Below are 144,179 nucleotides of genomic sequence, written 5' to 3' on the forward strand. Positions count from 1 at the left end.
AAAGGTAATGACTATGAGCTATACCCACTACCAGGCAACAGGATATAAGGGTGAGCCAAAGAGACCAAGACTTTGCTTTCAAGGAGGATATTAAACTGTAGATGGCCTGTTGTTTCTAACTAGAATTGAAGGCAAGGAAAAGGTCTCTGGAGTCTCTCATATTCCCCTAATAGTAGCCATGGCAGAGCTATGCTCACAGCAGGTGTTCAATAAATAATGGCTAAGTCCCAAACCAGATGTCCAGGGTCAGCTTTGTTGCCCGGGTAGCTACTGATTTATGGCTCCATATGGTCACCTTCTCTAACCTTCTCATTGCCTTCTATCCCAAGCTGCATTCTTTTCCCCTCTGTATCTATTCCTCCATTTCTAAGAGCACAAAGCATACTCCCCTTTCACTTATCTGTCCTCATATCCTGACCATCCCAAACAGAACAGAGAAATTGGAAGGAGTTGACGAGTTTTCTTCCTCTGCCTGCACAGGTTACCACACAGACTGTCTGTTTCTCCAGATGAAACACAAAGTTAAAATCATTCCTGATCACATTAACCAGTGTCAGGAATTAGCTGATTAGTTACAAAACACGATAATTCAGAGAAAATTATAATTAAGAGAAATGGGGGAATCTAACACACATCATCAGTCATTACACTGTCATCCTTACCCCTATAATGAGAAGCACTTGTGCCAAAAGTCTGGCTATCGCTTTTGAAAGAGAACTATTTATAATTAGAGTTGGTTGAATATTTAAAAGTTGTAAAATTACCATGTCTCCAGGGAAAAATGCCTGTGGAACCATGCAACAGCAAATCCAGAGAGATTTCTGATGCATCTACGAGCTTCTGATTTTGTATTAAACAAGGAAAGTGGGCCATAACGATTAGAAGCAACATATATTTTATAAAACTATACAGCTAATTAATTGTCATCTCACAAATGCTACTCAGCTTATAGAATAATGATAAATGTCACATTTAATGATTATTCGGTAAATTAAAATTTGAGATTCATTTTCTTTCTTTTTCCAGGTTTTATAGAGTACGTAATAAATAGTTCCTTCTATCTATTTCAGGGCCATTTATCTATCACTTCTAGCTATCCACAACACTAGAGAAAAAAACAATAGAAATAAAGCTCTAAGCACCAAAATAGCTATTACAAAGCCCATGCACTTTTATTCACTGGAAAGGCCTCAGAACCTCACTAAGACACTTACTTTTTTAACTTACTATTAAAAAAAAATCTCAAACTATAGAAAAGCAGAGAGTATGGTACAATGGTCCCCTCTTTACTCATCATCTAGCCTTAACAATCTAGTTTCATCTACACCTACACAGGGCCAATCTAGTTTCACTCATACCTACATACTTCCCCTCTCAACCAGATAACTTTGAAGCATATGCAAAATATAAGATCTCATCTGTAAATATTTCACTGTGTACCTCTAAAAGATAGGGACTCTTAAAAAATCTGAGAAAGTAAATATTATTATACAAAAAATAATGAACAATAATATCTCAGTAACAGCTACTTTTCCTTTCATTATGGACACAATCATATCAAACTCAGATATGTGGCTTCGTTTCCTTCTGTAGACTTGGGGTCATAAATATGATGGGCCTGAGGGTAGGATATGGAGATGGTGTGGGGGCTAAAGAAAAGAACAGAGGCTATCTAGTAGTATTTACCTACTAGCTAAATAATTTTAGGGAGCTCACTCAATTTCTTTAAACTTTAGTTGCTTCAAAAATGGTTGTTATAACGATTAAATTAGAGATGACATAATATATGAAGAGTCCAATACAATGTCTTACATACACTTAAGGATGCAATGTTAACCATTATACCTAAAAAGGTTAAAATGAAAATATTAACAACAATGTAAGAAGTCAATCATAGTACTCTGGAAATTTACTGAGATGACTCATCAATGACCCCCTTGATTATAAATCAATAAGTGATACACTTTGAACTCATTTTATATAATTTTTCATTAGCTTTTGAATCTACTATTGATCACATCCTCTTTCTGGAAATAGTCTCTTTCTTTTCTTGGCTTTTGTGGTACGAATAAAAATCTCTCTGGTTTCTCCTTCTTAATGTCCATGGAGGATACCTTTTCCATACATGGCCGTTAAATGTTAAATTTCTTCAAAACCTAGTTCTAATTCTACCTTACTTTTTTTATCTCTGTGTTCTTGCTAGTTTTTGTTTGTTTGATCAACAACTTCCATGGCTAAAAATACCATGTATATGCTGACAGCTCCCAAATTTATATTCTCTAGCTCAGATGTCACTTCTTAATTCCAGACTTTATAACCAGCTCCCTGAGAATCATCTTCACTGAAATGTTCCACAGCATCTCATGAACATTCCTTAAACTGAATTCCTATTATCTCTGTTTTGGATAGCTACTGCTATATAATGAATCACTCTAATAAAACATAATGGTTTAAAATAGGAAGTAATTTTTTCTCATGATTCTGAAAGTTATCTGAAGATTCTTTTGCGCCATGTGGGGTCACTAGGTGCTAAGAAGGCTGGAAGGTCCAAAACTCATATGCCTGGCAGGTGATGCTAGAAGTCAACTAGGATGATCAGCCAGGGTTCTGGTTCTCCTGCAGGTGAGCTTCTCCATGGAGCAGCTTGGGTTGCTTCATGGATAGCATCTTGATTCCAAGAAAGAATATTCCAAGAGATGAAGGCAGAAGTTGTGATTTTCTTCAGGTCCAGTCTCAGAAACAATACAGCACCACCTTACTTTCACTGTATTCTGTTAGACAAACTAGCCCAGATTCAAAGAGAGGGGAAAACATCCCACCTCTTAAGTGTCAGTGGGAAGGTCATATTGCACAAAAGCAGACAAAATGAGAGATCCTGTCGTAACCATCATTGAAAACAAAATTTACTACATCCTCTCTAATTGTGGTCTTCTTCAATAGCTCTGCCATTTCAGAAATCGTCTACTCAGATGAGCCTACTGAGTTTATCCTCCTTGACCCCCAGCCTCTGTGTCTCCTCAGTCAATAAATGTGGTCATTTTTACCTCTCATATCTCTTATAAATCTGTTTCTATGTATACTTCCTCATATTTTCTCTATACCCATTGTCACAACTTAATTCATCATCACACTATTTCCACTTTGTCTTTAATCCATTCTTCCTAGAAAAGAAGAATGATCAGTCCTTCAACAAAAATCCATCAGCATCTTTCCCTTGCTCTTCAGTAAAATTCCAATCCTTAGCCTGGCCCACAAGGTCCTTCATGAACTGTCCCCTGTCCATGTTTAAAGCTTTGCCTTTCATCATTCTCTTCTCCACATACACAATTATCCTCTCACTGTGGCCTTCTTTTATTTCTCTAACAAATCACACTCTTTCCTGCCTTAAGACTTTGCCTATGCTATTGCTTCTATCTGAAGTGTCCTTCCTTCCACTCTGGGCTCAGCTAATCCCCACATCTCTTTTATGTCACAGCTAAAACATTACTTTTCAGGGAAGCCTTTCCTACCCTCTCAGATGAAGTCCCTCTCTTATACACTCTCATGGTATGGAGTGCCATTAATTTGTAATACTTATCACATAAGCAAATGAAGAGGTTTTATTAAAAAATACAGTGGATTAGTCACAGTACTTATGTTCCATAAAGTCACTCACTAAATTAGTGAATACTGAAGCACTGCTCCTGAGCAAATACAGAGTTACATTCCTGTGAATCTCTGCTCAATCCATAACCTTGTTTACGTGTGTTATCTGTTTAAAGAGCTTTTGAAAATATATATTATTGATTCATTAGCATTGAAATCAGAGCACTATAATCCTGACTGAATAAAGCTTATTTAACACAAGCATCTTCTCAGTTCCACAGTCTTCTTGCTTAGGAACACTAGACAGCAATAGGTTGGGGGGCAGGGGGCATTTTAAGAAGCAAACTCACCAACAAAAATACAAAAAACATGGTACTTAATGCATCATGGAAAGGACACTTGTTTATAGCATATAAACTGAAACAAAAGCCAATGTCGTTTTGTATATTTCAGCTGGAATCATGGGCATTGGGCAACTCAAATTCTTTGCTGCTCTGTGCCTGTCTATAAATGACTATGAAAGTACTGCGAGTGTTGATTTGGGGGTTACAAACAAATTTCAGTGAGTTGGCGAATTTGTAAATATGGAACCTGGGAATAATGAAGGATTGAGGATCCTCATTAAATGAATGCTTCCCTTGCTAGAATGTAACCTTCCTGAGAGTAGGGGTCTTGTCTGTATTGTTCACTGTATCCTGCTGTGCCTGACACATACTAGGTATTCAATAAATATACCCCCAATTAATTAATTTATATGACTTTATTCTTCCTATAAGGATACAAAATCAATTATTAACTCTAACTACCATATAAACTATAAAGAAACAATAGGATGTACTTGGCAAGAGTAAGTGGATTATATAAAGACTAAAGTTAGTTGAGCCCTTGTGAGATGGGTAAGCCTGGATATAGGATAAATAAGAACTTCTATGAGTGAGCTGATGAGGAGGACAACTGGGTATGGGTGAAAAACAAGATAGGAGGGAAAGTGATTGGGTGTAGAACCAGCTCTAGCTCTAGGTATAGTAGTTGAGAATCCAAAATATAGGTTGAAAAGACAGAATCTCTTGCAATATTGTGCCTGGGGCAGAGTGGTCCTCACGGAAGGGTAAGAGGATCAATAAATAAATAATCCAATAGGTTTTATTATTTGAATGGCTAAGGGAAATATAAAACTGGGGTGATCAAATTTAATCAGCATGATTCAGTGTAATGGATATAAGTGACAGCAAATTCCTTAGGTCAAGTGTTTGGTGAAGGAATAGTTTTGGTCCTAAATACATTCATAGGAGAACTACAGACAATAGCTTAAGTTTTTTGCATATGCTCCAGCCCCTTGGAGAATGTACTAGCATGATTTAAGCAAGGTATCAAGGTCCCAGCTTAGTTGGAATCTAAACTAGGTGCAGGTCTAGTAAAGAAGTAGATGCTAATTAGGGAAGAAAATCAAGGCCAAGTCACAACCATACATCTTATGTTACCATGGGAGAAACATGCTAAGGCTTAGTGAACATGTACCCTCAGGTATAACAGATTCCAAATTGAAAGCAACAAATCTAATCCCAAAGCCCACTCTTGGCTTGGGTTAATATCATTCTGCCTACTTCCATAAGGCCTGAGTAAACTGAGTTTACAGTGGGATTTATATGGCATGGTAGCTGAAAGGGACCAGTGAACAAATAGCTCAACTGTTTTGAAATATTCTAGGGTGTTAACTGGACAGAGGACTAAAGGACTGACTTTGAACGATTTAGAAGATGCATTTATTTTAACCAAGATTTATTGAATACCCATTAGGTGCAAAGAACAGGGGGGATGAGGAATTGAGGAAAGATCAATGCAAGATGAATGTGTCCTTCATCAAGGGTGTGAAACTTCAGCATGCAAGAAATAGCCAATTATGTTAATTTCCTAGGAGATTCCAAAAGACTACAAAGGCCGATTATTTCCTAATTAGCATCCACAGGACTATTGTACATAAAATTGTTTTAAGGTATACTCATGATCCTTGAGAAGAAGAAAATAAATGGAAAAAAAATACTTTGGATCAAGGTTCAATCAAAACGAAAGAAACTTTCAGATTCTAAATTGTTTCACAGGATTCCATTGTAGGCATATGAAGAATATAATCCTCAAATGGCCATATCTAGGCCATGCAGGTAAATAAACATCATTGCAGCACTTGCCACCATAAGCACTGGCTTATGAACAATCCCAGAAAGACAACTGAGCAATCCTTGTTGAAGAGCTAAGTCTGATTTTTCTCACTCTCACTCAATCTGGAAGTCTAACCTCACACATGCTGATGTGGCTCCCCAAAATAACACTCTTCAAAAGAAAACTGAGATCACAGAAAAACCTCGTGGGTTGTGTTAGAGATAATCAGCTGAATTCCTTAAGATGTCCTTCTGCTTCTTCATTAAAATAATACCGTTACTTGGAGTCTTTCAGCCTTCAGAGACAGGTTGTGGTTTTGAAAATAAATCTGAAGAACAGTATTTTATGACAAGGGATGAGTGGGGACCCATGCATTATAGTGTGGAGCCTAATGTAAAAACTGAGCAAGAAAAATTAGCCCTGATTTGCAGTCTTGTGGATCCATCTCCCAGCTATATATCCACATATCATGAACCCTCTGGCTCATACACGGGCATGCACATGCAGGTGTGCACACACACACACACACACACACACACACACACACACACACACACACAGTATCTTGCACACGTCACCCAGTCTAATCATAGGCTATTACCTGATTTTGATTCTTTGGGTGCTACAAGAAATTAGCAAAATGATCTCCTTGCATGATTCTTTCTATCCCTGGTAGTAACTGTATAGATAATTGTCAGTAACAGTCACTGTGTTTTATTGCCTCTCCCTTCCTCAAGTCGTGTAGCTTCTTGTCCTGCCAAGACCTTTCCTGTCATATTTCTATAGCTATTTCTCAAGCCCATTTCACCAGCTACTAATACTCAATGTAAATTTGTAAATTTAAAATGTCTGCAAGGACAAGGATCACTGGGAATGTTAGAGTCTAATCAAAGTCCTCTAGACCTCAAGTACTTTGGCAGGTGTAGGCAGAAGCCCCACTAGCAGTGGGTGGAGCAGAAGGTTTGAGCACCTTCTCCACGTCCCCTGCCCTTGCCACATCAGTACACACTGCCTGACTTCCAGCTGCCAACACTGAGGGCATTCTCTTAGCTCTTGAGTACTTTGTCATCCAAATGACAGAACAGGGAATTAATGCACCCTGGAAGCAATCCTGAGCCATAACTGACAGGAGCTGGTATACACTCAGCTCCTCAGCCTGTTGGGCAGAAATCTCGAGGGTGTGTGTTTTTTCCTGGCCTCCAGAATTTGCCCAGTAGGATTAAATTCCAATGGCCCATACTAAACCTTTCTTGATGAATATCATTCTTTGTAGGCTGTCTTCTCTTCACTCTTTTATGTCCACAATTCCTACTGGGGTTCTCTTTACCATACAAATAAATTACTTACATCAAATCCTGTCTCAAGATTTTCTTCTGTGGAACCCAAAGTAAGAAAGTAGTAACATCAGTAACACAAGGTGGTAGCATGTACACAATTTGACTCTTTCAAATCTGTTCTAGCACTACAGACACGTAGAAGAGTCAACACAGAATGTTCAATGACAATGTCACTCCAAAGATCCAAATGCAAATGGCTTTAGGGGAGTGGGTTTCTATCAGAGTAAATTAAGGAGCACTGAAAGAAAGATTGGTGAAAGCAACACATGAGGCTGCTGAAAACAAGAAACATTCAGTGGAAATCCTATAAAATACCATAAAATTAAATGATCCACTCTTCAGAATACTTGAAAAGCAAGGTTTTCAGAAAGAACAAACATGGCGTTCAAGGTTAGAAAGAACACAGAAGGCTAATGAACAGCTCTAATTAGCATTTTTCCTCAATAGTATTATAAAGGAAAAAATTAAGGTATAGGTTTGGTGAAATACAAGCCAAAGTCGATTAACCCCCACATACCTTTGCTCACCTCTAATAATAGGAACTATCTTTTTAAATGGGCCACAACTATTCTGTTGCTGGTAATTAGGTTCAGAGTTGGTGTCACAATTGTAATGGATTATTGATTGCCTCTTAAAGAACTTCATAGCTCCTCAGGCTTAGAATCCCTTAATGAATGCTGGAGCTGATAAAGTTGAGTTTAATTACATACTGCATGTCTTGTTAGACATTAAACTTGCATTTTTTGTTATTATTTTTTTCTCAGTTGAAATTTTATTTTAAGCCTTCACCAAATAAATGTCTGTCTTAGCTTCACCTTATTCTTCAGAAGGTTGAGTATCAAAGAAAATTTAATTTGGAAAAAAAAATTAGCACATTCTTCTTTATGATTTATTATTTTGTGGTGAAATAAAGCTGTATTTGTGCCTGACTGGGTATTCTGCAAGGATATGTGTAACCTGATCAGGTATCTCAATCATGAGAGGACTTTTTCCTTATTCCTCAGCTCCATGCCACAGTCTCATGACCCATCATTTGTCTCCCTGAGAGAACATTGTATATTATCCCCTCTTTAGATAAGGCACAGTGGCCAGGCTAACCAGAGATTCATGAACTTGAAAAAAATTGGAGAGACAAACATTTCACCCCAGGTTACTATTATCCAGGTTAGAAGTTGCTTGTCTGAAAACATTCTGAAAGCCTCTTTTAATGGGTCAGTGGGCTTGATGTGAAGCCCCAAGGAGTATATGAATCACATTAGCAAAATAAAATGCTACCACACCTTACCATTATTCATGAAAATATGCTGATGAGAGAAACAGCAGTTTCTACTTGGAGCTCCACTCTTCTTGTTTTTTCAAAATCCTGATCAAATATTTTCTTTTATTCAATGTTCCTGGACTACATAAAAATTTCTCTCTCCCCTCAACTAAAAACTCTTTCTTTCTTTCTATCCTTCATTGGGAAATAAACAGTGCATTATGACAATTTCTGGGGTCAAGTATGACTTCTACTTTTAAGATTACCATTGGGGCTGGTCACATTATTCCTGTGCAGGCATTGGCAAAAATATTGGAAGACTATGGAGGCACTACCTACATAAAATTTTCTTTGAGGAGCAAGGTAGCAGATGGATGAAGAGAGAGTATCAATAGAGAAATATGTCTAAAACATGTGAGAATGAGTGCGATGCCCCACAATCTCTGAGAGCTTCACCAGTAAAATCCTAATGGCTAATATTTGACTGTTTTAGAAAGCAACTTTCCTTGTAGAATATTTCCCAAGGCAAAAAAACAAACAAACAAAAAAAAACAAAGCATACAAACAAACAAACAAAAATCAAAAAACCATGGGAAAAATCTAAAAGTTGGACTACAAGGGAAAGCAGTAAGCAGTAGCTTAATCAATGGTATTAGCACATCTGAAGAAAGAGTACTTAAATAGAAATGGGGGATGGTCTAGGTGGAATATAGTGTGGATATTCACTCAGGTCCATGGACATGCCGTGACCTCCACAAGTCTGTCCTTACAGAGTCATTTTAAGGTCAGAAGGGGCATTCTTTATGATTGCCATCATTTCTTAAGCATGGAAATGCCAAGAGAAGAGACAGGCCATGTGTTTCAATTTTTTTCGAAGAGGAAATAAATAGGATGTGTAACTATAAACAATATGAGAAAAATGTCAGAAATATACAAAATCATCTATATAAACTGTGATCATGAGGTGGCATTCTATCTGAAGTTCAATTATTGAAAAATTGCAAAATTTGTTACCAACATAAAAAACAAACAAATTAGCAAAACTTATCATTACAGAAGAATAAGACTAATATGTAGTTCTACTAATACACAGTCATGTGTGGACAGAACTCTCCTAGCCTGTCTAAGCATATGATCAACCCCATGTTCTCCTAGGATTTTGCTTCTAGGTTAAAAACCAACTTCAAGAGTGTAATTTCACTTCCCACAGTGGGTGTGTTTGTAACTATAGCATAATTTAAGGGAGTTCTTCCCCTAACTCACTCTTCTTCAAACTTCATGAAATATAACTTCCTCAGGGTTCTTTCCTAGGCACTAGACACTATCAAAGCCTCTGCACCGCCACTCTAACACTCAGTGCACCTAAAATTAGAGGCTTACAGTCCTGCCTCCATCAGATTGTAATTTTCCATGAAGTTGGGGTCTTTTTATTAGGATGACCAACATTTCTGTTGAGACTGTGTGGGTGGGGAAAGAGGTGTCTGGCTGCAGGAATTTCAGTGCTAAATCTGGGAGAGTCACAGAAACTAAAACAAGACAACAATCTGATCATGCTATTGTACATTGCTGTTTTGCAGACACCTATACAGTGTCTACAAACTATGTTCAAAATGTATGTAAAAAAGGCACAATACATAATTTTTGGCACACTATATTAACTCTGAAATGCATAGTCCCAGATTGAAAGGGAACATAAAAGTAGGGGTTTTTTGTTACATTTTTGTTTTAATGGGGGATTTTTACATTAACAATTATGTCTACTATAATCTTTAAGTTGATGTGATGCTGATTCTTTTGAAATCCAAGTCATATTCTACTCTCCTTCTGAAACCTTTCCAGAACCTTCTGGAAAGAAATGTTTTCCTCTCCAAATTTATTCACAATTGCTGCCCATGACAATCATATATCACGTACCATTTTAATGACCTGAAGTTTTATCTACCCTCTCTCTTGTCCTAACTACTTATCCAGAATAGTCTTTATACTCCTGAAAGACAGACCTTATGTTTTCTATTGTTTGAGGGTCTCCTCCAGGGCTTTATAATCTCTCTTCTAACTGCCCCCTCCCAGCCCCTTCCAGCTATGCCTGGGGAACCCTACATTCCACAGTTCAGAAAGATGTGGTTTATAGCTGATCTTGCCATCCTGTGAAACTCAGACTCCTCTGGAGTATAGAGAAACTCTCATGAAAATGCCTGGGCCATTCTTTCTCTATAATCCCCTCCTTTTAAAATCTTTATTGGCCCCAGGACAGCCATCGTGAGCACAGTCTCTGTAAATCAGTCAGGCAGAGCTGTGTGGCGTGGAGGTTGAACACCAACCCGCTGCAGTTCACTTATGTTTCTGGTGCACCCAGCAGCAAGAAGTAGTTTGCTTTTCAAGGTGGGCGGGGGAGGAGCAGGATGCAGTGGAGAAAGAGAGTAGCAGTTGACATGAAATCGGATTGGAAAAATAGACTGCCGCGTCTAAGTGGATGCCAGCTCTAAGATGTAGACTAACAAAGTTTTTGCAGCTGCAGTTTCAGAGACCTTTGAAAACATGTTTTTCATGATCATATGTAAAATTGATAGAGGAGAGATAATGGTCACAAAAGGACATCACTTATACCTGCTATACCAATGGGTTTCTCCTGTGTATAGGCAGAGCTCTGGAAGCAGGGTTGACAGATTAAAATGAGAAGACAATTTTTCCCCTAAAAATGCTCATCCTTCAAATCACAGGGAAGAGAGTCCAAGGCAGAGCAAACTGCAGTTCTTGAACCTGAGGCAGAGGAAAATGGAAGAGTGATATGGAGAAAAAGATCTCTGAGAAGTTCTGCATTATGCCTGTTCTGAGGCAAAGGGGGAAAAGATCCTTCTTTTCCCAGAGTAATAAACCCAGCACTGAATTTGCATCTATTTATTGAGAATAAATGAAAGAGCAAAGAAATCATAATCAAAATGCTTTGCCAAAGGCCATTTTGCCCGCAAACCTAAGGTAACTTTTCCTTCCTTCATTACTCCTCTTTTCTTCCCTCACTCCTAAGTGAGCTCTCCTGGCTTTGTGTGAACTCAGGCAGGAACAAAAGGCCCATTTATCACACTGGAGACTGAGAACATGTCAGATCTAATGGGATTCTGGCCTGGGCAACTCCTGTTATTTGTTCAGACATCTAATCACTTTATCCTGATGTTCTCAACAATTCTTTTCCTTCTAATCTATGTGACCCCCTGCACTGCGTCTTCACAACATTGTGTAATTAATACCTTTAAACAAATTTTTCTTCACTAGTAATTTCCTAAAAAGCTTTTGACTTATTCTTCAATCTTGGCTGAATTAATACACCCTGAAAGCCAAGTCCTAGGCAGAGGACAAGTACAATTACCGATAACATACTAACAATAAGAGAGAGCAGAGAGGAGGGAACCCTATGCTATTACATTATTGGATACTATTAATAACATCACGGCACGAATGCACTGCTACCAAAAAACCCTAAACCCAAGTGATTCATAAAACTGAATTTCTAATGTAATTTAGTTCTTTCCCCAGTTGGATTTTGCTTTCTTTGTAGAGTGGAGATATTTTGCTTTTATATTTCGATTTTATCATTTATGGCAAATACAAAGAGGGATGCATTCTGTATGATACTATAATGGTGAATGCATGTCATTATCAATTTTTCTAAATCCACAGAATGTACAACACCAAAGGTGAGCCCAAAGGTAAACTACCAACTCTGGTTGATTATGACGTGTCAGTGTAGATTCATCAGTTATAACCACTGTACCACTGTGAGGCTGGGTGTTGATAGTGGGAGAAGCTGTGCATATGGGGGGGGCAAATAGGATATTGCTGTAACTTCCACTTAATTTTGCCTTCACTTAAAGTTTCCTTTAAGTCTGTAGACCAGCTATGATGGAAAAAATAAAAATCATTAAAAAATAAATCTTGGAGTTCCCGTTGTGGCTCAGTGGTTAATGAATCTGACTAGGAACCATGAGGTTTCAGGTTCGATCCCTGGCCTTGCTCAGTGGGTTAAGGATCTGGCATTGCCATGAGCTGTGGTGTAGGTCGCAGATGTGGCTCGGATCCCACATTGCTGTGGCTACAGCTCTGATTAGACCCCTAGCCTGGGAACCTCCATATGCCATGGGAACAGACCTAGAAAAGGCAAAAAGACAAAAATAAATAAATAAAAAATAAATAAATAAATAAACTCCTTGAAAAAATTTAGTCTATTAAAATAAAAAGGGGAAAAACAGCAGGGGTGAGGGAGATGCAGTGGTGAGAGTGAGTCCTATCAGGAATGTTTTATCTGCTCTCCGGAAAGCTCCACGCTTCTTTTGGCCTGTCTCAATTCTCCCTGTTGGCCAATACCCACCCATGTTCCAGCACTATCACGGAGCTTCCATAGGGTTTTTGCTTGCAAAGCTCTGTTTTGCTCCCACTTATGGATTCACTGTATTCCGATTACCTTGTGTGAGGCAAAAAGAAATCTGAGAAAGAATACTCCTAACCTAGAATCTATTGGGGAGACCTGGGTCCTATCTGTCTTTACCAATAACTGGGTTGAGACTTTGAGTAAATCACTTAGCCACTAACTGGTTCCCTCTCCAGACAAAGGGAAAGATCAGATTACGTCAAAGTTTTGCTGACTTGTTTTAGTTGTCCCTGGGTAAATGCAAGGGTTAACCTTGGTCTTTTTAAAGCAGGAGCTCCTCAGAACCTTTATATGTTAAAATGAAAAATTAATCTCCATGAGCAGTTTATAGCATGTGACATTTTCTAAACTTACTGGGCCATGAGGCATCTTAAATGATTGAGGTCTTATGGGAAAACTCTGGAAAATACTGAACCCTACTTTCAGGATGTCTTGTAGCCCTAATAGAAGGATCAGTTACTTTCGTGTTGTCATTTAATTCACATCTTATTTTTTTTTTACTATAAACCATACAGCAATATATTTTATTATGAACAGGGTTTTAAACTATTTCTTCAGTCTCTCCATACATAGGCAAAGATAAGTATATTGTTTAACATACTGACACTTCCAAACCAGATTATTGCTTAGAGAAGGAGAAATTATCCCAATTTGTCTGCTGACCTCCAGGAATGTGGCAATAAAAACGATAGACAGACTGTCTCTCTCTGTGCCTTCCTTTACCCCCCTTCGATAATAACCCATATTCAAGCCCAGATCAGCAGGAGATTTCTTGCCAATAATCATTAAATGTCCAAGAAAACTTTTATCATCACCTTCTGCTACAGAAACCCAAGAAATATGTTTCTTAGGTATCACCAGAAAATATGTTGCTGCCTGAGAGGAAATATCATGGAAGGCAAGATGCTGGTCACCCTCAAAACTGATTTTGGCTGTGATTCCCTAGGTAATCTTCCCAAAGATCATATTGTCATCAGGCTTGCAAACTCATTTACTCAGATCTGCCCTCCTGCATGGTGGATCTGAAAGAAGACTTGTGCCATACTTTATAATTTGTTTCATGTAGTCAGGTATTATCTTTTCAATTGGATCATGAGCCATTTAAGTTACAGATTTATATCATGTATATCTTCATAGTTTCACGAATAGGAAAACAGGAATGCAGTAAATACTTGTTGAAACTGCTCTGCCTTCTTATTTCTGTGAATCTTTATCAGTGCTATTATTCAGCTATCTCTCCCCATAAATAACAAATCCATCCCCCATCTTCACCTGTGTAATTTCTAGACATGATCTAATATCCACTTCTAATGGTCCCTTCGTTACTAAGTCTTCTCTGATCCTCCAATCTAAACTCCAAACTTGCAATTGCACCTTCATTATGACACCTGCCATATCTCAATATTTCCTTCTCAATATCTGTACAGTTTTCTTGTTTTTCAGCTAACCCATACATTTCTTTGGGATAGAGATAGTATCTTATTCAGCTGGATTTTCCCAGGCCACTTGTTCAGTGTTTATTGCATTGAACCGAGTACACTGATCTATACCAGTTTCTGCTGCATGACAAACCACACCAAAACTCAGTGCTCAACACAACCCCTGTTTCTTTGGTTCATGATCTTGGGCTCAGATCTTTGGATTAGGATCAGCTGGGGAGGCTCTGTTGTCTGTCTGGTTCACTCATGCAAGAGCAGTCACCTGCTGGTCAGGTAGACAACTATGCCTCTAGAGCTGGCAGGCTGTTGGCTGGGGTACTGTTGACAACATATGTCTCATTTTCCAGCAAGCTAACCAAGCCTTGTTCAGATGGCAGCTCTAGGGGTATTGAGACACTGAGTGGAAGCACACCAGGCCTCCTGGAGGCCTAACTTAGAACTGGCATCAGATCTGCCACATTCTATTGCCCAAACAAAGTCACAAATCAGCCCAGATTCATGGAGTGGGGAAACAAACTTGACCTCAGTGGGACAAGCTGCAAAGTCATGTGAACAAAACTCCAGGGATGGGTGTGGAACTCTGGCCACTCTGCCATCTACCACAGAGTCTCTCCTTTCTGCATGCTCAAAACTGTTGAAAACTATGACTTGCCTTGCTCAGCCACCAGCCCTCATGCTCTCCTGTTTCATGGGCCATCGAGTCACACACATTTAACAAAGACAGAGTCACTGCTGAAAATGATTACCATGCATGCAAAAGTGAGGGCATGTGAAATGGAAACAGTCTTGATGAAAACAATGCATGAAATGTCTAATTTATCTCTATGTTCTGTTCATTCACAAGTGATTTAGCATTGGGGAATCATAAACCATTAAAACCAGGAATAAAGTTTAAGGCCATCTAGTCCATGGGTTGTACACTGAAATGCCTTCAGAGAACAAATAGGTAAAGCAAATGAGTATAACTCAATTTAAGCCAAATGGGCTGGGAGACCACTGAGAGACTAGTGGGCAACTATCTCTAAGGAAGACATTAAAATGATTGCTTTAACAAAAAGTCAGAAAAACTGCTTAAAATAAATAAAATGTATGTGCAGACTGAATTCAGATCCCAGGCCTCTATGTTATCATAGCTGACACTAGACCAACTCTCACTTTACAGATAGGAGAGCCAAAGCCCAGAGAGGTCAAAACATTTTTTGAAGGTGGCTGAGGTGGTGAGCAGCAGAAATGAGAATGGACTCCCTGCCAGTCTCCCATGACTTGGAACTGGTGTCAACACTGCCTAGAGTATAATTTTGAAAGTTTTCTTCCTCATGCGAAACCTAGATTGAATCTCTTCACAAAATAGCTGCCTCATGGGCTTTGTCAGAATAGAAAAAGCTCTCCTGGAAAATGCTTGCCTTGTGGGAGTGACTGCCTGGGTCAGGCTTATGAAAGGAACGACAATTTGATTTTTGGTTCTCACCCGTGGGAGCCCGGCTGCGGCTGTTGCTTCCTCAATGCAGGCAGGAGGCTGAGAGACACTGAGGTGAAGCACACAGAGGGAGCTACGCTGATAGAAGCTGCCAGCCTGGGCACGGACTATGCTTCCAGACAGCCCAGAAAACATATCTGACTTGGCCTCCCGGCCCAACAGAAGATACTGCCTGACAGGAGTGGAAATGGCAGTACAGGACCAGAAAGGAGAGGAATCCAATAAGATTCGGGTCACTCACAGCTAGAAATTGATGTTTTACCTGTCTTTCCCTTTATTTGCCATTTTTAAAGTGTCTTGGTTCGCTTATCCTTGGCACAGAGGGGTAAAGGTTTTTGTTTTTGCTTTTGTTTGGTTTGTTTGTTTTTGTTTTCCCAGGGAAGAAATGGATGGAACCAGTGTTGGAAGAGTGAGGAAGAATGTGTAAATCAAAGGAAAATGTTACAATAGAAAATCAGGCATCTTAAGTGTGTTTCCTGAAGACATAGCCTGGCAGTTACACAACAGATGACTTCTGAGGTGCCTTGGATACATCCATGAGCAAAGAAGTCAAAGATCTCTAACTTCATTAGAATTACATTCTTTACTTTTCTTTTCTTTCTTTCTTTCTTTTTTTTTTTTTTGTTTTTTTCTGTCTTTTCCAGGGCCACACCTGCAGCATATGGAGGTTCCCAGGCTAGGGGTCTAATCGGACCTGTTGGTGCTGGCCTTTGCCAGAACCACAACAGTGCCAGATCCGAGCTGTGTCTGTGACCTATACCACAGCTCATGGCAATGCCAGATCCTTAACCCTCTGAGCAAGGCCAGGGATCAAACCCACAACCTGATGGTTCCTAGTCAGATTCGTTAACCACTGAGCCATGAAGGGAACTCCTAGAATTATATTCTAATAAATGTGTCCCAAATGTTTTTTTAAAAAGGTAAAAATAAGAAAAGCAAGTATTGTATTCTCTTTGGGCTGTGATAACAAAGAAACATTAACTGCCTTGCTTATAAATAACATAAATTTATTTCTCAAAGTTCTGCAGACTGGAAGCCCAAGACCAGGGTCCATTGTGGTCAGGTTCTGGTGAGGAACCTCTTCTGGGTTACAGGCCATTTTATCACTATGTCCTCGTATGGAGGAAGGGGAGAGGGGGCTCTCTGGGGTCTCTTTTATAAGGGCACTAATTCTACCTTATGACCTAATTACCTCCCAAAGGCCCTACCTCCAAATACCCTTATATTGGGGGTTAGGTCTCAACATATGAATTTTGGGGAGACGCAAACACTTAGCCTAAAGCACTGAGTATACACAGGAGTGCAAACTCCACCTTGGCCTGTGGCCTGACTCTACAAGGGGTCAGTGGCCTTGCTGTGACCCTCTCAGGGAGACCACTTCAAGCACTTATCCTTGACAGTTGCAACAGGGTGCCTTTGGTCTAGGTCTAAAAGTCTCCTCCAGGCTGGCATCTCTGTTCTTGATCCTGGAGGATTCGCAATAGATATCTGGTGATGAAATTGATAGATAAGGAATTGCTCAATTCCAATTTTTTTATAGCATAAAAAACCCACAAACAAGAAGATTTGACTAAAACATATGGAGATGGTCATTAAAATGTTGTACACTAAGTGTGTAAAATCAAAAAAAGAAGGAGGAACATATGAGCCACTTAGAAGTAGATTTTAAAAGCCAGACTTCAGTCGCCATCCAGACAGGCAGTCAATGCCTTTTAGTCCAGACCAGCACAATCAGGATGCTGGATGGAACTGCCAAGCCTGTTCCTCCTAAAGACCTTTACAATCTTTTTTTCAGAAATGAATGAAAGTGTTTGCTTGAATCACCTGTGGTCTATCTGAACTAATACAGAAAAAAATGTAAAAGGCAAACAATTTCAGGACAGGTATCGCCCCTGTGTATCTTCAGCAATATATACACCCAGGTTGTATCAGTTTCAGCTTCTACACTTTGGTTGCAAGCACCCACTTACGTCCACACTGCTTTTAAAATGTGACACTTTGGAGTTCTCATCATGGCTCAGCAGGTGAAGAACCTGACTTATCTCTGTGAGGATGCAGGTTCAATACCTGACCTGCTGCAAGCTGTGGTGTAGGTTGCAGATGTGGCTCAGATCCTTTGCTGGTGTGGCTGTGGTATAGGCCTCAGCTGCAGGTCTGATTTAACCCCTAGCCTGGGAACTTCCATATGCTGCAGGTGTGGCGATAAAAACAAGAAAAAAAATTGATATTTTGATGGACATCAAATTAAAAAAGGGAATGTGCTGTCCAGCTGATCAAGAGGCCTAGGGTCTGCTCTGGATCTGCTAAGAACTGAACCTGTGACTTTCTCAGTCTCACGTTTCATCACATATTAAAGATTTGAGCATAAATTTAGGAAACCTTTTAGCATAATAGTTCCATTTCCATTGATTTTACATAGTGTTTATTCATTCACTCACTCTTTAATTCTTCCTTTTTTTTTTTTTAATCAGATTTTATTGAGCCTTACTCCATGTGCAGTGCTGTGCTGGTAACTAAGTGTTAAATAGTAAGCAATACAGACAAAATCCTTGTACTCAAGGAGCTTCCATTCTAGAGAATGAGACAGATGATACGAAACCAACTACAGAAGTAAGACAGAATCAGGCATGTTTGAGAGATGATCACCAAGATAAGAGAAAGAGCTCAAGTGATGTGTTAGAGAGTAAATGAAGTTGAGATGATTGGGAAGTTCTAGAGCAACAAGTGGTCAAGTGTCCTGAGTACAGCTCCCAGCTGGGCTATAATGTGTGTATGTGACACTGGCCAAGTCTCTTTCCCTCTGTATGCCTGTATCCATTTCCTATTGCTGCTGGAACAAATTGCCATACATTTCACAGTTTAAAACAGCGCAAATACATTACATTCGTTTCTATAGGTCAGGAATCCAACATGGGTCTCACTGGGTTAAAATCAAAATTTAGGCAGGGCTCTATTTCTTTCTAGAGGCTCTATGGGAAAATTCTTTTGTTTGTTTGTTTGCTTGCTTTGTTTTTTTGTTTTTGCTCATTTTTATTGTTGGCAAAATTTAATTCCCAGCTGTTGTCGGACCAAGGTTCCTATTGTCCAGCTGCCTGTAAGGGGGGGTCACTTCTGGCTCCTACAGGACTTATATTCTTTGGCTGGATGTCCTCTTTCTCCATCTTCAAAGCCAGCAATCACTGGTAGACCCCTTCTCATGCTGCATCTCTTTGATCTCCTCTTCTGCCTTTCTCTTGTATTTGTAGGGACTGGTGATTTGGCCCATGAGGATAATCCAAGATAATCTCCACATCTCAAGGTCCTTAAGCTTAATCACATCTGCAAAGTCCCTTTGCCATGCAGGGTAACATTTTCACAGATTCTAAGGATCCATACATATATATCTCTGAGGGGTTATTATTTATCAGTTTTATTTTCAGTAAATGAAGGCACTTAACTAAAGCTCTTTCAAATCCAAAATGTCACAACTCTTTTGGGAGCCATGACTAGAAGTCATATTTCCTTTCCAAAACAACTCATGAGAAAGTTTGCTAAAAGTAAAGGCAAAATCTCCTCTTTGAAGAGGGTGCTCATTTCATCTAGGGCCATTGATACTAAGCTTTGGTGTTGTGGCTATATAACCGCCAGGCAGTCTCAAGGATAGGGAGGCGAGCATGCTCAGGGCTGATCCCTAAAACCAGTTGAGGCTGCCCTGTGTTACCTGGCTGCTTATGAGCCTTCTGAATGTAACAAAACAGAATCACCTGTCAGAGCTACATTTTCCTATCAAGCAAGCAAGCCAATATGATGACGGATTGTTTAAAGGTATAGCCATGGGAATAATGGGCAAAGCTTCCCTGGATATCCCTCTGAGCATGTACCTTAGGTGAGGTGACCTAGTATTGTGTCATTTCCTGAAATATGAGGCCATCTCAGGCATCACTGTGCCCAGGGAAGATGATGCACACATACCTGGAAGAATGAAATTTCTACTTGGTGAAGCCATAGCTGGAGGCTTTGTAACTCTGTTCCATGTTTTTCAGAATTCCAACTCTGCTGGAAAGAAATGGACATTTTTCTACTATTGTCTTTTTACCTTTGTAAACTGAGAGAAAAATCAGACTGGGAGTGGGGGCAACAACAGGGATTCTGGCAGAGAGGCTGGCAACCAAGGTGGATGGGAAAGAATCAAATGTATATGTGGACCTTAAATAGGCTTTCCCAAAAGCAGCGGTGGGTCCTGATAAATCAGAGCTATAATCTCTCTGGCCTTCTTTGGCATTTACGCTTTCGGAGGAGCTGGCTGGGATTAGAACCACAGTTTAGAGGTAACCTGGTCACATGGTCTATCCAGAAATTAAAGCCTAGAGCTTGGGCCCCAAAATATCATTTGAATATAAGTCCCTTAAGAGACACAGTCATTACCAGAAGCTGCTAAGCAAGTTTGGCAACTACAGAAATTCTTATTTTGCAGATTATTAGAGAGGCTATAGACAGAAGATCCTGCTTTAAGGCTTTTGATAAGACTATTGTGTGACTCTAAGCAAGTCATTTAACTTTTCAGTTTCTTTTTCTCTAAAGTGGGAATTGGTAATATCTACATCACAACACCAACCACCATTATATGGTTCAAATAAAACAGAAGTACAAGTGCTTTGCAAGAGGTAAACATCTTATAAACATTACTTGCTAATGTTATTATGCTTCACAGTTCCCTGAGCAAGGGTAAATTTAGGTGTTCATTAATTGTGGTTAGCTGTCGCAGTTTGTAATTGTATATTCATGCCATTGTTGGATTAATGGCTGCCTCCTTCCTGCCTCCTACCTCTAACATCCTGCAAGTCCCCTGAGAGAGGAGACAGAGTTTCTTTTGATCACTTTCGAATCTCTTTTGTTTTCATGGTCTTTTGCCCACGTCATGCACTTAGTAGTAACTCAAATATTCAAGAATGAGTTGGGACAGGTAAGAAAACAGGAAGAGAGGACAATGAAATACAGAAAGAAAGAAAAAAGGGCATGTGAGATTTTGGGAAAAGGGGACAATGCTGTGAAATGTTATTCTGTAAAATGTCATCTAAGGCAACTTGTGGCCTAATGCTATTCTTCCCAAGAGAGTTTAAAATAATAATAATGAAAATGATAGCAAATTGCACAATAACTACTGTATACCATGTACTATTAATTTTCATAGTTAATTTTTAAAACAGTAGTATGAGGTGGTACTATTATTATCTCCATTTTATAGATGAGGAAACTGAGGTTCAGCATGGTTAAGTAACTTGCCCCAAACCACACAGCAAGTTGTAGAAACAGATGAAAGTCACATACAGATAATCTAACTCAGAGCCTATACCATGCTATTCCATACTAAAATTTGTTTTAATTTTTAGTTCAAAAAGTACTAGGGAAACCTGCCATGATGATAAATTAGTGAAGGCACACCGTGTTATAGGAAAGTAAAAGGAAGCCTATGAACCCCCCCTTTCTAAAAAGTGCATCTTACAAAGGAAGTGGAGAAGTACAGAATAAGGTCAACAGATGAAAATACTGTAATATGCTACCAGGTTGTTTTCCTATAAATTCTATAAATACATTATTTTGCAAATATTCAATAAAAAAACAGGTGTTATTTAAAGACATGGCCAGGTAAAATAACAAATGGCATACCATTTCAATTTCTCTCAGGCATGCAAGTTTTAGCTGAATAAACATAAAAGAAATCAATCTACATGGTGCAAATGTGGGGGAAAAAACCAAGATCTATGTCAGCAATAATAAAAGGCATCTACTGTTCTAAAACAGTCAGCTCATTGTAATGGATACCCAGACCAGAGAGAAATGCATGATGGGAAAGCCAAGAACCTCTTCCAGTCAGTTCTAAGCTATCAACCTTCAATTAAGGGCATATCTCTGGAAAAAAATAGTCTGTAAAAAGGTTGCAAGATAAACTGAATAGAGAGCCCTAATAAAGATAAAATCTTTGCTTTTGTCCTTCTATATGTGGTTAGCAGCAATTCTAGATGTCAGCATGATTTTCAAATATTAACTATCCTTCAAAAATTTCAGGAAGCAATATTTATATTGTGACATCATAGACCATATCTTTATGGAAAACCATCAGCACAGACTTCATAAGTAAAACTTGACTGAGAGATATTTGGGGAAAAATAAGCAATCACTCCAATATTAGCTACATAGTTTCCCAACTTTAGCAATACTAGTTTGACATGCAACAAAACAAAGAATTGGAGATTATTAGAATATTGAAGATCATCTAATCTATAAGTAAAATACTAGTGACCTGTGGACCAGATCTTGTCCAGAGACAGATTGATTTGATTTGCCTTTTTAAACAAATTTTTGAATTGGTAGCTAACATTTAAATACTGGAAAACTTTAAAAGTTGAAAAATATGGATTTCTCTTAAAAATGTGAAAGATCTACAACATTAAGTTCTTATTCATGCATTGGAAATAATCTGCTAGATTGAAAACAGGTGGGCCCTTCCAGACTGGGAAGCTTTCAAGATTGTACCATCTCTACAAGCCCCCATTATCTTGCCTTTATTCTACTTCCTGCATTTATACTGTCACTCTGGCCTCTGTGGTGACAGTATACAATTTTCATTTTACAAACAAAACCTAGAAAGTCTCTGTGATTTGATCAAGATCACAGAAATAGACATTGTGTTAGGATTAGCTCTAGGACCAAAGACTTCTAGAGTCTGAGCTGAGAGGGTTAACACCGGTTTCATGGACTCTTTGGAATCCAACAAAGATCTATGAACACCCAGAACATGAAATCTGCTGTTCCTGATGGCTCTTACTACTTCTCACCTTATGTTCGAGTTATTTCTATACACTCAATTAGTCATTTAATCATTTATTCACTTGGCAGTTATTGAACATTGACTATATGCTAGACATTATGCTAGGTCCTAGGGAAATAGCACTGGGCACAATTTTGCCCTAAGTTGGGGAGGACAAACTGAAAAGCCTTACTCTTCAACTATGCTCCAAGCCATTAAAGGCAGCTTATCCTGATTCACTGGTGAGCTAATACCCAACATGAGGGTATAAATATGTAAGTGTCCACTAAGACAGAGAATAAATAAAGAAATGTGTGCATGGTGAGGATGTGTTCCAGTTTCATTGATTTACATGTGGCTGTCCAGTTTTTCCAGCACCACTTGTTAAAAACACTGTCTTTTTCCCATTTTATATTCTTGCCTCATTGTTGAAGATTAACTGACTGTTGGTGTCTGGGTTTTTTCTGGGTTCTCTATTCTGTTCCATTGGTCTGTACGTCTGTTTTGGTACCAGTACCACAGTATCTTGATTAATTACTGTAGCTTTGTAATATTGTTTGAAGTCTGGGAGACTTAAGCCTCCTACTTGGTTATTTTTTTTTTTCCTCAGGATTGCTTTGGCAATTCTGGGTCTAAATTTTCCATATAAATTTTTGAATTGTTTGTTCTAGTTCTATGAAAAATGTCATAGGTAATTTGATAAGGATTGCATTGAATCTATAGATTGCTTTGGGTACTATGGCATTTTACAGTATGAATTCTTCCAATCCAGGAGCATTTAATATCTTTCCATTTCTTTGAATCCTCTTTAATTTCCTTGATTAATGTTTTATAGTTCTCAGCATATAAGTCTTTCATCTCTTTAGTCAGGTTTATTCCTAGGTATTTAATTTTTGGGGGTGTGATTTTAAAAGGTATTGTATTTTTTTTGGTACAACCATTATGGAAAACAGTATGGAGGTACCTCAGAAAACTAAATACAAAACTAACACATGACTCAGCAATCCCACTCTTGGGCATATATCCAGACAAAACTTTCCTTGAAAAAGACACATGAACCTATATGTTCATTGCCACACTAGTCACAATAGCCAAGACATGGAAAAAACCTAAATATCCTTCAACAGATGAATGGATTAAGAAGATGTGCTATCTATACACAATGGAATACTACTAAGCCATAAAAAAGAACAAAATAATGCCATTTGCAGCAACATGGATGGAACTAGAGACTCATATTAAAGGAAGTGAGTCAGAAAGGGAAAGACAAATATCACATATCTGGAAACTAATATACAGCACAAATGAGCCTTTCCACAGAAAAGAAACTCATTTACTTGGAGAACAGACTTGTGGTTGCCAAGGAGGGAGGGGAAGGGAGTGGGAGGGACTGGAAGTTTGGGGTTAGTAGATGCAAAATAATGCATTTGGAGTGGATAAGCAATGAGATCCTGCTGTATAGCATAGGGAATCATATCTAGTCACTTTTAATGGAACATGATGGAGGGTAATGTGAGCAAAAGAAATTGTACTGTAGAAATTGACAGGACACCATAAATCAACTATAATGGAAAAAATAAAGATCTTAAAAAAAAAGAGAGAGAGACTGGGTGGGAACACCCCTCTCTAACTAGGCATATGTAACTGTTTGGTGACCTTATGACATCAGAGGTGCCAAAAACTCCACCCTCAGAACAAAGAGCAGAGGTCTATAGCTCAGGTATGCCTGCACAGAGTAATAATTGCAGCACCTTTTTCTGATCACCTTTTCTCAGGGTTTCCATACCTCCAACCACTCAGCTTATTTTTTAATCCCATAAATACCCTGAGCCACTCACCTTCAGGGAAGGGGATTTGAGTTTGTTCTCCCATCTCCTTGCTTGGGCTAAATGCTCTCTTTGCTGCATCCTCGGCATCCTAGCACTTTGGCTTGCTGTGTGTCAGGCAAAACAAACCTGGTTCAGTAAAAGTCTTTTGACCCAAATCCAGTTAGAAGATTCCGAGGCCACATCAAGCCTGGGTGAGGTTATGTTTTTGAAGTTCTGAGTATGTAACATCTGTATATCCCCTGAAATATTTTTTTTCTTTTTTCTGGAAAAAAAAAATAAATTTGTTTTATGTTTTTCATAAGAAACCTAAGAAGGAAGCATGGCAGATACTATCTCCACTAGCCAACAAGTAAATTTGGACCCTAAGATTAAGTGACATGGCCAGAGCTTCTAAGTGGCAGAGAGAGAGATTTGTCCACTCATCTCTAATTAAAACATTTTTCTCTAAAGATGTTTTACCAGCAAGTCACAGCTAAGCATAGCAATAGTCATTGAAGAACACTTCCTGTTAATATACTCTAGTTTTACTCTAGAATCACATGCATTCTAGTTCTAGATTGGTTGCTGATTAGTTGTGTGATTTTGAATAAATCACTTAGTTCATTGATTCTGAATTTCTTCATTTATAAAATATTAGGTTGGACAATGAAGTCCAGTGTTCTTTATTTGGGTTAAATTATATAGCCTTTCAAAAAAAAAATCTTTCTTTGTTTATTGTTATGCTAGATTTATGTTCTTAGTCATAATCTCTCTAGGGCTTATTGTGTGCTGGAAGCTTAAATAAACTACAGCTAATATGGCTTCATAATTGGACCATGAAAAATTTTGACAGACACTCAATGCTGATTCATTTTTACCAGAATAATAATGGTTCCACTGTGTTGATACCCACTTCATGGGAGCATAGCTGGAATAAAAATATCATTATATTGTTTTAACTATCTGTATTACATTCTGACTTAAAATGAAAATGAGGAGTCTAAACTACAAGTTCTATTTTAATTAGCCTCGTATACATAAAGGTCATTTCTTTTCATCTTGGAGCTGTTCGGTGGATATCTCTGAAACATTGCCAGTTTATTACAAAGGCGTCTTTATTGAATTGCTCTAGAAGCACAAGAAACCAGGGTCCTACTTTACTTTAAAGCTACTTAATATTAATATTTTATGTGGAAATTTGAGTTATATAGGCTCTGAAACTCTTGGACAATTGTTTTTTATTATGCACAGTGAAGTGTTTATAGATGGTAAACTAGCTGAAGTTTCTTCAGGTCTTCATTTTAGGAGACTTTTAACTTCCAGGCAATATCTTGAAATAAATCCCAATGTACATGCCCCATGCTAGTTTTTCATATACAATTTTTCCTGGTGCTTCATGGGAAGACCCTACATAATACTTAGAGCAAGAGAGCTGGTGAAATATGTCTTCTCTCAAGTTGAAGATCAAATAGCAGATGTCTAAGTAGGTGCATGGGCAGCTTCTGTGAAAGAAAGAGCTCAAGCTTTTCAAATTAAATGCTCTTTAAATTAGGCCTAGGTTTTTAGTGCTGCTAATTTGTTCACAGGACCTTTTCTAGACAAAACTATGCTAAGATTCTTTTTCAGTACCATATGTCATCCATCACCACTCCTTTTGGTTATTCTCACATTCCAGAGTCTTAATTGATCTCCCTAGAAAATACCCAATTCCTTTGCCATATGTGACGATGTTACCTATGTTCCTTGTTGAAATTAATTTAATTTCTCTACTTCTGTGAGGTCCTTCGTTTTGAAATTGGACCACAGGAATGGAATTCAAAACAAACATGTCCCTCATTCATGAATTTTTCCAGTCCCACCACTACCCTAGTTATAACTAGGTAACAACAATAACAGATTAATTGTATGGCCGTATTATAACTCACCATTATCCCCCAGCTCGCATTCGACCAGAAACAAAGACTCAAATAATTAGCTGATAGGATTTGGAGACAGAAATTTGCAAAATTTGTTTTTCTATAAAAATAGAAAAAACTGAGCTAGGAAAGGGGGGAGTGAGATTAGAAATATAACTTGGACTACAGTAGTAGAAAAACCAGTGTACTTGAAGCAAGAGTGAGAGAAAAAAGTTTCCACATGGAGAAAGAAAATGGATTTGAGAGCTGGGTGAGGACCTCTAAGATCCAGCCTGTTGGCCACTGAATACCCAAAGTCTCCATCTTCCCATTCATCTATATCTTCAGGTAAACTTCACTGTATCATTTTATATGCTATCACCTTAAAGGGCCATCTCCTTTCCCAACTTTGAGCTTTTGCTCATGTCTTTTCCACCTATCCTGTCTTTCCTCCAATGACTAGGATGATCACATATCCCAGTTTTCCTAAGTCAATCCCAGTTTATTCCTATTGCATCAGTATAATAGTAGAATTATCTCTCCTGTTGTCCAAATATGAACAGTAAGTTATCGCCTTACCAATATCCATTTTTAGCTTTAAGATTTCCCCCTTTCTTCAAGGTGGAGCATAACTGCCATCTTTACAAGGAAAATTCCCTAATTTCATTAAGTTATAATCTGCCCCTTTTCTATGATTTCATAACTATTTGAATGGATATGATAATATTCTATCTCTGTAAAGTAGTACTTTGTGAATACACCCTTCCTCTACTGGACATGTAAATGCCAGGGCTACTCCTCTTTTTAGTGTTATCAATGGTGATTTGTATGTAGATAGCTAATATAAATTTCTCAAATTGGTTTAAAATTATGTGTCATTTTAAATAACATAATTTTTGAATGTAAAATAGCAGGGACAGATTTTCTGTAAAACTAGTATTAGAATTAAATTACATTCTATGCACAAAATAATTAGCACACTGTCTGCCACACACTAAGTTTCATAATTGACAACCATTTTAATGTTATTATGGTTATAACTTATTACTATAGATGATTAGATTATACTACATACTGATGATTTTTTTTTCCTCTGCATCACCAGCACGCTTTGTTCATACATCTATTACAGCATTTTTCATGCATTATTTAATATATGTCACAGCTCAAGTACAAGACACATAGGACCAAAAGTGTTTTGTAACAATTTTTTTTTGTATTTTTTTCTTTTTTTTTTCTTGTCTTTTCTAGGCCACACCCAAGGCACATGGAGGTTCCCAGGCTAGGGGTCGAATCAGAGCTACAGCTTCTGGCCTACACCACAGCCACCACAAAGCCAGATCCTAGCATTATCTGTAACCTACACTGCAGCCCACAGCAACGCTGGATCCTTAACACACTGAGCAAGGTTAGGGATCGAACCTGCATCCTCATGGATGCTAGTCAGATTTGTTTCCACCCAGCCACAACGGGGACTCCTTCTAAAAATTTTAGCACAGTGCTTGGTTTACAGTATAGCTGAAAAATATAAAATATATTGAGTTAGATTTTTACTGTAAATGCAACAAATTCATTAATGAATGAATTTTCACATAGACATAAGGTGATGGAAATGATCTGAAACAAGATTGTGGTGATGGTTGTATAACTACAAACATACTAAAATTTATTGACTTGTACTCTTAAAAGGGATGAATTTTATAATATATAAATTATACCTCAATAAAATAATTAAATTGATAAAGCAATCAAAAGAAATTAACTTGACAACCTACTAAATTACAGAATAGTTATGCAGAAAACCTAGATGCATCTCCAACTTGCTAGTCACCCATTGTTCTTTAGGAAGAAACACTAGAAGGGTGTGACAGATGTAATATCCCTTTGATGATTAAAAAAAAAAAGGAGGGGGGAGCAATGTGCTACAGACTGAAGAGGCATAAGGAGCCCTGGGTTCTATCACTTTATATCAGTCAATAACTGCTTACATAACCAAGGACAAATCACTTCCCCTCATAGGGGTGTTCATGTCTCTCATCTTTAAAATGAAAGCCATTGTGGCTCAGCGGTAATGAACCCTAATAACCATGAGGATGCAGGTTTGATCCCTGTTCCCACTCAGTGGGTTGAGGTGTTGCCATGAGCTGTGGTGTAGGTCACAAACGCAGCTTGGATCCCATGTTGCTGTGGCTGTGCCACAGGCCAGCAGCTGTAGCTCTGATTAGACTCCTAGCCTGGGAACTTCCATGTGTTGCACATGCACCCCCTAACCCCCCAAAAAGCAAAAAAAAAAAATAACATAAAATAAAGTGAAAGCCTAGAAGATCTGATGAGCTCTGCTTGCCCAGCTACAACTCTGGGAAAGGCATTGGCCCAGGTAGTCACAGCTGATATGATGATGGGTGGACACATAACTGAGACTGAGCCAATCAGATTCTTCTAGAAATCTGGCTTTGGGGCTCTGAGCCAGTAAATGTGTGAAGTTAAGGGAACGTCACGTGAATTTCTGCACTTAGTCCTGTTGTTGGACAGTTGATAATCTGAGGAATGACAAAGGAAAACAACCCATAGTGAACCGCAAGAAAATGATGCAAACCTAAAGCAGAGGCAAAAAATTTTGAGTGATGGTGACAAAGGTGGACCTAGTTTCTGCCATCTTTCTGGTTCCCATGAGATCAAGCAATCCGGTGCCCTATCCTTGGATTACACAAAACCTGTTGAACACTTAAAATAATGTCCAATTTTCTTGTTCTAACTTGAGTGGCATCTTTTTCTAGCAATCAAAAGAATTCTTTCTCGAAAAGAAGCCAATGCACTGATTTCTACAATGTTTCTCAACTCTTATACTTTCTTTTGACTTGATGTTTCTGCCCAGCATGACTTTGGCAACCAAGCCCAGCAATGAGACAATGACTTCCTCACAAATGAGCTAGTAATTTCTCCATTAAAAACCTCTCCCTTTCTCTTCAATAATGTTAGCCTTGTATTGACCACAGCAAAATATGCAAAGCTGAAACGAGTATCAGTGTGTATAAAGACTAAAGTGAGTTAATAAAAATTAAAAAAAAGGAGATCCTGTCATGGCTCAGCAGAAACGAATCTGACTAGCATCCATGAGGATGAAGGTTCAATCCCTGGCCTCACTCAGTGGGTTAAGGACCTGGCATTGCCATGAGCTGTGGTGTAGTTTGCAGATGTGGCTCAGATTGGGGGTTGGTGTGGCTGTGGTGTAGGTCAGTGGCTCCAGCTCTGATCCAACCCCTAGGCTGGGTACCTCCATATGCCGCAGGTACAGCCCTAAAAAGACCAAAAAAAAAAAAACCCAAAAACTATAGTCTTTTAAAATTTCTCGGTTCATGGTACAACCAAAATAGAAGAGTTTCTACCTTTCAAAGCATGAGAACATTGTCATGCATTACCATGGATGAAAATGGATCCCTGAATGACATTTGGAGATTTCTTTCTTTCTTTTTTTTTTTTTTTTTTTTTTGCTTTTTAGGGCCACACTCGTGACATATGGACATTTCCAGGCTAGGAGGCTAGAGGTCCCATCGGAGCTACAGCTGGCTACTTATGCCACAGCCACAGCAACATGGGATCCAAGTAGGGTCTGCAACCTACACCACAGCTCAGGGCAATGCCAGATTCCCGACCCATTGGAACAAGGCCAGGGATCAAGCCCTCATCCTCATGGATACTAATCAGATTTGATTCCACAATGGGAACTTCCTGGGGAAAATTTCTTGATTGTCAAATAAATATTTGAAAATAACTACTAGGAGAGTCTAATGCAATTAGGTAGCCATTCCCCCTCATTTCAACACCCATATTTTAGTGTAAGCTTAGATTTAAAAATTAAGAAAACTAAGGAGAAATGTAGGATTCTGTGGTCTACAACTGTTGGCAAAAACATCCTAGCAATTACTCATTTAAAAGGCACTCCTTCCAGCTCAGCCACCTCCATTCTCTTGCTTCTCTGCAGTTTCTAATCTTTTCAAAGATTAGAATAGCTCCCAAGAGGTGAGGTTGAAACTCTAGTGATTAAAATCCAACTATACTATTCTGTTTCGCTCCCATTTCATAAAATGGAATTTTAAAATGGCAGGCAAATGCAGATCACCACATTATCCCATTTTACTGGGCCTAAATGATTCTATGTGCTTTCCAAAGAAGGAGTTAATGTGCCCCATAAATAAAACAAAGTTTAAAGCCTCCAGCCTGTTTTCTCACCAGACCACCCGCTCTGACTTCACAGTCAGACCGCAAATAGGAAATCAGACATCCTGTCAAATCACACAGAACCCATGAAACCATCTTTATCATCATGTTAAATCATGAGAATGTAGAACAACCACAAGTCTTTTCTGGGTATCATATAAAAATACTTGGAACATAGCATGCTGGACTTCGATGTGCTCTCAGTTGCCTACTTAGTAAAGGTTAATTTAGGCTCAGGAGCAGGGGCTCTCAGCCAGTGGTGATTTTGTCCCCAGGGGTACCTGGCAATGTTTGGGAATATTTTGGTTGTCCCAACTTGGAGTGGGGTAGGCTTCTACTGGGTAGAGGACAGGACAGGGAGGATGTCGGATAGCCTGTGTCTGAAATTTGGTTCAGATGTCAAGGTTGATGATCACATGCACACACGTACACACATGAGGAGGGTATGAAAAGGTTTATTGCTCACATAATAAGGCCTCCTGGAGAGTGTGGACACTCAAGACACTCTGAAAATGGCTTGGGTTTTTACTGTGGTTAGGAAGAAAATAGAGGGGAAGAATCCCTCCCACAGGCCTGGGTTTGCCTAATTTGAACTTCCCTGCCAGAGCCAAGGGAGGGAACCTCCTAGCTTTTGTAGGACTTGTTCAGATGTGAGGCAAAGGGCAATAGGGGTGGTGGTGGAGCATGAGAGTTGTCAATAATCAGTCATCAAAACTGGAGTCAGTTTCTTTATCACATCGTACAAGACATGGGATGGCCACCATGACAAAATTTTTTAAGCTGGAATTTCAGTCCTGCTGAGGTTTTAAGAGCCCCTGTCCTGAAGTTAGGGTGGTCTGACTCAGGATTTATGGGTAATAGCTGTGTTGATGCTGTGGGTGCCTCCCAGATGGCCTCCTTCAGTACCCAGGCACCCATTTCTCCAGCTGCGCAGGCTGCTGACTTCTCACAGCAGAGCTCTTCGTCTGGAACTGCCCTTGGCCAGCAAAGGGAGCTACCTGACCCAAGATTACGCCACCCTCCTGGGAGAAGCCTACAGCCAGCGTGTCACTGTGGGGTACGGGCCCTGACACATCCTCAACTTAGGACAACTCTGCAGTCTTCCAAGAACCCCCACTACTTATAGGGATCAACTGAGACCTGTGTTGTTATTGCATCTCTGTTCAGTTTCTTCTTCTCCACAATCCTGTCTCCCTCTCCTTCTCACAGGTGTTGCTCCTATACTGTACATCCCAATAAACACACTGCACAGACGCCTCTGTCTCAGAATCTCTTTTCCCCTGAAAGTTGACCTTTTTGTAACCAAATCTAGAGTAAGAAATAAAATTTACAATGTGACCAGGAACATAGATGTATTAAAAGCAACTGTGTAAATAAAATTGATTTTCATAAGCCAATACTAATTTTTAAGATGATATACTCAGGTATTTTCTATTCTATTCTATCCTATCCTATCCTATTCTATATTTTTTCAAAAGCCATCTATGAGCCAAAACATGTATCTCATAAGCTGCTAATCAGTCTTGATTCATAGACTGAAAAACATTTATTTAGATGTATGACCAAATAAACCTTTTTGGCGTACTATACTTTTTAAAATGTAACTAATTGTTTCTTTCTCCCTTACTGAATTTAATAGGCCAATTTGGATTAAAAGGCCTAATTAGTTTTGTGCGTATAGCCACAAATAGAGTTAAAAAGCCTCAACCATAAACTACTCCTAAAGAAATGGGCTTCATTACTTTCAATCACATTTTATAAATGCAACTAAGGCTAACAGACTATAAGCCCTTGCCAAAACCCACTCCATTTAATCATGTCACATTATTAGAACTAACTGGCTGCCATGCTTAAAGAGTTAATTTTCTTAGGGAAGTCAAACATTCCCCTTATAAACCTGATTTACATAATTTTCTTAAGTGACTGCCACTTTCTCTTCTGAAAAATATCAAAGAAAAATCTTTGATAAGGTTACAACAGAGAAAGTTTTACTAGTTTTCAACATGTAGGAAAAGTGATTTAAAAGATAGGGAATTGATATGTGTGCCTCTTTCCTGATAAATATTATTTGCAAGGGTAAATAGAAGCTGTTATCTCATAAGGATATAGTACCTCTGAGAGGTGGATGCATGAGAAGCCTGGCAAAAACACATGGCTAAATCACCAGAAAAGGACATTAATAAAAAAACAGAAACAAACAAACAAAAACACTAGCGAAGTCTTAGAAATTAAGCACTGCCCTCCTTTTACAGAGGAAGAAACTGAAACCCAGGTGGGGTAAGTGATATATCTAAAGGCAACATCTGACAGATAGCAAAGCTGGAAAAGGAAACTAGAAAGTCTGATGCTCTTTCTGCTACATCATGGGGATCCTAGCAGTGATTTCCTTTCTACGAGAAAGAGCTTATTCTTTGTGATTTCCCAGGAGATTTATTCAAAATAAGCTCAAAAGAACAGGTGGGGTTGTTTTCCATTCAAAATACACCTACCACAGGGCTTACTGCCAACATTAGGAATATTTTGACATCTCTAGAATCACCTCTAATAGAGGCAGAATATTACTCTATTGCTTTTCTTTTGATAAAACAGGCAATTCCCAAATCTATTCTCTCTTTTGGAAATTCGGAAAAACTGCTAAAACCTGCGTGCTTTGTTCTTTGAAACATTAACTGAGTCCTTGGCAGTGAAAATAATTTAGCAAGATTTTGGCTTAAAGTCTCGGGGAAATTATGCCTTATTTGTTCATTTTGCAGCTACGAGGCAGTGTAGATTCTTCAAGTCAAGACTTAAGGAAGTTCTCATTCTAAATGAGCCTTATTTTAGAATTGCCCTTTCCAAATTCCTATCTGATTCTTTAACAGGCTTTATAAGGAAATCCCTTTGTCTTTTTTGGATTTCTGGAAATCCACCTTGTTGGACCCAGAAAAGCAAGCAAGTTTGGTTAAGCAAATTTCAGATCTTTAGCACATATTAATGTGAATGTTTGCTATTAGAGCATGTGTAAATACTTTATGAAAAGAATGCTTGCCTAAAATACTTTTCAAAATTATCAAATGAAACTTTGATTTAGAAAACACCTTTCTCCAAGGGGCTCAGAAATGATTTATAAACACTTGCTTGATCATAAATCAAGATTTTCTTTTTTAGCTTGAAACTAAAAAATGCATTTCTTCTCCTTCATCTAATGTTTGTGTAGATTTTCTGTTCAGGAGAGAGTGTCCATGATTCCACACATATTTCCCCAGGAACAGTCTGAGAGTCTGGAAACTTAGAAGCCTGACATTTAGTCCTCTCTGTGCTGCAAACCACTTGGTGACCTTGAGCAATTTAGTGCCTCGCTCTTGTCTTAAGACCAGGAGGTTGGCCTGACACTTCTGGAAGAAACTTTCTGGTCTGACTGATAGGGACTCAGCTCACCCTAAAGGCATTTGGGAGGTATTAGCATTTGAATCTCTCACTGTTTATGGTTAATTGTACTCAGGACCTATGCCTATGTGGTTTAACAAAGATAAACCCTATTCAAAACAAAACCCAACTTTCCATCTGTCTTTTTTTGCATGTTAACATTTTCAATCCAAAATTCTAATTGACATGAAGAGTCCCTAGAATATGGGGGTTAAGAGAAAGAAGTGGGTCCAAACCCTAGCTCTTCCAATTTCTACTCTGTAAATTGAGAATAAAGCACCAGCAGGATAAAGGTGCTAGGACCTTTAAAGAAGATAAGATATGCTAGGCCCCTGACACATAGTTAGCACCCAAGAGATGGTAGAGAGTTTCTCGGGATAGTTAAAATTGACACATATATCCAGCTCTTGAGAGGATTAGAGTTAAACAATTATTTCCAGAATGAGTTTAAGGGGAGAAAAGAGTGATTCAAAAGAATGTTGAAAGTAATGGTGTTCTGTGGAAAGGTTCATTTGTGCCGTACATTAGACTCCAGATATAAGTGGTATCATATGGTATTTGTCTTTCTCTTTCTGACTTACTTCACTTAGTATAAGTGTCTCTAGTTCCATCCATGTTGCCACAAATGGCATTATTTTGTTCTTTATTATGGCTGAGTAGTATTCCATTGTGTATATATACACCATATCTTCTTAATCCAATCATCTGTTGTCAGACTTGTCGTTGCCAAGGGGGAGGGGGAGGGAGTGGAATGGATTGGGAATTTGGGGTTAGTAGATGAAAACAATTGCCTTTGGAATGGATAAGCAATGAGATCCTACTGTATAGCACTGGGAACTATGCCTAGTCACTTATGATGGACCATGATATTGTGAGAAAAAATAATGTATCATGTATGTGTAACTGGGTCACCTTGCTGTAGAGTAGAAAACTGACAGAACGCTGTAAACCAGATATAATGGAAAAAATTAAAATAACTAAAAAAAAAGAAAATAATGGTATTCATTTTGAGAATAAAAAGAATAAACAAAGACCTTCTGGAAGCAAGTTGACTTCATAAATGAGGAGAAGGGTGCATTGTGTGAATGAAAATAATGCAAGTTATAACAGAATGAGCTGGGCTTTGAAAGGATCCTGATTTGGAGAATGAAATTATGGATCCCATGTAAATTCTCGGTAAATCTACAGGTCGCTTAAAGTTGTCATTCTATGAAATGACAAAAAGATCCACGTGCCCCTGAGAAGGATGGAGATTTAACTTAAGTAACAGGAAAAAAAATGGTGATTATTAATGTAAATCTTAGAGACTATATAAATCTCTTTTATTTATTTGACATTTAAAACCACCAACCATATGTCAAATTCTGGAGTAGGCACAGAGGAAAAAATATAGTAAGAGACCTTGTTCTCTAGAATTCTTGAATCATCTATCCATACTCAAAATATTTAAGAAAACCCTGTACAATTATTTTGTTCCATTGACTAAGCACCTGTGACACCCCCATGTATTGTGCTAAGTGTTTTCTGCATTATATCATTTACCATGACAGATGCACTTCTGCCTCTGCTGGAAAATGACAAGGCATTCTCCAACCCAAGGCCATGCTCTCCACTTGTGAACAGATGCTATAACCAAAATCTGCATGCCTATAACTTCTGCCTAATCCCCCCAGAGCCACAAAGTATCAGGCTAATTCTTTTTTCCATATGTCAGCTGTTCAACAGATATCAGCTAGCAAGACCCCCCCATATCATCTCCAGATTAATTATCCCCTTTCCAGATACACCGTCTTTAACTCCCACATGCAACTATATCCCTAGTACCTAAGACAATGTCTGGCACACAAAGGAATTCGGAAACATTTTTGCCAAATATAAAATCCTAGACACACCTTAGATATCTTACAGTTTATTGATTTCCCACAAAGATAAAAATCAGAATTGAACACACTCTTCCAGGTATAGTTTGACCAGTGCAAAACATACTACAACCCAATAAAACATTATCTTTTTGGCAGAAACCTCCTCCATTCAACCTGAGCGTGAAATTAACTCAGATTCTCAGGTCTCGTTCATAGAAATATTTTTTTCAGGCAGGCCTAGCCAGTCCATTATTTGTTTTGTTTTATTCTTTTAAATTCTAAACACAGGCTTTTACATTTATCCTTGTATATTTTTATCTTGTTATGTCTGGCCTAATATGCCTATTTGACTGGTTTTATTTAAATCTTCCATGTGGTTTTTAACACAATGTCTACCCTCTTCTAATTTCAGGCCTCTCAAAAATCTGATTGGCAAACTTTCTATTTGTTATCTAAATTATTAAAATTTTGAACAAAGCAGAGCCTCACAGAATGCCACTAGTAACCTGGCTCAAATTTTATACTGATAGTACTAAATTTCAAATCCCCATAAATCACTATCATTTGGCAGACATTTTCCTCAAGGATATTATGTAAAACATTATCAAATGCTTTGCTCAAACTTAGATACCCCACAGAGCCCAGCTTGTACCACAGTAATTCCAGCCTAAAGCTCAGTATGCTGGGAGATAGCTTGTATCTCAGTTCATTGCAGAATCTATTATTTATTGCATAAACACAACACCCTGCATCTTTCAGGATTCTAATTTTGAAACTAAACTCAGTTTTCTGGAACTCAAAAGCCTTAGTTTGGGGTATTTAAAAGTAATTTCTCTGCATTTCTGCCATATTTCCCACACACATGATATAATGAATGCTTACTTTTAAATAAGAGATGAGCAATTTGTTCAAGAGAATGGACAGTGAAAGGGTTAATTTAAAGGGAACTCCAGTTATAAACCAAAAAATCTATCAAAATATTATCTGGCAATAGCCAAGACATGGAAACAACCTAAACGTCCATCATCAGAGGAGTGGATCAAGAAGATGTGGTACATATACACAGTGGAACATTACTCAGCCATTAAAAAGAATGAAATAACGGCATTTTTAGCAACATGGATGGACCTAGAAATTATCATGCTAAGTGAAGCCAGCCATACAATGAGACTCCAACATCAAATGCTTTCACTGACATGTGGAATCTGAAAAAAGGACAGACTGAACTTCTTTGCAGAACAGACACTGACTCACAGACTTTGGAAAACTTATGGTCTCCAGAGGAGACAGTTTGGGGGGTGGGGGATGCGCTGGGGTTGTGGGATGAAAATCTTATAAAACTGGATTGTGATGATCATTGTACAACTACAAATGTAATAAATTCACTGAGTAATTTAAAAAAAAAAAGAAACCATTACCCAACTCGAGGTAAGAAAAATATTTCCCTGGTTCCTTCTAAGTAGTTTTAGCTTTCAGGTGTATTGTTAAATTGTATTGAAACACTCTATAAAAGACACTTTGTGGTAAAGGTTCCATCCTTTTTGGCTTTGCCAATTATATAAATCAATTCAAAAAACAAATAAAACATTTTTGTATAACTCTTATATATTCAAGATATGTTGTCAAAATTATTTCCCAGAATCTCAAAATAAATGTCTGCACTGAAGGAACTGTGCCTAATAAGGAGTAACAGACATAACACAAATAACTAAAATTTACAGGAAATTGTGATAAGGACTCTGTGAAAGGGATTGAGCACATATATCTGGAATTCAAGGAAAATGATCCATGGTTGTGGGAAGTGATGTTATCCATGTTTGATGTGAGTTTTCAAATAAAATTTATGATAAAATTAAAAAAATTTATCTGGCTAATAGAAAAATTATCTGGCTATATATATGGCTATATATTAGAAACCAATCTCCCTCACAGCTGGTTAACTGCTTCCTGATGCAAGACTCAACGCATGGACTAAATGTACATAACGATGCCCCTATCCAACTATAAGCAGAGTAATTGAATAATCATGGGAGGGCATTCTTCCTATTGCCAATTGAAGATTAACATGGAAATTAAACTTGACATGACATGAACAAACTTTTTAGGAACTTTACCAAAAGGAAGAATATAGCTCTTTATAAAGAAAACATTATAATTATAACCATTTTGCCTTTAGAACCATGGGGAAATATAGACTTTTAGAATATGTTATCTTTAGTTGTTCAGGCTTACCATCTGTTAGTATAGAGAAATCTATTTTTCTCACGGGAAAACCAAACATCTATGACATAGGTTTGCTTTAGAAGATGGTTTGTTTGAACTGTTGGAATAAGTAACAATGTCCTATTTCTATTTTTGTCCTGTCACAAGGATTTCCACAACCCCTTTTCAGATATCCTTTTTAATAAAGGGAAAATATCCATTTAACAGATAATTGAAATTCTATCATGTGCATTCACCAAGGGAAATGAAAAGGTCTTACTCTTGAGGAACATAAAATATAGTAAGGATCAAATTAAGGTCAATCAAAACTGGTACAATAAATATCTACCACCACATTCTTTAATAGTGAATTTATTTATTTTATCTAACTGGTTTTGTTATTGTGATGTTAGCATTTTCTTTCAGACCTTGTAATATAAAAATAATGAATTTTTTGCTAGTTTTTAATGTTGGTTGATAAGTCCCATATCAACATTTATGTTCTTCCTAAAAAAAGTCTCTTGTGATTAGATTCTTAGCTGTAGTAAGTCTATCAATTTTTACTATATTTGACTTACCATATATTTTAATGAAAAATAGGGTACCCAAAAGCTCAATAATATGTGATTATTAGATAAATTTATTAAAAATAATGTATCATGACAGTAATGGTTCTGATATAAATTATTTTAAAACCTTTTCATAAGCTCAGACTTTTCATTGGCCTTATGAATATAATATCACTTATTTTGGTGTAGAGTAAGGATGACAAATAGAGACATTACATTTTTAACCATAAATATTCACTAGAATTTGTTCCTGATCATCTGTGCGTCTTCATTTTAGCATATATTGCTCCCTTTCAATTATTTCCAGTACTTTTGCTAGAAGCAAAATGGCACAGTCATAATTCTGCAAGATTGTGTTTTCTCACTGGTGAAGCAACTGAATGTGCATAAGAGTTTTTAAAAGAAAAAAATAAATGAAGAACTCACTAATGACAAATGTCTTACTGATTCTAGATGAAAATTGGAATAAATTATTGGTTTAATAACATTGCTCAAGAACTGCCAGTCTTCTGAAAACATTAACAAAATGACATACAATGACCAGAGTGAGTTCTTTCTCCAGTCCCTCAAGCATAAACGAATTTGAATTCTTCTCAAAGTCTAAAACATTTATCTAAAAAATATATTTAAGTAAAACAATAAAAAGGGAGTCCTCAATTTATTAACAATTTCCCCATATCCCTCATCATACTGTCATCATTTACAGATGAAAGACTTAATTTCACTATAGGCTTAAAATTTCTTATAGACCATGAAGAGACCCAGATTTATCCTTGTTCAGGCAAAATGGTAATAAAACAATTAGAAAAGTATAAAATATTCTCTCTTACCTGGTTCAATAAAAGGATGGGGTGTTCTGGCTAATCAAATAAGTGATGTAATATTCAGAAACCTTTAGAATCCTAGTAGAGTTTTGATTTTTTAAAAGAATATACTACACTGAAATTCCTATAGAACTACAATGACTGCTTTAGGACATACTTTAAGATTTTACAGTGCCTCAGAAATATTACCATGTGGTTAAAATGTAGGTAAATTCATTATTTCACACAACAAATATTGACTGAGCACTCATTAGGTGTCAGGCTACATGTTAAAATACAAAGACATTTCACCCACATTTCTTTCTGTAAGGGAGCTTCTAGTCTGAGAAGGAGAGACAGGCAAAAAAAAATGCATACATCTAGTAATAAATTAAATATGATGATTTAATTTGGATTTCCCCCAGAGCAGACTATGTTACAAATATATGAGTATTTATTTGGAAGGTGATCCTTGGATCACAAATGAGCAAGTTACTATGAGAGCAACTGAGGTTCAATTCCACAAGGCCTTGTGAGAAACCATGTGTAGCCTATCTCAGAGTCAACCCAGTGAGGGATGGATAAGCCAAACCTCCCATTACACACTTCCTCATTGATTGAAGTCTGTCTCTGGAACTTTTAGGCTGTGAACTAGAAAGCACCCTTAGGCTGAGAAGCAGAAGATATAGGTTATTGAGGTGAGAAGTCATTGGCCTGCAGGGAGCAGTATTCATCACAGCTGCAGGTAGGCTCTAAAGTAGCCAATAGTGTATAGGATATGGTGCCAAGAGTCTCTGCTACAGATGATGTTGCAGAAATCTATCACTATGCTGTGGAGACCCCAAAGAGGAAAATATTAGTTTTAATGAGTCAGTGAAGACTTCAGACAACAGATGCCTGAGCTGAGTAGGTGTTCTCTGGGCAAATGTAGAGCAGTGATGTGGAGGGTTGTTACTTACGTGCAAATAAATACAGTGGAATACCAGATTACAGAGAGGTTGATGAGCATGTGGTCCTTCCTATGCATTAGCTGTGATCAAATCTGCTGCTTAAGTAAATACATATGTGCTTTGGTTTAAGTAGATACAGGCTTCAATGGCGCCAGTTTTCAAAGCCAGCGAAGATGTTTCAAACTATTGACCACATAAACAGACAGTTAATTGTGTGAGGTATGGAAACAATTGCTTTACTTCTCAACCTTGGATTTGACCAGAAGATGTGAAAGTGGAATTGGGAAGCTTGACATAGAGATAGTATAGTTGGACTGCCTGGAGTTTCAAACATCAGGAGAGAAACTAAGTTCCAGGAGAGCAGAAGAGGGCAGGATGGGGCAATGGCCTCATAGAAAGTGGGGAACTGGATCAGTTTTTATGGCAGGCACTAGAATGTATAGTATGAAGTAGAGACCAGAAACACAGTTCTTGAAATTGCACTCCAAACAGAGACAGATGAGCAAATCAAGATTCCACTGACTAGAAATGAGACAAGTGAGAACAAGAATAGCAGCAAGAGTGATGGTTATATCAATAAGGTACAAAAGTATGATTTCCTTATTTCCTTATAGATTAATTCAATAGTTTGGAAACATCTATGAGCATAAAATTCATCCAGCAGGCTTGTTTTAAATATGCCAATTCCCTGAGTTCTAACCCTACCTGCCTACACTTCTGTAGATTTGTAGTGAAGTGTAAGAATCAGCTTTTTAAACAAGGGTTCCAAGTGACTCAAATGCAAGTGGTCTGTGACCTGTGTGATAAAAAATACTGAATTAAGGTAAGGTTGATTCCAGAGTCTGGGAAAAGAGTAAGCTTCAATTGACCCCAACCATGTGTAAAGCAGAATGGTCAACTCATCTCAGTGTACACACAACTTCTCTAGTTGTAGCATAGAAAGTCTCTGGCACAAAGGGAAGTTCCATCAAGTCAGGTAGATCATGGAAGACCAGGCATCATCACCTCAATTCTGTGCATCTCTGGAGATAATTCATATTGCACTAGTATTCTATTCCCCCCACACACGTCATGTTTCTTCTTTTTTGTGTCAAATCTAATATTTATTAAGGTAAAATCTGATGTTTAAAAAGCCCATCAGGTCCTGAGTTAAGGTCCTGCTCCCACTGGTTACATATCAAAATCAAATTCCTCTACCCTCAAGACTGGAAACAGAGGAACTCAAGAAAATAAAAGGGAATCAAACAAAAGCAAACGCAAGAGCACACTAGCTTTTGGATGATTCTATAAAAACATTCAAACATCAGGGAGTTCCTGCTGGGGCTCAGCAGAAATGAATCTGACCAGTATCCATGAGAACGCAGGTTTGATTTCTGGCCTTGCTCAGTGGGTTAAGGATCTGGCATTGCCATGAGCTGTGGTATAGGTCAGAGTTGTGGCTCAGATCTGGTGTTGCTCTGGCTGTGGTGTAGGCCAGCAGCTACAGCTCCAATTCAACTCCTAGCAGGAACTCCCTTATGCTGAGGGTGTGGCCCTAAAAAGACCAAAAAAAAAAAAATTTCAAACCTCATATCCAAAACTGGCTCTGGAGCCAGGTTGTAATCACTTCTCCACCATTCACACAGTGTGAATGGGTTGTTACTTTCCCTCTATGCCTTTGTTTCCTCATGTGTAATATGGACCCATTAATATTAATCATCATAAAAATCATAGTAGTGTCTATAGGATTAAGTGAGTCAACACATGTGATGCCCTCAGGACAATGTTTGCCCCATAGAAATCACTCTATACGTGGAAGTTATTGTGATTATTAAAACCCTAATGTTTAAGATAACTCCAGGTCATTCAGTTACTTGTATGAATAACCCTGGTCTTTCAGCCCCCAAGCAAATTAAGTTGTAACATTCAAAGTTCTTTTCTATAAAGAAGCTTCTTTTCTTATCACCTAAAACACCATGTGGAAAATTTTACCCTGTACTTCAGGCTCTCTCTGGCATTGGTGGAAGGAAGGATGAATCAACCCACACAGGATGTTTATTAGGACCCCAGTAGGGCTAGACCATCCAGTCAGCTCACAAGCACAGGGAGGAGGCCTGGAAACACTTCAAAGCAAACAGACACTCAGATTGCTTCTCGGGATGGGTAGATTAGTATTGGTGGTTTGTCTTTAACCACACACTTCACCTCCATATGCCTCAGCCCTCTTCACCTCTCCCTCTGACTGTGACAATGAGAATATTGAAATCAATAAGTTCACCTGCCTTGCTCCAAATCCTCAAGTGCTTTGAAATGAAAAATGGTTTGGGAGGAAGAAGCCAAGACAGGGTCAGGGAGGACATAGGTGAAGTTAGAACTGGTGATGTCTATATTCTATAGGAAAGGGAGAGAGGACTAGAAATGGACTAGAAGTGAGAAAACTCGAGTCTCACATTCATTTTTTTCTTTTTTTTTTTCCCCAATAGTTAGTAGTGAGTACAGGTAATTTTAATTCATCAAACCCTGCCATTCTCCCTCTGTAAAATAAAGGCACTGATCCAGACAAACAGCTATTATCCCTTCTGTTGCTAAAAATCCTAAGCATGTTTCAATGATAAATGTGAAAGCGTTGGTTTTAGCTTTATTCATAATTTTCATAAGTTCCCCTCCTTCTCACCCTGTTACAATGCATTCTTCTAACATCCACTCTCAATTTAAACCAACTTGTATGTTTGTCTTCCCTGGTAAACTACAAGTTCCTCGATGGAAGAGATTTTGTTTTAATCTTGTTTTGCCCTTGGTACTTGGAACCATGCCTGACATGTGAAGACACTCAGTAAGTGCTTTGGAACTAAACTACTGCACTAAACTCCAAACATGCATTAGTCAGGATCTTGGCTGAAAACATATGGTCCACTCACACCAAGTAATTGAGGAGAGTTGATTAAAGGGGCTGGTCTAAGCAGAGTTAGGATGAATTCACCGTTGCTGGATGGTGAAGCAGCCTCAGCTATGATAGCAAAGAGTTACTGTTCCTTCTAGCCCTGAATGGGTGAGGGAGACAGCTGTTACAGATGCCCTGAGAAAGCTGCTAAAACCATAGATGTTGCAAGAGGCCTGCCAGGAGCCTGCCAGGAGCTAGGACCTTCTCTAGAAGGAAGCAGTCGACCTGCACCCCAGGAGGGAAGGACCTAGCCCTGACATGGCCATCAAGAGCTTCACTCTTCTGCTAGTACCTCCCAGGATGAACACAACAGAAGCTGAGAGCATGGCAGAGAGTCTATGATGTCCATCCAGGTGAGCCCCTGGGGCACCGAGTGGGTGACAACAGTGGAGAGCAGATCCTGTGGGGCAAACAGAGAACATCCAGCACTCATTCCTATATCATGACCTCTTCCTTTCAAAAGGACACTGAATGACTGTCCTTTTGGGTAACTTCTTTTCTCCACAAATATATAGACATTTCTTCATCAAGTGTGTATATACTATATATAGACAGTCCCTGACATACCATGGTTCAACCTACAATTTTTCAATGTAATAATGGTATGAAAGCCAGACACATTCCATAAAAACCTAACTTCAAATTTTGAATTTTGACTTTTCCCTAGGCTAACAATAAGTGGCACAATACTCTCTTGTAATGTTAGGCAGTGGAAGTGAGCCACAGCTCCCAGTCAGCCCAGGGTAAACAATGGATAGACTTACAACCATTCTGTACCAACACAACCATCCTGTTTTTCACTTTCAGCACAGTATTCAATACATAACAGAGGATAGTCAACACTTTATTATAAAATAGGCTTTGTGTTAGATGATTTTGCCCAACTATGGGTTAATGTAAGTTTTTTGAGCACATGAAAGGCAGGCTAAGCTAAGCTATGAGGTTCAGGAAGTTACATTTATTAAATGCACTTGCTTTTTTGGGGAGGGGGGTTGCACTCACAGCATATGGAAGTACCCAGGCTAGGGGTTGAATTGCAACTGTAGCTGCTGGCCTATTCCACAACCACAGCAAGGCCAGATACAAGCTGTGTCTGTGACATACACCACAGCTTACAGCAATACTAGATCCTTTAATCCACTGAGCAAGGCCAGGGATCAAAACTTTGTCCTCCAGGATATTAGTTGGATTCCTTTACACTGCACCACAATGGGAACTCCCATTAAATGCATATTCAGCATATGATATTTTCAACTTACAATGAGTTTGTCAGGATGTAACTCCATCATAAGCTGAGGAAGACCTGGACACATGTTTACATGTTGGTTAATAAGGGTTGTTTAGTTTCTAGCATAACTTCTTTTTTTCTCTCACCAACCAGACTGTAAGCTCCATAGGAGCAGGGATATTATCTTTTGCCTCCGCAGTCATCTCTAGTGTATTCTTGCTATACATCCAATAGGCACTCAACATTTGTATCCTGAATGACCACCTGTATGTTTTCATATATCAAACTATACGTTCAGTTATCTCTTCCATGTTAGCCATTTTCTAAATCTCTAGGAAGAGCCCAATAAAATATATGGTGTGGCTAATTGCCTACTAGAGTGTTTCTGCTGAATGACGATCAGGGTGGCAAGGTATGAGTCTCCTGCCTTAGAAGACTGGCTTTGCATGTCACTCCATAGCAGTTCCTAGAATTCATTCATTCTACACGCCTTTACTAATATTCACTAGAAAGAAAGTGCTGTACAAGGTATTGTGAGAAATCAAAGGCCAATTTGACTTAGACTCTGTCCCAGTGGAAGAGAGAAAGTATTGATGTAACTAGGTAGAAAGAAGGAAAATAGAATCCTTTTAAAAAGAGATGAAAGGCGAAGAGAGTTCTAAGCAAGAGCAAAAATTTTGATGGAGGAATCCGGTATAGGGTTGGGTTAGGTCTCAAAGAACACAGACTCTTTAGTCATAAAGAGATAGGAGAAAGAATACACTATATGCATATGCCTTGAGTGTTTCATGGAAAAACAATTCTCTTGGTTTTCCAATAAATTAAAAGAAAGTATCTATTGAGTATACGACTAGGTAAACACTATGCTGGAATCAGTAGGCAGGGCCTTGAATGGCAGATTGAGTCTGAACCACCTTCCTGTAGGCAGTAGGGAATCACTGAAAGATTTTGAACAGGTGATGAGAGCTGGAACTTGGAAGAAAATACAATGACAATGTACTAAGTGGCAATGCTTTGAGAGAACCTTCTGTACCAAGCATTGCTCTTCATACTGTTTCCCAGTGGTGTGATCAAGGGTCATGGTGGAAGTAGTCCACTCCAAGTCTGATATTTTTTAGAATTGCAAGCACACGAGGACAGTAAAAAACTTCCAGACTTCCAGGTGGTTTCACTATTCTTTCTAAACTCTCCATAGACAATGCATCCCTCCCCTTCTTGCCTGTATCTAGGGCAAACCAATACACACGTACTAACTAACATTGAACCTTCTAAATATCCCTGTGAGGTAAATACCTTTATTATTGCCATAGAGGAACAGAGAGAGAAGGGATTTTCTCAAGATAACAAAGTTAGTAAATGGCAGAGTCAGAAATTAAATGCAGGCCACCTGGTTGGCAAGATGGTAACGTCTTTGAAATCAGAAGTTATGCCTATTAAACACAGCTCCATGTTACCCAGCAGTAAATAGAATCTTAAAGTGAGGGGTTTTGTGGTGGTGATTCTAAGCCAAAAAAACATTGATCTCTTTTTCTTTCCTTTTTTGAATTAAAGTATAGTTGATTTACAATGTTTCTTCAATCTCTGTTGTATAGCAAAGTGTACAATAGCTTGTACAACATTCAGTTCCCTGTGCTGTACAGGAGGGCCCCATTGCCCATCCGTTCCAAATGTAACAGTCTATGGCTATACCACCCCGAATGTGCCCAATCTCGTCTAATCCATTTTTCCACATACACAGAGGATCGTAAACAGCTCCATCCTGATTTTAAGCTGATTCTATTTTGAGTTACAGTAGACATATCATGGTGCTTACTGAGAATCCAGGTGTACTCTACAGAAAGCAAATAACTACAATTGTCTAATCAGGCACATGGAGATAAGTGCTATGCCAGCAGCTGTTGGGGCAGGTCAGGGCGTTAATATTCTCAATGGTTAAGTAAAATCATTTCTTGCATTCTGAGTGGACAGGCTAATTGCAACATTTCTTCTCAAGCAGTCCAAGCACTGCTATTCAAAATGGCTGCTCTTAATATTAAGCCCTTTGACTATTATAAATGCCAAGGACAGACATGCCTTGTCAGAGTGTGTTTCAAGTGTAATTAGACATTACAAGCGAATTTCACGTTATTAATTATTATTCAGCACTTACATTGGACTTTGGATAAGAAACCTTTCTGATGCATGGATTTAGTAATCATAGTTTCAACTCTGTGATGTTTTCTGAGTTGAGGTACCCTCCCAGCCCCTTCCTCTGCATTGCACCTGCTTCTCCCACCCCTCTTCTCTCCCTCTCAGCCACCACCACCTCCTCCACCATCACCACGCACTGTTGCCACAGTACCAAGTGTGGCTTTTGGCACAGCTACAGAAGCTGGCAAATTATGAGGGCCTGAGCTTGGATCAAACCCATACAGATTAAAATAATAACAGCAAGAGTAACGACAGTTGCTAACACCAATTTACTACTTACCACTTCACCTGAACAATTCCATTTAATCCTCAAATAACTCTAAGTGGGAACTACTCCTATTCCCATTTTCTGCACGAAAAATGAGACTCAAAGGGGTTCACTGAAACAGTCAAGATCATAATGTTCATAAATCATGGTTTCAGGATTTGCTGGGAGGCCTGTGTGACTTCACAGTTCTTGCTCTCAGCCCATCCACTACACAAATGGTTTTTCCCCTGCAGTGGTAAAATCAGAGAAAATAAAGAAGCAAACGAAAGATAGAGTCTGAAAAAAAAGGAGATGTTTGAAGCAGTTTCTGAAAGAAGCAAGAATCCTAAGATAGTTGTATCTTTGAGTGGGTGTGGCAGGTGGGAAAGGGTTTTTTCGTCTTGGGCAGGGTTGAGCATTTACAAAATTCTGTGAACCCCTACTGGGTCATCTCCATGGCTGTGGCTGGCTGACACTGCTGTTCCTTTATTCTATTAAAAAAAATGATTCTAGGAAAATTAAATCACTTTCTCCAAAATATGAGAATCCCAGATCTCTGACCCACCCTAATGAGCCTGCGGTCTACTTATTTAGAGCAAAAAAATTCCTTTGCCTTGCATTAGCAAAATAAAGTTTAAAAAAACAAAATGAGATTTTTATCCACAATATGTTAAATGAAACTCTCCAAATTAAGCCCACTTTTAAGATAATTGAATGCTAATTTTTTTACTTATTTAAGAGCAATTCCATTCCACCCACCTCAACAATTAGCATATGAGACATCTACCGGTGCACTGTAAATGTTAAGAGTGCCTCGCCTATTCTAATCTTCTCCTAGTCAATATGTCTTTTTAAGCAGAGAAGAACATTAAACAAACAAACAATAAAAAACACTAAATTCCCCTGCACAGCATGCCAGACATGAAGGTACATTTTAATGGCAAGCATGTCCTCAATCCAAAATGAACATGCTTCATTTCCCCCTTGGTTTATCTCATTTTAATTTCATAATAGAGGTGTAGATCCATCTGGATCCAAATAATGCAGTGTCTGGAGAGTTTTTTTAACCTCTTCTATCTCTGCATTCCAGATGCTCAGATGGCCTGGTACAGGAGAAAAAGATGAAATGATAAAGGACTTGCTTAATCAGCAAGTGCATTCGTGCAATAAATTATCTCCTAAACAAGCAAGATGGCAGATAGGCTTTTTCATGCATAATAATCCTGAACAATTCTTAGAGGTTGCTTGGAAAGTTGATTTAGGAATGTTGATTTGAAAATGGTTCTTTGACCCTGCCAAGGTTCAGAAGGAGAGGGCTGTGATCAATTAGTGGTGTCTTCCACAGTTGCAGAAAGGAGGGGTGATGGGATGCAGCCCAGGGGTCAGCATAATATGCTGGATAAAACTATAATGTAACTGATCTTGGTAACTTCTGCTGATACCAAGGTTGGCTTTACCATAAGCCATTCTCATTATTTGCCCTTAGGTTCTCTTATGTATACATTTCCTGTATAGGACTTGGAGTAATGGATGCAGTTTAAAATATTTAAAAGAATGCTATGCTAACTCTTGTATTTCTATCCAACCAATTCCTTTATCAGCATCTCCACTGATATCACTATAGTGCAAGGCACCATCACCTCTCTCTTGGCCTTTGGCAACAACTTTCTAAACAACTTCCATGAACCTAAAGCACCTCTCCTCACCATTAACAAAAGATTCATTTCAAAATTCTAACATGGTCATGTCATACTTTGCTGAAAACAATTCAGTAGTTTCCCATGGCTCTCAAGATAAAGTATAGACTCCTTAACAAGATTAATAAGCCCCATATATTCAGCTCCTAAATCTCCATTCCAGCTTTATCTTTCATCATGTTCCCCTAATCCTTCTGAGCTCCAGCCACATGGGCCTTTTAGTTCCTAAAATATGTCCTACTGCCCCCACCACAGGCCTTTGCAAATACAGGCTGGCAGCTGTAGCTCCAGTTCGACCCCTAGCCTGGAAACCTCAATATGCCGTGGGTGCAGCCCTAGAAAGCAAAAAATAAAATAAAATAAAATAAAAAAGTTGGACCACTGGCTTGAACCCTTGCGTGATACGGGTTCACACTAGCTCATACAGGTACATAGCTCTCTATCTTGAGGGATGAAAAATTAAGTGTGGAGAAGAGCATTAGAAACTACCTTGCTTATTGAAACTCAAATCACCACCCCCATCCCTATTCACCCAATAATCAAGTACAACTCAAACTGTGTCCACCACGTGTTTAAAAACTCAAAGATTTGGCTTTACCTCCAAATTCTACCATGGGAGAGAGTCAGGATGGAAAAGAGAATGCAGTCACTATCTGGGCACTGGTGGACAGAAACACACACATGAATACTTAGACGCATATCCCACTTTTTATTTTTCATTTGGAAATATTTTAATTGCTTTTTCACTTGCAAAAATAATATGAGCTCATTATTTTTAAAAATTTCAAGCAAAATAGAAAAGCAAAAAATAGAAAGTAAAAAAAAAAAAAACCTCCCATAATCTAACCTCTTTTAATGGAGTAATTGTTGATAAGGAGGAATCTATTCTTCTAACCTTTTCTCTGTGTCTGAATAAAATTTGTGTTGCTATTTTTGAAGTGAGATTACTTCATAACAAATGTTATATAACTAGCCTTTTTTTTTTCCTGAATATACCACTGGTATCTTCAGAGATAGATGAAAGCACCCTCTGACATCTAAGAGTTGGCCGGGTACTACAGCTAGAAATTGATGTTCTTGTGTTAAACATAAATAATTTCATAGAACATCGCAACAGACAAAGCCACTCTGTGACCACGATGGATCAAGACAAAAATGAGACAGCCTATACTCAGCTCTGAACATGGGTGAAACATGATCACTGTCCAAGCTACCACAAAAATAACCAGACATTCCCCTTTCATGATTAATATTAGTGACTGCCACTTCTTTATTAATTACAAATTTAGCTTTGCTCTACTCTTTCTGCCAGAAAAGATGGATTGAGACATACATTCATGGAATTTCTCCACTGCTTGATAGTAACCAATCCACAGCAAAGCCCTGCTTCCTTAAACCCTCCCCCAAACCACCTGACACAAAGCCAAATCCCCCTTAAGTCCCTTCTAACACACTCTGAGATGCCACACCATTCTCCACACTGTGGTTCTCCTTCCTTGCAACAAAGAAGAAACCAAATTTGTTCAACTACAGGTGTATTCCCAGTGAGCATTAGCTGGAGGGAATTTGATGTCAATACACATATATATATTCTTTATTTTTTTTCTCCTTTTTGGGCTGCTCCTGCCCAAAGTTCCTGGGCTAGGGGTCGAATTATAGCTGTAGCTGCAGGCCTATGCCAGAATTTGCAGCATCACCAGATCCTTAACCTATTGAGAGAGGCCAGAGAGCCAACATGCATCCTCACAGACACTCTGTCAGGTTCTTATCCGTCTGAGCCACAATAGAAACTCTTCTATTCATTTACTTTACAAAATCCTCTTATGTCATTCTACTGTATGAATTTACAAAATATTGCTTAAGTGAACATCCACTGATAGATAATTTAAGGGTTTCTAATGACACTGCAATGATTATCTTTCTTTACATATTTTTGTATAATTGCTTACTTATTTCCTTAGGATAAATTACTAAAAATATAATTGCCAAGTCAAATAATATGTTCATTTTCATTTCATTTTAAAGTAGTATTTTATAATATAAAGGTAATATATGATTTTGGTAACAAATAATAAATCAAAGCTCATATAAGCATGAAGTTATAAATAAAAGCCCTCTCTTCATAATCCCCTGATATTATGCTATAGAGATAATCATTGCAGTGTATATTTTCATATACACTGTGTATACTTTCATAAATTTTACCCTAATAAAAAGTAGATATAATTGTGTGTAGATATATATATGCATAGGTATTCTCATTTTTAAAAGGTCATGTTGCACTTATATTTAATTTTGATTTCTCTTGCAAAAATCTACTACTACAACATTTACATTCCTACCAAAAGTGTATGAACATGTCCATTTTCCAGCATGTAAATTTAAGACTTATAATATTAAGAAGGCAAACCTATGGCCAAACCCTCTTAGCTTTGCCTTCCTTATGTTCAAAAGTCCAAGAATAATATCTATTCTGCAAGGCTGTTTTGGACATTAAATTAGATGATATTGTAAAGAGATTCCAAACATCATCAACAAAAAAATATGTATAAACAAATAATAATAATGGATGTTATTAACATCATTTGGTTTATCTGCCACATTGAGTTATCTCAGTGTAGCAGTCCCAGTTCTTTTCTTTAATATTAAGAAAATAAATCTGGGAGTTCCCATTGTGGCTCAGTGGTAACAAAAACGACCAGTATCCATGAGGATGCAGGTTTGATCCCAGGCCTCACTCAATAGGTTAAAAATCCAGTGTTGCCTTGAGCAATGGTGTAGGTCACAGACGTAGCTCAGATCACCTGCTGCTGTCGCTGTGGCGTAGGCTGGCAGCCGCAGCTTCTATCCTACCCCTATCCTGGGAATTTCCATGTGCTGCAGGGTAGGGCCCTAAAAAAAAAAAGAAAAGAAAGAAAATAAATCTGTCTCTAACCTTAAAACCTTGAGTTACTGTCTTTAATAAAAGGAGGCTAAGAAATTTAAATGATGTGAGTCAAGATGGCTATAGTCTCTAGGAAAGAAAAATATCTTCCATACTATCTTGCTAATCAGAAAAAATATCTTCCATACAATCTTGTGAATCTGTCCTCTGGCTACAATTTTCTATTGATCTCTCCATCGGAGAGTTTGAGAATATTCTAATACTGAGAACTTTGGCACATAGGCACTTGATAAATGTCTCTAGATTCTATCTTAAAGAGCAATAATGCAATTTGGGTTAAAATAGGCAGCCAAGCAGAGGCTCTGAAAGATGAAGGGATAGATTTCACGGGCCCATTTCCCCATTACAAAAAGAGATATTTATTGCCTGCAGCACAGCTGAGGGAGTACATTTGAAAATGCCATAGACAGTGGTCTGTGGCTGAGGTCCTGGGGCTCAGCCCAGGATAAGCATTTGGCAGGTTCAGACCCAGAATGGCAGGAAGCCTGCTTTCCAAACAGCAGCTGCAAAAAGAGACCGAGTTTGTTAAAACTTATTCGGCCTCATTTTCATCTCCCGCAGCACCCTTCAGCACTCTCCCAGGCACAGTGCTGTCTTTGTAAGTCAAGACAGGGAGCCAGGAGAGGAAAAGAAAGGAGAGGGGTGAGGGGAGAAGGACAGGGTAGGAAGAGGAATGAGGGGAAAGGAAAGGAAAAAAATGGTAGAGATGGAGAGAGAGGAATAGAGAAATCCTGAGAAAAAACTAGAATTCATTTCTTGACAGTAAGAATTATGCTCAAGATAATACTAACAAAGAGATCTTTTCCACAAAGGAAACCTGAGGTCTTTCTGCATTCAGGCCTCTAATCTGAATCTAGAGATGTATTATTATTATTATTATTATTATTATTATTTTCTTCATTAAATCCCTGATGTCTGTTATTTCAATTTCATAAGTAAATAAAAATTTTAAATAATTTTCCATTTTACAGAAGAAACAGCAGAGATTTTAAATAACTTCTACTATTACTTTAGAAGTTGATGACCAAGAGAATATTAAGAAACAGATTCCCAGAATCCCAACTCAATGCTTCCTCTCCTATGCCAGCCTTACGATTACTTCCCTGTGTTTTCCCATTTGTTTAAAAGATTGGTCACATCATTATGGACGTCATCTAATTGATAGGAATAGCTCAATAAACTAAAGCTCAGGTTCCATAAATAGGCTGTTTCAGAATGCATTTGGATTCCTCTCATTAGCTTTGTAACTATAAGCAAGGTCTTTATATCTCTGTGCTATAGTTTCTTTATCCACAATGGCAATATCTAAAATGAGAATAACAATGGTACCTACCTAAAAGGGTTATTATAAAAATGAAATAAAATAATGCTCATGAAATGCTTAGCATGATGCCTGATAAATAGTGCAGGCTCAGTAAGTGTTAGAGGAGGTGGTAGTAGTTAAGTACTAGTGAATTACTATCAGATTTTATCAACAGCATTTCCCACTTAACATAGCAGACACTAAAAAGTATTCTCATGATTGCCACTAAATTTTTGACGAAAAATGGAATTGACTGTACGGAGCTAGGGAAGAGAGTTGTTCTAAGAGAATACAAACCAGAGGGCAACTTTGGTATTTATTTAGCTAAACTGTCCCTGTCTCAAAAGATTGGAGGATAGGAAGGACCATGAATCCTACACTTGATTAAGGCAACCCTAGGAGTCACTTAATGCCATGGAGAAAACCCAGCCCATAATATTGGTGGTTCTTTACCTTTAGGGAGGAATTTATCTTTTCAAGGCTCTGATGAAGGCTATGGAGAAAAACTCACAAACATGCAAAACACTGCATCCAATTTTAAGAATTAAGCCCTTACAAAATGTCAAGCATGCTCTGAGAGATGAAGAGAAGATAAAAGATGTATTAGGCAAAAACAGCTTTGCCTTTCTGCATATAAGATTTGCAGCAAATCTTTTTTGATTTGATCCTAGATTATTCTCCCTACTGACTTGCTGCTTTGGAGCATCAGCATCTCTTCTAACCTATTTAACTGGTAAGTGTATAAATAAATATTAGGTCAGAAGTAGAGAAATAGGACAGAAGTAGGGGGTGGAGATGTAGCAAATGTATAGTTAAGAAGCTAGAAACTTTTATTTTGCTCTCCAACTTTCTCACATGGTTAGGGAAAAAAATAAAACAAAAGCTCTGGATAGATTCGTAGAAACAAAGAAATGTCTCCTCTATTCCTGTGATTCTCTATTAAGGAAATTCAATCTCCTCCATACTTTCTATAAAGTGTCAGATGCTCGTCATAGTTATTGAAACAGATTATTATTAGTTGCATGGAAAAAATTGAACCACAGTTGTTCAGGAATATATAGCTGCTCAAGCTTAATTATCACAAGGTATATGATACTAGATACCAATAAGGAAGGCAAAAGCCTACAGACAGCCCAGAAAGAGAAGTGCACTGAGAAATAACAGAGGTGGACGCAAAATAAGACTGGGGTTGTCAAAGCCAGATAATATATTCTTTCTGGAAATGATGACTTAGTCATAGAATGTGGCTTGCAAACCTCTAGTTGTCTTACTTTTGCTTGTTAAGCTAAGGTAGCCATTCTCCAGCCTTGGATTATATCATTTCCTTATCAATTATTTGATAAAATGACAAATTAAAAAGCTTCGGCACCGGCTTTGTAGTAGAAGTGGTCGCCCTCTTCCTTTTACCTGGGCTCTCTATGAAAATAAATTTAGCATATCTAACAAAGACTTTCCAAGGATCTATTCAAAATAAAAGTACAAAAGAAAAGTGTGACTCGTTCTATTTTATATATCTTAAAAATGTGACTGATTCAGGGAGTTCCCGTCGTGGCGCAGTGGTTAACGAATCCGACTAGGAACCATGAGGTTGCGGGTTCAGTCCCTACCCTTGCTCAGTGGGTTAACGATCCGGCGTTGCCGTGAGCTGTGGTGTAGGTTGCAGACGCGGCTCGGATCCCACTTTGCTGTGGCTCTGGCGTAGGCCGGTGGCTACAGCTCTGATTTGACCCCTAGCCTGGGAACCTCCATATGCCACGGGAGCGGCCCAAGAAATAGCAACAACAACAACAAAAAAGACAAAAAGACAAAAAAAAGTGACTGATTAAGAGAATCAAAATATATTGGTATTGAAAGGAATTTCTAAAGTCATATAGATTTAGACATTTCAGATGTAGAAGCAGAAAAGGAAGATTGAAGAAAAGGAACAAATCAGATTTCCTTCCTTCCTCCTCTTCCTCCTTCCCTCCCTCCTTTTTTTTTTTTTTTTTTTTTTTTAACTTGCTGCTGTGGAGCAGTGGATTAAGAATCTGACTTCAGTGGCTCAGGTCTCTGCAGATGCTCAGATTCAATCCCTAGCCTGGGAACTTTCATATACCGTGGGTGTGGCCATGAAAAAAGTTGAGATTTTTTTTTCTTTTTACAGCCATACCTGAGACATATAGAAGTTCTCAGGCCAGGGGTGGAATCAGAGCTGTAGCTGCAGGCCTATGCCAAAGTTAGCCACATCTGCAGCCTAATCCTTAGCTTGCAGCAGCACCAGATCCTTATCCTACTGATCAAGGTCACATCCTCATAGGCACTATGCCAAGTTATTAACCTGCTGAGCCACAGTGGAAACTCTGAGGATTTCTTTTTTAAATAATGAGGTTTTATTAACTCAGGTACACTGTAAACAATTGAGTAATTAGAATTAAGATGACAGAAATCAATGAAATAGAAATGAAAAAAAGCATAGAAAAGATGAATGAAATGAAAATCTGGTTCTTTGAAAAGATCAACAAAATTGATAAACCCTTAGCCAGACTTATCAAAAAAAAAAGAGAGAGGACTCGAATCAATAAAATTAGAAATGAAAAAGAAGTAACAACAGATATCACAGAAATACAAAGGATTATAAGAGACTACTCTATGCAACTATATGCCAATAAAACAGAAAACCTAGAAGAAGTGGACAAATTATAAGAAAAGTACAATCTTCCAAGACTAAACCAAGATGAAGTAGAAAAGATGAATGGACCCATCACAAGAACTGAAATTGAAACTGTGATTCAAAAAAATTCCAACAAACAAAAGTCCAGGACCAGATGGCATCACAGGCGAATTCTTTCAAACATTTAGAGAAGAGCTAACACCTATCCTTCTGAAACTATTCCAAAAGATCGCAGAGGAAGGGACACTCCCAAACTCATTCTATGAGGTCAACATCACCCTGATACCAAAACCAAAGATACCAAAAAAAGAAACCTACAGGGAAATTTCACTGATGAACATAGATGCAAAAGTCCTCAGCAAAATACTAACAAGCTGCATCCAACAATACATTAAAAGGATTGTACATCATGACCAAGTAGGATTTATCCCAGGGGTGCAAGGGTTCTTCAATATCCACAAATCATACATACTGATACACCACATTAACAAACTGAAGAATAAAAATCATATGATCCTCTCAATAGATGCACAAAAAGCCTTTGACCCATTTCTGATAAAAACGCTTCAGAAAGTGGGCATGGAGGGAACCTACCTCAACATAATAAAGGCCATATATGACAAACCCACAGCTAACATCATTCTCAATGGTGGAAAGCTGAAAGAATTCCTGCTAAGATCAGGAATAAGAAAAGGATGACCACTCTCACCACCATTATTCAACACAGTTTGGAAGTCCTACCACAGCAATCAGAGAAGTCAAAGAGATAAAAAGGAATCCAAATAGGAAAGGAAGAAGTAAAACTATCACTATTTGCAGATGACATGATACTGTACCTAGAGAATCCTAAAGACTCGACCAGGAAATTACTAGAGCTCATCCATGAATTTGGCAAAGTCACAGGATACAAAATTAATACACAGAAATCGACAGCATTTCTATACACTAACAATGAAAGATCAGAAAGAGAAATTAGGGGAGTAATCCTGCTTACCATTTCACCCAAAAGAATAAAATACCTGGGAGTAAACCTACCTAAAGAGACAAAAGACCTGTACTCTGAAAACTAGAAGACACTGATGAAAGAAATCAAAGATGACACAAACAGATGGAAAGACATACCATGTTCTTGGATTGGAAGAGTCAACATTATCAAAATGGCTATACTACCCAAGGCAATCTACAGATTCAATGCAATCCCTATCAAATTACCCATGACATTTTTCACAGAACTTGAACAAAATATTTTAAAGTTTGTTCAGAAGCACAAAAGACCCAGCATAGCCAAAGACATCCTGAAAATGAAACTCGGAACTGGAAGAATCAGGTTGCCTGACCTCAGACTATACTACAAAGCAACAATCATCAAAACCATATGGTACTGGCTCAAAGACAGACATATAGATCAGTGGAACAGGATAGAAAGCCCAGAATTAAACCCATGCACCTACAGTCAACTAATCTATGACAAAGGAGGCAAGAATATACAATGGAGAAAAGACAGCCCCTTCAATAAGTGGTGCCAGGAAAACTGGACAGCCACATGGAAAAGAATGAAATTAGAACACTCCCTAACACCATACACAAAAATAAACTCAGAAGGGATTAAAGACCTGGATGTAAGACCAGACACTATCAAACTCTTAGAGGAAAACATAGGCCAAACACTCTCTGACATAAACGGCAGCAACATCTGCTCAGATCCGCCTCTTAGGGTATTGACAATAAAAACAAAAATAAACAAATGGGACTTAATTAAACTTCAAAGTTTCTGCACAGCAAAGGAAACCCTAAACAAAAACAAAAAGACAACCCACAGAATGGGAGAACATCTTTGCAAATGAAGCGACTGACAAGGAATTAATCTCCAAAATTTATAAACACCTTCTGCAGCTCCATACCAAAAAAACAAACAACCCCATCAAAAAATGGGCAGAAGATCTAAACAGACAATTCTCCAAAGAAGACATACAGATGGCCAAAAAACACAAGAAAAGATGTTCAACTTCACTCATTATTAGAGAAATGCACATTAAGACCATGATGAGGTACCACCTTACACCGGCCAGAATGGCCATCATCAAAATGTCTACAAACAATCAGTGCTGGAGAGGGTGTGGAGAAAAAGGATCCCTAGTACACTCTTGGTGGGATTGATTGTAAATTGGTGCAACCACTGTGGAAAACAGTATGGAGAGTCCTCAGGAAACTCAAAATAGAACTACCGTTTGAACCAGCAATCCCACTCCTGGGCATCTATCCAGAGAAAACCAGGACTTGCAAAGACACAAGTACTCCAATGTTCATTGCAGCACTATGTGCAATAGCCAAGACATGGAAACAACCTAAATGTCCATCGACGGAGGAGTGGATCAAGAAGATGTAGTACATATACACAATGGAATATTACTCGGCCATTAAACGGAATGAAATACTGGCATTTTTAGCAACGTGGATGGACCTAGAAATTATCATGCTAAGTGAAGTCAGTCAGACAATGAGACACCAACATCAAATGCTTTCACTGACATGTGGAATCTGAAAAAAGGACAGACTGAACTTTTTTGCAGAACAGATGCTGACTCACAGACATTGGAAAACTTGTGGTCTCCAGAGGAGACAGTTTGGGGGGTCAGGGGTACACTGGGGTGTGGGATGGAAATCCTTTAAAATTGGATTGTGGTGATCATTGTACAAGTATAAATGTAATAAATTCATTGAGTAATAAAAAAAATTAAGATGACAAAATATTCCTGAGCAGAGAACAAACTGTAACATAGAAAAGGGTGATTGATTGTCATGTATCAGTTACTTCCGTACACATAGATTTAGGATTTCCTAAAGTCCTTGAAGGTACCATGTTTTTCAGTTTCCCTGTAAGTCTATTCAGCCCTGAGTATGCTAACCACTTTTCTTCTTTCCACATACAAGACAACATCTCCTTTAATCCACACACTACCCCTAAAATTCTGAATTAATGGGGTCTGGGTAATGCAAATTTTAATAAGCATGACTTTGTCTGTATATATCCCTAATATTACCTACAGCCCAGTATCTCTCCTGAGCCCCTCACATTCTCAGGTCTCCACTACAGCAGTCTTCAATCTGGAATACTTGCACCCTCCTGTGCACAGACTTTCCAGAGGTTATAGGGGCAAGAGCAGATTCCTGGGAATACATTTTCGGACCTTCAATTTCCATGTAGGCTTTCCCCTTGCAGATAAGTTTTAGGGGAAAGCCTACATGGAAACTGAAGGTCTGAAAATGTATTCCTTCCCATCGTGGCTCAGCAGAAACAAATCTATCTAGCATCCATGAAGATGCAGGTTCAATCCCTGGCCTTGCTCAGTGGGTTAAGGATCCCACATTGCCATGAACTGTGGTATAAGTCACAGATGTGGCTCAGATCCTGAGTTGCTGTGGCTGTGGTGTAGGCCAGTGGCTACAGCTCCTATTTGGCCCCTAGTCTGGGAACCTCCACATGCTTTGAGTACAGCCCTAAAAAGACACACACACACACACACACATACACACACAAACAAAAACCAGAAAGTGCCTCTAGTTAGCTTTATGCCAATTTCCTTTCCATCCCTCCATCCCATTTTTCCTCTTTTACAAAAAGAAAAGAGTGGCTCTCATCTATCCCAATTTTTACTATGATACATCAGATGGTATCTAATTCATCACTTACAATAAATTTGAGGGAGAATTTAAAAAAATATGTCCATTAACACATCATTAAAAATAAGCTTGATGATAGATTATCAGGTGATTTGTTGGCAAATAGCTTTAAAAAATTCATAGCATTGAGTAACATGGCTATTTTGAGAAATGAACACAGAGTGACAGATAATTAATGCTGCATCATGTCTCATTCTAACAATAAGTAACTTTTATCCTTAATATGGAAGCTAATTAAAAAAGAAAACCAACCCTAATTATTTCATCAAAAGATGCATTTCCAAAAAAACTCCATTTAAGGTTTACTGAAATTTACATTATGTGTTATTTTGATCAGCTGTCAGCTAATTGTAACAAATAATTTAATCCTGGAGAAATATTTAATATTTAAACCTTATGGACATAAGAAATTTTACTTTTTAAAATATTTCAGTTTATACATATTTTTGGTGGTCGCTAAGTGGAAAGAGTGACCGATAAAAGCTTTCCACGGAAAACTATATCACTTTATGATAAAAATCTGTGGAAAAGAAGAATGGAAATGTAAGTTTGATGAGAAAAAGGACTAGGGTATAATTTTTTGATGATGTAAGAAAGTCTTTTTCAAGTATATTTTTAAATAGATGATAGTGATCAAATCACTATGGTTTATAGGCCTGGGGATACATTTTAAAAGAGAGATGTAACATTTTGTTTTAAAATGTGAATAGTGACAACCCACTGGAAATCATATCATTTTTAGCTATTTAAACACATGAAAAATATTAGATATCACCTTACAAATGTGGGAGAAGTTAGGTTTTCGAAATGCTTTAGATGGTTCAGAAACAAAAGTATTTGAAATCCTTTGCTCTTGAACTTTGCTGCTACAAGTGTGACTCTTGGACTCCATCAGCATTGCCTGGAACCTCACTAGAAATATGGGTCCTAACCTCAGACCTGAAGAATCAGAATCATTTTACTGAGATTCCCAAGTGATCCATACTCTGCTAAAAGTCTAAGAAGGGCTCTATAAGATTCCTTCACCTGGTGAGTATTTCCAAGTTAGCTGATTATCCCCTTAACCTTCAACATTTCCTCTACTTGTCCTGTGCCGGTTATGGCAGCAGCATTCAGTTAAACTTTGCTAGGAATCTCAGAGTCATCCTCAAATCTTCCTCCCTAGTTACTCCTCTGCTCCTCACATCCAATCAGTAAAGAAGTCTAATCAAGTTTACCTTCTTCATTAGTCACTGTGAACCAGGCAATGAGGATAGAAAGGTAAATAAGATATATTTTGGGCCTGCCTTGAATATCTGTCTTCCAATGCCTTCTCTGGAGGACAGACTGTAAGGTGACCCACAATGAACCACACCTTCTGGTCTTCATGACTTTTTGGAATCTCTTTCCCTTGCTTTTGGAAGTGGGGGCCGATCTGTGACTTGCTTTTAACTAGTAAAGAACAGCAAATAGATCACCTCATGGTTACTTTACATCATATGACTCCTAACAGAATCTTTCTAGAGTTTCCCTCTGCATTGGTGATCTTGGAAAAGTGACTTGAGAGGATATAAACTGCATTTGGAGAAGGCCGCATGGCAGGGAAACGAGAGGGATCTCTAGGAGCTACGGGCGACCTCTCACTGACGGGTGACAAGATATTGAGGTCTTCAGAACTACATCAACAAAAATTTATAATAAAATAAATATATTTATTAAATAAAATAAAATACATTAATATATTTATATTAATCAAATAAATATATAAATTCTGCCAATGACCTGAGAGCTTAGAAGCAAACTCTTCTCTAGTCAGGCCTCCAGAAGAGAACGCAACTTAGCCAACACAATGATTGTAGCTTTATGAATGACCCAACTGAGAGAGAACCCAGCTATGCCATTCCTGGGCTCAGGAACATGAAATGACACAGAGAAACTGTGGGCTAATGATCTGTGTTATGGTAAGCCACTAAGTCTATGATAATTTGTTATGCGCAGTAGAAAAGTATACCTACTCTGACAGTGCCTTCGCTGGGCATGTATAAAAAGATCCTCCTCTTTGCCTTTCAGCCCATAATCTCTCTTCCTTCTTTATCTGGCTTGGCACTACCAGCTGAGTAACTGAAAAACAAACCTCACCACCTTACCATGTCAAATCCATGCTTAGAACACTTTGAGGGTCTAAAAACAACACCCAGCAAATAGTAGGTTTTCAAAAATATGGTAAATGAATAGAGATAAAAGTCCTAAGACGTAACCTGTATATGACACAATCCTGTGTATAAGCAATGAAGCAATCTACTTAAAAAGACACTGCACGGGCCCTCAAGATACATAAAGGGAGATGATGAGGCCATGGTAGTGATTGTTCTGCTTTAATTTTAGCTTCACAGTTATTCTTTGCATACTTTGAAAAATTACTTCTGATACCTGAATGTACTTTTCTTTCTTTTTTTTCTTTTGTCTTTTTGCCTTTTCTGGCGCCACTCCCATGGCATATGGAGGTTCCCAGGCTAGGGGTCTAATTGGAACTGTAGCCGCCGGCCTACGCCAGAGCCACAGCAATGCGGGATCCGAGCCGCATCTGTGACCTATACCACAGCTCACGGCAATGCCAGATCCTTAACCCACTAAGCAAGGTCAGGGATCGAACCCAAAACCTCATGGTTTCTAGTCAGGTTTGTTAACCACTGAGCCACGATGGGAACTCCTGTCCTTATCTTAAGTAACATAAAGTAGGCAATCCTCCCTAAATGCCTATATTTTAAAACCATGTCCTATTTCCAACCGCAACCAGAAAGGAACTTTCTGTTTACTGAATACTGAACCTCCTACTGTACATTTCACTGGCTCCCCTTGATTCTGGGATCTGCCCATGCCCAGCATACATATACCCAGCAGACACTTCCTCACATCAAAGTAACTTTCACATTTCCCTCCATTTTGCTTTATTCATTTGCAGAACGCTTTGAGTGTTGCCAAGTTCAAAATGTGTTGCTAGGAGACAAACTTGCTCTGTGGATAAGAAGAAAGAATCAAAGGCAACTTGCTAATAGATTCATTACTAACTCGTTTATCAACCTTGGAAGATATAGGGCTGTTCCACCTCTTAGTTTTCCCAAATGGTCCCTGGAAAAAGTTATACAGAAGGATGTTCTGTGCAGGGATATTTTCCTGCTTATTCCCATTGTGATAGTGCAACAACTGGCCTATAGTTTCTACACCGTACCACCTGTCTTACGTCTGTCTAGTCGTGAGATTGGTGCTACAAACCAGGGCTGGGCTCGCTTTCAAATAGCACACCTCTCATCTTCTAAAGTCCTTCAGTGACTCCCCAGTACTTTAAGGACCCATCTGAGCTATTCAGTGAGAGCCCTTTAGGGTCTGGCTTTACCTTTACCTTTCTGCTATAATTCCCTGTGTTTACCTTGCATGTTCCTTGTACCTCAGCCACCTGGCTCTCTAGCTAAGCCATGCTGCCAATCTGGCTGGTTTAGAATGATGTCCTCTGGAGAGTTCCCACTGTGGCTCAGTGGTAATGAACCTGACTAGTACCCATGAGGACTCAGGTTTGATCCCTGGCCCCTCTCAGTGGGTTAAGGATCTGGCGTTGTCATGAGCTACAGCTCGAATCTGGTGTTGTTGAGCCTGTGGCTGGCAGCTACAGCTCCAATTCAACCCCTAGCCTGGGAACTTCCATATGCTGCAGGTGCAACCCTAAAAAAAGCAAAAAAAAAAAAAAATGAAAGAACTCCTCTGATATTTCTGCCAGTTGGAATTTGCCCCAGCCTTCAAAGCCTTTGAGATGCCTCTCTTAACAACATGTCCCTAACAGAAGTAATCCCCCTTCCCTTAATTCATATGACTTTTACATTTTGAGATTCCTGTTATCTTCACTGTGGTGGTCACAGTGTGTGTGACTATGCCTTTTTTCCCACAACTAGTCTATTGAGATAGTTGGTTATAGGTACTAAGTCATTCATACTTGTAGCCTACAAGATAGCTCACAAAAGCAGACCCTCAATTTGCTTACTGAATAATAGTATTTGTTGAATGTCTTACCCTGTGTTCGATGTTAAGTTATTTTTATACATTATCTTATTTACTCCTTATAATAATGCAAAGAGGTACTGTTACTAAACTCATTTTGTAAATTAGGAAACTGAGTTTCTAAAGGCTTAAAATATAGCCCAGGGTCACAGCCAAAATAGCTATTAACTAGCCAAGTCATGATAAGAAAAGAAGTTTGTATGACTCCACTTTTACTGAATGCTATTGACTTATGGATATTTAGTAGCTTAAGACAAGATTCTGAAAACCCTTAAATTTCTCTTGAAAAAAAAAATGATACTACCTCATTTGTAATAAATTTCATTTTTTCCAGGCAATTCTATTCACTGATAGTCACAGTATATATTGGTACAGCCCCCTTTCAGGGCACTTGGATATTCTTTTCAAATTTTTTAACATGCATTTCATTTGAACAAATGAGAGTTTCATTTGACAGTACATAACAGGAAAAAAAAATTGGAGGAGCTTAAATAAGGTTGAAATTTAGTTCTCTTTATGTAAAATAAATCCAGAAGGAAGAACTCCAGGGCTACTATGGTGGCTTTAGTTTTCAGACATGCAATCTCTTTCAGTCTTGCTATCTACCTGCAGCAAGTGCATGTCATCGCATGATCCAGGAGGTTGCTCAAGTATTGCCAGCAGGCAAAAGGAAGGAACAAAGATAAACTTACTCCTTCCTTAGAAAGGAGACTTAAAAAAATTATTTAACACTTGAGCTCATATTTCACTGGTTAAAAGTAAGTCACAAAGCTGCAAAGGAGGCTGGGAAGTGTAGTCTTTTAGCTCTCTCACTGCTGCCAGGAATAAATGTAACATTACCTTTTTAAAGAAGTAGGAGAAAATGGATATTCAGAAGCAACTAGCAATCTTTGCCTTGTAATCTAATGGAGGATTTCCACTTCTAGAAATTAGTTACACAGATATCAAAAATATGTGCATAAGGATGGTACAGCATTATGTGAAACAATCAAATATAAGAGAGAATCCTAAAATCTTTAAGGATTTGTGTAAATTAATTATTGCATGCCAATACAATGTGATAATGCTCTGTATACAAACACTATTACAGTACAAAGTTAAGTGAAAAGCAACTTGGAAACACAGAGTAAATCACAAATTTTTAAATAAATATATATAAAAATGTTCATGTTTTCATTTTTATGATTCTGTACTGGTCTATACCTCTTTTTAATCAAGGACTATGTATTACCTTTACAATGACTAGTTTTTAAGTTAAAATTTTAATTATCAAATGTTAAAAAAAGCATCTTTAAACTTAAGATCATGTATATCCCTTCATACCATTTTTTTTGTTGTTGTTATTTCTCCTGTTTCTATCTAGTCTCTTAATATGGAGAAGCAGCCTTATAAAGTATCCTGCTCAAAACTCTTAGGGGACTGCTTTCTAAACACTCTAGGAGTTTCTCCTGGCTTATCACTTACCCTCTTTAGACTGCTCCAGCCCTGTTCCTTTAGACTATTTCAATGCAGACCCAGGAAACACTGACATTCATAGTTCTATAATGGAGTTTCATTATCAGGAAGTTTGGAAATGCTAAGTTAAAGTAAAATGGATTTCCTTTCTACAGGATATTTTAGAGCTGTGAATCTCTAAGAAAGGGAAAATGCAGTAATATGTAGTTTTTAGAAAGCACTTTAGCAAAAAGAAATTGCTCTTTTTTAAAAAATAGATTTTCAGGTGAAATCATGTTCAACCTTTGGCATACACTGTTCCAGAGAAAAACTTAAGTAAAGCACCCAAAATGCAGAGGCTCTTAATGGTCAACACTGTCAACCTTTCTCACTCTTTCTTTTGCTCACCAGTGCACCATTCCTTTTGCTCCACCTTAAGAAACTCCTGAATGTTTTCCAGATGTATTAATATTTTGTTCTACTCTTGTCACCCACTTTGCTTAATAAATTTCTGTGCTTCCTTCAAACATCTACAGAAAAGTTAGCTCCTCTAGGAAGCCTTCTTTGCTCATCTTCTTACCCTTCCTACCTGCCCCCATAGTCTTCCTTACTTTGACCATAGCACTTGCCATTCTGAGTGCAATATCTGATTCACTTATCAGTCTCTACCAAGAGAACGCAAAACTTTTAATAATGAAGGCTTAAGCAAGTGACAGAAACAGAGAGTAGAGTGGTGGTTATCAGAGGCTGGGGGTGGAAGACATGAAGAGATCTTGTTGGTCAAAGGGTATAAACTTCCAGTTATAAGATGAATGAGTTCTGAGAATCTAATGTACAGCATGGTGATTATAATTAATAATGATGTACTATATACTTGAAATTACTAGGAGGGTAGATCTTAAAAAGAAATGGTATTGATGTGACATGATGGAAGTATGAGCTAACCCTAAGGTGGTGGTCACTTTGCAACAGATGAGTAACAAATCAACACTTTGTATAACTTCAACTGTGAAATCAATAAGTCTAGGAAAAGAAAAACATGTAAACAGAAAATCTGACATTAGTAAATGCATTATAAAATAAAAATAATTTAAAAAATAAAAAATAAAAAAATGAATAAATCTTGGAAATGGAGAAAAAAATTAAATTTCTAATAAGAAAAAACATTTTTATTAAAGTACAAAAGCTTAAGTATCATTTGCTTTTGTATGTTCAGTGCCTAAATTAAATAGCTCCTGGAAGATAGGAGATGGTGTTAAACATACTTTTGGATGAATGAGTAGATGTAACTGAAAATAAAATAATGTCTTTCTTCAGGAGAAATTACAAAGAAGAGAAATGCATTATTACTTTCTAGTTAGTAAAAAAAAATTATTATTTAAAAGAAAAATAAGAAAGTCAAGAGTTCTTTACATGAAGATTTTGTGACTGAAAGCACATTTCAAGTGAGTTTTCAGAATTTCAAATGGCTATCATTAAATAATAAAATAATATCTCTAATTTGAGTGGAATGCTTACTTCTCATAATAATAAGTCCTGTTACATTTTTCACATTAGGATGTAAAACACACATTGTTTCCATTGATAAGAAATCCTATCAACACATGTATAGAATGTTGTTGTGAAATGAATCATTTATCCTAAAAAGATACATGTAGTCCAAACCCCTAGTACCTGTAAAAGTGGCCTTATTAGGAAATAGGGTCTTCACAGATATAATCAAATTAAGTTGGGGTCACACTGGATAGGGTGGGCTCTAATCCCATATGAATGGTATCCTTAAAGAAAGGAAACACACAGACACAGAACGAGTGCCACATTATGATGGAGGCAGAGAATGGAATAATTCATCTACAAGTCCAAGAACTTCAGAGGTTACCTACAGCACCAGAAACTAAGAAAAAGGCACGAGAGAGTCTCCTCTGGAGTCCGTAGAGAGAACAGAACTGTAGGAGAACACATTTTTATTGTATGATATCTCCAAGTTTAAGGTATTTTGTTATAGCAGTTTAGGAAACTGATATTTATTGCTTCATGCAATTAATTTAAACTGGTGGCCCTCAGACTTTTGATCCCAGTTATACTTCTACAGCATCTGATTGAGGAGATCTTGGGTAAAGCCCAGAAATGTGTGTGATTAATAAACTCCTCTGGTAATTCCAATAATGGTGGATTACACAGACAATTCTACAAAGTACTGATTTTAAACAGCCAAGGTATTTTGTTTTTTCCCTGATTTTTATCAAAGGTAGGCTTTTTCTTCTGTGCTTTTTCACAGGTATTCTGGAGAACAGAAAACAAACACTGGGAGTTCCTGTTGTGGCTCAGCAGGTTACAAACCTGACCAGTATCCATAAGGATGTGGGGTAGATCCTTGGCCTCACTCAGTGGATTAAGGATCCAGCATTGCTATGAGCTATGGTGTAGGTCACAGATGTGGCTCAGTTCCCATGTTGCTGTGGCTGCAGCATAGGCCAGAAGCTGCAGCTCCAATTCAGCCCTTAGCCTGGAAACTTACACATGCCACAGGTGTGGCCCTAAAAAGCAAACAAACAAAAAAAACCAAAAACAAACAAACAAAAAATCACACAAGTATTTGGTTCAATACTAACACAAAATGGTCAACAATGATTTTAATAATAAAGCAGTACTAGCTGAGCTGACATAATTGTCCTAAATTGTAGACCAGAGGTAAAAATCTCTCCTATTGAATAGGAGAAATAATGGAAATTCTGATAGACCCTTATCTTGCACCAAAGGGAGCAGATGTTGCAACAATGCAAATGACTTGTATTGCCAAAAGCAGTCCCTTCTCACCCTGATGGCTCACTTTGAATGCTTCAGTGTGTCCTCTCACTCACAGAACACCTGTAGCACAGCCAGCACCAGAGTAAAATTCGGGGCTCACCAGGAGTTCTGTGGCTTCGACAAAACCCTGGCTTATCAGAACATGGTCAGCACCATATTCTTTGCCCCAAACTGGTCCAACTGATCCAATTCTGAAGAATGTGAGAACCACATTTAGGTGGAGCTGATTCAAGCTTAAAATGAAGAGCATCAGGACCTAGATCTTAGTACTGAGTGTATCAGTTAATGCTGCCATTCAAAGCAACAGGCAAACCAGTCTTGATGGGTAAATTGCAGGGTTCAGAGTCTGGGACTTATCTTAGCCATGTCTCTACTTGATATGTGACTAAGCCTAAGTCATCTAACTTCTCTGAACCTCAGCAACCTCAACTATAAAACAGTGATAATTCCTATCTCCCAAGGGCTATTTTGAGATTGAATAAAGCAGTATATGAAAAAATATCCATCAAATGTTAGTATGAGTAGATAATCACACACGATTTCTTTGGGTGTGGAATACATCATCAACCCTAGGGCCCTGCTTCATGGTATCAGCTCAAAAACACCTGCACAACCCACCATCATACTGGTTGTTCCTGAACTAGCTTGTGCTATGGATAGCAGATGCATCAGGTACCACAGTGGTACTGTACCTTGGACTGTAGAAGTCCTCTACTGTCACCCATGTGACCAGACAGGGAGTGAGTCAATTAATAAAAAATACTGGTTCAACTGGTTTAAATACTGGAAATCCTTAAAAATGATGCATACACACCTTAAATTTTTATTGTAACTTAAAATGTGCACATTAGACTCACTCTTAAGCTTTTGATGTAGGACAAGTTGTATTATTACAGTTGACTTTGAAATAGTACAATGATCCAGAATTCATACAATCTCTCTTGCATAAGCAATTCAAACAATGCAGCATCTACTAGAATTTCCACATTTGCTTTCTATAAAGCAGAGAAAGTAAAGACCTTTGTGAAACAATCTAGGTGTTGACTTTTCTAGTTTTTATGAGTCCCTCCACCCCCAAGGTTTTTAGAATTGTCTCACCCACATCCAACTCAACAGCACTTTTAACAACTCAACCTTACTGTTTCCAAAACATTCACTGAGTCAGCAACTCTCTTTCTGCACTTATATTAAGTCAGTTGTGAAACATTTAATTGAAATATGTAATTACATAACAAACAGAACTGGCATAAATAGATATGGGCAGCAACACAGCTGACTCTTGGCAAGTACGCAACTGCACTGATGAGAACAGAAGAACCAGGATGAAACAGAGAGCAGCCCACTGGGTAGAAGCAATCTGCATTCTCCAGGCCTTAGGCAATATGTTTTACAGAGGGGACAGAAAGCTCTAGTTAGTGGAATGGGTAGAAGGAGATTGGTCAATGGCTTCTGATGCAGCAATTTGTCTAATACAGAAGCACTAGACTATTAGCAAAGAGAGACTCTGGGGCCAGCAGATTCACTGTGGACCAAAAGGAGGCTTGTTGCAGAGGTTAAGCAGAGAGCTCCAGAGCTCTTTGTAAGTTCTACTTTGAGAAACAGTTTATTTCCATTAGCTCCTCAATTCAGAGATTCAGGTCCTGACGAAGCTCCTGTCCTGACCAACCCAAGGTGAAAGAAACCCCTGAAGCATCCTCACTGTCAAACTATGATCACCAGTAGACAGCTGAGCCTCCCTCCCTCTTGACTGCAGCCCCAGCCGAAGTCCCCAGGAGGAAAGCCTCTTGGTTAGGCTACCAGGCTCCTTCTCAACTCAGGGCCAAACCAGCACTCTCAGTATAGCTTCTTCAACAAACAAGTATCAACAGCATCAATGACAAGAGTTGCAGTAACTAACAGCTATAAATCTCTTTCTTACAACCAGTCACAACACTAAGGGCTGGAGAGACATTTCCTTAACTATGCTTTACAATAGCTCTATAAGAGCATCCTATTTGCCCCCTCTCACAAACAAGAACACTGAATATCAGGAGATTAAAAACTTATGAACATACAGCAGAGCCTGGATGTAAACCTAAATCTATCTTACAGGGGGATAAAGGTCTTTAATCACATGACAATAAAGGGAAAAGAGAAGGGAAGTGTTCCTGGGTGTGGTGATTTACAGGAGCATGCTGCAGTTTTCAGAACAACAGCTTTAATTATTTAAATGGCATCCCTGATGGCAGAGAGAAGCTTAAACTTCCAAAAAGGCAATAGAGATGATGCAAAAAGGCTTTTGAGTGTCTTGGGCAAGACAGTGATCAACACAATTTTCCTGGTGAGGAAACCTGGACTAATCTGTTTGGGATGATAATGATGATGATGACATAATGGGGAATAAAGATATAAGACGAGGAGGAAATGTGTGGGTGTAGCAGGGGTATTCAATATCTGGCATAAAATGGCCCTTCCAATTTATTATTATTTTTGTTGTTCTGCCTGAGAAAATTCTATTATAGATAGAATATTGCCCTATATATATCTGTATAAAACTACAATTCAAAAAGATACTTGAACCCCTATGTTCATAGCAGCACCATTCACAATAGCTAAGACATGGAAGCAACCTAAATGTCCATCAACAGACAGAGGAATGGATTAAGAAGATGTGGTACATACACATAATGGAACACTACTCAGCCATTTAAAAGAACAAAATAATGCCATGTGTAGCAACATAGATACAACCATAAATTCTCATACTAAGTGGTCAGAAAGAGTAAGACAAATACCATGTGATATCACTTACATGTGAAAACTACAACATAGCAAAAATGCTCTCACCACTACTCTTCAACATAATTTTGGAAGTCTTAACCACAGCAATCAGAGAAGTCAAAGAGATAAAAAGGAATCCAAATAGGAAAGGAAGAAGTAAAACTATCACTATTTGCAGATGACATGATACTGTACCTAGAGAATCCTAAAGACTCGACCAGGAAATTACTAGAGCTCATCCATGAATTTGGCAAAGTCACAGGATACAAAATTAATACACAGAAATCGACAGCATTTCTATACACTAACAATGAAAGATCAGAAAGAGAAATTAGGGGAGTAATCCTGCTTACCATTTCACCCAAAAGAATAAAATACCTGGGAGTAAACCTACCTAAAGAGACAAAAGACCTGTACTCTGAAAACTAGAAGACACTGATGAAAGAAATCAAAGATGACACAAACAGATGGAAAGACATACCATGTTCTTGGATTGGAAGAGTCAACATTATCAAAATGGCTATACTACCCAAGGCAATCTACAGATTCAATGCAATCCCTATCAAATTACCCATGACATTTTTCACAGAACTTGAACAAAATATTTTAAAGTTTGTTCAGAAGCACAAAAGACCCAGCATAGCCAAAGACATCCTGAAAATGAAACTCGGAACTGGAAGAATCAGGTTGCCTGACCTCAGACTATACTACAAAGCAACAATCATCAAAACCATATGGTACTGGCTCAAAGACAGACATATAGATCAGTGGAACAGGATAGAAAGCCCAGAATTAAACCCATGCACCTACAGTCAACTAATCTATGACAAAGGAGGCAAGAATATACAATGGAGAAAAGACAGCCCCTTCAATAAGTGGTGCCAGGAAAACTGGACAGCCACATGGAAAAGAATGAAATTAGAACACTCCCTAACACCATACACAAAAATAAACTCAGAAGGGATTAAAGACCTGGATGTAAGACCAGACACTATCAAACTCTTAGAGGAAAACATAGGCCAAACACTCTCTGACATAAACGGCAGCAACATCTGCTCAGATCCGCCTCTTAGGGTATTGACAATAAAAACAAAAATAAACAAATGGGACTTAATTAAACTTCAAAGTTTCTGCACAGCAAAGGAAACCCTAAACAAAAACAAAAAGACAACCCACAGAATGGGAGAACATCTTTGCAAATGAAGCGACTGACAAGGAATTAATCTCCAAAATTTATAAACACCTTCTGCAGCTCCATACCAAAAAAACAAACAACCCCATCAAAAAATGGGCAGAAGATCTAAACAGACAATTCTCCAAAGAAGACATACAGATGGCCAAAAAACACAAGAAAAGATGTTCAACTTCACTCATTATTAGAGAAATGCACATTAAGACCATGATGAGGTACCACCTTACACCGGCCAGAATGGCCATCATCAAAATGTCTACAAACAATCAGTGCTGGAGAGGGTGTGGAGAAAAAGGATCCCTAGTACACTCTTGGTGGGATTGATTGTAAATTGGTGCAACCACTGTGGAAAACAGTATGGAGAGTCCTCAGGAAACTCAAAATAGAACTACCGTTTGAACCAGCAATCCCACTCCTGGGCATCTATCCAGAGAAAACCAGGACTTGCAAAGACACAAGTACTCCAATGTTCATTGCAGCACTATGTGCAATAGCCAAGACATGGAAACAACCTAAATGTCCATCGACGGAGGAGTGGATCAAGAAGATGTAGTACATATACACAATGGAATATTACTCGGCCATTAAACGGAATGAAATACTGGCATTTTTAGCAACGTGGATGGACCTAGAAATTATCATGCTAAGTGAAGTCAGTCAGACAATGAGACACCAACATCAAATGCTTTCACTGACATGTGGAATCTGAAAAAAGGACAGACTGAACTTTTTTGCAGAACAGATGCTGACTCACAGACATTGGAAAACTTGTGGTCTCCAGAGGAGACAGTTTGGGGAGTGGAGGGATGTGCTTGGGTTGTGGGATGGAAATCCTGTGAAACTGGATTGTGATGATCATTGCACAACTACAGGTGTGATAAATTCATTGAATAATTAAAGAAAAGAGAGAAAAAATAGACATAAATAGATAAAATACAGCACAAATGAACCTGTCTACAGAACAGAAATAGACTCGCAGACATAGAGAACAGAATTGTGTTGCTAAGGGGGATAGGGGAGGGAGTGAGATAGACTAGGAGTTTAGGGTTAGCATATGCAAACTTCCACATTTAGAATGGATAAGCAATGAGGTTGTACTGTACTGTACAGGGAACTATATCCAGTCTCTTGGGATAGACCACGATGGAAGATAATATAAGAAAGGGAATGTATGTATGTAAATGCGTCAGTTTGCTGTATAGCAGAAATTGGCACAACACTATAAATCAACTAAAATAAAAAAATATATAAAGTCCAAAAATAAAATAAAATAAAACATTGACCTAAAATATCAGCTATGTGGCAGGTCAAACCTTGATCACTAAGTACCTAATAGCATATGGTACATCTCTCTCATTGTGATAAACAGAGGGGACTCTTATCCCTGGAGCCACATCAACCCTAAGTTAGAATGCTTAGTCCTATTTACTTCACACTTAGTCCTATTTTAAGAAAATTCATACATGTATCATATCACGTTCTGTCTTCAAAATCCCAGTGGGATTGGGGGAAAAGGCATTAAATTAGAATCTCAATTTTAGCATAGATAAGATTCGTTCAAGTTCACAAAGCTACTTGTAGATATCAGAACAAGTTGTTTTCCATAAGCACTAAATTTGTAGAAATTAGACAAGAGAGCACAGCAACCCCCAGTAGGGACATATAGATATACCTACACTGATATTTCTCAAACCCAAACTGAACTTGAATAAACAAAATATTATCAAGTAAACATTTTGAGATCCGTGGTTGAAAGACATATTATAAAAATTAGAAGTCCCATTTTCATTCATTCACTAAATATTTATCTATTAAATACCTACTATATACTTTCCATAGTGCTAGGCTTTGGGCACACAGTGGTAAATAAAAGTTCAAGATCTCTGCTCACAATCTCTTAGCAGTCTTCGCTGCAGAGACCAATTTGTACTATGAGGCCAAATTCGCTAAGGCAGGTCCACAGCTGGCCTTATAAGACATCCATTAACCTCCTGAAAGTAAAGACAGAGTTTTGGTTATCTGTGTATTTACTTTTCTAAGGAATAGGCTCATAGCTTTCATTCATTTCTCCAATTCTTAATTTTAAAAGTTAACTAACAGTAAAAAACAAAAAACAAAAAACCTCACACAGACAAAAACCAAAAACCATGACTAAAATCAATGAATAAACAAGCAGTTACTGTAAGTGAAGGACCTCCCTCCTTCTCTCCTTGTCTTTCCAATTTCTGGTCACATCTAATCTGACAAATCCTAGGAGTCACTAGGGTGTAACCATGTGATATCTGCCTTGTAATCTCTAAAGTACTATATATAACCAATAGTCAAGTTTATGGTCATTATTGCTAAATTTGTAGGTTTCTTCTTCCAAAGAAAGTCAAATATTTAATGACCAGCCATCATGTTAAAGACATTATCTTACAACACAGGTCATGTAAGAAGGGAGGGAATATAAATTTGGCATTCAAGCTACCACAGTTAAGTTGATCTGTTTTCCATTTTCTACCCTTCCTTTCCATCCTGCCTTCCTGGTTGTATTTCCTTTTGAAGGATACAAAGACAGTGAAAACTTTTAGGTTTTCTAAGGGATTTTAAAATGATTATTAATTCTCTATATTTTAAAATAATCAGTGTATCCTGAGGTTAATAGGACCAAGTGGTTTTTGTGAACATATTAAATAAGTAAAAATGCGTTCCCACAGACCTGGGAATAAACACCTCATTTCCAAAACCCTTCTAGAAACTAAGGGAAACGAATGCTTTTCATCATAAGGATCCTGGGCGCAGTATACAGACTGCATCCCAAATTGAACAATAGTTGGCTAGATTTATCCTCCTCCTCCTCCATTTGACATACACTAGAGTCAAAAATCCTCTGGAGAATTTAAGCAAAGCACTGTCAGATAATTGCAGCCTTTGAAGACAGACACCTAAAAACAACAACCATACACATATACTCTCTGCCTTCTACAGCCTGAATTTCCAGACTGCTTCTCCTATAAAAATGACTTATTTTTTAGAATAATCACACATATTTTGACTAGTTTTCCTTTTTAGTTATATTCTTTGCAAAAGCATTTAGGCATTTGGAAACAGTCTATTTGTTTCTTTTATCTAGCTCAGGCACTATCAGTTCATCTTGTGATTATGACAGAAATAAACACCCAACAGGAATCCTCTGTTCTCAAAGTCAGGTAGGTGTGTAATATTGTTAGGTTTTTCAGGATTTAGAGCAAAGTGTATCTAGAGAAAGTGCTCCTGTCTTGTGCTGCTGTGAAATTCACAGCAAACATGGTTATTTGGCTTTGCAGAACACTAGCAGTTCCCTTCCTCTGACAGCTCTTGTAATAGTGGCTGGGATAGAAGATCCTCAGAACTGTGTAAATCAAATTCTATATAATCCGCTTAGAGGGGAAACAAATTAAAAGCGATTTTTTGTGAGTTTCTGAGCCCAACACATGGTCTCCTCCACAAATGGAATTTGATACTCAATCCATCCCTACCACCAACTGAGGAATGTAAATCTGTCAAGAAGTTTACAATTAGCCAACAAGTCCACATGAGCAATAGAATGTCCAGTCAAAACTTAAGATGTATTTTCTTAAGCTTTCTAAACAGAATCTGTTTTCCACTTTTTGTTGGTAAGTAACTTTTCTGCAAATCACTTAAGCATTCTAGGTTACTGCATTATCTCAAAAACAGCATAACTTCCAGCCTCTCTCTCTCACTCGTAAAATATTACAAAGTCGAGTCTAAGCCAAAAACATAAGCCAGTCCGAAAGCAGATCTGTGGAGATGCTATTTTGTTGTTGCTGTTACACCCACTCTTGGGGGAGATAGCAGATGATGCTCTGGCCTCGCTCACGATGACTGCCTACAAGCTCACTGCACTAGTTGTCTTGCTACAAACCAAACTAACCACTTAGAAATATGAAATGGGAGTTAGATTCTTTAAGCCAAGTTAACTTGGAAATTAACTGGAGATATTAAAGATTAATCTTATCTCACTGCATTAGGTACATACTAACAGGCAAATATTTCTAAGGGTACAGCCTAATGTTTAAAAGTGCAAGTTTTGCCATCAAATAGAAAGCATAACTAGTAATTTCTGTCATTAGATAGCTGTGTGGCCTTGGGGATGTTGATAAACCTTGCTGTGCACAGTCTTCTATTTTATGATGTGAGGATAAAAATGGTATCTCTCTCATACAGTCACTATGAAGAATAAATTATACAATTCTATATCTTCTCCATCTTGGGCTATCTTTCAAAATTTGACATTCTCCAGCTTCATCATACACAGCTTTAAGATCTTTAGATATCTAGCTTTTTCCCATAAAACATGAGATGCAGGACAGACTTCTGCACATACATCCAGAAAACTTATCAACCCAAGTATTTTCCTAAACAAAAAAAATCACCTCCTCAAGAGGAATTCTACTTTCAGCTTTAAAAATGAAATTATAGAGGCAAAAGCATCAAGCACAGTGTGTAGACCATGTTAAGTTCTTAACAAATGTGAGGTGAATCCGAAGCTATAGCTTGCCTACTTCTGTTTACTCAAATTCTTGGTGAAAAATCTTATTGATACTATTCAAAGTCAGCTGTCTGGCTGTCTACCTCCCCAAACCATTCCATGGATAGAGGCTCTTTATCTTGCCTTAGAACTTTCACTGGCCCTATCTTTGTCATATATTGGATTTGCAGTTTCCTGAAGCCTCTATTTGCAGGGATCATAGAAGCAGAGAGGAGGAGGAGCAGAGGATAGGAGTAGGAATCAGGGAACCCACTCTGCTGATGGCAGATGGACAGAGAGGGGCTGGATCCCTCCCGCATTCATACCATATCCAAACCTCTGAAAGGACCACGTGCATGGCCAATGTTTTTGTTTCCTTTATTCATCTATGAATCAATATGATAAACTCCTGGATCTTTAAGGTAGGCTGAGTGTTTCTCCTCAGCAACCAAAAGAACCTACCTCATATGTTTCCCATTATACGGGGCATTTTGTCTTTAGCAAACACAAATTACTTCCAGGGAGCATCAGCAGGTGCGTCTGCACTTCTTTCTCATAAGGTAGCATGGATCCAGGTGGTCATCTTCAAGAGTAAGCACAAACCAGTAGTTCCCATCATGGCTCAGAGGAAATGAATCTGACTAGTATTATGAGGATGCAAGTTTGATCCCTGGCCTTGCTCAGTGGGTTAAGGATCCAACATTGCCCCAAGCTGTGGCATAGGTTGCAGGCACGGCTTGGATCCTGCATTGCTGTGGCTGTGGTGTAGGCTGGCAGCTACAGCTCAGGTTTGACCCCTGGCCTGGGAGCCTCCATATGCCATGGGTGCGGCCCTAAAAAAAGACAAAAAAAAAAGAGAAAGAGAGAGCACAAACCTGGCTCCAATCAGAGGCCCAATAAATTATATCTGCCTTCTTGAAACCTACTATTTCCCTTCATGTCTCCATGTGAATAAGAACAAAGAGGGGAAGGGGCATGAGCAAAGATAATTACTAGGATCCTGGACAGAACCCCTGCTTCTGGAAATGTGCTTCCTCAAGTCCCAAGGAACAGTCCCCAAGAAACAGAGCTGTTTCAGTCTACAGAGATCCTTGTGCCTAAATGACAGGGCTGCCCCACCTTCTTCTGGGGAAATTCTTGGGCAGCTGGAAGGGTAGTCTTGACTTCAACATCCATTAACCACAGCTTTCTGACCCTTAAACCCTACTCCAATATGACCTCATCTTAACTAATCACATCTTCAGTGACTTTTTCTAAATAAGGTCACTTTCTGAGGTACTGTGGCTAAGTCTTCAGTATGCGAATTTGAGGGAGTTGAGGAGGGGCAGGGGAGATATAATTCAACCCCTAATGGCTGGTAATCCCTGTTTTATCTACTTGCCAAGTTGATGTGAGAGAGAATGAATATCAAAACACTTTGCAAACTGTAAATTACTATACAAATACAAAGATTTATTAGGACCTGTGGGAGTTTGAATTTCGAAACTTACAGCACATGGTCATCCTACTGATTGTCATGTGTATAACTACAGTCTAGAAGTGGCCATGCTACTTCCGTAAAAGCGAATTTATTTTTCTGCAAGTGGTGTTTCCTTCTCATTTATTGATTTGCATAAAATGCCATCTAATGGCTTAAATATTTATATTATGTGGACCCAGTAATAGCTTAATTTCCACAAAATAAAAAGGTGCATTATCTCTTATTGCAGACAGAGTCCTTTTTTCCAAGCCATTTACATTTCCATCTCCCCAAGACAGAACTTATGTAAATGAATTAGTAGCACAGAAACAAAATATAGTCTATACAGGGGAAAATTTGACTGGAAAAAAGGGCTTTTACTCTGAAATTGTTTAAATATTTTCACTCATAAGAGTTTCTCCAAAACCTAAGTTGATAGGGGAATACTTGAAAAATCAAACTAACTGAAATGATAAAGATTTACAGTCTTGCCTAAGGAGGAGAGATACAGGGAGCTTTCTGATTCTACCTAGATGCTTATCCAGGTGTCATTATTGGCCCATATTCTACTTAGGAAGGAACAAATGACAATGATGAACAATTATTTTCATAGAGTAACTAATTGTTTTTTTACACTTCTGGGGTTTTTTTGTTTGTTTGTTTGTTTTGTTTTTTTGTTTTTTTTTTTGTTTTTTTTTTTGCTTTTTAGGGCCACACCTCTGGCATGTAGATGTTCCCAGGCTAGGGGTCAAATCGGAGCTGTGACCGGCCTACACCACAGCCATAACAAGGCCAAATCCAAGCCACGTCTGTGACCTACACAGCTCATGGCAATACCAAATCTTTAACCCACTGAGTGAGGCCAGGAATCAAACCCGCATCCTCATGGATACTAGTCAGATTAGTTTCTGCTGCACCACAATGGGAACTTCTGGAAATTGTTTTTTAATTGTACAGTGGATTTGTTCCCAGTGGCTGCTGTAACAAGTTATTACTACCTTAAAATAACAGAAAATAATTCTCTCACAATTATGAAGGCTACAATTCCAAAATCTAGCAGGAGCACATCCTCTCTGGGGTTTCAGAGAAAGGCAGTTCCTTGCCTTTCCCAGCATGTGGTATCTGCCCAGGTTTCCTGGGATTGTGGCAGCATCACTCCAATCTCTGCCTCAGTCCTCACATAGCCTTATCTCCCTTGTGACTTTTTCTTCTCTTCTGTCTAAAGTCTCCCTCTCTTCCCTCTTGTGAGGACACTTGTGATGCCTTTCAGGGCCAATGAGAGTGATCCATAGTAGAGTCCTCATCTCAGGATGCTTAACTTAATCACACCTGCAAAGACACTTTTTTCCAAATAAGGTAACATTCACAGGTTCCAGGGACTGGCCATGGACATCTTCTAGTGGCAGAGGGGCCACTTTTCATTTTTAACACACGAGTAGAGAAAAGAAGCTTCCAACACATTTTTAGATGATTGTTTTTCAAGCCTTTACCAAGAACACTTGTGGCTCAGGGATGGAAGAGCAGGAATTACAGAGGAAGAAGAGCTGTGACCAGATCCTGAGCCCCTCTCTCCCCAACCACATTGAACAGCTCTGCTTGTCTCTTGGAAAATACAATCCTGTGAGAAATGTCATTTCAAGGAAGGATTCGGTGGCTTCAAAATGAGGCTGAAAATGAAGTTCCCATCATGGCTCAGTGGAAGTGAACCTGACTAGTATCCATGAGAACGCAGGTTTGATCCCTGGCCTCGCTCAGTTGGTTAAGGATCCAGCATTGCTGTGAGCTGTGGTATAGGTTGCAGGCGTGGCTCAGATATGGCATTGCTGTGGCTGTGTTTTAGACTGGCAGCTGTAGCTCCAATTCGACCCCTAGCCTGGGAACTTCCATATGCCTCGGGTGCAGCCCTAAAAAAAAAGGCCTTAAAAAAAAAAGAAGAGAAAAGAAAAAATATGAGGCTGAAATCTGCTCTTCAAGATTAGTGATTACAAAAATGCTTTTCTGGCTACATAAAATTCATGTGGAAAATAATTTTCTTAACAGAACATATGCTTATAGGTCTGAGAAGAAACCATGCAATCTGTATTTTAAAAGGCACTACAGTGACTTGAGTCCATCACCAGGGTAGGGGTCATACAGCTCCAGGTAAATGAAAGTCCCCATGGGCCTATTGTTGATCTATTACTTGACATTGTTGGCAGGAGTAAGAGGGTTCTCTAGTAACCAGTAAGAATTAGAGAGGGCTAAGGAGGTCATTTCTGTGATGTAAACATTTCAGGGCATTATTTTTAAAGAATTATTGTCATTTGTTTAAAAGCATTACAGTTCTCCAAAAGGAAAAATACTGTATGATTTTATTTATATTCAGTACCTAGAATAGTCCAAATTTATAGAGGCAGAAAGTGGAAAGGTGATTGCCATGAGCTGGGAAAAGGGAGAGTGGAGTTACTATTTCAGAAGTACAGAGTTTCAGTTTTGCAAGGTGAAAAAAAATCTGTGTATGTGTGGTGGTGATGCATTGTGCATGGGAATGTACTTAATGCCACTGAACTGTTCACTTATAAATGGTTAAGACAGTCAACTTTACATTATGTGTATTTTATCACAGTTTTTAAAAAAATATATTATGAAGCAAGGTCACCAGCCATGTTGATGCTCCACCTTGATTCCATTTGATTCCCATTTAGCATATTTTGTGCCCTGCTTGTATATGATTTTATTCTAACAAGCAGCACCCATAGCTTACATTTGGAGAACTTCCCTCAGGCTATTTGAGCCACTCTACTCACAAATGCCCAGGAAGTACCTGGGTGGCTCTTATCCAAATCAAGGGAGCTCCCTGGTGAGAAGAACTCTGAGACACAGTTTATGCCCCAGAGTTTCCTGTGGGGTCAGGCTGAAGGTACTCTCTGAAAGATGTCACATGAGATCTCACTTGTGCCTTGTGCCTAACTTCCTCTCATGCTCTGAGTCTTAATAAATCATTTATTACATGCACACATACACACACACACACACACACACCAAACATCATTACCGATCACATTTTGACTGACTCCAAGAGAACAAATCCATGTACCAGGACCACCCATAAGACACTTCCATTAGAAACTATAAAGGATTATTCTCTGTCTTCTGGAATGTATTGAAATTTTTTAGATGTTCACGAACATCATCAGGAAGCATGTGAAGAAGGCCATAGGAGTGATACAAAATGTTAAGGCACTTCAGTGCAAGAGGAAGGTAATTCAGGCTGGAATAACCAAAGACAGATACATAGATGAAGGGGTGGGGCCTGGGAAGAACAGAAAGATTTGGGAAAGAAGATTGGAGGACAGCAGCTTAGAGAGTAGAAGATGCCACCAGTAGTGAAAATGGGAAAATAGAAAGTATATTCTGGAAAGGGCCACTAGAGAAAATAAGTTAGATGCTGTGCTTCCTCTGGCTGCTAGATCCATAGGATTGCAGAAGAGGAAGTCCTGAGACCAGAAAGTGGTAGGTTACTGCAAGGGTGCTGAGCCAGAAGACAAAGAGAAGCCAGGGGCCAGAATTGGTAAGCCACAGGGGTGTCGCACACAAGTATACAAAGAGATCAAGTTCATAATACACTTGAAACAAAATGAGTATGAAAGGGTAATTTTTAGAAAAAAGAAAAATCATGCATCTCCTACAAATGTAAAATGAAATGTGTCTAAGATTTTATTTAGTTCATTAAATAATGAGGTAACAAATACGTTATAAAAAATGAGTTCAGGAGTTCCCGTCATGGCGCAGTGGTTGACAAAACCGACTAGGAACCATGAGGTTGCAGGTACGATCCCTGCCCTTGCTCAGTGGGTTAACGATCCGGCGTTGCCATGAGCTGTGGTGTAGGTTACAGACACGGCTCGGATCCCGCATTGCTGTGGCTCTGGTGTAGGCCGGGGGCTACAGCTCTAATTCGACCCCTAGCATGGGAACCTCCATATGCCGTGGGAGCGGCCCAAGAAATAGCAAAAAGACAAAAAAAAAAAGAGAGAGTTCAAAGGAGAATTCCATGAATAGATACATATATTGGTAATCAGGAAAGTAGAGATAAAAATGCTAGCAGATGCATCTATACAACTCTACTAGAAAAAAAAATACATTTGCATTTCAAGGATAAGAATCATCTGCATTACTATTAGTTGTCTACATCTCTTAGATCTTTAAAATAGTTTGGTCAAAGATAATGATAGACCAAGACCCCTATAAAAGCAAATACTCCAAAAGAATAAAGTGGTTAATGCCTCATATTCAATCTAAAGGATATGCAGAAATCTCTTGGCCATTTCAAAGCCATTCAGTTTTTCCTGATAGTGGTAAAATAGGTTTGAGAAACATTGAGTTAAAGTGACCGGCTGGCTTTTCTCAGAACCTTTAGCAAGTAACATAGTTTAGAATCAACAAGAAGAGAACATAGAAGTCCCTGAGGACCTAGCAGATTAAAAAGATCCAGCACTGTCACTGCAGTGGTTCAGGTTGCTGCTATGGCATGGTTTTGGTCCCTGGCCCTGGAACTTCTGCATGTTGCCAAAAAACAAACAAATGAAAAAACAAAAACAAAAAACAACACAAAACAACAACAACAAAAATAACAGAGAGAGAGAGAGAGAACATAGTATGGACAATTTTCCAAGTTTATTTGTTCAGGAGACTCTTTTTCATGGAATTCTTTTAAAGATATTATAAAAGATCAATAAAGAACTCTTTCGGAAACCTGCCCATGAGGGCTTTAAGCTCCTGGAGCTAACAAAAGAAACAGCACTCTTCTTGCCTAAGGATCTTGGTGGTTTTCAGGACTTTTCCTTATGCCTGGGTGAGCAAATGGTTCCAACAGGCTTCCTATAATTAGTCCTTATCTTTTTCTTGCACTCCTACCTTCTTAACCCACCACATTGTACACAGCACACCTTCAAGGTAGCACAGGAAGGGTCGAAAGGATTAGATCAGAGATGCTGGGGAGAAACTATTTTTGTCCTGTCCTCCACCCCATCCCACTTTCATATCAGCATCTGTTATTTGTGTCTAGCATGACTTGTGCTTGATTACAGACCAAGACATTTCTCAAAAGAAAGGAATCGTGGCTAGGACACACCTGCCACATTTATGTCTGTTGACTTAGCTGTCTATTTAGATCCTATAAGAACATTCACTAAAGAATGAACAACTGTTCTAATCAGCAGTAAGCTGTTTGGCGACAAGGATATCTGCTTCCACCCTGGCTGAAAAAATAAGGCAAAGGCACCAAGCCGCTGGAAGTACCTTCTTCCTGGGGCAAGTAGATCTTCTGGTCATTCTGTGGATCAGTGGACAAAGCCTGGCATTTGAAACCAGAAGACATGAATTCAAGTCCTAATCTTTTCATTCATTAAATATATAGCTTGAGGCTAGTATATTTCCTCTCTGAGCTTCTATCTTTTTTATCTGTAAAACAAGTATAAACATACACTGAGTTCAGAGGGTTTCTATGAGCATTCAACTCTTCATTGAGATGACATATATGAAGCACCTACTCTGGGTCTGGCATAGGGTAACTACTTAATAAACATCCCTCAACTTATTTCATTTACTTGAATATGATAAAACACTGGTACTTAGAAAGCAGACACGTGGTATGCCACACTCGATGGTTTTACCTGGGTACATGTATTTATTTTTATACATAATGTGAAAAACAACAGTTGCCCTTTAAACCCATAGGACGAAACTAAAGTATTTTATTAATTTTTTCCTAATTATTTTGTCCTAAGTATCTGTCCTAAGTATTTTATCCTAATTTTGTTTAGGATAAAACTAAAGTATTGAAGTTAAAAAACAAATTCTTTAAAAGGAAAATTAAGAAAAAAAAAGAAGAAGGATTTCCTGTCACGGCGCAGTGGAAACAAATCTGACTAGGAACAATGAGGTTGTGGGTTCAATCCCTGGCCTTGTTTAGTGGGTTAAGGATCTGGCGTTGTGGCGAGCTGTGGTGTAGGTCTAAGACATGGCTCAGATCCCACATTGTTGTGGCTGTGGTGTAGGCCAGCGACTACAGCTCCGATTGGACGACTAACCTGGGACCCTCCATATTGCCACGGGTGTGACCCTGAAAAGACAAAAAGCCAAAATAAATAAATAAATAAATAAATGGAAAATATTCAGTTGATAAAATTTTGGGTAGAGGGCAGATCTAGAACAATTGTAAAGGTGGTGTACCAATAACCGAATTTTAGAAAACTGAGTTTATATGTGCTGAATAGCCCAAAGAGGCTCTAGAAGCAATAATAATAATAATAATAACAATAATAATAATAATGGAGGCTTCTGGAAGAATACTTCACTACGGAAGAACTTTCTAAGATACCTGAACAAAAATGGATTGGACCAGAAAAGTATTCTGCTGCTGGAGACATTCCAGCAGAGATTAGCAGATCTTTTTGCAGAAATGGCATAGTGGGGATTCATATGCATGATTAGAAAACATGTCCATTAAGATCCTTTAGAACCACATGAAGCTATACTTCCATATTTAGAAGGACTTCTATTGTGGAACCTGCAGATGTCAAGCAAAAATATTTAATAAGAGATTCCTAGGAGCATGTTCAGTAGTTGAAGGATAGGAGGTTCTCTTTTAGGTCCTGATAGTCAACCTGACTATGTTTCTACAGCCTGCTTCCATCTCTGTCTGCTTGCCAAGTTCCATCACATTTCACAGGTTCTGCACTTTCTATTCACTGGATGCTTCCTTTGAGAATAAAGTCCAGATCCTCTGCTGTAGTGATTTCCTTTGGGTGTGAACTATGAGAAGGCACGCGGGGTAATTAAAGCCCACGCTTGCAAGCCTGTCTGACTGACTGATGTGTACTCCCCTCTGATTGGGGTCTGATTTGAATAAGAATGCCAGCCCGCAGAGGCAAGAGAAAGCAAAGGCAGAAGGAAGCCTCTTTAAATTCTAAAAAGGAAATGTCAGAGCTGGGCTGAGTTGGCATCTTCAGCCACACTCCTCCACCTTCTTCCCCTAAGACCCACACACACTCAAACTGAAGACTTGCCAGCCATGCTGTTCCTGGGGTTCCACAGAGAGCCTCTGCAGGAAAAAAATCCGACCTCCTGGCCTAACTACCTGGTTGTTCCACACCAAACACGTTTTATAAATTGTCAGAGTCAGCAGCTGCCCAAGTGGCATGCTTTCCAGGGAGCTAGGAAATATCTTCAAATATTTCCTTTGGACTGAGATCCCTTTTGCAGCTAACCACATCTTTATAAAGCAATTGCCTCCAGAGAAAAAGCCATGACTGAAACTCAGGCTAAGGTCAAAATGACCAACTTGATCCCAGATCAGAGAATTTCCATTAGGAATATTACTGCTACTCCTACAACTAATAATACATGCCAGGCACTATCCTAAGAAATGCCCCCTTTGCATTGACCCTTTTGCACACTACCTACCAGTGAGGGGCTTTCAGTATTCCCATTTTACAAATAAAGAACTTCAGAATTGGGGAAGGTGAAGGTGTGCCCAAATTCACACATCTGAAAATTCTTAACCTGACTATCTGACCCCAAACCTATCATTTTAAACTAAGAAAATTTAACAGATTAATCAGACCAGGCTCTTCCTTTTTAAAAATGAGAAGTTGAGGTATAGAAGGTAGAAGTAATGTATCTACCATTATGCAGCCACAAAGTGGCAGGGTCAGAACCTGAGTCTAAAGATTTTAGGAAAATCCAAATTCCAGGTTCTTTCTAAGAAGCAGTCAAAACAGTCTTGACAGGCAGAGATGTCAAGAACTGTGGGAGCCTAAAATTTAGAAGGACAGAAAAGGATGACACTGAGAACAATTAGCACATACTACATCACATTCACAATTTTGCCTTGGTGGCAATGCAGCATCCTAGAGCTGAACTTTTTGAAACTTTGCTATGTGTCAGCCCTTTTCTAAGAGGAAGCAATGTGTTTTGGTATCAATGGAGGCGCAGGATAGAATTCCAGCCAGGTCACATTAGCCATGTGGCCTTAGATAAAGTACTTACCCTGCTTGACTGCAGGAGAAGCAGAGGCTGGGAGAGAGGAGGCCACTTAGCCAAAGTCACACGGTCAGGGACTGGAGGAACAGAAACTCAAATCTAGGTTTTCTATTACATCAATTGTTTAAAAGAGGATGGAATAATTAAGCATAGTTACAGTTGTCATCGTTTTGGATTTGTTGTTGTCGTTTGCTGTTTTTTAATCCTAGAAGCAGAAGAGAAAAATGTAACAGGTTGCTGGCCTTCTAGGAGCTGTATCCTGACTGTGCTATCCCTGCTAAATGCAAGAGGCCTGTGAACCATTAGCAATGAGCTTGCCTCCCACCCTCACCCCCCGGCTCTCATGGGGCACTGGGGGCTTCTCTTCCCACCAGGCGCTCAGTAGGGAGCAGCCTCTCTGACTTCCCATGGGAAAGGGTGCTCTGGTGACCTGGAACAGACAAAAGGGTCACTTGCAGCATGGAGCAATTAGCTGCCTGGGATGAACTGCTGTCACCAGTGATCTGGTAAGGGAAGACCAAAGCACCCTTCCCCCATCCCAATACTGCAGCAATCAGGAGGAAGGTTGGGCCACCTGGAAGCTGACAATCCTAGCAGCTGCTCTTCCCCAAGATGCCAGGTCCACCAGTTCTGCTATAGGAAGCAACCCATGTGTTTCCAGATCTTGTTGGCATTTACAGGGAGGGGATTTGGTCTAAGTAACTGGCTGGCTTGGAGGGATAAACGCATCCCAGGGCCTGGGGCAGGTCAGAACCCAGAGCCTCCCTACTCCATGTCCGGCTTCCACATGGTGGGTTGTAGTCATTAATTAGACAAACCTGGGCGATGTTATGGACCATGACCTCAGTCCCTGTTAGGGTTTTTTCTTTTTTCTAAATAAACCAAACTTTTCTGAACCCATCTGCAAATGGAGAAGAAAGAAATAAATGACAGGCAGGTAACTAAATGGCAGAATTCTGCCTCTGAAATCTTACAAACATGGGTTTAAATCCCCAAGACTTCTCAGTTTGTGTTGCCCCTGGGTCAGTTCTCAACCTCTCTAAGCCTTGGTTTCCTTATATGTAAATTGGGAATAATAGTATTTATTTTTATTAGAATTGCTTTGAGTCTACAAAATAGATGCTAGTCACTAGCATACTGTATTGTAATTCCCTGTTCTCTTCTCTGTATCCTCATGAATAAATAAGTTATATAAGAATAGAAACCACAACCTGTATGTTCACCTCTTGACTTCATCTGAGTTGCCCTGAAAGTTGACCCCTAGACAGGTACTTGAGAGGACACAGTTCATTAGGGGTTGATCCCAGGAAGTATGAGTAGGAAAATAAGGCAATGAGATATTTAAGTTTGTCAAGTTGTGTGTAAATTTCTCTTGTGACATTTCAGTTAAAATAGGTTTTTTGGGAGTTCCTGTCATGGCTCAGGGTTAGCGAATCCAACTAAGAACCATGAGGTTGTGGGTTCGATCCCTAGCCTTGCTCAGTGCGTTAAGGATCCGGCGTTGCCGTGAGCTGTGGTGTAGGTGCAGATGAGGCTCAGATCCCACATTGCTGTGTCTCTGGTGTAGGCTGGCGGCTACAGTTCTGATTCAACCCCTAGCCTGGGAACCTCCATATGCCGAGGGATCGGCCCAAGAAATGGCAAAAAGACAAAAAAAAAAAAGAAAAAAAAAGGTTTTTTTTCTTCTGTCAAAAAAAAAAAGGCAAGAATGGGGGATGGGGCCAATAACAAAGATATGCATTATCTCCATGTGCAGCTGAGGCTCCATCCTACTGGGAACCTCTGGGAAATCATGCTTCCATGGCCCATGGGGTGGGAATCAGAAGCACTTATCCACCAGCAACCTTTAGATAAAGGAAGGGCTGAGGAGATGAAGCTGAGCTATTTATCCACTAACTCCCATCTACCACTGGGTGGGGGCTGCTCCCAGAGGCATTAGCTCCCCAGCACTCTCACCTGGTCTGGGTACCTGGTAGAAAGCCATGGGGCTGAGAGTTGTGGAGCTTACACAGGACACCAGGGCAGGAACTGCATCAATGAAAATGGGCAGCACACTGGCAGTGTCTGCTACCCTCCCTTACCTGGCCTTTGCTACAATGCCTGACATGTGGCTGGTGCCCGATAAATATTGAATGAATGAATGGGAGAAAAACAACACAGGTATTGATAACTATAGTACAAGGCAGAAACTGATCAGAATCATAAAAGAGGCAATTACATTAGCAAGAGACGGTTAAGGAGGTAAAATTTATTTTCACCTAGAAGTTATTATCAAGGCTTTAAAGAAGAGACAACAATTGAATGGGGGATTTTAAAGGATATGTTACAGACTGAATTGTGTCCCTCCCCCCCGAAAATTCGTAGGAAGTCCTTATGCCCAGTGCCTCGGAATGTGACTGTACTTGGTGATATGGTCTTTAAATGGGTAAGTGGAAATAAGACCATAAGGAAGGGGCTCTAATCCGTTATGATCGATGTCCTTAGGAGAAGAGGAAATTTAAACATAGACACATACAGAGAAGATAAGACCACATGAAGACACGGGGAAAATACACCCATCTGCAAGCCAAGGAGAGAAACCTGGAACAGATTCTTCCCTCATGGACTTTAGAAGGAACCAATGCTGCTGACACTTTGATCTCAGCTTCCAAAACTGAGAGAAAAAAACATTTCTGTTGTTTATGCCACTTAAGCCATGGGACTTTGTTACAGTAGCCCTAGAAAACAAATACAGCACAGGTAGCCCTGGGCTTCTAGAAGATTGTATTTCCAGCCTAGCAGACTGTGTATACACTGTAGGGGCTTAAAAAAGAAAAAAAAATTATTCTGTGATGGATTTGGCTGAGCAGCAAATGGAGGAAAGGCATTCTGACATATAAGAGCAAGAATAATGGCATGGAAATCAGAAAGGGTGGCAGCAACTAGAAACAGTAAGTTTACTTTGGCCAGAGCCTAAGTGCTATTGGTATATATGTGGCAGTACTGGGGTGCTAGATTGCATTCATACTGAATTAATACCATGTTAATGACTGTGAACCTTATAAGTGGTATTATAGCAATGACCCCATGCAACAATCACCCTGTCCCTGTTTTGATTCTGGGCTTGGCTAGTTGGACATTAGCAAGTGTGGTGCAAGCAAAGTTTTGAGAAGCACTGAGATACTGGGGTTTGCCCTCTCTTACTGCTCTCAGGAGCCCTGAGGTCATGTGCGAAGAAGGCAAATATAACCTACTGGAGGATAATAGGTGAACTTGAGACAAGCTGTGTCAGATAAGACGCCTAGACCCACCAGCCTACTTACCTCCAGATTTATGAATGAGGCTGTCCTAGACATTCCAGCCTAACAGAGCCAATCCACAACAGAAAAACAACCCTCCAAACTGCTAGAAGAAAATACTTACTGTTTTAGTCCACTAAGTTTTGGAATGGCTTGCAGTGAAAGCTAATTGATATAATTGGGAAGTCATTAATGGTTTACTGAGGCTGGAAGGGGATATAACTGAAGCTGTAAAATTAACCTGGAAATAGTGTGCAGGATTTAGAAGGCAACAGCACTAGCTATTCCCTAACAGGAGCAGATAAAGCAATCCTTTTCTCTGCTTTCTCTGAATTCAGCACTAACACCAAGATGGGCCACACTCTGGAAACCTTGATAATATTATGGGTCTGCCATCTAGAGCTACTGTTCACAGTTATTGTGAAATCTGCTTTTTTGGATCTAAATTTCTCAAGTAAGGAGCAAATGTCAAAGGTGGAATTCCAAGGTAATAGATCAGTGGAATCATTCTCAAATGCCAAAGCAAGAGGGATTGAAACACATCCATAGCAGCTGAACTATAGGGCAAAACAGGTCACAGCTGGAGTTCAGGTCAGGCTAAAGGAATGGCTCTCACAGTTCTAACACACAGAACCCATATCTGAGTTGATTGTGGCTGGTTGCTTATAACTGCTTGGCCCTGACTCTTTCACCCTTGGAAACAGCCGGTGTCAGTGTTAACTGGAATGTAATGAAGATTTGTGGAATTATTTTGACTTCAAAGCTATGTTAAAAGGCTAGGTGAGAAAGGATGTATAAATCATTACCTAATATTAGCTATGGCTCTCATCTCTAGAACTATTCTAACACTGTGATGCACAATGTCATACAAACAAATTCTACAGAAAGACAGGGTTCCGTAGTAGCGCCCTTCACTTTTGAAAACCACTATATTTCTAATCCATCAGAGCCACCCTCCCAGCAACTTTCTCCCGCAGCTTGGGGCTATGTGTTTCTGGCACATGCAAATAACCCAACCAAGGTCATGGAAATAATATGACTTCCCACAGGGTCTAAGCAAGCTAGCATTAGAACCTAAATTAGAAACTCTATCTCCAAATGTCCAGCCTGTGGTTTTATCCACAAGGTCAGCTCTGTCCTCACTTAGCTGTTCATAATTCCCCCGAAGATGAGGATCAGGATAATTTATGAAACTAGAAAAATTGCTTGCTTTGTTTTGCACTAAATTCCAGAGTACTCTTTAACATGGCTTACCACATGAGATACAGAGCAGGGAGAGGGTGAAAAATTTGGATCTGGCTCTGCTAAATTTGTTTCACCCTAAAAAAAAATCATAATCCTCTTTAATTATGATAAAGAACCCAGAAATGATTCTCTGCCTACCCCAAACCCCCTCCACACACACACACATTTTTAAACTTCAAAGGAAGCCAATCCTCTGATTACCAGTAAGCAGCATCTCTGACGCATATGTTGAGAGCATGAGTCTTTGTGTCTCTGTGGAACCAATTATCTGCAGGTCCGGAAAATTAAGAAGCTGAATTATGTTTCTGTTGATGCATGTTCAGATGCTAGACATTAGTGCAGAGTTGAGAGCTATAATAATCCTCTCCACATAAATCCTAATCAAAACACAGGACTTCAACGATCTGCTGTCTCCCCTTGCTCAGGATGTAGGGTTTCAGGTTGGTGTGGCTATTATGTACCAGGCCTATATTTAGTGATCATTTCATGAGTTTTCTCTCACTAAGTTTCACATGTGTCTCACACAGACTGTTAAGGGCACATTTCCTTTAAGTGGGGACTCTCTAGTGTCTGACCTTGGCCGGCTGCCTGTGTATAGATAACTGATTTCTTATTGTTTTGAGTAAGATTGATGGGTTTTTGAATCTGTGACAAGCCAGTCTCAACTGTAGCAGAGTGGATGCTTAGGAGAAGGCAAACAGCAATAGGCCTAAGTTCTATTATTAATAATAACAATAATATTAATATTTAACAACTTAAATATTATTGCTAATGTATAAATAGTAATGGCAGATAACATTTACTGAGCTTTTAGTAAGCACCTATGTCCAAATATTAGCCCGATCACTTGCCTTTGATTTGACCTAGAAAAGTTACTGTATTAGTTTCTAGAGCTGCTGTAACAAAGTACAAAACTGGGTGCCTTAAATAGAAATTTGGTGTCTGACAGTCCTAGAGGCTGGAATTCTCAAATCAAGATGTCTTCAGGGCTAAAATCCCTTTGCTGCCTTATGTGACAATCCTTTCTGGCCTTTAATAGCTGCTACTGTTTGCTGGTAATCCTTGGGATTTGTGGCGTGTAAATGTATTGCTCCAGTCACATAGCCTTCTTCTTTCTGTGATTGTTGATCTCTGTCTCCAGATTTCCTTTTAGAAGGACACTAGTCCTATTGGATTAGGGCCCACTCTCATGACCTCATTTTAACTTGATTAACCTTGCAAAGACCCTGTTTCCAAATAAGGTGACCTTTTGACATAATAATAGTTAGGACTTTAACATATCTTTGGCCAGGGGTGGGAGGAGGGAGTTGGGGTGTAGTGGAAAGGGATGCATTTCAACCCATAACAGTTATCTAACCTCCCTCCTATCCTCAATTGCCCTCTACAAAAAGAGGATATAAGGAGTACTGACCTCACAGGGCTGCTAAGAAGATGAAATGAGATAATGCATATGAAGTGTTTAGCATAATGCCTGGCATATAGCTGGAAGGCAGGAAATGCTAGCTATTATTTTCATGAAAGTGGGGATATAGATCCTTAAAGCTCAGTTTGTTTTGCTTTGCTTTACAGAGGAGAAGCCCATGCTGGTAATATTTTCTTCCAACTCTAAAGAGCATAATGATTTTTCATAATGGTATAAGATGATTTTTACATCTTGTATTTTACCAAGGAACTGTGTGTTTAAAAAATAATCTACTTTTTATTTGAATATTGCCAACTATACATACTATGATAAAATCACTTTGAATAAATTCTCTACTCCCAGCAAGTAAATAAACCTTAAAGGTTAAAACCCTAATCAATTTTTAAAAGGTTAGTAAATCCGCTTCTAGATTATCTCTAAAATAAAGGAAATAAAGACTCTACGTCGTAATATTAAGAACTTCCAAACCTCGAACAATGCTGATATAGGTCAAATGTATTGCAAGACTGAGAGATAGCCTCACAACACTGAAAAGAGCATGACTTGTAGATTCAAGTATATCTGGGCTCAGCTCATAACTTTACTGATTATGGCTCTAGGGCCAGCAGGAAGTTACTGAACATTTTTCATTCTCAGTTTTTGTCATCCATGAAATGAGGATAACAACGCTCTCTCAGAAGTGATACAGCCCAAGCATTGACAAATGAATTGATAAACAAAATGTGATATGTACATATTTATTAATCAGCCTTTAAAAAGAAGGGCCTTCTGACACATGCTACAACATGGACAAACCTTGAGGACATTGTGTTAAGTGAAATGAGCAAATCACAAAAGGACATGTAAGTGATTCCACTTACATGATATACCTAGAATAATCACATTTATAGAGACAGGAAGTAAATGGTGGTTGCCAGGGGCTGGGGGAGAGGGGAGCGGGAAGTTATTGTTTAATAGGAACAGAGTTTGAGTTTTTTAAGATGAAAAGAGTTCTGGAGATGGGTGGTGATGATAACTACACAGCAATGTGGATATACTTCATGATGCTAAATTGTATGCTAAAAAAAATTGTTCAGATGGTAATTTTTCTGCAGTGTATACTTTACTATAATTTTTTAAAATAGATTTTAAAAATAAATTTTTAAAAGTTAAAAAAATAATCTCAGATGGCCTAAGAAAATCCCCTAATTAGTGTCTGGCATATAGCAGGTATCAACAGACATATCCCATCATTAATATCTCCTTCCTCCCTACAAACAATCCCTGCAAAAAGATTTGGAATGTGCACACAATAAGGGATTCAGTGTAAAAGACAGCAGATAATCCACTAACATTCAATTTTGAAATGAAGTTAATTTAATAGGTAGATACACTGGTCAGGTGCTAAGAAAACTAGTCCATGTGCTAGTTCTGTGATTGCGACAAAGTCCCTTAGCTTCTTTGAAATTTGTTTTCTCATCTGTCAAATAAGGGGTTGAAGTAGATAATCCACATTAGAGGATTTCATTACATAAATAAAGCCAAGATATAAGTATTTAAGAATGAAGGCTCAGAGCTTAGTGTGCTAATATTTCCTCTTCATTCAAAAAACAAGGAGATAGAAAATAAATATCTTTTATCATGCTAGCATGGTAAATGGGCCAAAGGGAGGGATATTGATTTAAAAACAGGATGAAATGAGCAATTAATTGAAAGAGGTCATACTATTCCAATGTTACTCTATTTAAAATAATATAGCTTTACAAGATGAAAAAAGTTCTAGAAATCTTTGTAGAACAACATACGTATTTCTATAACTTTTTTCATTCTTCCTTTGAAGAATGAATTTGCTGCCTAAAAATTTTGCAACCCATTGGTTTTATTTGTGAAAACTGAGGTCAAAGGAAGAAAACAGTGTAACCACATTCTTTTTATTTTTTTATTACTGTGGTAAAAATACAAAAAAATTTACCATTTTTACAATTTTTTAGGTGCACAGTACAGTGGTATTTATAGTAAACACATTCTTCAGAGGAAGTTTACAGGAAAATAACTGTAAAAAACTGAAATCGAAAAAGGAATACTATGAGTTCTCTTGTGGCACAGTAGGTTAAGGATCTGGCATTGGTGTTGTCACTGTCACTGCCATGGCTTAGGTTCAGTCCCTGGACTGGAAACTCACATTGCTATGGGCATGGTGGCTAAAAAAAAAAAAAAAAAAAAAAAAGAAAGAAAAAGAAAATGGAGTACTAAAGGAAGGAGACCCCCACCCCACCCCGAGTCTGGGTCCCTCCCCGTTGTTCTCTGAAGACTCCTTGTTCTCCAGCAGGCAAGTTTTAAAATCAATGCTGTGTTCTCTGTAAAGAAATGTAAATGCCATCTCAGTACACTCAATTGCGAATTAATCAATAATAGTAGAGCTTTACAGGTCTAAGCCCTATAATTCATCTAACTATTTATTGTAAATAATGTTTAAGTAGACCTTAGAGGAGGTATTTCATCTGTTTCCATGAAGAGAGTTTATGGATATAATAGAGGGGAAAAGAAAGCATCAGTGTCCGATGCCTTCAATAGCCCCAGAGTTTAGCACATGCTCAATAAAGATATGCATAAATGGTTACATTCTGCAAGGGATGCAAGCTCTAGGCAAGACATGGCAGGAAAGAAGTATTTCATTCATTCATTCACTCAAAATGATTTTCTTATCATCAAATATATTCTAGGTAATTGTAAGCACTAGAGATAAAAACATGAATCATGCATAGTTTCTACACTGAAGGAGTTAAGGGTCTTACAGGAGAGACATGCTTCAGCAGATCATCCTAAAAATCTGTGGGAAATGAAAGGAGAATTTTCCACGGAATGTTATAGCAGCACCAAACCAGTTGAGAGGAAGCCAGGGAGGGCTTCTTGAAGGAAGGAAAGGAGAGCTAGCAAGCCATGGCAGGGGCAAGATTAGGGGTTAAGCCAAAAACATGAATACATGTGAGAAAAACATGGTGTGTTGGGACTACAGGACATACATAGAAAGGCATAAATGGGAGAGATGAAGCTCCAGAGCAAGATCATGGAAAGTTTGCACATGAGTTGGGCCACCTGTGTTTTCCTTGCATGGTTTTGTCTGGCCCAATTAGTCCATCCTAGGGCACTGCCAAGTGACACCTTCATGGAACCTTAGAATTCTTTCATTAGTGGTTTACTTGTACTCCATGGAGTGTGAAGGGAGAAAGGAAAGAAGATGACTGAAAAAGAAAAAGCAAAGGTCTTTCACCTCCTCAATGAAGCAACCATAAAAAAATCACAACATGAGGAGTTCCTGTGTGGCTCAGTGGAAATGAATCTGACTAGCACCAATGAGGATGCATGTTCGTTCCCTGGCCTCACTCAGTTGGTTAAGGATCTGGTTTTGCCATGAGCTGTGGTATAGGTCATAGACGTGGCTCAAATCTTGCTGTGCCTGTGATGGAGGCCAGCAGCTACAGTTCTGATTAGACCCCTAGCCTGGGAAACTCCATATGCTGAGGGTGTAGCCCTAAAAAGAGAAAAACAAAAACAAACAAAAAAAATCACAACACGACATTTACCCATAGAAGAAAACAATGAGGTCACCTATTGAGAAAAAAACATGAGTCCTCGATAGGCTTCTGAAATGCAGAAACATTTGACCAAAAGATACTGTGCTGAAAAGGGCCCAAGAGAAACACCCACTCCTTCAACTCAGAAGGAGTAAGCTACATACAGAGCTTGGGTGTCTTGGTTTGATTTCCTCGGCATCCTGCAAGTCTGATTCCCCAGCCTCAGCTTTGGGCCTTCAGGCACTCTCAACTCAGGACTTTCCCTTCTTGGGACACTTCATTTCCCAGCTCTACCTAATGAAAATGTTCACATATGACACCATTTTCTCACCAAACTTTAGAAAACTCAGGCATCATTTTTCTATAGACCAGCATGTGAATATCTAAGTAATTTTCCTTTGCAGGGGCCTCTCTAGAGTTTGAGTCAAAATGTTGACTATGGGAGAGGGCCTTCCTTGATATCACATTTTCTTCCCTACATGAACAGCCATCTGATAAACATCAAATAAGCACAGAAAATAAAAATGCTGAACCTAGGGCAGACTTGAATTAAAATCTGATAGTAAAGATTTTAGAATTCTTACTATTGTTTCTAAGAAAAAAATACGTATGTATATTTTAAGTTTTAAAAAACTTCAGTTGATAAAAATCAAAGCAGTGCTTTGCTCCATGTGCCAGACTACCCGCTTTGTTCTCATGTCAGAGCACTTCTCAGGAACCCAATAGTCTCATTTGCTACATGCAGACCATGGGTTACTTAGAGATATGGATTTCAGAAACAATGAAAATCAAAATCAAATATCTCTTTGTAGTTTCCAAATCAGTGTTCTAGACTCTGAATTATATTGGTGGCAGGGGAGAAGTAAGGATCTTCTTCATAGCACAAAGTACTAACACTTTCCTTATGGATTTGATTCTCATTTCAATTTATTAAAGAAGGAAGAAAAACATGTTGAAGTCTTAGACTCTCCTATTCCATCACCCCCCCACCACCACCACTTTTCATTTTCTGAATAGCAAAGCACTATATTATTTAGGAGAAGATTTGCACGTACTATCAGATAAATCTAAAACATTCTTGTGGCTAAATTTAGATTTTTGTATAACTGATACTTGGGGGGAAAGAGTTAAGTGATTTTGGTACCAATAATCCAGAAAAGTGTTTCTAACTTTTCAGTAAAACTACAACAAACTTTTCTGATAAAGATGTAGACATGGTAAAAGTTTGAAAATAAAAGTTCTAGAGTTCCCATCATGGTACAGCGGAAACGAATCTGACTAGGAACCATGAGGTTGTGGGTTCGATCTCTGGCCACACTCAGTGGGATAAGGATCCGGCACTGTCACAAGCTGTGGTGTAGGTCGCAGATGTGGCTTGGCTCTGATGTTGCAGGGGCTGTGGTGTAGGCCAGCAGCTACAGTTCTGATTAGACCCCTAGCCTGGGAACCTCCATATGATGCACATGCAGCCCTAAAAAGACAAAAGAAGAAGCAAAGAAGGAAAGAAGGAAAGAAAGAAAGAAAGAAAGAAAGAAAGAGAGAGAGAGAGAGAGAGAGAGAGAGAAGGAGGAAGGGAGGGAGGGAGGGAATGAAGGAAGGAAGGAAACAATTTCAAACAAATAAGGGAGGGAGGGAGGGAGGGAGGGAAGGATTGAATTAATGAAGGAAGAAGAAGAAGAGAGAAAGAAGGAAAGAAAGAAAGAAAAAGAAAGAAAGAAAGAAAGAAAGAAAGAAAGAAAGAAAGAAAGAAAGAAAGAAAGAAAGAAAGAAAGAAAGAAAGAAAACAGAGTTCTAAATCTTACACTGAGAAAAACAAAAGATGACAGATTCACAATTCTATGAATTGGTGTAATGATGTAATTTTTTTTAAAAAGACTACTTTTCAGAGCAATCTTAGAGCAGGAAGTACAGAGTTCCCAGGTACTCCATACCCTGCCACATGCAAAACCTCCCACACTGACCCCCCTTGGAGGGCTATGTTTGTTGTAATCAATGAACCTACACTTACACATGATTATTACCCTAAGCTTACAGTAGAATTCACTCTCAGTGTTATACATCTATGGGTTTTGACAAATGTAATCACCATTATAGAATGAAACAACATTTTCACTAAAAATCTTCTGTGCTCTACCTATTAATCCCCCCCACCTTTCACCCCCAGCAACGCGGGATCCGAGCCACCAGATTTGTGATCTACACTACAGTTCATGGCAATGCCAAATCCTTAACCCACTGAGTGAGGCCAGGAATCAAACCCACTTCCTCATGGATACTAGTGGGGTTCATTACCACAGAGCCACAATGGGAACTCCCTTTGATGACATCTTGATGTGAGCCTTGAGCTTCTGCAGACACTGATCAAGTGGTACATTTTTTGACCTTTCTACTTTCATCTAAAGGATGCTACCTCTCCACTCCAGTCTCAGTATGATCTTTAAAATGGTTACCTGTTCTAATGAATGGCCACTCAGCATCTCTTCAAACAATGGTTCTATACTCTCAGTGAGACTGTAACTTCTCAGTGGGCAGGAAACATTTTATTACTTCTTCTGAATGCTACATAGTTTCTATACAACTTTACACATAATAAATAGCAAATTCATGTTGATAGACTGTATAAGTAGATAATTCTATGAGCTTCCTATTGAATAAGACTACTGCTTTTGCCTAGCACTGTGCTCCAGGTAGTAGGCAAAACAGTAATACCTGATGATGATAAGATTCAGTTCCCTTAGAAGAGATGCTATGGCATCTTCTGTGCTAGGAGTCTTTATACAATGGAGAGGCCAAATAACAGTATATTTTTCTTCCCTAATATTTTAGGGCATCATTTTCCAAAATGTGCTCCATATAACTTCTGAGTGATAATCCAAAAAAGCTAATGGAAATGGTGTCCCTTGGCCATATATATTTGGGAATATCAGGTTATATAGAAATTCAATTTGCTGAACATCTCAGAGCATTAACCTATTGGTGGGTATTTTGATTGCCCAAGAAACATTGTTATTTGTTTAATAAATATTAAGAATTTAACATATGCCAGGCAACATGCTAACAGAGGTGTGTTGGCAAATGTTTAGAAACCAGCTCTCTAAGGAAAGGCAAAAGCAAACAACCCAACTTGAAGGGTTTTCCAATCTCTATAATATATAGATTCCCACATGGTTGATTTCAAACTATCAATGTGACATCACTGAACTCAAAGTAGGAACAAAATGTACACATTAACCCTTTCTAACCAGTTCAAACTGGCCTCAGCACAGTGAGTGTTAACCAATGATGAATAAAACAGCCATGGTGTCAACATCTGTAGAAACTGCAGTTCAGTGGAGGCAATATAAAATATGTTAATAAACCAATATATAAAGCTGAAGTGGCCAAGGGAAAACACAGAGTCCCATGAGACAGAGACACACTGGAAATTGGGGAGGTGGTCACTTAAATCCTCAAAGAAGGGATATTCAGAACCATGTTACTAAAAGCCCATCAGAGAAGAAGAGAGGAAAAGCATTCCAGGCAAGAGGAATAGCATTTTCAAAAACACAAGCCTGCAAAGAACATGGTCATTTAGAGGAATAAAAAAGTCACTATGTCTGGATGCAGCGAGTAGGGGAGAATGACAGGAGATGAAGTTGCGGTGGTGAGTGGACTCCACGTGTGTGGCCTTGTACCTCCTATTAGGGAGTTCAAGATTTTAAAAGCCAAAAGGAAGCATTTGAAAATCACCTTTTGTTTAAAGAGGAATTGAAATATCCTTGGCAATTTTACAAGCTCTCTTTGGCTGCTGTGTGGGAAACAGCCTAAAAAATTTCCCACAGTTAGTTGACAAGAAGCTCTGCTCTGTCTCAGGATCTTTCTCTGGAGTACCCTTAACAATGCAATTTGGAAAATGTTACTCTGGAAGTTTTAAAGGTGCAGGTAAATTGTTAACCTTATTTTTCAACCTCTCATACAGCAAGGAAAAAATTTTTAAGCATGATTATTAGAAGTTTCTTTTTTGATGCGCCTTAACAAACCATTTCAAACTTTCACACCTGATATCATACATACAATAAAAATGAAAATATATTTTTTAAAAAAATATATGAATTGAAAGATGTAGAGACATTGTGAGATCCAGGTCAGATAACAGTAGCTGTTGATGATTACGTTCAAATCCTGTTTGTTGTCAAGAAAACAGATCAAGCTTGTTCTAAAGCAGCACTGTGCAATAGAATGTTCTGAGACAATGGAAAGTTCTGTATTTTCTCTGAGTAACGTTGTTGTCACTAGCCACATGTGTCTCTTGAGCTCTTAAAGTGTGGTAATATGACTGAGACACTGAATTTTAAATTATATGTAATTTTAATTCATATAAATGAAACTAAATAGCCATGCATGGCTTTGGCTACCAAAGCAGATGCTGAAGTTCTAGAAGATACTAATGATAAAATAAAAAGTGGTAACCTCCCCTTTTTAACAGCTAAATGAAACCTCTGCCCTCAGATAAACTTAGTCCCATAGGAGAGTGGTAATATACTGAAGACATTTCAAAGGTCACTGCAATTTAGTCTTCTAATGCTATTTTCTGTCCCCACTCCCTTTTTTCCTATTCAAAGCCATATATACACAGGAGAAATTGTTAATGGCTCTAAATAATAGATTAGTGCTATTTATTGCTTGTGCCTATGTACTCATTTTCTCTTAAAAATATCACCACATTTTCAAATAAAGCTTCCTCTTTGATGGCTTAAAAAAGTTGGAAGGCAACAGAGAACAGAATAATCTTGCGAATTCATTTTGCCGCTGTGCAGTTGCAACCAACACAGCAACTATCACATAACATTCCTATTTTTCATGTCACCACTCAGAGTTCCTTTAAATCTGCTTTAAGCTCTCCAAGCCCTTTTAAATTACATCATATCAAGTCGATGGATGGGAAAAATAGCCAGGAATATATGTTCCATTAGAAATTCCCTATTGGCCTTCTATTATAAGCTGTTTTGCAAAACACTCTGTTATTTTGTGAGATAAATCTTTCTTATTGATTTTACTCTTTAGCACCCCAGTCATGAAGAACTGAACTTATAAATGGTCCATCCAATGCATGGGGTTGCAATTTTCTGTGTTCAAATGATACTGCCTTTATTTTGTAGGTAGCCTTCTTTCCCTCTTCAATTCTTCTTTTTCATTCTTCTCTCCTTCCTCATCTGCTCAACAAAATTCTCCTGAGAGCTTACTATGTGCCTGGTACTGGGCAGAGGCTGTGGAGACAGCAGTTAAGACAGAGAGGTCTCTGCACTCGAGGGGCAATGGAATGCTAGCAGACCCAGGACAGCATGCTGGGCAGCACTGGAATGTCTATGAACAAAAAGCTTTGGGAAACACATCAGCATATTTCTCTGAAAAAGAAAGGGGTAGGAGGAATGAAAAGAAATTTAACCCAGAAATTTTGCCTTCGTAACAAGGAAAAAAAAAAATCTCCCAGAATCATCCTTAAGGGTCACAGAAAGAATTATTTGAAAGGGATTGTGAGTCCCATCAAGGCAAACTTTACTCCATCATCAAATAAAGTAGTTACCCATGTGCGAAAGGAAGAGCAGACACATGCTCTTTCGGGAACCATATAGTTTAAGATCGATGCGTGGACCATTAAAGTTTCTGTACTGCTGACCAGATAGTCTGAAATCCTTAGCCAGGCTTTCAAGATGCTCCAAAAGTTAGCTTCATCTTACTGTTCCAAATTTACATCTTTCTGCCCCTCCCATGAACCTTCAGTTACAGCCAGAGTGGTCTATTCACTGTCCTAAAATGTTCGAGGGTTACTTTGTTTTCTTCACACATTCTTAGCAATACTTCAAAGTCTAATTTAAGTTTATCTCTAAAGTAAAAGAGCACCTGACCACCCCAACTTCTAAAGAATGCTCTCTTTCTCTTCAGAACTGGTTAGAGCACCTTATGAATATGATACTTTTTTGACTATGACAAGTTATTACTTTGTAGACAGCAAACTTATTAGACATGTGTGTCTAAGAGCAATGGGCCTTATAGTCTGCTTTTTGCTAGTAACATGTTTGCATATACATTTATAGTGAATAAAGCATTTTAACAAGCCATACCTCATTAAATGTCACCCTCATTATGATCCAGTTGGGTTAGTACTGTTTTCACTTGTGTGTAGAGGTAGACGCAGAGGCCCAGAAAAAAGAGCCAGTTTACTTGTGGTTACACAGTTAGTAAGATATAGCTGATTTTAAAATGAGGACTTTTTAGTGACTAGTCCTCTTTCTCCATAATAGTGAAGAATTTTTTGAACCCAAGACCCTTGGTAAACATGCTTCTATGTGTCTGAGATAGCTTTGATCACATAGTAGTGATTGATTTCTGATTAATAAATAAAATGAGGAAGGCCTCTTTCAAAACCATTTTCATCAGTCATGCAAAAGAAGTGGGGATTCATCTTTTAGAGTGCCATCTAGGATAATTTCCGAATTTAAAAAACAACTACAAAAAGAATTGCCTGCAATTACAGCTGTGGTTGCTCCAAATATATCTGAGTCACCTAACCTCTAGATCTGCTTTTTCCTAATGGTTTCAGGCCAAACCATCCAATCCTTTATGGTATAACAGCCTCTCCATAAATGGAAACAGATCAAAACAAACTATTAATACCCAAGCAGATTCAGAAACCACCCAGATGGATAATCTCAATGCTAAAACAAAAATATTTTAAAGAGCTATAGAAAGTCACATAGAGGAATAGCGATACAAAAGAGATAGAAGGCACTTATTTTTGAAAAGTAATTTTTTCTGTATATCAATCACTTGAACATTTTATATAGAGCTTCTCTTTTGCACAGCAAAAGTAACCATTAAAAAATGAGAATACAACATACAGAATGGGAGAAAATACTTGCAAGTGATGCAAATGACAAGGGCTTATTTACCAAATTATACAAACAGCTAATACAACTCAACAACAAAAAATAAACAACCCAACTGAAAAATGGACAGAAGACCTAAATAGATATTTCTTCAAAAACATTGAGATGGCCAATAGGCAGGTGAAAATGTGCTCAATATTGCTAATTTATAAATGCAAATCAAAACTACAATGAGGTACCACCTCACTCTGGTCAGAATGGCCATCATTAATATGTCCACAAATAAGAAATGCTAGAGAGGGTATGGAGAAAAGGGAACCCTCCTACACTGCTGTTGGGAAAGTAAATTGATACAACCACTGTGGAAAACAGTATGGAGACTCCTCAAAAATCTAAATTTAGAACTACCATATGATCCAGCAATCCCACCCCTGAGTATATACCCAGACAAAACAATGATCAAAGGGATACATGGACTCCAGTGTTCATTGAAACACTATTCACAATATTCAAGATTTGGAAACAACCTAAAGGTCCACTGACAGATGAAAGAATTAAGAAGCTGTGTACATATATACAATAGAATACTATTTATCCATAAAAAAATGAAATGCCAAACTACACATAATAGGAATTCCAGAAGGAGTAGAAAAAGATGAGATGGAAAATATATCTGAAGAAATTATCGTTGGAAACTATCCAAATATAAAGCATACTGATATTAAGATACAGGAAGCACAGAGGGCCCCACACAAGCTGAACCCAAACAGTCCCACACCAAGACATATTATAATAAAAATGGCAAAAGTTAAAGAGAGGATTCTAAAGGCAGCAAGAGAAAAGCAAAGCATTAATTATAATGGAACCTCCATAAGGCTATCAGCTGATTTCTCTACAGAAACACTACAGGGCAGAAGGGAGTGGCAAGGTGTATTTAAAGTGCTGAAAGGAAAAAATTTGCAACCTAGAATATTCTATCCGACAAGAATATTATTTAAAATAGAAGGGGAAATAAAGAATTTCTCCAACGAACCAAAGCTAAAAGAGTACAGCAATACTGAACGCATTCTAAAAGAAGTAATTAAAGGGCTTCTCTAAATTAAAAAAAAAGAGAGAGAGAGAAAAGAATTAGGATGGAGGGAACCACAATTGGAAAGCAATCACTTAAATAAGCCAGCATACAGATGAAAACATGAAGATATTTTTTAAAAAGATACCAAAATCATACAATATGGTGAAGGAAAGTAAGAAAATATAGATTCTTTTTCTATTTTAATGATGTGTATGAGCCTATATGACTATCAGGCAAAAGCAAGCAAATATAGAAAGGGATTAACATGCTTAAAAAACAGGGCAACCAAAAATCAAAACCAAACATTACATTCACAAAAACTGAAGAGAAAAGTACTCAAGCATAAAATAAATGGAAACCATCCAACAACAACAACAACAACAAAAAAAACATAGAATCAACAGGAAAACAAGGTTTCAAATGGCAATAAATACATTATCTATCAATAATCACCTTAAATGTCAATGGACTAAATGCTCCAATCAAAAGACACAGAGTGGCAGATTGGATAGAAAAGCAAAAACCTACCATCTACCACCCATAAGAAACACACCTTAGAGCAAAGACACATATAGATTGAAAGTAAGTGGATAGAAAAAGATATTTCATTCCAATGGACAAGACAGGAAAGCAGGAGTTGCAATGCTTATATCAGACAAAATAGACTTTAAAACAAAGGCCATCAAGAAAGACAAAGAAGGACACTATTTAATGGTTAAAGGATCCATTCAAGAAGAGGATATTACAATCGTCAATATATATGCCCCTAATATAGGAGCACCCAGATACCTACAACAAATACTAACAGACATAAAAGGAGAAATCACTGGGAAAACAAATACAGTAGGAGACTATCACACCCCACTCACATCAATGGACAGATCCTCTAGACAGAAAATCAAAAAGGCAGGAGTTCCCGTCATGGCTCAGTGGTTAATGACTCCTACTAGGAACAAGGAGCAGAAACTTACCTGACCAGTGTCCATGAGGACACAGGTTCAATCCCTGGCCTTGCTCAGTGGGTTAAGGATCCAGCATTGCCATGAGCTGTGGTGTAGGTTGCAGACACAGCTTGGTTCCCACATTGCTGTGGCTCTGGCATAGGCTGGTGGCTACAGCTCAGATTCGACCCCTGGGCTGGGAACCTCCATATGCCATGGGAGCAGCCCAAGAAATGGCAAAAAGATAAAAAAAAAAGAAAAAGAAAATCAAAAAGGCAACAGAGATCCTAAAGGACACAATAGAAAAATTAGACTTAATCAACATTTTCAGGACATTACACCCAAGAAAATAAGAATATACATTCTTTTCAAGTGCACATGGAACATTCTCAAGAATTGATCACATACTGGGGCACAAAGCTAGCCTCAACAAATTTAAGAGTATAGAAATTATTTCAAGTATCTTGTCTGACCACAATGGCATAAAACTAGAAATCAACCACAGGAAAAGAAATGAGAAATAAATTACTACATGGAGACTAAACAACATGCTACTAAAAAACCAATGAGTCAATGAGGAAATCAAGAAGGAAATTAAAAAATACCTTGAGATTAATGATAATGAAGAGACATCCACTCAAAATCTATGGGATGCTGCAAAAGCAGTGCTCAGAGGGAAATTCATAGCAATACAGGACTTCCGCAAAAAAGAAGAAAAATCTTAAATTGACAACTTAACCCACTACCTAAATGAATTAGAAAAAGAAGAACAAACAAAACCTAAAGTCATCAGAAGGAAGGAAATCATAAAGATCAAATAGGAAATCAATAAAATAGAGATTAAAAAAAACAATTGAAGAAATCAATAAAACCAAGTGTTGGTTCTTTGAAAAGGTAAACAAAATTGTCAAACCTCTGGCTAGACTTACCAAGAAGAGATGAGAAAAAAACCAAATAAACAAAATAAGAAATGAAAATGGAGAAGTCACAATGGATACTACAAAAATACCAAAAAACATACGAGAAATCCTATGAACATTTGTATGCCAACAAACTTGACAACCTAGAAGAAATAGACAACTCTTCTACGGACTTACAGCCTGCCAAAACTGAATCAAGAAGAAAGAGATCAACTGAACAGACTGATCACTAGAAATTAAATTGAATATGTAGTAAATACACTCCCTACAAATAAAAGTCTAGGACCAGATAGCTTCACAGGCAAATTCTACCAAACGTACAAAGAGGGACTTCTACCCAGCCTCCTTAAACTTTGTCAAAAAGTTGAAGAAGAAGGAACACTCCCAAAGACATTCTATGATACCACCATCACCGTAATTCCAAAACCAGACAAAGATACCACCAAAACACAAAACTATAGGCCAATGTCTTTGATGAACACAGACACAAAAATTCTCAACAATATTTTAGCCATCTGAATCCAACAACATATAAAAAAGATCATACACCACGACCAGGTGGGATTCATCCCATGTGCACAAGGATGGTTCAACATAAGCAAATCAATCAATGTCATAGAGCACACTAACAAAAGAAAAGTCAAAAACCACATGATCATTTCAATAGATGCAGAGAAAGCATTTGACAAAGTCCAACATCCATTCATGATCAAAACTCTTACCAATGTGGGTATAGAGGGAACATACCTTAACATAATCTAAGCCACTTAGGACAAACCCATAGCAGATATAATTCTCAATGGAGAAAAGCTGAAAGCCTTCCTACTAAAATCTGGAACAAGACAAGAATGTCCACTATCACCACTGCTATTCAGCATAGTACTGGAAGTCTAGCCACAGCAATCAGACAAACAAAAGAAATAAAAGACATCCAAATAGGAAGAGAAGAGGTAAAACTGTCACTGTATGCAGATGACATGATACTATATATAGAAAACCCTAAGGACTCAACCCCAAAACTACTCAAACTGATCAGCAAATTCAGCAAAGCAGCAGGATATAAGATTAACATTCAGAAATCAGTTGCATTTCTGCACACTAACAATGAAATATTAGAAAAGGAATACAAAAATGCAATACCTTTTAAAATTGTACCCCAAAAAATGAAATACCTGGGAACACACCTGACCCAGGAGGCAAAAGACCTATATGCTGAGAATTATAAAACATTAATCCAGGAAATGAAAGAGGAGGTAAGAAATGGAAGGATATTCCATGCTCCTGGGTTGGAAAAATTAATATTGTAAAAATGGCTATACTATCCAAAGCAATCTACAGATTCAATGCAATCCTTATCAAATGACCCATGACATTTTTCACAGAACTAGAACAAACAATCCAAACATTTATATGGAAACACAAAAGACCCAGAATTGCCAAAGCAATCCTGAGAAACAAAAACCAAGCAGGAGGCAGAACTCTCCCAGACTTCAGGCACTACTACAAAGCCACAGTCATCAAGACATTGTGGTACAGGTACCAAAACAGACAGACAGACCAATAGAACAGAATAGAGAAGCCAGAAATAAACCCTGACATCTATGGTCAATTAATCTTTTACAAAGGAGGCAAGAACATAAAATGGGAAAAAGATGGTCTTTTCAGCAAGTATTGCTGGGAAACCTGGACAGCTGCATGTAAAGCAATGAAACTAGAACACACCCTCACACCATGCATGAAAATAAACTCCAAATGGCTGAAAGACTTAAATATAAGATAAGACACCATCAAACTCCTAGTCAAAACATGCTCTGATATCAACTTTATGAATATTTTCTCAGGTCAGTCTCCCAAAGCAACAGAAATAAGAGCAAAAATAAACCAGTGGAACCTAATCAAACTGACAAGTTTTGCACAGCAAAGGAAACCAAAAAGAAAGCAAAAAAAACAACTTACGGAATGGGAGAAAATAGTTTCAAATGATGCAACTGACAAGGGCTTAGTCTCTAGAACATACAAACAACTTATACACTCAACAACAAAAAAGCCAACTACCCAACTGAAAGATGGACAAAAGACCTAATAGACATTTTTCCAAGGAAGATGTACAGATGGCCAACAAACACATGAAAAAATGCTCAACATCCCTTATTATTAGAGAAATGCAAATCAAAACTACCATGAGATACCACCTAACACCAGTCAGAATGGCCATCATTAAGAAGTCCACAAATAAATGCCGGAGAGGTTGTGGAGAAAAGGGAACCCTCCTGCACTTTTGGTGGGAATATAAGTTGATATAACCACTATAGAGATCAGTATGGAGATATCTTAGAAATCTATACATAGAACTACCATATGACCCAGAAGTCCCACTCTTGGTCATATATCCAGACAAAACTTTCCTTAATAAAGACAAATGTAAGCACATGTTCATTGCAGCACTATTCATAATAGCCAAGACACACAAACCCAAATGTCCATCAACGGATGATTGAATTAGGAAGATGTGGTGTATATATACACAATAGAATACTACTCAGCCATAAAAAAGAACACAATAATGCCATTTGCAGCAACATGGATGGAACTAGAGACTCTCATACTGAGTGAAGTTAAGAAGTCAGAAAGAGTAAGACAAATACCATATTATATCACTTATATCTGGAATCAAATATACGACACAAATGAACCTTTCCACAGAATAGAAAATCATGGACTTGGAGAACAGACTTGTGGTTTTCAAGGGGGAAGGGGAGGGAGTGGGGTGGTTGGGGAGCTTGGGGTTAATAGATACAAATCATTGCCTTTGGAATGGATTAGCAATAAGATCCTGCTGTGTAGTGCTGGGAACTATGTATAGTCAGTTATGATGGAGCATAATAAGGTGAGAAAATAGAATGTGTACATGTATGTGTAAATGGGTCACCATGCTGTATAGTAGAAAAAAAATTGTATTGAGGAAATAAATATTTAAAAAATAATAACTAAAAAAAAGAAATAGCAAGGCAAATACCATATGATATCACTTACATGTGGAATCTAAAATATGGCACAAATTAACCTGTCTACCAAACAGAAACAGATTCACAGACATAGAGAACAGACTTGTGGTTGCTAAGGGGGAAGGGAGATGGGGGAGGGATATTTTGGGAGTTTGTGGTGAGTAGATGCAAACTATTATATATAGAATGGATAAAAAACAAGGTCCCACTGTATAGCATCAGGAACTATATTCAGCATCCCAGAATAAACCATAATGGAAAAGAATATTAAAAAGAATGTATATATGTGTAAACTGAGTCACTTTACTGTACAGCAGAAATTAACACAACAATGTAAATCAACTACGATTAAAAAAATAAATTTTAAAAATAGAGCTTCTGCACCTTACATAGGAATTCTACATTCTGAGCAAGAGGTACTTTGCATTGCAGGTAAGTGTGCCTCTGGATTATGCATGCTTGATCACATTAACTTCCATTGGTCAAATGGGACCTCTGTGTTATGCACTGTGAGGGAATTTCTTTACTCCTCATGACAATCCTACAAGAAACATGTTTTTAGACTTCTACTGAGGATGTGTGTGTTTTCCAAACCAAGCAATTCTGATACTAATTGCCTAGAGTTAGGGCAGATCTCATAGGCTATGGGCTCATTCCCACAAACCTGCTCCCTACTTCAGATGCCAGTCTTATGTAGTGAACCCCGAGGTTACTCACACTTCTGTCCCACTTGGCTTCATATGTGAGTTTCCCATAACTCCCACCTTTGGGTTTGATCACTTGTTAGAGTGTTTCGCCAAACTCAGGAAAAGCTTGTTTACTTCTACCGATTTATTACAAAGGATATTTTAAAGGATACAAATGAACAGCCAGATGAAGAGGTACATCAAGCAAGATCTAGAAGTATCTGGAGTGCAGAGCTTCTGTCTCTGTGGAGTTGGGATGCATCACCACCCTCTTTGTACATGAGTGTGTTCACCAATATTGAAGCTCTCAAAATCCCACATTTTGGGGATTTTTATGGACACTTCATCACATAGGCATCATCAGTTATTAACTCCATTTTTAGCCTCTCTTTGTAGAATGAGAGGTGAAGCTGAAAGTTACAAGCTTCCACTCATGGCTTAGTCTTTCTCTTGACCAGCCCTCATCTAAAAGACTGCCAAGAGTCAGCTCATTAAAATAAAAAGTACCACTATCACCAAAGAAACTCCAATAGGTTTAGAAGCTCTTCATCAGGAACAGGGAGAAGAGATCAAAAACTATATATCTAATTATTTCACAGGAGGAAGAATCCCCAAATTGACTATAGATTGGTAGAACATAATAGTATATAAAAGCAACAGAGATTATAAAATTGTAGTACAGTTGAGGAGATACATTTTTTTAATATGGATAAAATTACTTAGAAAATAATATTTAAGGGAAGATTGAGTGACATAATAGCTAAATTGGAAAAATTAATGTAAAACATTTTTTTCTCTAAAAATGATGCAATAGCATCAGCAGCACTTTGACCCCATCAACACTTTATGTGGATCTTCTATGGCCCAGATATTAATTTCTGATAAGTTTCTCCTAAAAAGAAACCTGGAATTCTCAGAGAGTAACTGATCTCCCACTTCGGAACTCAGTAATAATATCATGAGATCCTGGAACATCTGAATTTTGCTAAAGAATAATGGTGCTCTTTAGGCCATCATGACAAATGGCGAGCTTAAAGAGAAATCTTACTAAGTTAAGGCAATCTGAACCTCAAAAAGGGAAAATAATTATGGTTGAATGAAAAAATTTGAGTCTGTGAAAGGACACGATTCCATCCTAAGAGCAAATGGGAAAAGTTAAGACAAAGTGAGCTACAAAGTAGTTCTAATGCAAAAATAAAAGTGATTATAATATATATACATATATTTTCTTTTTGACTGGTTATAATAATTAAAAGAGAAATTGTATGTAGAGATGTTTATTTATTCTTCTGTACATTTGTTCATAAGGTAAAGATATGTACTTGCTGCCTAAGTTGAGAAGGGTAGATAAAGCATTATGAATCAGGAGTTCCCATTGTGGTTCAGCAGAAACAAATCTTACTAGCATCCATGAGGATGCAGGTTCAATCCCTGGCCTCAATCACTGGGTTAAAGATCCAGCATTGCTGTGAGCTGTGGTGTAGGTCACAGATGCGGCTTGGATCCTATGTTGCTGTGGCTGTGGTGTGGGCCAGCAGCTACAACTCCTATTTGACCCCTAGCCTAGGATTTACTATATGCCACTGGAGTGGCCATTAAAAAAAAAAAAAAAAGAATTATGAATCAGCCAGGGAACTTTGGAACTAAACCCCTAAATAGGAAAAACTGATTATGACCAGAGGTAATAACTAGGTAGAATGAGCATCAACCAATGGTCACATTCAATGACCAAATATAAAGAGGGCTCAACAGAGAATATTGAGATGATTCATTAGCCTAATGCCCTCTGAGAGTTAGATGGTCCTACTGACTGACTATAACAAAATAATAATGAGAAATTTGTAAGTTGCCAACAACGCTTATAGAAGAGTGTAGTATATAATTATTGGCAGGATAATTGATGATACAGCACTGGCCATGCAAAACTTTAAGAATGCCTCATTCTGGGGAAAAGACACAAGGTACAAGTATCTAAAACTATGGGGAAGACACAGGATTAAAACCACATCATTAATATAACAAATAAATTATAGTTGTATGAAGGACCTTGCCAAACAATGGCTCAGGTTTGAATTAATGTGGAACAAACAATCAGTACCACTCACAGATCAAAAATCAGCTGGTTGATAATCCGGGTTCTAGAACCAAGGTTGTGTGTGAAGATATGGGGGTTGTTTTGTTTAGGGTTTTTTTTTTTTGAACCAGTAAAAACCTTCCAATCCTGGGAACACATCAATATGAACTCTACTATAATTTCTAAATTAAATTAAAACAAGTATTGTTGTAACTCTACAAAAATATTTAAGAATACCTATAGAAATAATAAAGAAATAAATCAGATGATTGATAATTTTGAATAGTTTAAGGGTAATTACAGAAACAAGTTTAGTAACAATTATAATTATTTTGTCTACTCTTTAAGGTATTTATAGTGTCCAAAGTTTCAATTATTAAAATTTTAATTGTAATTTGCACTTTCCATAAGAGTTTAATTAATTACATGTGTAATAAATTTTAAATGACAAATTTTATGTTTCAGTTTTTGTCTATTAGGTATGTAAATTTAATAAATTAAGCATATAACAAAGTATAGATAGAAGTTTATGTTCCTCCCTGTTAAATCAGCCTCCAGGAATTCAAAAAAACTTATCAGTAGAAATAATCACAGTGAGGTTAATTTGTCCTAGGTCATACTGCAAACCTAGATTGGTATGAATCTAAAGCCTGCATTTATATCTACTGCAACCTTGTAGACATTTTTTGGAGTAGCTTTTCTCATGTTATTTAGGGATTTTTTTTTCACTTAACAATAAACGATTTTGATTTATACAGACATAACTGTTCAAACGGTCTCCTCGTGGGCTATTTAGAACTATTGGTTTGGCCACAAAAATTTTTAATAAAAATGAAAGAATTAGTTGATAATATTTTTACTTTTTATTTTATTTTATTTTTTGTCTTTTTAGGGCCACACCCATGGCATATGGAGATTCCCTGGCTAGAGGTCCAATCAGAGCTATAGCTTCTAGCCTATGCCACAGCCACAGCAACACCAGATCCGGGCCGTGTCTGCGACCTATACCACAGCTCACGGCAACACTGGATATTTAACCCATTGAGTGAAGCCAGGGATGGAACCTGTGTCTTCATGGATACTAGTCAGATTTGTTTCCACTGAACCATGACGGGAACTCCTGATGATATTTTCAAAAAGGAGAATTTCTCAAAGAGATGAAGATTTCTAGCTTCTCATGAAAAACTGGCAGTTCTGGCAACAGACTCTCATGTGGCAAAAATAAACAAGAACTTAGTGAGGGCTACCTCTGGAAGGGGTACTCATATCCAGTTTGCCCCTAGGTGCATATAAGGGGCTATTTTCATAGCACCAACTGCCTGAAGACCCTCAAGTTTCTGCATGCTTGTAGAATCCATCATCAAGTGGGAAATTTGATAGTACCAGGCACAATGTAGAAACAGAACCTATTTCAAGACCTCAAGGACCATGTTTCCCAGTTCTAAGCTGCAGATGCTAGAATAGTGATGTTACCAAGCAATAAATTCTCCTACCATAGAATTTAACATGCAGACACACAAGTAGATATTGAGCAAATGAGAAGGAGACAGCAAAGAACCCTGAAAAAAAAAGCAACTAAAGAGGTCAAATGAAACTAAAAGAATTTATTCATCTATTCATCCGTTCATTCATTCATTCATTTATTCTTTCATAAGGTGCATGAGAACGTTACAGCCCTTTCCTGAATTCATCATTCATTCACCAAGTGGTTGTGAGCACCTGCTTTGTGTAGGCTGAGGAATATGTATAGCATATATAACAGTAAACAAAATACATAGGATCCCTTTCACTACTTGTTGGACCCTAAATGAACAACCATACAAATAAAACTGTGGTAAATGTTCTAAAGGATGCTATAAAAGTTCATACTGAAGACAGCCTACCCTAATTTAGGAAATGAAAGCAGGATTCTCCGAGAACTATATACTAATAAGTAAGGCCAACAGGTCACTGACCATCTCTTTCCAAACCCTGGTGTGCGTCACTGTATGTTCACTTTTGCCAACTGAATAAATAATAGTAGTAACATAAACTAAGGATATATCATGTGCCCAGCTTTGTGGTGAGGTGGTGAGTGCTTTACATAGATTGACTATTTAACCCTTAATTCTATTTTAAGGTTAATTTTCTTACTACCTCCAATGTGTAGATAAGGAATCAAGCAGAGTCATGGAGAAATTAAGTACTTGCCCAAAGCTAGAAAACTAAAGTCAAAACTCAAATGCCCTGCTAGAATTGCCACATGCTTGACCCTTGAGTCTTTTTTTTTTTTTTAATAAGGGAGCCTTACTTTTTCTAAAAAACGTAATCTGGTAAATGTTGGTAAATAGCTACATATTACACACACATACAAGAGCAGCTTTTCTCAAAAGAATAAATGTCGATATATCTTAACTCACTTTTATAGTAAAGAGTTGATCCAGCAAGAACAAGCATATTCCTCCCGTAATATCTTTTTATTAAAGATAATATGATTCAGGAGACTTGGTACAGGATCCAATCTCAGAAAGCAATTTTCAAAGATTGGGTATCTACACTTTGTGTTGCAGAATAATGAACACATGGACACCCCAGAATGCTTATCCAACATAGTTGCCATGTTAGCATTTAAAATGGGCGAACATGTGCTGAGAGATATAAAGAAATGTAACTATACGGATGATTTCTTCCCTATTTGGCTCAACATTGATCATTCTCCGTTAAGTAAACACTTTAAAGTAAAAGGAGTCAATGTGAATTTGGATCTTTCAGAAGAAATTAAATGGCAATAGCTCACTGTGGGGAGGTGAGAAAAGAAAGAAAAGGAGCCTTTAGTAGTGCTGAAGTAAAAGCAAGAAAAGCTGATAACCTTGGCTGAGAAAATACCCTTTTAGATTAAGTCATTTCCATATGCAAGGAAGATCACTTTTTATGCAGTTGCATTATGAAATGAGAATGCTTTTCTCCTTATCTAAGCACAAGAAAGATCATTCCCTAGATTACTTATGAGAAGCATAAAATATTTTCTTCCTAGCTTTTCCTCCAGTTTCCAGCTCCCATCATTTGACACTCACACTTTTATAAATATTAATTCCTAGGAAAGTTTGTAATGTAGCCTGAATTCCAAAAGTTACACACTCTACAATGTATGGGGAATACCCAAAGCCAGATATGTGTCTCAGAATATACTCTCTTTCCTTTCTTTCCCCAAAGACAACAAAACCTCATGAAAGCTTAAGTCTTCTCTACATTTTTCAGAGTTGGAAAATCTGGACCTATTAACATCAAATAGCATGTACATATTCTGTCTAGATTTAATGAATATTTGAAAGGTTTCACAAAAAGCTGAAACAGTTAAGTAGAACAGTTTTTGTTTGTTTGGGTTTTTTGTTTTTATTCTGTTTTTTTTTTTTCATATTGATAGGGCAGAGGAGAAACATCAAATGTTTTCAAGTTCTATGATGTGGCATGATAAATTAGAGCAATATTGCTGAAATGTATTTAATTTCAAATTGGCTAATGCTTTCAAAAGGATGGAGCTTGTGGACAGATGTGTCCTGAATATAAAACATTACTATATTAATGATGTATTAAATCATTTTATAAGGAAAAAAAACTGCTCTAGAGTACATAAAAAAAGTGTCCAAGTTCTTCATATATAGTATGTGAAGGAGAAGGTGTTTTGCTAAATTTCACGCACCAGTGAGCCAAGGAAATGGGATCAACTAACTAGGTCTGTGATCTCATTCATTCATCCCCCAGATATTTATTAGGGGCTCACTAGGCTCAGACACTCTTCTAGATCCAGAGGACACAGAGAGTGAAGCAAAGTCTCTCTTCTCCTAAGGCAGGTGTTCTATTATGGGGAAACAGGATAAACAGAGAGCAAATAAATATTCAATAAAATGTCAAGGAGGGACACACTCCCTGAAAATGAGTAGAGCAACAAAAGAGGAGGGACTGTGGAAGGGAAGGAAAAGTGGAGGTAAATGAAGAAAGGACTTATGAAAATGGCTTGCCATTGCTTGACTTCCTGTCACCAGCCTCCAGAAAGAGAGTGGTGAAACTGAAAGAGCGCTGGGTTAGGAGCCAGGAGGGAGGCATGGACTCAACAGCCTTTTCACCAAGGGCCCATTTTTGTTAAGGACCCTTATATTTAAGATCTCTGGCAAGTCTTGGAAAAATGAGAAGGACTGAAAATGCAAAAACTGGAAAAATATTTTTTGGCACTGTTTGAAGAACAAAATCTGTTGCATTATGGGAAGGCAGGAAAAACACAAGTGTGGAAGCAGAAAGACCTAGTTCAATTTCTCCTTAGCAGTGACCTCAGGCAAGGTACTTCATCACCCTAAGTCAGTATCCTTACCCATCAAATGCAGATGTGTACCTGCCTCAGGAATTTTCCATAGGGATTAAATAGGAGCAAGCATGCATACAAAATTAGTTCAATGTTTGGCTCATGGTAAGCACCCACTAAGTGGGATATGATATTATTACAGTAGATAACAACTCCACAATGCCTTCTTAACAGAGCCAAGAAGTCTTTATTTTTTCAAGAAGCCCCTTCTTTCTTCCAGGTGAAATAACTTCATTATGGTAAATTGCTTTCTTTTGGCTGGTGAATGGTACCTGTCATGTTTTAAACTGATCCCCTAAATATTCTCATTTTTAAAATAATAAAACCCATTTTTAGCTATTCAGATAAACAGAAGGAAAAAAATTCTCTGAAAACTAATGTTAGCCATTTAGTCACTGGATCCAAATCATTTAAAATTTCAGGGGGTGGGCTTCCCTGCATTTGGACTCACATGCAGACATCAGCCATGAAGAGGGAGGAGACCTGGATACTCAGTAGGTGCTTTTATACGTGTCTGATTGACTGCATCCTAAAAACAAATACAAAAATAAACTTTAACTTTGATTCTTTCATGGATTATTATTACCGAGAGCCCTCTACTAAAGCTGACAGAGATATTTAAGTGTTGACTAGAAATGTTTTTGTTATTTATATACCCTTCTCAGAAACAAGAGAGAAGGAACAAAAATACAGAAACAATTCTAAAGCTCTGAAAGAAAACAACATGCAGCAAAGAGGAGATTAGCCATTTGGCAAATGAAGGCAGCCAGAGGAAAGCTTATGCCAGGAATGTAGATAGAATATGACAGAGAGACATGGGGCATTGGGATAGAAGGAGTCCCCAAGAGGTATCTCTTACATTTGATCCATGAGCGACAGGTGTTCTTGGAAATAAGATCCTGTGTTTGTCTCAGGCCATGTCTTCTGTCAAAATGAGGACAAACAACTGGAAAAATCACCACCACACTGATAATTCCCATTAACCTCTGGCATGGAATAACATGTTCTTATCTACTAGCAACTGCTGCCTCGTCTGCAACCCACCTCTTATCTTCATTTGCAGCCCATGGAATTACCCCACCTTCTGAAAATGCACCAAGAGCAAATATTTCTGCAACCTGAATCTCTTTGATGATTAAGAGCCCCCTGAGACCCAGAGAGGAGGTTTGAGGATAAATGTTTATCTTGACGAGCACACATCACACTGACTGGGCTTTTTAATGAGGGCCGGGAATTGTTCCTCTTTGTTAGGAAAGCCCAAATGGATGAAATACCAGTCACTAAAAGATGAGGGGAAAGGGAGAACAGATTGGTAGAAGTTTGTTGCCATATGCCAATGGCCACCCCGCTGTCTCAGCCAGACGGTAAGTGTACTTGGGATAGAAGTGATAGCCTTTTCTCACCTATAAGAAGCCTCTAAAAAAGGAATGGCCAGGAGTTCCCATTGTGGCACAGTGGAAACATATCCAACTAGTATCCATGAGGATGCGAGTTTGATCCCTGCTTTGCTCAGTGGGTCAGGGATCCAGTGATGCCCTGAGCTGTGATGTAGGTTGCAGACATGGCTCAGATCCTGAGTTTCTGTTGCTGTGGTATAGGTTGGCAGATGCAGCTCCAGTTCAACCCCTAGCCTGGGAACTTCCATATGCCATGGCTGTGGCCCTAAAAAAAGCAAAACAAAACAAAAAGAAGAGGAATGATCATTATAGGATACTGCCCAAACTCTTACCTACAATAGGCAATCCAAATCAGTGAGGATTTTTTTATTTGGACAACTATAAACAGTCAAGCTCCACTTGGAAGGTGGTGGAGTTCCTGCACTTATTTCCAACTGATCAGAGTGGGCACAAGAGAAGAAATGTGCTTCACATATTTTAGATAAGAGTGTGATTTTATCACAATGCACACTTTTTCCTACAGGGGATGAAATCCTAAAACAACCTTAAGCTTAGGAATTTTAAAAACCATTCCTGGCTAGATTTTGACTCACATGACACCATTTTAGAAACCACATGATCTATGAAGGGAAATGTTATCACAAAGTAGCAGATGTGAAGACTTAAATGTCAAGTGGATTTAGAGAAAAACTATACTTCTAAATGGCAACAGGTGGTCTTTACTCTTCATACTCATTTTAAGAGAGAAGATCACAAAAGAGAACACAATTTTCCCTGTCAACACGATAATGGATAATCAGGTAGGAGGTGAAAACATAATGTTACAAGTCAAAACATTTGAAAAGATTTTAAAAATGTGTTTTTCATGATACTCAGTCATTTTCAATCCTTTCGTGGGAGGAGGGTGTGTAAGCATGCAATGAATCACTTCAAATATGATTCCTTTTCTCAAGTAGAAAAAAAAAGTCCCACAGAGAGGAGTCAACTTGTATTTTATAAGCTAAGGAAATGGATATGGTAGAGAAGGAATGACAAAGAAATAAATGCTCAGGTGCCAAATATTGCAAATGTCTCCTCTACAGTATAATCCAACTCTTTGTGGAAAGAATTGAGTCTATCCACTTTTCAATAGATTCACAGATAATACCCTACCTAGAAGAAAACTAAATCTTGCATTCAGCAAGGGGCTCACTTTGAAGCCAAGGTTGTTAGTTTTGTACACAAGAAATTGTCTTATAGCTCTTTGTTGTCTGCATTTTTCAGTTGCTCAAATCTAGCCATTGTGCGTAAGTTAAAAAATTTCTTAGTATCTGGTATGATGAACTAATGTCCTGTGTTACCAAAATAGAGAACTTCAAAATGAATAAACACTATGGAAGAATCTAACCCCTTCTTCCTGCCAAAATGGCAGTCTCGCTTGGCAGTTATTTTCTAGTGCTTTGTTAGGTGGCATTTTAAATATACCAAGCAAGGAGATTTTCAGTGCCTAAGGCCTCTCATTGTTCAAGAGATTTTCTTTTTTACCTTTAAATGTACATTGGACTGCATTCATCCCATTACTCATTTTTACTGCCTCCCATTGGCACCTACTTTGTCCCCAACAAAAGTAAATATGGAGAGAGGGAGAAAAATAGGGAGACAGAGAATTGGTTGTCAGAAGGCTTTGAAAAGAAAATACATGCAGGAGGAGATAGTTCAAGATGGTGGTATGGGAGGATCCTGAACTCACCTCCTCCTACAGACACAACAAATCCACAGCTACATATGGAAAAATTCCCACTGAAAAAAACCTGAGAACTAAACATCAACTCCACAACAAAAATAAAAGTGTCACATTGTAAAGTTCGCATTGTAGCTCAGCAGTTAACAAACCTGACTAGTATCCATGAGGATGCGGGTTCAATCCCTGAGGTTCTGGCATTGCTGTGAGCTGTGGTGTAGGTTGTATATGCAGCTTGGATCTGGTGTTGCTGTGGCTGTGGTGTAGGCTGGCAGCTACAGATCTTATTTGACCTCTAGCCTGGGAACCTCCATATACTGTGGGTGTGGCCCTAAAAAGACAAAAAAAAAAAAAGACACACTGATATGGGTAGGGAAGGCAGAGACACGGGTTCACCAAAAACCAAAAGCCCCACCCAATGCACTGCAATATGCAAGCAGGGGGAAATCTCATAAATACTGAGCATCTCTCTGAGCAGTGAGATGTTTATGCCCCACATCAAGCACCCTAAACCTTGAGACCTGCACTGAAGAGAGAAGTCCCCTAAAAAACAGGCTTTGAAAACCAACAGGACCTATATTCAAGAGAACCAAAAAGATATGGGGAATGGAGATCCTGCTCTTAAAGGGCTTGCATACAGACTCACTTGGCCCCAAACCCAGGGCAAAAGCACAAATTCGAAAAAAGCCTAGACTATATATGAAAGAGATTCATTGCTAAACTTAAAGCATCTGCCAGAGGAAGAGAAGCCTTTTGGGACTCCTCCCAGGGATGGAGACACTGGTGGGCACCATTTTCCATTCTCCTTCTACTTTGTTAGCACTAGAGCTGGAAGGTGCCATTTTTACATACTCATTCTAACCTGCTAGCATAGGCAAGTATGTGCCTATCCCCTACACCATTCCTTCAGCCCAGCAAAGCTGGTGGGTGTTCAGAGCCCTCAAAGGGGACACCCCTTGAGTGTGTGGCTCTTGTAGATAGGAGGATTGTATTTCTGGCTTCCACAGGTCTGAACAATTGGAGAAATAGTTCAAGAGACAACCAAAAACCAAGAAAAAGTTAAATGGTAAAATTCATCCCTATACAAGTCCTATATACTCCTTCAAGACTAGGAAAGAGAGCTATATCATCTAATACATAGAAAGAAACATAGGGAGCTAAGTAAAATGAGGAAACATGGGAATATAGCCCAAACAAAAGAAGATAAAAACCTCAGAATAAAACCTAAAGAAAACATAGATAAGTAATTTTTCTGATAAAAAATTCAAACTAATGGATATAAAGATGCATGGAACTAAATGATACAGTTACCAGAGTTCCCGTTGTGGCACAGTGGTTAACGAATCCGACTAGGAACCATGAGGTGGTGGGTTTGATCCCTGGCCTTGCTCAGTGGGTTAAGGATCCAGCGTTGCCGTGAGCTGTAGTGTAGGTCGCAGACATGGTTTGGATCCTGCGTTGCTGTGGCTCTGGCATAGGCCAGAGGCTACAGCTCCGATTCGACCTCTAGCCTGGGAACCTCCATATGCTGCAGGAAGCGGCCCTAGAAAAGGCAAAAAGACAAAAAGACAAAAAGACAAAAATAAATAAATAAATAAATAAATAAATAAATAAATAAATAAATAATACAACTACCAAACTGAAAAATATACTAGAAGGATTCACCACCAGACCAGAAGCAACATAAGAAAGAATCAGTGATCTGAAGAGAGCACTAGAACTCATCCAAACAGAGTAGCAAAGAGAAAAAAGAAAGGGGAAAAAAAGATACCTTAAGGAACCTATGGGGCAACATCAAGCAGAGTAATATATGCATTATAGAGGTCCCAGAAGGAAAAGGTATTAGGCAGGGGGAGAAAACTTATTTGAAGAAATAATGGCTGAAAACTTCCCCAACCTGGTAACTTGAGGGAGAAAAAAGATGTCCAGATTCCTGAACTCAAAGAGTTCCAAACAAGATAAACTCTAAAAAGGCTCACAACAAGATGCAATATAATTAAAATGTGAAATTTAGAGATAAAGAAAGAATCTTTACAAAGTGGCAAGAGAAAAACAAACCCTTGTTATATAAGGGAACCCCCATAAGACTATCAGATTTCTCAGCAGAAACTTTGCAGGCAAGAAAGGAGTAGCATGTTATATTCAAAGTGCTGAGAGCAAAAACTTTCTAACCAAATATGCTCTACCTGTAAATGTCATTCTTCAAAAATTAAGGAGAGAAAAATACCTTTCCAGGCAAGCAAAATCTAAAGAATTTCACCAGCCAGTACAAAACCAGCCTTAGAAGAAATGTTAAAGGACTTCTTTATGCTATAAAGAAAGGGCACAGATTGGCAACAAGAAAGCATATGAAAAGTGAAATATCACTGGTAAAAATAAATACATAATGAAGGTAGTGGATTGATCACTTGTGTGGCTAATATGAAGATTAAAAGACAAAAGTAATAAAAAATAATTGTAACTACAAGAATTAGTTAAGGGATATACAAAATGAAAAGATGTAAAATGTAACAAAACATCAAAAACATAAAACATGGAGGGAAGGAACAAAAATTCTGAATTTCGGATGCTTTCAAACTTATCTTGCTATCAACTTAAAATAGACTTGTGGTAACTACAAAGCAAAAACCTACAATAGATGAACAAAGTATAATGAGAAAGGAAAACTAAGCATAACACTACAGAAATCAATCAAACCACAAGAGAGGAAAGTAAGAGAAGAAGAAAGAGAGAAGGTCTACAAATAGCCAGAAAACAATGGCAATAAGTGGATACCTATAAATAATTACTTTAAATATAAATGGACTAAAATCAATAATCAAGAGACACAGAGTAGCTATATGGATAAAAATAAAACCCATGTACATATTGCCTGTAAGAGATTCATCTCAGATATAAGAACACACATAGACTAAAAGTAAAGGAATGGATAAAGATGTTTCCTGCAAAAAACATAAGTCAAAATAAAGATGGCATAGTTACATACCTATATAAGACAAAATAGACTTTAAAACAAAGATTCTAACAAAAGGTGAAGATGGGCATAAAGATAAATGAATAAATCTAATAAGATATATTATTTGTAAATATGCACCCAACAAAGGAGCACCTAAATATATAAAACAAATATTAAAACACTTAAAAGGCTAAAATGGCAGCAATGCAATAATAGCAGGGGACTTTTATACCACACTTTCATCATTGGATAGATCATCTAGACAGTCATTAAGGAAACATTGCCTTAAATGAAACATTCCACTAGATTAACCATATATATATATATATATATACAGAATATACCATGTAAAAGCAGCAGAATACATATTCTTCCCAAGGCAAAAGGGGATTTTCTGGGGTAAATCATCTGCTAGGCTACAAAACAATAAATTTAAGTTGCAAAAAATTAAAGAAGATTGAAATCATACCAAGCATATTTTCTGACCATGATAATATTAAACTAGAAATCAATTAAAGGGACAGAACTGGAAAAATCACAAATATTGGAGATTAAAGAATGTTACTGAACAACCAATGAGTCAATGAAGAAATCAAGGAGAAATTAAAAAATTGGATCAGGGAAGGGCTGACATACAGTTCATACCTGTTTTAGCAAAGAACATCACATAGTCTTCCATAATCACCTGTTGTTACAGGGATAAACAATTATTTGAACCATTTCTTATGAGTGCTGCTTAATAGATCAATATTGTATTGGAGCGAAGTTTCTAGGGTAGTGCCACAAAGCTCTGTTTGGGATCCAACCCTCGAATGTTTTAATGAAAAATGTAGAAAATGTGTCTACAAAAAAAAAGAAAAAAACTTTGGAACAGCACAAATCTGGGAAATATAGCAGCACAATTGCCAAAAAAATCTCCATAGGTAGCAATGTTGGGCTGAAACCAAGTAGGAGAAATCGAACAAGTATAATTGTAGATTCCTAATATTTGAACTTTTTTTTAAAGCCTAAATAAATTCAGGAAGAGTGAAACCTAGCTTTAGAGTCTTTTCAAAAATTCATGACTTTTATCTTTTCACTGTTTGAGCTCCCTTTCAGATAAAAGAATACATGGCATGCTGTTATGGACTGAACAATTGCATTTCCCCAAAATTTACCTGTTGAAATCCTTATGCCCTGATGTGATGGTATTTGCTGGGTGGGGTGAGGGGGTGGTACTTTGGAATGATTAGATCATGTGAGTGGAGTCTTCTAAATAGAATGAGTATCCTTATTTAAAAAAAAAAAAAACCCAGAGAGCTCTCCTACCTCTATCCTCTAAGAACAAAGGGAAAAGGTGGTCATCTGTGAACCAGAAAGTAGGTCCTCACCTAACACCAAATGTGCTAGCACCCTAATGTTGGATTTCCCAATCTCTTAGAGTTGTGAGAAATACATAGTTGTTATTTAAACCACCCAGTCTAGGGTATTTTGCTATAGCAATCTGAGCTAAGACAGATACCAAACTAGCAGATAAGCTAAAAATAGGGGTGCATGGGGGCTAGATCATGGGCTATAGAGCTGTCTTAAAGGGAAAAAATTGGGGGTAAGGTCATGCAGAGCTCTACTCTAGTGTCCCACAAAAGGGACTAGGAAGAGCTGAGAAAAATAGATACAAGGCCATGAGACCTGAAAGGAATATGAGGCCTATGGATAGCGCTGGTAGATTTGGAACTGTGAGGAGGCAGAACCCTGAGGTATTAGAATGACCATGGGGCATTTCTAGACTTATTCATCATAGATAACATGTAAATAAATGAGCGAGGCTGTGTTCCCACAAAAGTTTTTTTGGACACTGAAATTTGAACTTTATGTAATTTTTCTGCATCACAAAATATCATTCCTCTTTTGCTATTTTTTCAAACATTTAAAAATGTAAAAAACATTCTTAGCTCTTGAGTAGCATAAACACAGGCAATGAGCCTTTGTTAACAAGTGTGGGCTATAGTTGAATGAATTAATTAAAATGATTTATTAGGTGAGGGAACAGAGATGGCTAAGAGCAATAGCAATGGAAGATGAACTTTAAAAGGAGAAAACAATTCTATGATAACCCAGCAATTTTAGGGAAATTCTGGGGGAAAACGCTATTCTGTAAAAAAAAAAAAAAAAAAAAAAAAAAACCTAAAAATACTGCACTACTGTGCAGTAGTCACCTGGGCCAAAATTCACCCCAACAAATGTGAAACTGCTTCCTTCAAAAGAAAGAAATGTCTTCATTCCATCAAGTGCAACATCTGTTGAAGCTGAGGCCAGGACAGATACATGAGAGCTGAACATATACAAAGGAAAGCAAACAACAGCTTCTTCAGGACTGTGTTACTAGCTACATTACTTCAGACTGACAATGCAAAATTTTTCTCCCCAGAAGAAAGGCTTTTTTGGATATAGATACAAATTAAATTCTCCTCTGGAACACTACCGTAACATTAGCTTTTATTTTTTCTCCAACTGATTTGACTATTTCAATTTCATTTTCCTTGTACTTAAAAGTTGGCAATCCCATGTTGCCATGAGCTGTGGTGTGGGTCGCAAACATGTCTCAGATCCCGAATTGCAGTGGCTGTAGTGTAGGTCAGCAGCAGGTCTACCTCAGATTGGACACCTAGCCTGGGAACTTCCCTATGCCACAGGTGTGGCCCTAATAAGAAAAAAAAAAAAAAAAGTTGAATGATCTTAGCAACTGCCCTCTTGCTGAAGGAGAAATATAAGAGCCAAGCTAAGCTAAGGAGTTTTGTTATTAGATGTGTTCTTTACATAGAAAAAAATTGGTCCTGAGTTTTAGTACCATGGAATTACTTAAGAGTAGAAGATTGCCACATGAATCATATACTGAAATTAAACACTTGAATGCTATTTCCAACAAATATTGCTTTTATGTCAAATATGATGTTTGTAAACATGGCATGCAGTTTACTAGTTTCTTTTTCTTTTTCTTTTTTCTTTTTTTTTTTTTTTGTCTTTTTGTCTTTTAGGGCCACACCAGCGGCATAGGGAAGTAGGTTCCCAGGCTAGGGGTCGAATTGGAGCTAGCCTACACCAGAAGAGCTGCAGCAACGCGGGATCTGAGCCACATCTGCAACCTATACCACAGTTCACAGCAACCCCAGATCCTTATCCCACCGAGCGAGGCCAGGGGTCGACCTGTGTCCTCATGGATGCTAGTTGGGTTTGTTAACCACTGAGCCATGACAGGAACTCCCAGTTTACTAGTTTCTAAGTGAGCAATGTTAATACAAATTCTAGGTCAAGAGTGACAGCCTGATTGTATATTACACTACATAGTTTGCCATCATCCTCTTTACATTAAAAAATAATGAATCTGATCTCACTTGTAGGTTCTTAAAAGCAAGTATCACATGGACACCGGACAACATGAAGCCACTGCTCATAAATAGTAAATGTAAACAGGATTTTTCTTGTCGTTACGAGCAAGTATAATGGAAAGATTTCTGGTCTTCAAGGGGCCTAAACTTATTAAGAAAAGTTTGGAAGTTCAAGGGAAAAAACTTTTTTTTAAAAAAAGTCTCTAAGGAGAGTGGTAAATTAAAGATTTGTTTCACTCCCTTTTTTCTGGAAGCGCACCATTCTACAGTTATAGTCATTTTTAGGATGGAAAACTTCAATTTGCTCAATTTTATGAGTGCCGCAAAAGCTCTTTTTTCTAGAGTAGCTTTAGAAAGTCATGGTCATTAAGTTTAGCACAGTACTTGTATCAGTTTTCTATGGTTGCCATAACAAATTACCACAAACTGGCTGATTTAGAAGAACTTAAACATATTCTCTCATAGTTCTGGAGTCCAAAGCCAAGGTGTCAGAAGGGCTGTGATCTTTCTGAGACTCCAAATAGAATCCTTTCTTGCCTCCTCCTAGCTTCTGGTGGTGACCATCAATTCTTGGAATTCCTTGGCTTACGAGTCCCTCACATTCATCTCTGCCTCCACCATCACTAAGCATTCTTTTCCCTGTGTCTCTCTCTCCTCTCATAAAGGATCAGTCATACTGGATTAAGTACTCACCATATTTTAGCTTTATTCCACCTCAGTTACTTATATATAAAATGACTCTATTTCCAAAAAAAAAAAGTACATTCTGAGGTTTTGAGGGTCAGGATGTCTTTGGGGGAGGTACAAAATTCAGCCATTATGGTATTTAAAGAAGTTTACTCCCAAAATATTTCAGCCTACATGAATAAAGAATACTGAACATACTCCAAAGAAGACATACAGATGACCAAAAAACACATGAAAAGATGTTCAACATCACTCATTATTAGAGAAATGCACATCAAAACCACTATGAGGTACCACCTTACACCAGCCAAAATGGCCATCATCAAAAAGGCTACAAACGGTAAGTGCTGGAGAGGGTGTGGAGAAAAAGGAACCCTAGTACACTGTTGGTGGGATTGTAAATTGGTGCAACCACTGTGGAAAGCAGTATGGAGATTCCTCCGAAAACTAAACATAGAACTACCATTTGATCCAGCAATCCCACTCCTGGGCATCTATCCAGAGAAAACCACGACTTGCAAAGACACAAGTACTCCAATGTTCATTGCAGCACTATTTACAATAGCCAAGACATGGAAACAACCTAAATGTCCATCAACAGAGGAGTGGATCCAGAAGATGTGGTACATATACACAATGGAATATTACTCAGCCATCAAAAAGAACGAAATACCAGCATTTTTAGCAACATGGATGGACCTAGAAACTATCATGCTAAGTGAAGTCAGCCATACAATGAGACACCAACATCATATGCTATCATTTACAGGTGGAATCTGGAAAAAGGACAGACTGAACTTCTTTGCAGAACAGATGCTGACTCACAAACATTGAAAAACTTACGGTCTCCAGAGGAGACAGTTTGGGGGGTGGGGGGATGCGCTTGGGCTATGGGATGGGAATCCTGTAAAATTGGATTGTTATGATCATTATATAACTACAGATGTGATGAATTCATTTGAGTAATAAAAAAATTAAAAAAAAAGAATACTGAACACAGGCCAAGACCATATCAACATTCATGCTGAACTTCTGTGGAACAATAAGCCTACCTGCCTCTTCCTGAGCATCTTTTCACAGGCACAATGTAACATGTCCTTCAAGCAACACTGCTAACCCTACTACTACAATGTAGTGAAGATATTTCACCTCAGGTTCACAGATAAGAAAAATGAATATCTAAGCAGTACAATGACTTTCCTAATGCCAAATCAAGAGAAGAAGAGAAGCAAGCAAGGAATTTTCAAACCCAGGTTTGTCTGATAGGGAAGGCAGTGAGTAAACTTATAGGGCCATGTGGTTAAATAACAGTAAAAAAATATTATTGGTGGGCAGTGGAGTGATTAGATTTAAAAGGGCCATAAATATTCAGAGAAATCACTGTGGAAGCTGGAAGTCTTTATAATGTTTTATTCTGAACCCTCTTACATATTAGAATTACATTAAGAATTATCAGTTCTTAAACAATTTACTACCCACTAGGTCTTACAATAGACACCTGAGATACAAGATCGAACAAGATATAATCTTTTCCTTCAAGATGCTTACTGCCTCGAAAGTGAAAAAGACAAGTAAATGGACAAAGTTTGGTATAATAAGATAAACATAGAAAACATTTATCACATGTTTATTCTATTCCTGGGTCTATTATAAGTGCTTAACATGCATTGCTGTATTACCCCTCACATGTGCTCTGTGAGGAGGTGCTGTTTTAAATCTCTATTCTACATATGAAAACAGCAAAGGAAAGCTAACAGCCCAGAGCAACACTGACAGAGAGTAACAGAGCTGTTTGAAACTATAGAGTTTGGTTCCAGAATCCACAATCTTAACTTATGAAACTCGACTTTTCTCCCAATACAATACAGAAAAGTAGAAGTAAGTAAAGATACTGAAGAAGTTCAAAGGAGCGAAGTGTAACCAAGGCTGTAAGTTAGGCTCGGAGTGCCTTGCAGGGCAACATACATGAATGAAAACCTAGAAGAGAGTGAGATCATAGTAAATTCAAAGACTTGGGTAAATGCGTGTCTAATAATCTTATCTAGTTCCTGAGGTTGTTATATGTATCATATGAACAAATTAGATAAAGCCCTTAGTTCAGTGTCTAACAATTAGAAAGCATTTGGTATATATGAGTTTCCCTCACCATCACCAACATTATCCCCAGGCTGACCACTAGGAGGTATGCAGTTGGAGGGAATTTGGGCATCAGCTGGGATGGAAGGAGATGAACTCAATCAGGATTTCCCAAACCACATGGTGAACAAAAACTCTTGGGAAGACTTTTTTTAAATACAGATTTTAGAGCCCCACAGCAAAGTAATAAATCAGAACTTCTGAGCAGAGAATACAGATTGTGCAATTTGAAAGAGTTGGGTATTAGATTTGGGAACCATCAAACTTTATAACTTTTATATTTCTAGGCCTGATAGTCTATTATTTCAACCTAACATTTGAACCAATATCTAGAAGTTTGGGGAAAAAGTGATACAAGTGGAAAAGAGAGAGGCAAGGATATCAGAGGGCATCCAAGGCAGAGTAAACAACATTCTTATGCAATTATTCTGGCATGGGATTATTCTGATGCTGTTCAAAACAGAAGTCATCTGTGCAGTTTAAGAAATATCACCCCCCCAAAAAAACATGCTGTCATATTTATTCAAGGCTGAGTTTCAATCAAGGGCTGAGACTCAGTCAGCCCATGAACTTGACCTCACCTCCCATCACATACTTGGAATCCCACACCATTCTTGATTCTCATGCTGTCCAGAACTTCATACTGTTCTTTAGTCTTGTCCAGAGTGAGGATTCAAAAGGGGCTCAGAGGTAAAATATGTCCAAGCATATTTGTTATGAATAATTCCTAGAAACTACATAAAGCACTTTTATGTGTAACAGAGCAGAGCAAAAAATTATTAAAGTGTGACTATTCCCAGCTTTATTCTCCTCAGAAGTCTTCCAGTAAGAATTATGTCTTTAATAGCTTGGTTCCTTAGATTTTGTAAAGGAGACTCTGGACAATCACTAAATAGAGACTCAATGGAGATAGATAATGGCCAGTTGAAAAAAATCATGATTTACTCCTGGAAGAAGAGAAGCAAATGGTAGAAATAAAAGAGATAAAATATTAAAAACAAGGACTTGCTTAAATTAAAAAAAAAAAGTTGAATGGTTGAGAGTTGACAGTGAGGACAGAGAAAATTTTAAGGTTAGCTAGTGGTCTAAGAGATATTTGCCTAAATTCTAGGTTTCCCACTCTAGGAAAGACAATCTGAACAAATATACCAGCTGAATTTTTACTAATTTATATATAAAGTGATGAGTAATCATTGATGGATAACCATCACTCCACTTATTTTAATTAAAAAAGAAAAAGGCAAGGACAGGATTAAGATGGCAGAGAAGAAGGGCTGGAGCGCATCTTCTCTCATAAAAGCAACAAAATTACAACCAACTGCTGAACAACCTTCAACCAAGTATACTACAAATTATCAAAAAATATATCCTACTTCAGAATACAAAGAGGAGGCCACATCAAGATGTTAGGAGAGGCAATTACATGGTATAAGCAACCCCATACCTGCTGATTGGGAAGTCCACAGACTGGAAAGTAACTGTATCACAGAGGCTCACTTACAGTGCCTGGGGATCTGGCACTGAAAGAAGGAGCCCCCAGAGCATTTTTCATTGAAGGCCAGTAGGGATTGTGCACAGGAGTTTCGCAGAACTGGGTGAAACAGATACCCCATTCTTGAAAGGTACACACAGGATTTCATGTGCACTGGATCCCAGGGTAAAGCGTGGACTCCATAGGAATCTGGGCTAGATCTGACTGCAGTTTTGGAGGCTCTCCTGAGAAAACAGAGGGTGACTGTGGCTTGTTGTGGGGGAAGGACATTGGAGGCAAAGGTTTCTGGAATGATGATCAGCATGAGTTCCTCTAGAGGCGGCCATTTTAGAAAAGTCCTGCCCCACCCATTAGTACTGAGAAGCCCCAGGCCAAACAATAATCCAGATGGGATCATAGCTCCACCCATCTGAAAAAAGGCTGCCTAAAGACCCCCCAGGCACACAGCCACCTCTAATCTCACCCAGAGACAAAGCTCCACACACCAGAGGGATAAGAGTAACCTCCACCAACCAGTGGAAAGGTGCCAGTCCCTACCATCAGGAAGCCTACAGCAACCCCATCAAAAAATGTGCAGAAGATCGAAACACAATTCTCCAAAGAAGACATACAGATGGCCAAAAAAACACATGAAAATATGTTCAACATCACAAATTATTACTACTCGGAAATCAAAACTACTCGGAGATACCACCTTATACTGGCCAGAATGGCTGTCATCAAAAAGTCTAAAAACAGTAAATGCTGGAGAAGGTGTGGAGAAAAGGGAATCTGCTGGTGGGAATGTAAACTTGTGCAACCACGTGGTAAACCATATGGAGATTCCTCAGAAAACTAAAACTAGAATTATCATTTGACCAAGCAATCCCCTTCCTGGGCATTTATCCAGAGAAAACCATGACTTGAAAAGACACATATACAACCAATGTTCATTGCAGCACCATATACAATAGCCAAGACATGGAAACAACCTAAATGTCCATCAATAGATGAGTGGATAAAGATGTGGTACATATACACAATGGAATATTACTCAGACATTAAAAGGAAAATAATAATGGCACTTGCAGCAACATAATTGGACCTAGAAGTTATCATGCTAAGTGAAGTTAGTCAGACAGTGAGACACCAACATTGTATGCTATCATTTACATGTGGGATCAAAAAAAAAGGACACAATGAACTTCTTTGCAGAACAGATACTTTCTCACAGACTCTGAATAACTTATGGTTTTCATAGGAGACAGGTTAGGGGGTAGGGGGATGGACTGGGGTTGGGGGATGTAAATGCTATAAAATTGGGTTGTGCTGATCATTGCATAACTATATATGTAACAAAATTCATTGAGTTTAAAAAGGAAATTGACAAAAAATAGAAAAAAGCAACTGAGTGGATATCATCTATCTTCTCTATCATAATGAATAAAATGGTAACCATTACTAGCCTTGGCACTTCAAATTATTGTATATAATTAATAACTGAGGGGAAGATGGCTCAATGCTTCTCTTGTTAGTGGGGCTAATTCATGTACAGTATTTAATTGGGGCATGTCTATCTTTGGCATGATAGCAGAGAAAGAGATAGAATTTGGTTATATCCATGAGGAATAAAAATTTCATCCAGGAAAGCCCAGAAGAAACTCAAGAGCCAGTAGCCCAGTAATTGAACACATACATTTCTTTCATCAGGACACAGAGAATGCAAGCTCCTTTGAAATGTATATGATGCTCTGGACATAATATCAAAGTGTCAGCAGAAAATTTGACTTGAGGTCACCACAAATCTATACTGAGAGACCTCAGAGTGATAACTTTCATTGCTCTCAAATTAGTAAATGGACCCCAGGAGTTGTAATTCCTCTTACCTGTCCCACTGGAAATGTGAAACACTTTCAGGTCACAAGCTGTTGAATATGCTAAAACTTTCCACTGCAAGCAGAGAACCAACTCCCTCCACCAAAATTACATAAAACATACATATGTCACTGTTTGTCCTCAACTACTGACCACATTAAGTAAATTGAGTCATTCTCAATATAATATCCATTGGCTATTTACTTGAAGTCTCGTGTTAAAGAACCCTGCTAAATATTGGCAAATATACCTGGACTGGCTGGACCCTACAGATAAGAGCAGAATATATAAATATATATAATATATATAATATATATTTATTATATATATTATATAAATCTATATTATATAATTTATATTATATAATCTATATTATATAATCTATATTATATAAATCTATATTATATAATCTAGATTATATAAATCTATATTCAAAATATCTGATTCAGTCATCAGGAGAACACACCTCATGTGAAGATCAACACTGCCCTTGCACAACAACATATGTTAAGATACCAAGTGAGTGTTTTGCATAAAATCGGTGGCAGAAACTGCCTAATGTGAAAGAGATATAGGGAAACTGAATAAAGAGAATATATAAATCAGGAACCCAAGGGCAGGTAAGAGTTCTGCAGAGATTTTAATCACTTGTATTAACTAGATCTTGACAATATTTTTTTAAACAAAATATTTCACACCAAGTTCTGGACCTCCAGTTTCTCTTGGCAAAACCAGATCCACATTCTCACAAGATGAAAATCTTATATTGCTGAATAGCAGCTGCCCACTTCAAACAGGGCATGTGCTCTCTCCAATTTGGCACAGTCCCCACCAGGCCATTTTATGCACTTATCGGCCAACTTCCTGTAGACCTCTTGGTTTGGGATTGCTGTAGTAAAGATTCTGGCAATCCTATGAGCTAAACCAGAAAAGCAGCAGTTCCCTCACAGAACTCTCATTTAATGCTGTTTATAGCTATCTCAGTGTGCTATTTGTTATATCTGTATCTTTCACAGACCAGTGCCTTTTACAAAATAGGTCTCATACATTTTAGTTGAATAAATGAATAATTTAAACAGAAGACGTGATAAAACATCTCTTCCTTTTTTTCAAACATGATACTTATTAAAAAATTAGGCCTCAGGTCGCATTAGCTCTTTTAGCAATTATAAACATTCTCTTGAACTCTATCCCCTTATCTAATCTTAAAAATAAAACATTAGGAATGACCTCCTATCATCTATGAGCACAGACCCAGAAACATCCTTCAAGCTTCAGAAGGGATGGTTCTAGTTATGCAATTTTACATCTCCCCATCCTTGTTTAGGGAATAATCCCCCAAACCTGGTTATGAACCAGCCATCTTTCAAAAATCTATATTCAAAATATCTGATTCAGTCATCAGGAGAACACACCTCATGTGAAGATCAACACTGCCCTTGCACAACAACATATGTTAAGATACCAAGTGAGTGTTTTGCATAAAATCGGTGGCAGAAACTGCCTAATGTGAAAGAGATATAGGGAGACTGAATAAAGAGAAATAGAGAATTGACACAGAAAGAGTCAAGTTAGCTGCTAATGGGTGACAATTTCTCTCCTAGATTTTAAAGAGAGATGTTTAGGGTTTCCTACATGTAGAGAATGACTAACCTATTATGTTAATTACAAAGAAGTTTATCTCTCTTTGGCTAATATGGGCTTGTATGTGCAAGCTTTTTGCTGCCTATAAATTCTAGGACCCATACTGTTAGCTTTACCAAAAAATAAAATTCAGCTGAGTAAATTTGAAGATCTAATTCACTTTATTTAATGATACATGAATTGAGCAGCATTCCATTTTAGCAGATAGAAAGGAGCTTTGAGGAACTGTATAAAATGGAAAATTTTTATAAGTAGAAGTAGGACAAGGAATCTATTCTACCAAAAAAAAAGAAAAAAGAAAAAAAGATTGTTTCAGGCAAGACCACCTTCCTCTAAAAACAAGGGTGTATCAGACAGATTACCCCATCAATACTGAGCAGGTAATTTCAGATTACCTGATGAAATGTCACATTCCTGGGAAAGGCTTAAGCTGCAATTAAGTTAGATACAAAGTTTTGGTTTGCTGACATGTGGCTTAGCACAAGTGACACCATTTGGAGCCTACTGTTTCTTTTCTCCTCTTTATTTTTTTTTAACAATTCCCCCTTTAATCAGACTCTCTGACAACTCAGTTAAGACTCTCAGACCTTAATTGACAGACGTGATCATATTTTAAGGCATTAGCACCACTCTCAGATACCACTCTGTAGTTCTTGCAGTTTTTACTAATACTTCATGTGGTACTCATAGGCCATGACATTTTTGTTGAATCTCTATGGTTTTCACAAGTCATGATCTGAGGCTCATTTTATTTTTTTTAATTGGTCATTGTCTTTGTTGTGTTTTTGATGTTGTAGTTTTAAGATCATTTTCTTGATGATTAGAACCTGTGACAATTCATTTAAAGCTTTTGAGAGAATACAGTGCACCAAGGGAACTACTACGATCATTACAAGCAGAATGATTCCCAATATCTTGAGTGCATTTCAAAACTATGTTTCCCAAGGCCCAAGTCAATCAAAAACAAACAAGTCAAAGAAAGATCCTGTTGAAGGAGTCACCATCTTAAGCCATGTGATTTGCTCAGTGATCTAAAGTAAGTGAGTTTCAACTTCCCCAGAAGTGTCAATCCAGGTACAGGAGATGGTGTTGGCCGTAGCATAGACACCTCTTCACTCAGGTAAAAGACAGTCCAGGGTTGTCCTATCACAAAAAACAACTTTGGCCAGAGAGTCTTAGGATTATTGTTGGGCAGCTTTTTTTTTTTTTCTTTTTACGGTTGCACCTGCAGCATATGAAAGTTCCCAGACTAGGAGACAAATCAGAGCTGCAATTGCCAGCCTAAGTCACAGCCACAGTCATGCCAGATCTGTTTTAAGAGTACATGATTTAAACTGTGGAGTGTTCAACTGGTTATAACAGTGATGAAATCTATTAATGTTGGTTCATTATTACTTCGAATTATATTTAAATGAGGATAATGAAGACAGAATTTGAAAAGAATAGAAAATGCAAATTATTTTCTTGGAAAATTAAGCAACTTGGAGTTCCCGTCATGGCTCAGTGGTTAACGAATCCAACTGGGAACCATGAGGTTGCGGGCTCGATCCCTGGCCTTGCTCAGTGGGTTAAGGATCCGGCATTGCCGTGAGCTGTGGTGTAAGTTGCAGACACGGCTCAGATCCCGAGTTGCTGTGGCTGTGGTATAGGCTGGCAGCTGCAGCTCCGATTCAACCCCTAGCCTGGGAACATCCATATGCTGTGGGAGTGGCCCAAGAAATGGCAAAAAGGCCAAAAAAAAAAAAAAAGAAGAAAATTAAGCAACTTTAAGTAGGCTTCAGCAGCTTGGGATAAAATATGGACTGGTAGATTATTTTTGTGCTTCCAGACATTTTTTCCTTTTAATGGCCACACCTTAAGCATGTGGACATTCCCAGGCTGGGTGTCAAATTGGAGCTGCAGCAGCAGACCTACTCCACGGCCACAGCAATACCAGATCCAAGCCACATCTGTGAACTACACCCCAACTTGCAGCAATGCCAGATGCTTAACCCACTGAGCAAGGCCATGGATTGAACATGCAGATACCAGTCAGGTTCTTAACCCGATGAGACACAATGGGAAGTCCAGGCAGCTATTGTTTTAGCAGTGAGTTCTACAGTACTTTCAAGAGTTAAGGAGAAGCTCCTGATCATAGCCTCATTTACATTTTCTCCTAACCAGGGAATTAGGGGGCTGCCAGAGGAAGCAAATCCTGATTTATAAAAGCATCCTGGTAGGTCCTTTCTAACTCAATGATGTAAATTCAAGGGAGTTGACTAGTAAGATGTCTCAATATGTCTGTGAAGAGTTAGAGGAACAGTTAAGTAACACAGAATGCATTGCTCTATTATGCACCAGCCATCTAGGCATTCACTTTTTTTTAATGTAATTAGATCCTTTCCAATCTTAGCTAGCTTGTCCACACATTAAAATTTCTTTCCACAGATTTCTTTTCCACAAACCTCCTACAACTCTCTTTTTTACATTCAGATTCTTTTCTGTTTTTTATCTTTCTCCTCTGAAATAACTAGTGTCTTGTTAAGACAAAATTACCTTCTTTGCCCTCAACAAAATGCATCTCTGTTCCTCATTCCTTATCTTACCCAAACACAATCCTATACTACCCAATTCCTAAAAATATATTTTATTCATAGTACATTCTAATGTGGCATAAAACATGTTTACCATCAGACTGACATATTGTTTTAAGTATTTATTTATTCATTCATTCATTCATTCATTCATGTCTTTTTAGGTCCGCACTTTCCACATAGGGAGGTTCCCAGGTTAGGGGTTGGGAGCTGTAGCCGCTGGCCTATGCCACAGTGACAGCAGCACGAGATCCAAGATCTGCAACCTACACCACAGCTCATGGCAATGCCGGATCCTTAACCCACTGAGCAAGGCCAGGGTTTGAACATGTATCCTCACAGACACCAGTCAAATACATTTTTGCTGAGTCGCGATGGGAACTCCCAGACTGAAATATCTTTAGCTTCTTTGTAAAAGAAGCAAAAAATGTATAAACCTATTTTTAGTAATGTTTCAGTCTTTTGTTTGGAGATAATCTAGATATTCAATAAATTTGACCTAACTCATCATTTAAACTAACTTAGCAAAACTTTAAGTTTACAAGTAACAAAAAGATTTTGGAAACTCTGGTGAAAAGTTCACTTAGAAACTCTCAACATATGTACATCTATTGCAACCACTTATTCATAGCAATAATGTTCAGATTAACTACAGAAATTTCATTAGACATTAGATAAATATGATCATCATCATAAGTTATTTTTCTGGCAAATTTTTAAAGAGATAACATGAACTTATTTAATTAGTAAACCTAGGTAGAATGAAAGTATTATATTTGATGTTGATAACTTTAAAGTGTGAACAAAAATTTGGCTCTTGTCATCAGCCTCTACATGGGGTAAAACATGAGCCACCACAGCTGCCAACCAGCAGCAGCCTCTGAGTGGAGCTCAGGGTGGAGACCAGGAGTGAGGCACCCTGTGCTCTGGAAAAACTGGAAGAACAGGCCTTCAGACAGTCAGATATTTTTAGAGGATTTTATGTGCCCAATTCTTGCATCTCCTCATAGCTAGAAAAACACTAAAATCCTTCATGGTGATGTCTGCTCCTTGTGACTTGTAACCTTCAGGAGATCATCAACAAACTTTTGTAAAATGTGTGTATGACTGCATGCACCTACCCTCATCTTTATCATATCCTGATATTCCCTCCTTTCCTCTTTGGATAGTATTTCACATACTTCAAATGCCACCCAAAGAACCAAATACTGCCCAGGCTGAAGTTAAGGACAAAACAAAGTATGTCACAGTCATCTGCAAATGCAGCCACCTCCAAGAGTGAGAGCCAGTGAGTCCTGCAGGCTGCGAAAACTCAGGATACTGGCCCTGATAGCTGAGGTACATGTCAAAGGAATTATTTCAGTGAGGCCTTTTGTTCTTTCTACCTTTCTTTTGTTGCAAAAATTCATATATCCTAGCTTCCCCCCTTACCTCCTAGAAGTGGTTTCTCAGGGCTACCTGAGAGGCTGTCTCCCAGGCTTAAGTCCTAATTTTACCTCAAATAAAACTTAACTCTCAGCTTTCAGGTTGTGCATCTTGTTATGCCAACAAAATCTGTGCCAATTTTCACTTAACTAACAACTGTTTTTCTTTCTTTCTTTTTTTTTTTTTTTTTTTTTTTTGTGTGTGTGTGTGTGTGTGTTTTAGGGCCACTTCCATGGCATGTGGAAGTTCCCAGGCTATGGGTCTAATTGGAGCTGTAGCAGCTGGCCTACACCACAGCCACAGCAATGTGGGATCCAGGCTGAGTCTATGACCTACACCACAGATCACAGCAATTCCAGATCCTTAACCCACTGAGCAAGGCCAGGGATCAAACCTGCAACCTCATGGTTCCTAGTCAGAATTGTTAACCACTGACCACGACAGGAACTCCTAAACCAACAACTTTTAAATGGCTTTTATTTACTAAAGAGTAATCCTATGTCATGTGGACTTGCAAAATGTTTGAATTACATTTTTATATTTCCAAGTGCTATAGGAATCTAATTCACATAAACACTTGATTCTCTTCAAGTCAATCAAAAAGAGCTCTTTTACATATCAATTACAGTAATATCATCCAGAGGTAGAAAATAGCATACATCTATAGCACATATATACACACAGACAGACAAACACAGACACATAGCTTCTGTTTTAAAATTTTAGCCATGGATCAGATACACTAATACAAGACTTACTAGATATAAAAATGGCAGGATCCAAATTATGTTTCTGGCATATGGAATAATTTAAGGTTACCTTCTCAGGTGGCTAAAGCTTTTTATTAATATTAGTGGAGAAGACAGTTAAAGATTTTCTATCTGCCTAGGTGTCCTTTTTAAAAAAATTTTTTGGGCCACACCCATGGCACCCAGCATATGGAAGTTCCTGGCTAGGAGTTGAATCAGACCTGTAGCTGCTGCCCTATGCCACAGAAACAGCATCATGAGATCTGAGCTGCATCTGGGACCTAGATCACAGCTCATGGCAATGCCAGAATGCTAACAGCTCATGGCAATGCCAGAATGCTAACAGCTCATGGCAATGCCAGAATGCTAGCCCACTGACATATACGACTAAAAAACACATAACTTTAAAGTTGAGAGTTAAGTTTTATTTGGGTGAAATTAGGACTTAAGCCCAGGATACCTGGCTTCTCAGGTAGCCCTGAGAAACCACTCCAAGGAGGTGAGGGAGGAGCTAGGATATATAGGAGTTTTTGCAACAAAGGACAGGTAGCAGGAACAAAAGAGGCCTGGGCTCACTGAAATCATTCCTTTGATATCCACCTCTGCTATCTGAGCCAGTATTCTGAATTTTCACAACCTGCAGGACTCACTGGCTCTCACCCTTGGAGGTGACTGCATTTATAAATGACCATGACATTCTTTATCCTTAACTACAGACCAGGCTGAAACACAACACAAGGAGGAAAAGGGGGAATATCAGGATATGATAAAGGTGAGGTGGAGGTGCATGCAGCACACACACACATTTTACAAAAATTTGTTGCTGATCACCTTAAGGTTACTCCCAGTCCTAAGGAACAGACATCACTATGAAGGATTTTAGCATTTTTCTAGGTATGAGGAGATACAAGATTTGGGCACATAAAATCTCCTAAAATCTGATTATCTGAAGGCCTATTCTTCCAGTTTTCCCAGAGCAGTGAGTACCTCACTCCTGGTCTCCACCCTGAGCTCCACTCAGAGGATACTATGGTAGCTGCAGTGGCTCACGTTTTACTCCATGTAGAGGCTGACAGCAAGTGCCAAACTTCAGTTCATAGATGCCAGACCACTAATCAACTGAGCAAGGCCAGGGATCGAACCTGCATCCTGGTGTATACTAGTCATGTTTGTTACCACTGAGCCATGACAGGAACTTTCATTTGGATAAGTTTCAAAATAACCTTTCCCCCTTTAGTTTGTCTTTTGATAAGAATTATCTCCTTGAAGTTTTCGTTTCAAGGAGATGGCCTAGATAAGTAGATAAGAGTTCTAGGAAAAGACCAGGTAGAACATTTACAGCTCGAACACTCAGAAAAAAATTGCAAGTTCCTCCAAGAAGGACTTTCCTTCCCTAAGGCCAGAATTTTTACACTATCTACATGTTGTTTGTCTTTGGAATGTTTTAGTAAGTTCTTTCTGAAAGGCTTCAGAAGGTTTTTCTTTCCCTCTGGGTACAGTTTTATTTTAGCTTAGGGGAGAAGACTAAAATAAATCCCTATCAGGCTCTGAATATTGGCTTCCAATTTGGCTAGCTTTTGATGATAGAGCTACTTAAAAAAAAAAAAAAAAAAAGAAAAGAAACAAAGGAAAAAAGAACAACAACAACAAAAAAAACCCTTTCATATATCTTTTTATATGAAAAAAGGACAAAAAATAAATCATTAAGGCAGTATTGAATAATGCCCCCCCCCCCCAATTTTTCCTTTGGCTGCCTCTGCAACATATGGAAGTTCCCAGGACAGGGAATGAATCTGAGCAACAGCTGCAACCATTATGCTGCAGCTGCAGCAACACCAGATCCTTAACCCACTGCACCACAGTGCAAACTCCTGAATAATCCCTCTTGAATTCAAGAGATGTTCCCAAAAAGGATGCAAAAGATATTTTCTTTTCCTCTCTCTACATGGAAATACAGACAGAGATTCAGGAGAGTAGACTCTGGTAAGAATTCTCACCTTTTCTGACTCCTGCTGGTATTTCCAGGACCTCATTTACAGGCTATGAGTGACGTTTAGAGTGTAGCTGTAATATCTACCAGAATTTGCTAAGAGTTTTTATTAATTTTAACTTAGTTTCCTTTTGGCTCTTTAAAAGTGTTACTGGTAGCAGTTTACTAGTGTAATCCCCAAAGCCCCATCATGTCTTGAAGGGGTCCATTTGGGACCCTCCCCTGGGGGTACACATGGGAGCATTTGAATAGATTTTAAAGATTTTTCATAGAGCCCTTGAGGACAACTTTTTTCCCCAGTGCCCTTGCTGATTACAAATGAGACATCCATCTCTAGGCCAGTATTTTGACAATGGATCCTTAAGAGATTTTGATGTAGAAGGCCTGGGTGTTATTTTAGGTGCCAGGCCTTGAAGTTGTTATAACTATAAGGCCAATAGCTTAGCGGATTTTTACTTGTGGTCTTGTTCTAAAATACTTTCAAAGAACTTAGCAATGGTCAGTCAAAGCAGGTGCCTCCCATTCTACTTTCTGCCTTTTTTTTTATCAGTCCATTTATGTCAGTAGATAGTCTATTTACAAACAGAGCAGCCAGAAAAGGTTGAGTGACCTCTCTTGAATGAAACTTAGAATGCTTTAGGAAAAGAGCTTACAGACAGGCTTTAAAATCTGCAACAGATTCCTCTTTTTTTTTTTTTTTTTTCCCTGCATCTTTGAATAATAGGCCAATCCATGTTGGCAGGGTAGACTTCAGAAATGGCTTTTAAAAGAGTGGCTATTTCATGCTTTATTTTTCAGTCCATGAGGGAACTGTGTTGAAGACTGAGGATCTTACCCTCAGGGTTATGTCTTTCTGCTTTCCACATCCATTTTTTGGTTTCATCAGGTCCTACCAAAATGGACACAAGGTAACAAAGATCTGACAATCTATGGTCATAGGCCCTTACAATGAAATTGAGGAGAATCCTCTGGAGATCCTGGGAACAAAAGCTTTTCTGTGTCCCCCATTTCTTGTTTGTAGGAAATAATCTTCATTCAGCCTCCTTGACCTTCCCTGAGTTCCAAAGTTCAGGTTCTAACAGTTGCCAATCAGGAAAGGAAGAGGATGCAGAGACAAGGAAGGAATAGTCAAGAAACAATAGCACAGCCTTAGAGCAGGGTACTGGTTCTGTTGCAGGAATCTCATACAGAGAGATGGGATGCCAAGGCTTTTTACCAGAAAGCAGCATTTATTCATGCCAGCACTGGCTCAGCAGATTCATATCCAAAAGCTGAGCCCTGAACACAGTGGGGTACTGTCTTAAATACCCTCTTTTTTTTCTTTTTTCTTTTATGCTTTGGTCCCTTTGTCCCGTTTATAAGATAACATACATTTTGTAAATTCTGCTTGGATGGTCTATGTTACAAAGTGTCACAAGGACACATTATGTCTTGTTGCTGCAAAGTTACACATGCACACACATATGCACACACACATTGCCTTCCCTTTGTTCTGGGAGGGCCCTTACCACATTCCCCTTTAGATGCTTGGACCCCATCTGGGGTCAAAGAGCATCATCTTGGTTTAGGGGTTTATATTTCCATAACATCATTACATATATGGCCATTTTTCTTTCAACCGTGGCCTCAATGAGTCTGGAGACAGACCTTATAACTAGGGGGGCTAGACAGGGTAGGATTAGGCAAGCCCCCCAAATTAAAAACACACACTTATGGGGGTTTTGAATCCCCCCAAAGTTGAAAACCCTCCCCAAAACAAATTTTTTGGGTTCCAGCCTCTCCAGGTTTGTACTGGGACATGAGTGATTTTTCTCATTTGGTCTGTGATTTCCTCTATGACCTTCCCTTCATTATCTATTTGAAAGCAGGAGTTACTCAGGTTAAATTTTCCACAAACCCCTCCTTCAGAGGCCAGGAAGTTATCTAAGGCTAGGTGGTTTTGGTAGATAGCATTACGCATTTTGGTTTGCTGCTTGGCTAGTATATTAAGGGCTTTTGCAGTTTTATTAGTTATAATTAGTTATAATTTCAACCACAGCCTGTAACAGTTTAGCATATAGATCGGACTATGGTATCCATAAGATCCACCCTCTGTCCAGGTGGCTGGACCACTGTAATGGATTATATACTCAGGGGGCCATTCGTCATCCTTCCAGTTGCCAATTTGTAAGGCACATTGTTTTTTTTTTTTGGGGGGGGGGGTTCCAGTCCTTATACACTCAAATTCTCAAATGTTCTCCTCTGGTAAGTGAAAGCAGGAAGAAGGATGGACAAATAGATCCCAACACATAAGATCCTGACCAGTTTAGGGGAAGTACACTGTAGGCTGTTCTCCCATATATCCAGTATAGTCCATCTGGGGCCCGCCATTCAATGTCTGCATCAACCTCATCTCAGGCCTTTCACCACATTTCCAGTCAGCCGGAGTGGCTTTTGTCAACCCTATGGCAAAGATTAGGGTGAGGATCACAACGACAGACAGGGACAAGGGGTAATAGTGTATCACAGTAAGAGAACAGAAATAGAAAACAAAAACAGAATACTTACCCCATCGGGCAGGCTACTCCTCAAGCTTCTGCTGGGTGTAGATTAGTCAGATTCTGGAGTGACTAAAGCAGGGCTGCAGTCCTCAAGGGTCTCTGGAGTCACAATCTGTTTCCTCCGGATGGTCAGCTTGCAAGGTGTTGATGGACCAGAAGTTCATTCCCAGCCTTGGGAAGCTGGCTTCACTCTGCTGTGGTGAATCCAAGGGACCACCTCGGCTACCTTCACTGCAGTAGGGGTGGATAAAATGACAGTGAATAGATCCCTCCAGAGGGCCTTTAGGGGTTGGACATTCCACTCTTTTCCCATACAGCATCTCCTGGTTTAAAAGGGTGGGCATCTGTGGTCAAGCTCACAGATAACTGTTCCCTAACCCAATGGTGTATAGCAGTTAGGTTGCAAGAGCTTGCATCTGCTGTCTCAGGGTAATGTTGTCCAATTCTTTTAGATCCCCTTGTATACCCCTGATAATGGGAGGAGGGCATCTGTAAAGAATCTCATAAAGAGAAAACCTTATCTGTCTAGTAGGGCTGGATGTAATCCTTAGCAGAGCAATTGGCAAAGTTGGTCCCAGTGTAGGTGGGTCTCCTGACACAGTTTACTTAGTTGCAATTTTAGAGTTCAGTTCATTCTCTCCACCTTCTTGGAGCTCTGGGGACAATATGCCATGTGTAACTTCCAGGTCAACTTCAACCCCTTTGCCATCAATTGCACCATTTTAGCCATGAACACTGGCACGCTATACAATCCCATGGTAATTGGGATTTCAAATCAGGGAATTATTTCCTTTAGGCGAAATCAAGCCACTTCATGTGCCTTCCCTATGTGGGTAGGGAATGCCTCTACCCAGCCTGAGAGAGTACACACTAAGAGATATTTACAGTCTCAGACTCAGGAAACCTTAGTGAAGTTCACAACTATATTTTTAAATGGGGCCCCTCCAACACTTTGTACTCCAGGGGTGGTCTCAGGTCCCTGCTGTGGCCTTTCTATAAGATGGTAGAGGTGCCACTCTTCCCCTCAGGGGACCATGAGAGTCATGATTTTTGTTCCTGGTTTCTCTAGGGTAAGGGCTGCTTGGCCTTGGGAGTCAAAAGTTATCTGATCCTGTAGCATTCCCAAAAAGTCCTGACCCATGAAATCCACAGGATAGTAGGGGAGGTATAGGAATTCATGAATGACTTCAAGGCTGCCTAAATTGCATCATTGAGGCAGTAAGAAAGGACAACGGGTTTGGTCACCAGAGGCTCCCACAATAGTGGCTTGTCTCTGCAAGAGGGGGCCCATGGTTGGGTCACCATAGGATGTTTTGTCCCAGTATCTACCATGAAGTCAATGGGCTAGCCCTCTATGGTCATTCAGACCAAGGGCTCCTGGGGGCCTAATAAAATGGAGCCCAGTCTGTCCTAGTCTTCCTCATAGTTTCCTATGGCAGCCAGACCAACAAAATCATCTTCAGGGGCTTCATGTGGTGGCTGCACTGGTTGCACCATCCTAGAATCACCTGACCCCTCCCCCTCTGCCTGGGAGCTGGGTAATAATTTTCTGACCACTGGGGGCACTTGTTCTTCCAGTGACCTTCTTGGCTGCAGTGAGCATATTGATTTCATCCCAAGCTCATCTCAGGGCAAGGCCATCCCCCTTGTCAGTTTCTTCTCTGACCTCAGCCCTAGCCTGGCTGGGGTACCTCTCTGGGAGTGCCCCAATCAATCCACCAGGGCAGCAGCAAGCAGATCTGCCTTCTTTTTCATTTTTCTGTCTGCCTCTCATCATGCCTCTTGGTCTGGGTTGACAAATAACCTTCACTGCAACCTCCAACAATTGGCTGGCATTCATTCAAGTGAAGCCCTCTAACTTTTGTAGCTTACATTGGATATCTCCCTGGACCTGGCCAACAAAGGTTGCATTAACCATCTGTTGATTCTCAGCAGCTTCTGGGTCAAAGGGAGTGTAAAGGTGAAGTGCTTTTCATAGCCTCTCATAAAATTGACTTGGGTTCTCCCCAGGCCCCTGGAGCACCTCTGAAGTTTTGCTCATGTTCATAGCCTTCCCCTCACCCCCCTACCCCACCCGCCCACTCACCCTTCATGCCACTTGAAAAAGCTTGAGAATTTGGAATTCCTGGGCATTATTAGGGTCCTACTGGGGATTTTCCTGAGGGGTCTGGCTCTGGGCATAAGCCTGCACATTCATTATCCCTGGCAGGGCATGTTCTTCTAACCATTTTAAAGCAGCCTGAGTAATTCAGTGGTGCTCTTCAGTGTTGAAGTGTCAGGAGTAGCTGATGGCAATCAGTCCAAGTGGGCTTGTGGATCTGGATGATGGATTGCATTAAATCAATCATAGCCTGAGGTTTCTCAGTGAATGATGGAGTATGGTTCTTCCAGTTCAGGAGATAAGTGGTAGTAAAAGGCTGATATATGAAAGTACATTGGCCCCCTTGTATCTGACCATCCTGATCATAGTGAGGGGCCCCCAAGTTTCCCTCAGTGGCATTTGTAAGGCACCTCAGAGCCCATGAGGAGGGTAACTGTCATCAAGGTCCTCCTGGAGGGTCCCATCCATAGTATAAGGGGTTAAGACTGGAGGCTTCAGAGTGTCTATGGTCAGGGGTGTCTTGAGCAGGTTTGTGGGAGGAGTGGCTTCAGGGGTGTGGGCAGCCTCTGGTGGGGTTTTGGCTATGGTAGGTGCAGGGAGTGCCAGTGGTAGTGGGGGATACAGTGGTGCATAAGATGTGGGGGAACTTCTGGCTCCCCAAACAGAATAGGTGTCTCAGGTTCCCGCTGGCATTTTGAGGAAGCTGTCATTCAGGCCATCATGATTTTACAGTTCTCTTCCAGACAGGCTTTGGGCCAAGGTGGCTGAGAGAAGACTATGTCTTGCCAGCAGTCATTGTAAAGGAATTTTTCAGGGTGGCCTGGGTCCCACAATTATTCTAAACACTTTTCTAACCACTCCTTTATCTAATGGCCCCTTAGAGGGCCAACCCACC

At 38.6% G+C, this 144,179-nt stretch overlaps 1 long non-coding RNA gene across 1 annotated transcript; it reads right to left on the reverse strand.

Annotated features, from left to right (window-relative positions):
- Positions 1 to 19,627: 19,627 nt before the first annotated feature.
- On the reverse strand, positions 19,628 to 85,934 carry LOC125112409 (uncharacterized). Its single transcript, XR_007131157.1, has 5 exons — positions 85,830 to 85,934; positions 85,262 to 85,460; positions 73,082 to 73,249; positions 24,302 to 24,554; positions 19,628 to 19,708 (listed from the first exon to the last, which is right to left on the reverse strand). It is a non-coding gene; the product is annotated as an uncharacterized LOC125112409 (long non-coding RNA).
- Positions 85,935 to 144,179: the final 58,245 nt, after the last annotated feature.

This window comes from Phacochoerus africanus, chromosome 1 (genome assembly GCF_016906955.1).
Source record: "Phacochoerus africanus isolate WHEZ1 chromosome 1, ROS_Pafr_v1, whole genome shotgun sequence".
NCBI lineage: Eukaryota > Metazoa > Chordata > Mammalia > Artiodactyla > Suidae > Phacochoerus > Phacochoerus africanus.